Below are 144179 nucleotides of genomic sequence, written 5' to 3' on the forward strand. Positions count from 1 at the left end.
ACCACTCATACCCCTAAAGATGACCACATGAACCCGGGCTCACGTTGTTGTCCTCTGCTGTTCACAGCTGGACTCCCTGCTTTGGAATTTCTGCATATTAAAAACACTAATCAAGCTGCACTCCCAGTCAACATCACTTAAAATGACTTTAATGCTCAGTGACGTGTCTTAACAGTGACCCCATCCACTTTGACATTTGGCGTCGGTCTGAAGCAGGTGCTACGAGGCAGGTGCGTTTAGAGTTTCGTAATGACGAGAAAAAGCTGCCAGAGGGGAGAGATTTAACAAATGCTTGTCAGGTGATCGTCCGACGCATTTTTTTTACTTTCACCCACCTCACTCCCCATCCGAAAAGGTCACTCATAAAAGGCTTACAAGGTACAGACACGTCCAAATACCGCCATCACCACCGTAAGCTCCGGGTGTCAGGCCGTGTTAGCATCATCGACCCCGACCAAACACATCTGTCCCCTTGCATTAAGCTCCAGCTGTAAGCCAGGACTTCCCGGGCCCAGGACATGCCACACCTGGTTTAACCTGTCCACAGATGTCGACTCTGTTTGGGTGAAGGACGACGGAAAAGCTGCTGACATGTGGGATTTGACTGATTCATTGGCTGAGTCCCAGTGTTTGATTTCACAGTCTAGTATCCTTAAGCTCCTCACTGAAGTAATTGCTTTGTTTTAATTACAACTGTTCAGAAGCTGTTCTTTGGTCTAATTAAGCAACAATCTAGGGGGAAGCCCTATAGGGCTCGTAACAACTGTGTTGAGGAACAAGTGTTTCAGGTGATTTGTGGAATGAAAAACCTTTATTTGTACTTAAGAGTGAAAGTAGTGTGTCTCTCGGTCTATAAGTTGTTTAGCCAGTTCATACAGGGAACAGGAAGTGATCAAAAAAGAAGATAGATGAGAGGCAAGAGGAGCCTTATCTACAGTGTGTCAAAACCAGTAAATTTGGAAATCACGTGATTTCTTCTATGTCACTGTGTGAGACACGTCACCCACTCATGTCCATATTTTGACAACCATTGGATATATTGGCAACTGGCATCAGACGAGATGTTTTCCATACATTTTTTTTTAACAATGAGGGAAAAATCCCAAATCCTTTTTTCAACATAGCTTACAATGTTAATAACATTTGATGTTTTCAACATCAACTGTCTTTCTTATATAAACAGTGTAGGCAAACCCCCGAACAAGTGACCACTAAATACTATTACACACTGATCAACCACAACATTAAAACCACAGATGGGTGAAGTGAATAACACTGACCATCTTGTGACAATACAGTGTTCTTCTGGGAAAGTTTTGGACTTTGCATTTGAGTGGTTGTTATTTAGACATCTGTCACCCACCTAGACTGACCCAGACACCCCAACCCTGTAGCAATGACACTCCTTGATGACAGCAGCCATCCCCAGCAGAATGCAGACTGACGCAGGAACACAATAATGGGTTAGGACCAACTCAAACCAACTCAGTATCTGTGGGATGCACTGGAACACGTCTGATCCACAGAGGCCCCTCCCCTCAACTCATAGGACCCAAAGATCCCCCACTAACATCCTGTTTCCAAACAACACAAGACACCCTCAGAAGGCCATTCTCTGATAAGTCACATCTGTTTCGGAGAAACAGTGGAGACCTGCACAATATTAAGATGGTGGTCATAATATTGCGGCTCATCGATGTCCATAACTAAATTATAGCAATAAAAGATCATAATGGAATTTTAAGACCTTGTCCAACAAAATGATGTTCGATGTAAAAGTTGAAGTTCTGGTCAAACAAGCTACTGCACCGTGTCTCTCATTCATGTTAATATGAAAAAAAAAAAGAAAAGAAATGTAAACTCCAGATTCAGAGGACATGTATGCACAGTTGTGCAGCCCTGAGCGAAGTGAGCTCACACCAACTTCCCAGGATATTTGATTTCACCTTCTGGTGTGACATAGCAATGGTTAATTCCCCAAAATACACAAGCTATGTCAAATTTCTGAAGGCACCATCAGCCCGATCCGTTCTTAATCCCACAACACCAGCAGCAAATAAATCTTTGCGTCCATTTTGGTTTTATCATTTCAAACTGATTGCATTTTTGCAACATGAAAAACCGAACTAAGCGCCTACACAGAATGTTTAAACCTGAAAGCAAAAGTAAGCCCACACAGTATCAGTTCCTCATTTGTTTTGTCACCACCCGTCGCTCTTACCATGTCATCATTCCTGTAAGGGCCAGTGGATGACAGTTCAGAGCTCAGGACAGGTCAGATCTTGTACACACAGAAAAGATCTGCTGATCCCCTGGGCTCTGATAGGTTCCAGCTGCCCCTTCTCTCCTCGCTCACAAGTCCAATGCGTCCCAGATGTCTCATGCATGCCTGGCTGGACAGGCTCACAGCTGGCCAAGAGCACAGGATGAGGGAGAGAGCGAAAGGAAAGAAAGAATGGAGGGTACCTGCCAAACCTGGATAGTTCTGCTGGTCTGTCACACTGTAGACTTTATGGTTTATCTGTTTGAGCTCAGTACAACTGAAACACAAAGAGCACATAAGCGGCAGCCCTCGTTACATACATTTCACGCCAAACATGTTTCAGAGGCGAAAGAACAATGACGTGCACATTGTGTTTGCACAACTACGCTGTGTTTTGAGATCGCAATTTGTCCCACCACACGGAGAGGCACACGTGGGTACCCGCTAAGGGCAAAAACACAAACGTGCCTTTCTTCTTCTTCTGCCCGTCGCAAATCTCTAATTAACTGCGCGTCGCTTTTGTTTTTACTACTCACACAGAAACTATTTGTCGTTAAGAGGTTGCTATCATCATTCCGGGGGAAAACATCACGTTAGCCGCCGCGGCGTCTCCGACGAGCACAGCGAGAGATGAACGCAGGAGACAAGAGGCCGCCTGCTTCCACTGGTCCCTTTACGGCAACACCCTCTTACTTAACCCGGATCTGCCTCTCCTCCGTGTCGCATAAAACTCCCGCACAACCAGCACACACACACACACACAGGCGGGTACAGGCTCTCTCCTCTAGTGCTTTTGTCTGGAACAATATATTAAACCGCAGCACACACCTTTAAATTGGTCTCCCGGGATGATACCTAATGCACATTTCATTAAATATTTTGACATTCTTTTATATTATTTATCGTAGCAGTCACAAGAAAGTGTGTGTCTGAGAACTTTTTCCATTAGAGAAGGCAGTCGCGCGCACATGTGAAAAGGGGGTTTTGGGGGGGGGGGGGGGGGGGGGGGGGGGGGGGCGCGCAGTGTCAAAACAAATGAACATGGCCCTAAAACATCTGTTTTTGCCCAGTGCAGTAAACACCCGCACACAGATGCACAGGAAGAATAAAGTGTTGGTCTCCGGGAGGCAACCGTTAAAACAAGATACAGAATGTTCCCTGTTTTTTTTGTTTTTTTTTTCTTGTTTATAATCTAAAAAGCTCGGGGATTTGATGAAATTGAATTTGGATGGGTAGCGGTGAACTTTGGAGACTTGTAAAATGAACACTCGCTCGACGAACTTTAGGGTTCCTCCGTGGTTTCCGGATCACCACCGTTTTACGGCAATGCATACTTCACTCGCTGAATCATGCGTTAGGCCTCGGCCACAGTGGATGGTTGCAGTATCACGTTAGTTTGACCAGGACCCGTCCTCCCTGAGAACTTTTAACAGGAGATATTCGATGTCAGGGGCACCGTCGGAACAGGCGGGCCTTACTTTCACCCCCCAAATCAGCTTCAGAACCAGAGATGGCAGCACGTGGGGAGCTGCCAATGACATAACTGTTGACATTGGAGCGAGGAGGAACGCATCTCTGCTGGAATTACTTTGCATCTACAACAGATCTGTTTGTGGCCACGTTCTAAATTATTTAGGGAGCTGCTTTGTCGCTTTGACACATGAGGAATCTGCGTTGCACAGTTTGGTCATTTTATTTCCACTGTAATAAAAGATGTCATTAAGTTTAACAATAACTTATGAAACAATCACACGAATATATTTGTCATCGAGTGTCAGCAATTACGGCGTCATTCTATCTTGTCCATATCTATAAAACTCTCCCACATTCTCTCATTTAAAGTCATTTTTTTCCAACTCAGTGGCTGTTGATCTCTTTTTGTCTGAGCTAACATGAGCCACCTAAGCATTGAGGAAACGGTGGCACTGAAGGGTTTTGTTTTTATCTTAAACATGAAAGCCACACAACACAGAAATGATCTGCTGCAAGTGTAGTCATAAAGGAGGTTTTCTTACTTTGGGGACCGCATGTGGGAGTTCTAGGTTCACAGTGGTTCCCTAAGGTTGCACTCAAGCCAGACTTGTTATCTGAGATAAAGTCTGCTGGACGCATTTCTTTGTCCTCACCTCAAATCCTGTGTTCTGGAAAAGTGGAAAACACTGCTGGACATGAACTGCACTGACCGTTTTAAATGATCTTCAAGTCAATCCTGTGGGATTATTTTTATTTTTTCGATTACTTTTGCATTACCTTTTTCACGTGTTTCACATTCTTTCTGATACATGTGGACAGTAGGGGTGTCGTCCAGTACACTACTAGTTAACTACTAGGGGTACTACAAAAAGCAAGAGAATATGTGACACGTAACACAAAGCACTTAATGCCCATTGCTCATTTCATGGTGATCCCCCGACAGCATCCAGCTGCAGGTTGAGATCACAGCTGCTGTGCCCAGCTGTGACGGGCGAAGCCGTAGCTGGATGTGATCGTTGTCTCGAATGCGGCTGCTGCTGCTGCTGCTTTGGTTCAGTGTGTGGAGCGGTATGTCCGGCTGTTACTATCCGAACCTGCGCTAACAGATGTGTTAATAACACACCACAGGAGCTCAGGAACACAGCAGCCTGTTTTCTGATCAACTCGCAGCATTAGTTAATGCTGATTAGCAGCATGTGCTGGTGACAGTTGTCGTTACCGCCTACAAAACCGAAGGTCACGTCCATAAAAGAGAAGCATGCGTTTGTGTGCACCTGTTCGAAGTTAATCTTTTTTTTTTTTTTGCCTCCTTTTTTTAATAAGCCTTACAACTGCACTTGTGGAGATTTGGCTGTTTGTAATTAAGGCGATTTGCATTAGTGGTTTAAAATAAAATGAAGGTTTCTCTGCCTCTGCTGTGTTTTGAGTGTTCTTGTGAGTCAAAATGTGCAATGCTAAGAAGTTTTCTTACATTTAAGCCTGATGAAATCTGAATTTATTTATCTCTAGTGTAACGACTGAGGCTGAATTGTAGCTGTAGTTGTTGTTCTTGTTGGATTTATTTCCACTGTGTAGTCAACTGATTTCTTTTGGCAGTATTTTTTTCTATTTAGTAAGATTTTACCCATTTTGAAATTCTCAATTGTCACCATGATCTACGCCGAGACATCACGTCAAGTTGTCTTATCAGTTGAGGCTGGGAGAAAAAACAAAAAGCAAAGGGAGGAAAAAAAAAAGAAGGGAGGTGGGATTCAGAAGAATGTTTTGTGATGCAAAGATTCCTGAGATCACATGTAGCTGTAAGCAGCGGCCGCGTGTGAAAGAAAGAGCTCTTTGTCTGCGGCCCAGGTTCTTGGGTTCAGCTAATCAAATGGATTAGAGACGGCTTTGAAAGTCTCGCCCATTGGAACTGGCGATCCGCACAAAAACAAACACGCTGCAGCGGCGGCGGCCGTCCGCTTTCACTATAAGGTTGCCTGTTTGTGTTTGTGCATGTGTGGGTGCAGATGCGCGCCTGCATACCAGTGCACTGGACTGTATGACTCTTTGTGTTCCCGTTCATGTGTGTGTAGGCTCTAAACGCGGGTCCATTCGTGCACCTGTCAAATCTTGTCAGACGTATCCTTCAAATGTTAATTAGTGTGATTCCTTTTCATGAGAAAGAAGGCCGCGCTCACTGATAATAGCCTTGCGCTGTTCTGCTTCTGACCTGATGTATCAGTTGCTGCCATTTTAAAAATGACATTAATCCCCAATCTCTCAAGTGGATCTGTGTTTTGATGTCAGACCTGATCAGTGGATGAGATGCACAGCTGAATGGATGTTTCTGAGAAAGATTTTGCTTCACTTTGATATGAGGCAGAAAGCAGATCCATGCACATTGGTCATTTAAGGACATTTTTTTATTATTATTATTCAGGTGACAATAGATTTAACAAGATAATTCCAGTTTCCTATATGTGACCTCCACCAATATGGAATCTGTGGACATCCTGCCACCTACTGCAGAATCTTGCTTAGTAGTAGCTGTGCCACTAATGAGAAACACACCTGGTTGTATAGCTGCAGAGGTTGTTGAACTCTAACCATCATCGATCTATTATCTGTCCATCCTTATGGTGATTTCTTTCCCCCGTGGGGAGAAATGATGTTCAGGAATGATTTCTGGAATCATTAGCTTTGTATGTCTGATCCCATTCCCACATCGGGCAGGAGGTCTAAACACTTCTGCTTCCCTTTTGGTTTACTCTAGTGGCTTCGAACTGTTTGCACTACATCATTTTGTTTTCATCCATCATTCTGATTCTTTGATCTGTTTGACAGAGAGCACATTCATCCCAATCCCATGGTTTCTGCCTGACAATGTTAAGCAAGATTTAAATAACTGAAACGAGACCTCCCAATAGATGAGTTCCTCCTGCTCCCAGTGATTAAACACATTTCAACATTGCAGCACATTTCTACGACTTATATATACAGTGGTGGAAAAAAAGTATTCAGACTCCCCGTGCATTTCTGAAATATTGCATTAAGAATCACTCTTCAAGGTCTTCAAGTCCAATTTCTTTTAGTACATTCACAGACAAAATACTAAACAAATCCTTAAACCATTAAAGCCATTAAAAAGTTGATTGGTTCCACAAAAATACATAAGAAATTTTGAGTATTGGGTCATTTTGGTACCAATGATCCACTAAAGAAGGCCGTGCTTTTTATTAAGACACATTTTTCTGTTGTTGTGAAAATTCTTCAGAGACAAAAATGGCTAAAATAAGGAGCCTAACATGGGAAACACGCCTGAAGATACAGATTCTCAGCCAGAGCCAGAGTATAGTTGCTGCCAGATCACCAGGAAGTGCAGTCCTTCAGTATTTGGATCCACTCTGCAGAAATACAGACAAACAAACAGCTTGGAAGACAAACAAAGATCTGGACGTCCAAGGGTTTCTTCAGAAAGAACTGACCACATCCTGATCCGTATGTGCAGGGAAAACCACCGAATGACATCACAGGAGCACCAACAGCAGTGGCCAAACCAAACTGGTGTCTAGTGTACCCAGAGGACCTTTAGATCATAGCTTAAGGTCCTACAAGGCTGTCAATAGGTTAGCCCAGCGTCACTGGGCCCAAGCACACAAGAACTGGACAGTCAGGAATTGAAAGAAGATTCTTTGATCAGATGAGTCCAATTTCCAGCTTCATCTTCCTCCTGCTAATGTGAGGGTACGCAGAAGGCCGGATAAAGCATTATCTCCAGCATGTTCAGTACATACTGTCAAAGGGAGAATCATGATCTGAGGATGAATGAGTGCTGCTGGTGTTGGTCATCTCACTGTCTGTGATGGCACATTGAACTCTGACGAGTATTGTGCCATTCTCAAAACCCACATGCTCCCTTCTGCACATGCACTGTTCCATCAAGGTCCAAACTGGATGTTTCAACAAGATAATGTTCCTTGCCACACATCCAGGGCCAGTATAACTTGCCTGCAGGAGCACAGAAGAATGGGACAAGATTAGCCCTCAACAGTGTGGAAGGCTCATGGGGAACATGCCAGGATCAGAGCTCTACTGCGCACTACTGGCATGAGTACAAAATATTAATTTGACGATGTGATGGTTTATTTATTTTTTGTTCAGTTTTGAACACATTCTCTGTTATTTGTTGACTCATACTGACAATGTTGGGAATTTACATTTTGAAACTGTCAAGAATTTAGTTTTATTAATTTTTCTTGGAAACAATCAGCAAAATAAATATAATTTTGATTTGTTTGTGTCTGTCTAATGGAGCCACACAAAAACTATTTTTCCACAAATTTTTCATGATAATATTTGAGATTGTGTAAAATTGTTTCCCACCACTGTACAGTATTAGTCCTGAGCCATGAATTCTGGACCAGGACCTCAGTCACTTTAAACATCTTTTCTCTTACATAGATACCTGCTTGTATTAGATTGTATTAGCTTCATTCAACATACACTGATCAGCCACAACATTAAAACCACTGACTGGAGAATGAAATAACATCTGACCATCTTGTGATGATACAATGTCCAGCTGGAAAACCTTCGGATCTGGAATTTATGCGGATGTTACCCGGACATGTGCTACCAGGCACCCCCACCCCATAACATTGACACTCTTGATGGCAGCAGCCTGACACAAACACACACACACACACACACAAAAAAAACGGTTTAAGAACAACTCAAAAAAACGTGAAAAAGAGCACAAGGTGTTTACCTGACCTCCAAATTCACTAGATCCCAAACTGATCAAGTATCCGTTGGATGCACTGAAACAAACCTGATCCACAGAGGCCCCTCCCCTCAATCCATAGGACCCAAAGACCCCCACTAACAACATCCTGTTGCCAGACACCACAGGACATCCTCAGAAGGCCCATGTCCATTCTCTGAGGAGTCACAGCTGTTTTGGAGGCAAAAAGGAGACCTACACAATATTAGGAAGGTGGTCATAACGTTATGCCTGATCGATGAAAATTGGTGTGAGTGGTTGGGAGATGAACAGTGATAAGCATAGATAAAAATCAGAAAAGGCTGAGTATGAAAAATGAAGGGATATTGTACAGCGGCACTGAACTGTTGCAGGCTTGTGCCTCATTCCTATTTTATAGCTTTATTCTGTGTTATTTATTTGGAGAGAATCATTATTAATCACTTTTATTTAGCTTTAATTAAATTTAGCATTTTAACCACTCACTTCTATGTGAGAACAGCACCCAGTTTAGAAGAAAGTTATATAAATGAAGTTATTACTAACTGTTGTTTTGGACAAGACATCTGTTTGTTTAAGATTTTATTTTATTAGTTTATTTATTCATTCATCCAGCTGCAGACAAAATCTGGAAGCACTAATGGAAGTTTCTGTAAACCAAAGGTCCAAAGCATGATAGGAGAGGGGCTGCTGCTTATCAGCGAGGATACAGACTTGTTGCGCTGCTCTCGATCCTCTGTCTTGATTACACAGTTCTCACAAACTGAGTAACACTAGTATTTTCCACTCCATCTACTCCACGTGCATGTGCATGTGCGTTTGTGGTTTCCTTCCACTGTGTCGAGGAGTTTCCACCGAGTGTTTGCTTAAGAGGAGAGAAGGTCAAATTGCGCTGCACTCAGTCGCAGATGTCTTTGTGCCTTTGCTGCTCCCATTAAAACTGTTGTGCTTTTACAGGCTGGACACCCACAAGCGTGCGTGTACACGGACATGTGATCGGTTAACTGCCTGGAAGGGATAAAGTTGGGAGTTCCCTTGGGACGCTTGCGAATGAGAAAACATGCTTTTTCATCTAGGAGATGGACTGATACAACACCACATCATCGGGCCTCAGTGAAGATCAGAGAGAAACTAATCACCCCACTGGGAGGTGACATGCTGGGCTCTATCTGCCCACACAGATGGATACATTATGCAATAAAACAAAGATAAATGCATGAAAGTGAGCACGTGTTTAGCTCTGTGGTTTAACGATAATGAGCTAAAAGCGAAATACTCGCTCCTTTTGTCATCGCCACCCCTGCGTTATGTTAACTGACTATTATGTCTGTGTCTAATCAACCACAGCGCTGATGCTCTGGGCTCTTTGCACAATGGGATGAATTATGGCTGATTGCAACTCATTGTTTTTTTGTGCCATGTTTATTTCCAGTATGTGACGCGAGATTGCCGTAATGAAACCCGGCAGGCTCCGCAAGATCCAGATTCCACATGCCTGTTCTCACTTTCACTTTCTCTGCCCCTCTCCCCATTACTGCATTAGGAAATGTAAACGTGTCACTCTGCCCCTCGCCATGATATTTTATTTTCCTGTGTTTACTTGTATCTCTGGTCAACAGATGTGAATATTTCGTTGTGGAAGATTTATCCGTGCGGCTTTCTGATGCCCTGTCAATGTGCCAGCATGCGGAGAGCAGAGCGAACCGGATCCCATCCGAAACGACGTGTATGGTGTCGACTCTGTTGTTTGACCACGCTTCCCTGGAAACCGAGTAATCTCCCTGGAAGAATATTATATAATCCATTGCACGAAGTGTGAAAGCATGCCCAAGTTTGTAATGATCGGTCGCACGGGGTGAAAACAAAAACAGGAGACGTATCTCTTATTAGAGATGCGATAATAGAAAACTTTATTGATCCACGGAGGCAAATTTAGCTGTGAAATATGTGGAAAAACCACACAGCAATAACCAGGAGGACGTGCAGAGCTTAACCACAAACACACACAGAGCTGAGCTGCCAGATAAAGTGCTGTAATTGAGGTAATCTTTAGAGGCTGCAGGTTAGATTACAAAGCGAGAGCAATGAAGTATTACAAACTTCGTCAGTATTCTCAGTGGATTCCTTTGAGCTTCATATCCTTTCCTCATTCATTTCTCTCTGTGCATCGTCTCCTTTGGTTTTTGTTCTATACAAGGCGACAGCGCCAAAGTCTTCAGTTACCACTGGCTTTGTCCTCGGCCCCTGCTATCAAAGATGCCACTAATCTGGTGGATGTACCCTCTCTTGCTACTAATTCTGCCAATTATACCAGGGAATCTGTTTCCCCCCATCAACCTGGCTTGTGTCCCTCTGGTCCAAGTGGCTCCTCAGGTCTTGCCACGTCCAGCTGGCATGGCTGAAGGGAACGGGGACAGCTGCGATCCTTGACCACCCGGATTACAGCAACCCCAGTCATCATCATCATCATCATCATCATCAGCCCATCAAAGCAGGGAGTTTTCCACTTCAAACCCCATGGAAATCTCTCCCATTTCCCAGCCATCACTCCAATTGTTGTTTCATACTTGGACGTGAAACAGAGCTTTCCTCGAATCCTTCACTCGCTGTAAGTACTTCCTCCACTAAGTGAGTGTTTTGGATATATCACTGATTTGACTGCTAAGCCTCATACCTGGCCATTAAGAGTTGAGAGAAGTGTTCGTCTTGATATCCAGTACGACGAGCGTGTTTAGACTGAGCGCATGTCTTGGCAGGCGGACTATGCATCTTCAGTGAAAACGGTTCCCTCATTGTCCAGCGTGATCTCAGTGTGGCTGCGGATCTCAGAGTCAAAAACAGGAAAAGGCTTTCAGCAGCAACACACCAGTCCAAATCTGAGAAGCATGTGGCATTAAAAAAAAAAAAGTGTCGTCTATCGACACTGATAGCTTCCAAACGTTTCATCTGGGTTGAAGTACTCTTCCAGTGAGCCATCTGTGTATGAGCTGTGTTGGTATAAAGAAACGGTCCAATCAGACTGCCGACTTAGAAATCTGCCAAAGTAATGACGATTGAGAGAGTGCTATGGACGAACCGATAAAATCTTACAGTCACACGGCGTCCAAAAATTAGTAGAAAAATAATCACGTGAAGGAAAAACTTCTGTGCGAAGTTCTCTTGCGAGCTGCAACAAGGATGATTTTAAGCAGTAATTTATAGGATGAGACTTAGATCAGTGACAACATAATGGCTGTTTACAAGTTATCCCAAATTTATCAACGAATATTGCAAATTGTAACATAATACATTATTTGAGAGTGTAAAAATGATTCATAAATGAAATTTAATTCATCAATAAACACTTCAAATAAAAAAAGTATCCACATAAATCCCCGTCGTTCTTACGTTTACTGTGTTCAGTTTTCTTTGTCTTTGTTGCTTAGCTTCTGCGGTTCACATTTAGCTTTGTTATGAGAAAACAATGCACAGTATATTATAACGTATTACTATTTCCAGGACACTTTTGGTCCTCTGCACAAATTCAAGCCTGAAGACAAATGATATTAATGTATTCTTTATCTCGCTGAATTCATTGCTCTGTCTCATTGCTTTGCACCTTCACGCATCCACCTCTCCTGCAGCACAAACACCTCTGAGCTGCTGAAAAAGGCCCAGCAGACACTTCTTGAGAAGACTCAGGAGAAACAATGTCACTCACAGACCGTTGGCGTCCTTTCATCGTGCCACCGTCGAAAAGATACTGACACACTGTATTTGTGCATGGTGCAGCAGCTGCACAGTGGCTCAGAGGAAAGAGCTCCAGAGGTTCATCAACACCACCCCAAAAGTTCGTCAGCTGCTCTCTCCCAACACTGGAATAACTACACAGCTCCCGTTGTCTCAACAAAGCACAGGACATCCTAAAGGACACCCACCATCCCTGTCACTACCTGTTCCAACCTGTGCCTTCAGGCAGATGGTTCAGGTCAATAAACGCAAGGACAAACAGACTCATCACAGACAATAAAGATCTATTCTATTCTATTCTATTCTATTCTATTCTATTCTATTCTATTCTATTCTATTCTATTCTATTCTATTCTCACTCAGACCAGTGCTGAGGTCTTGTCTGCAGCTCTCCTGAGTTGATGTGATAATCTAAATTTGAAAACCCACTATTCCGTCCCAAAAAGAAAAACTCAGTCTGTAAGGAGGACAATATGATACTTTTACATGAGTTCATGACGTTCTGTCATTTTTCTCTAAACGAACCTTCCATCAGCCTTTTGATTACGTGATGGCAGTCAGTTCAGACTGGACTTTCCATCACGTGGAAATGTCTGTGAAGGTGGTTTGAATTTCCAGTCAGTTGGGAACACGTTAGCGAATGGTCACAGACAACGAAATGCCGGCATGCAAACATCGTCCGCAGAAACAGTCATTCAGATCCAAACATGCAGAATTCAAAGCGACAGCGTTTCAGTTGTTAGCCTTCATGAACATCTGCTGTTCTCTGCGTTCTTGCGCCGGCTTCGCTTTTTAAACTTCGTCCTCAGTGAACACATGTACTGCATGAAAACTGTAGAATTTCAGTGGTATTGGTACCAACTGCTGGACCTGGTCCGTCCACATGGTCACACGTGGGCAGATGAATTGGCCTCGGGCCCCTGTTTGGCATGACTAGGGGCCTCCCTGCGCAGACTGACAGACTCCTGCCTTTGTTGTGTGATGCCCTGTGAGAGCGCCTAACAGCCACGGTCCAAATGTCGACCCTCCATGCTAATGGTAAACACCAGCCAAATGCCATACAAACAAAAGCAAAACATGCAAAGAGTTTCCATGCTATCTCTGTAATGAGCTTCTTTTACTCCTCCGTCCCTCTCTTTCTCCTCCGTCTCTTCATGTCCTCTGGAAAGCCTCTACAGTTAGTGTGCTAATTTAATGTTGGAACATGAAGTGAGAGGCCAGCACCAGCAGCAGCCCAGGGTTCATTCAGATGTCTAATGGAAATCCAGTGCAGCTTTGTTTACATATTCATTCTGGATCACTTGGCTCAGAAACATGTGATTTCTTGTCGGTTCTGGGTTCCATTCACTCTTTCCCCTCCATTTAGTGCATTGCTGAAAGCTCTTGAACTTGAAACCAAGTCCATTTATAACGTCTCAGGTCACACACTTACATGCAAATGTACAGGAGCATAATTTAACGCGGTCCCAAAGTGATGAATGTGCGGTTCCAGAAGGACCAGCACAGCTGCTGTGTTGGTTAAAAGTCAGTTGCTTTCTATTGTATTCATTCCCTCTCCTACGCAAACACACAAACACAAATTTAATCCGGTGTAACTAAGCCAAATCCTGGTTATGAGGTAATCTATGGCAGGACTCCATTAGTTTTGGCCTTAACGGTGCCACTGTGTTCCAGCCTTGACCAGCAACACTGCTTCACAAACCCCTGGATTTGTAAGCAGACTAATACCTCGTGGATTTGCACCGACTGACTAGTGTAACCACACTCTCTCTACATTCCACAGTTCGCCCGTAACCGACACTAATCCTGTAAGCCCTAATAGATATTATCACTTTACTCTGAAAACCACACACCATTTAATTAAACCCGGCTGCTCTGATCTCGCAGCCAAGCGGTGGTGTGTTTAAGAGCCATGCCAGTGAGTTTGCAGGGGTGAATCTGCAGGTGTTAACCGAGTAATGCTCCCTAACTGACGCTAACCGAATCACACTGCGTGATGTTCCACTCCTCTCTGCTTCTCATTTGCTTGTTGTTGTTCATTCAGAACTTTTTAACTGGCTCACGTCTTTCTCTTTCCCAGTGTTTGCTTTGGGATGACTACGCCTGCTGTTTTAGAGTTCTGCTTTTCATTGGCTTTATGAGACCAACTGTAAATTCCTGAGTGTGTTGTGTCTCACAGTGGAGTCCATCCAGTTTTTTTTCCTTACTCCACCGAACCGCACTCCTCCAACTTAACTGGCTGGCAAGCGACTGCCCAGGCGCATCTTTCGCGCTTTCTCTTTGGCTTGTGAAAACGCGGAGGACTAATGATGAGGTGATAATTATTGCAGTTGCAGATGATGAAGGGCGTGCAGGTTGTAAGGGAATTGAGCAGCATTCCCTTGTTGTTCACTTCCCTTCAGAAGGTGCGCGGCTTAATGAGCTCAGAGAAGGCAAAACGGGCAGATACCCAATAGATGTCTGCGTATACCAATATTTTGTTCTTTGATTTTTGTTGAAATTTGCTTTTCAGCCTATGAAAAAAAGAAAAAAGCTTTTAGAAAAACTGAATTTGGCAGGAAAATGACAAAATAAATGAGTGAGGTCATTCTTGAACTCGGATAAATATTATGCAAAAGTAAAACCCCGCGCACAGAAGTGAGAATGAGTGAATAAAAGTTAGTACGTTTTTCTGCAGGTTTATGTTTTTCCCCTTGGCCCCGGGTGCTTCAGCACGTGAGCAAGAGGGGATAAAAAGAGGAGCGGAGCCAGACATTTTAACTGAGAAAACTGAATAATATAGTTAGGTTGAGCATGTATTTGCGATACGCTGGCCGGAGTGCGCTCTTTAGACATCTGTTAATGATTTTGCAGATGTGTGTTGGGGACAGAGAGGGGCGAGTTTCACTGTAACAACAGAAGCTGCATTGTGCTTTGTCTAATTTAGGTGCATTGCATTTTTTTTCAGTGACGCAGGAGCGCTGGCTCCCAGTGCTCGCTGAATGGCTACCATCATTAAGTGAGATGTCAGTACGCGAATGTGAGCGCGTGCGAAGTGGCGTGCATGTGCACACACGATCGCGCAGGCACCCCTCATACGAAAAGCAATCCTCTGTATATGGCAGCAACGCCACAGGTCTGTCCTGCAACCCTTTGAACTTGCTGGCGCAGCTTCTGTCTGAGACAAAAGAGTCAAAGGTCGGAGCTGAAGTCATTTAACAAGAGGATATGACATTTGAACTTTTGCATTTTGAAAATCTGCAGCAGACATGGGACATATTTGACTTGTCAAGAGGTTTGACCTTTGCTGGAGGATCCTAGTCGCAGCTTAATTACCCAGAGGTGGGTTTTAGTAAGAAAAAGATGCTTTAGGGGGTTAATGTTGCAAATTGCATTCCACTATCAGTGAGCTGAAATGAGCCTCCTCTTTTTATATATGATCCACGAGAAGAGGAGAAGAAAGAGGTATGGAAAGAGCGGGGTGCAAGGTGGAAGAATGTTATAGACAGGCATGGTGGTGGGAGGTAACGAGGGGGGACTGGGTGGTTGACGGGTTGAAGGGTTTGGGGGGGCTGATGGCTCGACGTGCATCACTGATCGCACTCCGCTCTCAGGCCATACACACTCATCCCCTTATTCTCGCTCCATCATTCAGGACCACTTTCCCACTGGGAAGGTCAAAGCCCCCAAAAGGGAGCATTTTGTTGCTATTTTGTGTTCATCGCGGGGAGAGTAAGTGGAAAGGGCAGGCTGGTAATAGAAAGAATTCTTCTTCTGGAGCCCCTCTCTCCGCAAATTCAGACTCCGCTTGTTCCCAAATGGGTCGCCCCCTGCCCCCGCGCACTCACACTCGGCCTTTAATGATCGTCTAGACAGAGACAGCATGTCTGTCTATATGAAACAAACTATTATATTTAACAAGACTTATTGTGTCACAGATATTTGGATGTTAATCCACATTGTTCATGGTGAAAATCAGCAACAAAATAAAATACATGAGCCTCAGTGTGTTTACATCTGTGCATGACTATGCGTGCACATGTGCTGGAATGCGTGTACATATGTGTGTATTTTATGCTTTTATCTTTATTGGCACAGGTGCTTGCTGCAGTAGTCGTTGACTTTGAAGATGCCAGATCAGGAAGTGAGGAGAAATAGGAGGGGTTGAAAGGTGGAGGTGAACCCTTTCCTCACACCAGATGGATTCTGCAAGTGGCTACGGTCGAGCCTTAAATCTTTCTTATTCTTAACAGTACAGATTTAAACGCAAGCACATGGCCGCAGATGTTTCTATTAATGTTTATAGACAATAATTCCTTTACGGCTCTCGGTGCTGCAGGTCTGACTTGTGTCTTGTCTGCCGTCATTAGAGTGTCAAATACTGTTTCTGTTGGGACAGTAGCTCTGACGTTTGACCCTCGCACTGTGAAACCTCCTATTTGCGGTTCAACTGTGAAGGGTAACAGATGCAGCAATTAGATTCCTGGTGGGAAAACCTGGGAATGTTTTTTATTAGTATTTTTATTTATTTTTTTCCGTCCTGAATCTGCTTGACAATCAGCACAAGCACTTATGGTTCAAAATCACATAAGGGACTTTGAGATTTTGTTTTCCTTTCCTTTCTGTATGTCAGCATTTATAATACACAGCCTGTGCTATTCAGAAATAGAGAAATGGTCTCAAAACTTCTAAGACAGATCTCTCGTATCATGTTGACTGGCACCAGAGAGTGACTGGGTGTGACGCAGGAAGCCACTATTTCAGTTTCTGGTTTGCACTGTTTGAATAAAAAGACAGAAATACACTGACCTCTAAGGACTAGAGTCAGGGAACGCTGCACAATGACTCCATCAATTTGCCGTTTTTATATCAACGAGCATCTGATGACTTGCATGTGCACACATGCACCCTCTCTGTGTGGTTTCGTACTTACTGCCTGTAATTACACCGCATCCCTCGGTTAGTTTAAGGGTGCAGATCTCAGGATAACATCTGCAGATTATGCAAGCTAAGGACTTTGATTGCAATTTCTGCTCAGTCTGTAACGCTTGTTAGCCTGTGATGGACATAAACAAGGATGCTGTAACTTCAGCTACATCGTTCACTGGAAAACAATGAGGTCATTTCTGAGAGCCGGTGCTTTGGTTTTTTGAGTCATTTTCTGCCCTCCACCGTTCTCCACCGGAGGCTGTGGCTCGAGTTTTCTTTGTGGTGAAGTTTAACATAGCAATGGCTGCTGGCACCAGCCAGTGCGGCCTCTGCTGGGTTTCCTGGTTTTCTTTTATACCTAATTGCTCACCGCATATGTGACAAATGACGCCAGATGCCACAATGGAGAGAAATCCAGCTCTAGCAGATTTATGAGCTCCAGAGAAACAGTTGGCCTTATTTATAGAAGGCTTTTACTAGACCTGGCCCCGGGGAGCGGAGAGCGACTGGACCAAGTGCCAATATGGACCACGGCACGTGTGATCCATTAAGTGTGCTGGGATAATTCCACCAGGTATGTGGAGTGGCAGGTTGTCCTGTGTGACTGTGGGTGAATGGAAAGGAAAGGCAGCAAATGTGCCGTGATTACTATAAAAATAGAACAGAATATGCAGTTTTATTTCAGTCGGCCGAAGCTTTTCAATTATCATCTAAAACAATATTAGTCCACATCTTTTGAAGAAAGGGTGCCCTTAACTGTACACCGCCTTTAATTATAGCAATTCTCATCAGCTAAACTTGTTTCAACCCGGAACTTTGGAGGTCAAGAGATGAAAAAGACCCTTTTCTTAACAAAGGCTGTGTATGATTTGTACTTCTGCACAAACCATATTTGATGCTTGCATATGCTTATAATGACAGTATAACTGAGGTTTACTGGCATTGCTCAATGGGGCATAATCCAGTCATTGTTACACAGCCATAAAAAAAGGAAAGAAAATCAATGGTTTGGCATGTGGAAAAATGCATGAAATGCTTATAGCATGGCTGTCAAGGCAACAACTGAAACGCTACCAAAAGTTAAAGTTGGAGTTTGAGCTCTAGAGTTTTTGCACCAGGAGTGTTAGTAGACTCGAACAGACATCTGACATTAATTGTTTGGTTCATGTACTAACCAACCCGTATTGGTTTGGTGTGCAACATGGAGCAGTCTGGGTACACCAGGTATTCAAACCTTTTTCGGTGCCCATGCTATGACAGAACCGTTTCCACATTTAGTGATTTGGATGATTTGGACCCTGTTTTTACTGACAGCTCTGCCTTTCCTGATATCATTTATCTACCACATAAAAGTAGCGCTTCTTTCAATAGAGACACACAGCTGAAAAGTATGTTTCTGAGTCATTTAACTCAAAGGTTAAGTAGTTGGGTTGCTACAGTCGAGAGGTGGGCTTTACTGTCTAATATCCTCCCATATGTGCTGTTTGTTATTATTTGGTTTTCTGTAGGTATATCTTTTCAGTGTCTAGAGAAAGAAGGAAACACATAATCTCTGCTAACATACACAACATAAGCTCCAAGGCTGGTGAGGACCCTCAGCTTATCACAGTGTTTGGGCTGAATGTCGGCATATTTGATGCTCCTGCTCTGACTCCTCTGTCCTGTCTTGGCCCCCTCAGGTATGCAGGCCAGGGGTTCTTGGCATCAGCGGCGTTAGGCTGTAGTCCAGATGAGCCTTACGCTACTACATGTCTGCTTTGCTCAGCTCACAGGAAATTAGGGGGAAAAAAAAGTGCAGCTTAAACTCAACAACACAATCTGACCACTTCAGTTTTTTTTTTACTGTATGAGTTCAGTTGACTGTGTTCCTCAGTTTAAGCTGAATAACAGATAAGTGATGAGGTGCTGTGGCTCCCATTTTCCAATTACTTGATGAGGAGTCAACTGAAGCGATGACTTGTGGTGCAGAAAATAAACTCACTCGGCTCCGCATTTTTTCCCCAGAGGACTAAGAAAATCGTTTATGAAACTCATAAATGTCACCGGCAGCGGGCTGAACAATGCTAGAAAGTGTTTGTGTCTGCGTGTGTTCTCGGAGCGCTATGTGGGTGGCAAGGGTCAAAAACAAAAAAAAAGAGAGAAAAAGAGAAAAAGATTACAGGCCGCGCCAATTCCACCGGTGATAAAAGCCTTCATCACGGTCCTAGATCACCGCACGGTCAGTGGTGCCTGTCGGCCTGGAGAAAGCTGTGCATTCTGCCAGATCCTCTTCTTTTCTTTCCTTTCCTCTGTCAGTGGCATTTATAAATCATAAACTCAACACGCAGGCAAAGTGGCTGGGTTGTTGAGCTCCATGGACACATCATCATTTTGCTCCCTGAGCACCTTCCCGTGAAGGTAACAAGTTCGCTCCTCCACAAAGATCCCTAAAGGAGCATAGCGTCCTAAATGGAAGCTTGTCATTTCTAGAGGAATAAGTACAGTATGGGCTGGCTCTTCCTTCAGCCTATTTTCTACTCATACCATCGTACATTCTATCTAAGTTTTACTTGTGGTGATATTTAGTTGCCAAAACCTAAACCAGTGTCAAAGTGTTTGAAACCATTCACACTAGCTGAGTTGCTGTGTGCAGTTCATGAAGTTTGCCTGATAGTCCTCAAATATTATCTTCAAAGTTTCCTCCTTTCTTTCGCTTTAATCAAGGCTATATACTTAGAGAGTGTTTGGTTTGCATAATGTTTCATAATGTCAGTCTTGTGAGGGTTTTCAGACTGCAATTTTGATTAATGGCTGTACTAATAAACCTAGCTTGACATGGCATAAATCATAAGCACTGATGCAAGAGGGATTTTTTGGAATTCCTTTTGAAGCAACTGGTGGTCTGTAGCTTTTAGGTGGTGTTTATTTGTTCAGAAGTGTTATTCTCATTCTCCTTTTTTCTTCAAAAAAGAAAAACTTGCTTTCAGTTGTATGTGTTGGGCAAAAGGTTTTACACATGGCTCCATGGTCTATAAGAAGTTTTTTTTTTCCATTCTGGGAATTTTTGTTGTTGCTATTTTTGCAACACTGTGAGTGACCACTAGGGAGATATAGCTACTGGCAGCAGTGCGTTTTAGCAAATAGTGTGCTAACATGCCCACCTAGGATGGTAAAAAATTATATATACCTGGCGCTCATGCCATTGTCCACCTGTGGACCTGTAACTTTAGCTCAAAGCTGCTCTGGTCCTGGTGCTTACAGAACTGTACACTCACCGGCCACTTTATTAGGTACACCTGTTCAATTGCTTGTTAACACAAAGAGCTAATCAGCCAAGCACATGGCTGCAGTTAAACCTGAAACCGGGACTACAGTTCCCACAGCCTCACCAAAATTGGACAATAAATAATTGGAAAAATGTTGCCTGGTCTGACAAGTCTCAATTTCAGCTCAGACATTCACAGGGTCAGAATTTGGAGTAAACAACCTGAAAGCATGGATCCATCCTGCCTTGTATCAACGGCCCAGGCTGCTGGTGGTGTAAATGTATGAGGGATATTTTCTACACACTTTCAGCCCTTTAGTACAAATTGTGCATGGTTTAAATGCCACAGCCTACCTGAGTATTGCTGCTGACCATGTCCATCCCTTAATGACCACATCTTCTGACAGCTACTTCCAGCAGGATAATGCAACATGTCACAAAGCTCATCTCAAACTGGTTTCTTGAACATGACAATGAGTTCACTGTACTCCCATGGCCTCCACAGTCACCTGATCTCAATCCAATAGAGCACCTTTAGGATGTGGTGGAACGGGAGATTCGCATCACTGACAAATCTGCAGCAACTGTGGGATGCTATCATGTCAATATGGACCAAAATCTCTGTGGAATGTTTCCAACACCTTGTTGAAAGTATGACACAAAGAATTAAGGCAGTTCTGAAAGCAAATGGGGGTCCAACCTTTTAAAGTGTACCTAATAAAGTGGCCAGTGAGTGTGTATAGACAATTGTACTTTGGAAGCAAATGTGGTTTTGACAATTGACTATTTTATTTAAACCAACCTGCTGAGTCACTGGACCTCACTGTCCCAGCAATCCTAAACCCCCAACATGTCAAAGTGTCGTAGACCAAGATTTTAAAAAAGCAGGCAAAAATTCAATAAGGAAGATCTTAGTAGATAATGTGGGCTGTCTATTTTCATTATCTCTTCCATTTTCCCATTTGTTCTTCTTCTCCACCACGCCAGCATCTCAACTCAACTCCCAGCTTGTTAATGAACACTACTGGCTGTAGACTCTTTGACCCTCTGGTTTAATTCATTTTAACTTTATTAGTTTTAGTTTAGCGTACAGGGCATCTCTTGTGCTACAATAATGTGTACGTTTGAATTTTAACCCCACAAGGCTTGTTGTGCTTCTTGTTGCATATTAAAAAAAAATCTAATTTAATCTTTTCTGCATTGAGAGGCAATTTACCAGTAATTCTTTGTTTTGTTGTGGCTAGAAGAAAGTGGCTGGGTGTTGGGGAGTATTTTTTTTTTGCTTTTGACTGGCACTCCAAAGGGCTTTGTCAGTTAAGTCCTTTTTACACCGACGGGCCAGAGAGAAACCAGTTGGCACCAGTCAGTCATACTGTGGAAAAGTGAAAACTTTTTGTGATTCCTGGCGCATGGTCCCATTGTAAAAGGTGGTTTTGGACCGCGTCCGAGTTTTTCAGTGGGTGGTGACACCGGCCCCGATCACAGCTAACAGACTACACAATCAGCTTAGAATGGGAGCCAAGCTGCAGCCGGAGAGCTACAACGGCCAGCCTGGAGAATAAAATTCCTTCATTATTGGGGAGTGATGAAAGAAGAAGGGGTTGGGCGTTAGTGGGCATCGTAAGATAGGAACACGGAGAGAGAATGAGAGTAGAGTTTGTGTAGCCGGCGGTGGCACAGAGGTAAGAACTGAAGAATGAGACCTGACAAGTTTTTCAGACGGATGAGTGATATTCAAGGATATGGGCAAGGAAAGGCAATGATGGCTTTAGTATTGTGAGTTTACGACCCTTTTTTAAGTGTTGACCTCGTGTGAACCATTAACAACCCCCTGGTGTGTGTGTGGGAAAAACACACACACCGGCTCACAAAATGAGGGCACACACCAACACACTTATCTTCACGCACACCACACAACGATGCAGGAGTGACGGACCCATTTGTGTTGTTTTCCAGTCGCAGGAAAGAGAACAAACACAAGAACACAAGGGCTGCTGTGAGCTTCTACCACAGATAAGGAGATGATAACAGGAGCCGTTGTCAGAAGAAAACAACTAGAGCCCATTTATTTGACTGATTTATTCCTGTTTTAGTGATTAAACTATCTAAAGTGACACGGGAGATTTGGACTAACTTCTGAAACTGGCTATAAAAACAGCATAGAATTAGCCACAGCTAAAATCCTAAACCCATTGACCCCATGTGAGCCGAATAATGCTGGACCCCATTTCAAGTCTCTTCAAAATCACAATAATCCTTCTTCAACATGTGTGTCTGTTTTGCTGTAACTCAGAGGAGGCGAAGGGAAAAAAGAATGTAAAGACCACGTCTTATGGAGTTATGCCCGTTCACACACCCTGCGGCATGGTCACAAGGCTCATCGGCCCAGTGTGGTAGTCTCCCTGTGAAAACACACATACCAGTCTGAGCCCTGGATACTGCCTGAGATACAATAATATTTAACCACACAACTATCTGAGACCCACCGACCTTCTTTGGTTAAAAGAGTGAACACTGTTTATGGCGGGGGTCTTCAACATTTTTCAGGCTGATGGAGAGATTAAGTAGGGACCCCCTCCTTACTATACTGTATTTGTTCTAAATTACACTCAGCCTAGTGCTATTTAGGAATATACATTATTATTATCATTTCGCATTTAGTATTAAGCTATTCAAATAATACACAGGTTCAAACATTATGATTATCATTTTTTAATTTCAAACATGTGCGACCATAGGGTGGACACTGAAAGATAATGTCTTCTGCCTCCATTTATCCCTTTACTAAAATATGCTGGATTCATGTTAATGTGTATTTAAAGAAATTTAAATTTGTGGGGGCAAATTTATAAAATATTTATAAAAAATGTCTAATCAACCAAAGATGTTGCGACCCCTGCTGCAGTACCTCTGCGGATCCCCTGTTGAAGACCTGTGGTTTAAGGCAAGGAAGCGTCCTAAGTAATTAGTTTTGGTCATGCAAGAATTATGCAATGAATTTAGCTGGATTCATGCTCAGTCTGATCGAGTACCCATCATCACTCGAGACTCGCATACAAAATTGAAGCACAGTAGCAGTGTTTGTCTCACAAGGCCTACTTGTTTACCTGCACAGTCAGAATAAAAATGTCTCATTCAGAACATGCTGGCCAGATCAGATTGTCTCAATAATGTGTTCAGTAGGAAAAGATTACCACCTGATGACCTCTTTTCAGTCACTAACATCATGGTATGGAGACATTTAACCACCACACTTGCTTGATGACAGTAGCTCGGTTGCGTCCACTGTGGGAGTGGTGCTGAATCATTCTGTTGGAGAATGAGCTCCTCCGTCCCTTTCTAGTCCGGTGGTTTAGTAGACGGATTGTGCATGATGGAGAGTACGTTGTCCGGTGTCTTCCTGTGTCTCCAACTCTCTGCCAATCGCATGTCCAGCCTTTTTAATCAATTTGTCAATCCTATTGATATCCTTTTTGCTGGTACTCCTTCCAGAGCAAAGTACAAAGCACTAGGCAATCAACAGACTTCAAACATTAAAAGACTTCCTCAGGACATAGAGTCTACTTAGGCCAGCCTACTTGTACACACCATCATATTGTCCCTGTTGTTTACATGGACTCCCACCATTTCCAGCTACAGGCCCTGGATAGTGATGGGCTCCACTGGTGTCATCTTCCTCCTGAAGTCAGTGACCAGCTCCTTGGTCTTGTCCACATTCAGGAGTAGGCGGTTTTCCTGGGACCACTCTACAAAGTCTACAAACCAGACAACAACACTGCTGGTTGTTCTGCTGGTTGTTCTTTTTTTTGTTTGTTTGTTTTTTTGATTAGCACCTGATAATCACATCAACGCTGGATCCACTTGTCTCCATCGGACAAATACATTCATTCATTGAATAAGCATCTGGTGAAGTAATGAATTTCTGGAAAGGACAGAAACATGGCGTTAGCAAAACAAGTGTTTGCCAAAGATGAACGAAGCTGTAATCAATGTGGACAGCGCTGCTGGAAACGTGGTCTGTCTCGGTCCGTCTGGGTCATCTTTCACTATTCAGTGAATTCAGCTCCCTTCACATGGAGCAGACTGATTTTGAGTATACTGAGGAGGAAAGGAATACTATGATGTTTCGGGCCATATAAATGCATTTATCTTTTTATTTCATTTAGCATTTTGTAAATAGTTGTAGTCTTCAGTGAGAATGACTTCAGTTGGGTTGAAGTCATGCATATGGAGTCAAATAGCACTAAAACAACGGTTTACTAATGATGTATTTGTTCTTCATTGAAAAGTTTGAACAGGTGGAAGCTGACATCACTAATATAAACTACTCCACCCTGAAATTATAACTTTTTCTGCATAAATAAAAGTTTAACATAAGGAACCGTGTTCATTAAATCTACGCTGAGTCAACACATTAATGACTTCAGTGTAAGGTTTCTGTCACACATCTAGATTTATTGTCATTGTAAGTTTAGTAAAAAATAAATACACCGGCATACAGGGCATCCCTTGTGCTGCGATAATGTGGAGTGTTTTCCTTCTGCCAACTGTGGCTAAGCTTAAGTGACATGTGCGTGCATGTGTGCCTGTTTATGTCTCCGCATGCACGTGTCTGTGTTTGTACTCACCGGCGTGTATGCATGCCCATCACTCAGCTTTCAGCTGGGCAAACCTGGAGGGTTGCGTCACGTCCAGAGAAAAGAGCGGCCCTGGCCAGTAAACCGGTCTTTAATTGCTTTGCAACTGAGAACACATTGCTGGGGAAACAAGGGGCTCATTGTGAGTCTGCGTTCATCTCAACACACCTCATATTTTCTGCAGACCACTGACCCCCACCAGCATTTACAATAAAACACAAAGCCAGCAATTAGAGTACTAAGTGTTTGCATACATGCTCACACGCAGACACTCTTAACATGTGTGTCTGCACTTCTCCACGATGATGTATTCCAACAGTGGGATTAGATACTGTATGTTACAGCGTATAAACAGCCTCCCTGCATTTGGGGTGGAGGGGTGGGGGGGCACATAACTGCGCTTCTGTGTCTCACTCTGCAAGCTGTGCATTATGTGTCATTAAAAAAGAGTGATATTGAAATGTGCGTGTATGTATGTGTGTGTGTGTGTGTCTCATGATGGATCTACGCTGGGTGGTGGTGGTGGTCTGGCAATGATGTAAACCAGATGTGGACTGGATGCAGACTATCGTACCCGCTGGATGAATTAACCTTGTATGTGTGTGTGTGTGCAGGTTGGTGCATTCAGAGCGCCAGCATTGATTACAAATCCGATGTAATTTTGCATCGCACCAACCACACTTGGCAGAGCGCGCATGCTGCGCGAGCCGGAATGAGCTCATGCTTCATAAGAGCGAGCCATAAATCACATGGACTTCATACAGCCACTGCTGTTACAGATCCCCGCTGCCGGAGAGCACTGATACCATTACATTTGAAAGCTCTGTTAGATAAACTGTGGCGGTTAATGTTGATTCGGTTTAACCTGTGGACCTGTGAGGTCTGCGTGTGTTATGGTTCGCTTGATGTCGAGATTAAAATGAAAGAGTAAAAATGAGATTCATTTTAAAGCCATATTTCTCCGTAAGGCCTCGGAAATCCTAAACGTAATTTTGTAGCCAGCCAAACGGCTCAGAGTGAACAGAAAAATCTTTCTTTTTTAAAAAATTGCTAAATCTAATCAACTCATTGCATTCATCTAGTACAGACGCTGGTGTGTGCAGCTCAGCGTTGCACCCTGACAAACTATATTCGCAATCCCTAATCTCTTTAAATGCACGCGCTCCTTTCCTGGTTTTACTTTAACTTTCGGGAAGTCACAGCTGGAGGAGAAAGAACAGACTCATTCAAGGGGTCATATGTTTTCAACTGATGAAACCAGACAAGTACGGAGAAATTTTTGACTTCAGTGAGCAAACTTGTGTTGAACGTATTCCTAATATTTATCATATGTTTGGTGACTGTACGGCTTATGTTTCAACTCCACATTCTGGCATCATTTATCTTCGCAAAAAGACACATTAAGTAAACATTCTCTGTTGGACTGGGCAACCACTGCAGTAAACCGAATGCAGAGAGGATTAATATAAGCAACATGCTTGAACTAGGTAAGACAAAACAACTTTAGTGTAGTTAATTATTAACTGGTGTAGCAGCCACTTCCTTGTAGTCTTTTGCATTATTGATCAACAGAAAACGGAAACTGGCTCTAGGCGGCCAGTGATCAGGTTGTGTTGCAGAAGGAGTACAATCTGCAGAAGCAATTTAAACATGATCCATGGATGACTGTGAAGATTCTCAGTCATCACTGGATCCACGGTATGTCTAAAACAAAACTAAAACAAAGGCAAGGGGAGAGGCCACTTGGATGAGTAGTAAAATCACATCATTGTACCTGGAAGACATTTTATCTCTCATCCAAGTCGCTTATTTTTGTTCTGACTGGTGGATACTGAAACTCACACGACAAAGGCCTGTTAACAATCTTGCCAAATTACGTTCTGGATCAGTGGACATTATTGTCCTCTAATTGCAGGTGAGTATTGGGTAGTTAACAGACCATAGTTGTTGTGAGTTTCAAGTGGGCACCACCCACAGACATTCAAAAATAAAACCCTAAACTAAACTAGCACGGAAGCCAGCGTGAAGTTCCTCCGCCACACAAAACTGGAGCTGGTCTGTTTGTAATTCATTATGCCCGGCAAAGAGCTGCCAGAACAATCAAGTCGTCTGGGCAGGCTTTACACGCTGATGAACAGTAATGAGTAATGGTGCCAAAATTCTGCCGTTGCAACTGTTGTAGGAGATGTTGACAGCAAAATAACTCGAAAAGATGAACAGTTGAGCAGAGGTCTTTTATTGGTTGAAACATGCACCACAATGAAACTCAAATGGTGAATCACAAGATTCAAATCCTGATGAGAACTGAGTCTAAGACTGAAACTCCAGACAAAAAGAACCCCTACGTAATGGGCTGAGTACAACCGCTAACACAGTGAATGTCGATGTGCAGCATTGTCTTCAACTTGAGTCGAAAGTCGCACAGAACCTCCAAGTGACATTATGGTAAACATGCCCATGATCAATTTAGCCCCCCAAGCATAAATATTAACATTTGCACTTGACCATTTCAAATATAAACAGCACAGACGTATTACGGTGGATCGTGAGGCGTCTGTCAAACAACATCCAAGAAAAATGATCTCAGCTACTACCAGGGGCAGACTGGTTATGACTAATGGCGTGGACTTGTGCCTCTGAGCTGCTGCACCTCACTCAGCATAATTTTCTTTCCTGGGAAATCTTTGGGTATTCCACCACCAATTTTGGAATCTGTCCATCGCTGTTTTTCTTCAATGCTATTTTTTTTTCTTTTCTTTTCAGGATTGGCATAATTTGGGCTGGCAGTTTGAAGGCCAGAGTGAAGGAATTTTGACAAGTGGTAGTTTCCACATGTGCTGTGAGAGAGGTGCACTGATGAGTCTTGATACTACATACATACACCGATCAGCCACAACATTAAAACCACTGATAATTCAATGTTCTGTTGGGAAACTTTTGGACCTGGCATTCGCATGGATGTTACTTAGACATGTACCGCCCATCTACACCAGACCAGGCATCCCTACCCTGTAGCAATGACATTCCTAGATGGCAGCAGTCATCCCCAGCAGGATGCAATCTGACACAGATTCACACAACAGTTTAGGAACATCTGAAAAAAAAACATGAAAAACTGCAGAAGGTGTTGACCAGGCCTCCAAATTCCAAACTGATTATCTGTGGGATGATGATCAACAGAGGGCCCTACTGTCAACCCAAAGGCCCCAAAGGCCCCCCACTTATAACATCATGTTGCCAGACTCCACAGGACACCCTCAGAAGGCCCCATGTCCATTCTCTGATGAGTCACAACTGTTTTGTAGACACAAGGAAGACCTACACAATATTAGGAAGGTGGTCATAATCTTATGCCTGACCGATGTATATCCTTTAACAAAATTCTGCAAGAAATTACTGTGCTTAAACGGCAGATGTTCATTTAGTTAAAGATGTGTTTTGGTGGAAAAAAGAAAGGTCGTATCAGTAGATGCAATACTGCACAAATCTAAATGGTCGGTAAAACTGGAATTACTAATTTGCCTGTTTTCCCTCCTACATTCTCCTCCTCCTTGTCTTTTTTGGATTTTTTTTTTCCAGACGCACAAGAATCACTATTTCAAGCGGTTCATCCTTGCCAGCGTGATCATTTATGATTCCAGCTGAGCAGATGGGCGACATTCAGTTACGAAGATTTATACTTGTGTGTTTCTTCTGACTTGTGTGGTAGCCTTTAAGTTACTATTATGGTACATTCCTCATGCATCAAACTGATTGCTGGTGAAAGGGTTATCAAATCGACTTCAAAACATTAGGCTCGCAATAAACTTTGAGACTAAACTAAAAAGACTGCTCATGTCTCTTTAAACCAGCCGCTGCCCTCTGCCCTGCTTCGCCACCTGCTGCCTCACCTGATCGTCCTCACCTGACGCCACTTCACTAATGAACCCCTTCAGTATTTATACCTCCAACTTCTCACCGTTTCTCTTTTGCCGTCTTGTCTGTGTATCCTCTCTGTCTTGTGTCCTGTTTTGTTTCTCTCAGGGTGATGTGTTGTTTTACTTGGACCTGGTCTGAGTTTGAGATTCTAACTCAGCTGAGGTCTCTTGCGTGCGTTTGTTTGCCTGCCTGGTTTTTGTCTTTGCCTGCCTTGTCTTTGTTTTGCGCAAATAGAATGATGACGCAGCGATTAAATAAGTACTGAGTGAAATTTGTTGCCTCATTACTATTTCCGCAGTCAGGATACACAAAGAAGTACCGATAAACTATGGCTGCTGGTCTGGTTTCCTTTTTATATGAATAAGATTCAAGAACAACCTTTGATGCCGTGAACTGTGTAGAACAAACTTTTATTCTCTGTCCAGTGCCCACATTCAAATACCTAATTTTTTGGAATTAAGATTCAGTGGATTAAAATCTTGTAGACTACTCAGTATCGTAGTAGAAAAATTGGTGCCTCCCATTTACCTCGGAGTGCGGATTCGGCACTGGGAATGACGTCACACTGGAGTTATCGGCGTTCCAGTTGTAGAAGTCAGGAAACTAGATGGCCGTGTCCATGAAAGCTCTTGTCCGAATGTAACTTGGTGTGTTCAATAATTACATTTCAGAGTGAAATTAAAGTTTTAAAAAAGATCTTGATATTATTGCCATATAATGTTAAACTAAAATTAGGCTATTTAAGCTACACAAATAAGTTTTTTTTACTAAAATTATTTAGTCATGAAAGTTACAAGACCACACGAGGCAGAAATTTTTAAAAATATTAGAAATTGTTTAACTTAAATGTAGAAAAAAAACGCACTCTTAATGAGAGCTTTCCCTGATTGTGTTTTGCACTGTTTTGGTTTTATTGTTTTTAGCCATTGACATGGGCTTGTAGTTCCCACATAACACATGGAAGGCTTAAATTACATTGTAACCACATTATAACACATGTATGTGGAAAAATACTGTCTCTCCGACCGATTTAATGCAACCAAAGTAATCAGAAGTGATAATAAACAGAATTTTACAGGAGCTTCTAATTACTGTTTTCACACGGGGCAGCCATCTTGGTGAGTCAACTCGGAACTCAGAAATCCCGACTCCTGAGTACAAATGCAACGCACCATAAGTTCAAGCTAAAATTGGTGGTAGACTATGACGCTACATACCACTTCGGCCTCAATATGGTGCCACTCTGTTTCAAATAGATACAATTAGAGACCTGTTGTGACAGTAAACGCTGGTGCATACCTGGCACAGAGCGGTGATGACATTAAGGATGACTGCGGGACCCCGTGGACGCAAAGGAGGAAAAAGTGACTGCTGTGCATTCATGTGTGCACTCCTGAAATGCCACCCCATTCCCACACCTACATCTTTATGAGTTCATATCCTCTTGGTCTCATTGTGGAAAAAGAAGCCATTTCCATCACAGGAAGAAAGTCCTTTGACCTCGGTGAAAACGTTGTGTTTGCAGCCCCCCCTCACCACCTCCTTATTTGAGGGGCTTTTAATGGCTCAGTCCACAACGGCTGCTCTTTGGTGTATTGTACAAACAACACAAACTTAGCAACTCTTGAAAAATGCACTTAAACCTAAAATACACTCGTTTGGACCTGTTGATGTTACAAAGATGAATAAAAAGTTCTCTCTTTTTGAACTCCTTTTTTTTAAAGTAGCTTCAAATACTCACTGACTAAATTAACCTCATCAGGACTTTGTGAATGGTGTTTAATAAGATTTAACTGACATCAAATTCAAATACATCTGTTGTTAAGTCCCCAACTGGTTCCAAAAAAAAAAAAAAAATCGCAACATTATGTTTTTCCAGCTGGGCCTTCTAAATATCAAAATAAACTGTTGAGAAAGTCATGAGTAAGTTTCAGCTGTGCTCCACGTGAAACGTTACCGTACCCAAGCTAATACGCTCTACTTCCTCTCTCTTTGGTTAGAAACCACCAGTGGGTCTTTAATGCCTGGAGAGTGGAGAGAGCTGTAATTTATCACTGTCCATCTTGAACCGTTGTGGATGGAGGTCTGATTTTATTTTATTGCTAGTGTCACATGTACACATGTGTAACGAGCAGATTTTATGGTAGAATGGGGGGCCCACACCACGTGGGAATTAACACACCAAGTGGCTTATTTGCATTTAAATTTCTTGTGGAAGAATATGAGGGCAGTTTAAAATTTAAAAAAAAAAAAAAAAAACACTTTAGTTTTGCCTATACATGCCTTCCAGCTGAACTGCTCGCAGAAACACTTTTATTTGTACATGTAGGCTACTTCAGCTTGGGAACATGGGAATAAATGACAGCCATTCTCCTGGTTTTTATGTCTTTAAGATCGGGTTGCTTCCCCAGGTCACTATTGTAAGAAAGGCTCAAGTGTCCTCATTGCTAAGCAGCTGAAGTCACTAAACTGGAGTCTGTCCATCTTCTCCACTTGTTCCTCACTATGTCATAGCTCCTGTGTCTAAATCTAATAAAAAGCGTATCCTGTAAAAAGAAGACTGATGGCAAAGGACGGAGACGGTTCACGGAGGGGTTAGGGAAATGAAGCTAATTGAGTGGTGTCCTGTTTCACTAAAGTGGATTCATTAACTCTGTCCCTCTTCACTGCGGGGCCGTTCGGCTGCACATGCTGATGTACTCTATAAGAAACTGGGAGCTAAAGTGAAAAACTGGACACAGGCTGTATGTCACTGGGAACAGGATACATGATCCTGAGTCCAAATTGCATAAAAATGAGGAAATTGCATATTGTGCGGTATAACACTGACTGCCACTATTAAGTATGAAATTCACAGTATTTCATTAGTCAGGAGGTTTTCATGAAAAACAAAATCCGCAAAAGCCTTCTTGGATTTTCATTCAGGTTAGAGAATCGGTCAAGTGGAGCAGAAAAGGAAACACAAAAACATAAATCCAAGATTGGCAGAATGAGGGTCTATTAAAATCAAAATGTAAAAACAAGGAGACAAAAGGAATAAATCCAGACTCTGGACAGAGAAACTGTCTCGGTTCAGTAATCATTCTGGCTGAAATTATCTTTGGCTCACGCTGCAATTAAAATATTATGGCATATATGTTTATGTATTTTCAGACTTGACATTTAATATTCAATAGTCGGATTCTCCAATCACTACAAAAATAACCACTCTGATTCTATCTGAGGTTCATAATAATTAGAATGAACTCCTAAACTAAAAAATTCTCACTTTTCCCTCACATCTGGACAAAGTGCCAGGACAGACATCTGTTGAAAACTGTGCCAGTCATTTCTGTGAAAAATGGTGCAGAGCTGTCCGCCAGAACGGACGAAGATTTAAAATAGTTTCCTTTTCACCGTCTTCCCTGCTTTTAGTGAGGTGACAGTTTCTGGAGCGACGGTGGCAAATCTTCAGCAGAAAAAAAAAAACAACCCAAAAACCACTTCCACTTCTCAGATTGTAGATTTTTGGATCTGTGCAGCACAGTCAGGATGAAGAAAATGGCAACAGAGTGAGCACCACTCCACCTTGAAGTACGTGCCGTGGAAAGAGATGAAAGGATATGAAGAACCATAACTCAGATACGCTTTTAAAGGGTTTACACTCACTTATCAGCTAGAGCACACATTGCTTGATCGATCCATGCTCTGCGTGGTGCTCCCTGGAAATTATTTAGGGACTCTCCCGCTTGTGTGCTTTGTCTCTTTGTGTATCGTGAAGCCGTGTGTTTTTCTTTCACACTGACCTGTAAATGAAGAGTAAACGGAGCAGGGTAAACGGAGCTTGGTCCACACACAGGTGAGAAGGACACGGCAAACCAAAGGTCCAAACAAAGAGGCCACTTCAGACACCTGCCTCTTCCTTGGAGCGTCTCTCCAAGTCATGACCTTCTCACTGATAACATGAGAACTAGAGGGAAAAGTTAAAGTGGTGATCCAGCGAGCAGACTTTTTTGTCATTTTCGGTCGTGCCAGAATTTACATCTGCAACATTTCTGTGATTCAGTGGCTCTAAACCTCACTGTGCTCAACACTGCAAGGTCTGAAAGTAGTCACCAGGTTCCTACAACAGCTAATGAGAGTTCTCTGTGTAACTCTCTAGTGCACGTCCCCAACAGTGGGTCAGCAACCCCCTAGAGGGTCCGCAGAGGTACTGCAAGGGGGTTGCAAAATCTTTGGTGGAACATAGCCTCTTGACCAGTAACAGTTCTGGTCATTTTTGCTCTTCTGGAACACCCGATGTGAATGGTTACCAGGAACACAAAACGACCTCTGTGTTTTATGATGCTTGTATTTTGCTTTTTTTTGTTGTTCGCTCTGGGTTTCTTCTAAAAGTGCACTTCAGCCAAGCAGAGAAAGGGAAATCTCTGATTTCAGCCTCCAAATTGAAGAGAGCCATCAGGACAATCTTGGTCTCCCTTGCAGCGAAGGCTTGTAGAAATCTCCCAGGGCTCAAGATTCATTCACACGCAGACGAAACACAGACGCCCTCTTATTATAGCAACTGAACCGATTTTGCGCAATTCCCAGGGAAAAATCCCACCGAAAGACACAGGAGGCAGTTATGCATGAACTGAGTAGCCATATGGAAGTGTAGCAAGATGCAAGCGGGGGGTCGGGGTGTGATTCGCAACTGAAGCTGTTGGTTGGGATATTTAATGAGTGGCCGCAGTGAAGCACGGAGGAGGTCCATTGTGTCCAGATTCTGCGGCGTCTTGGCTGGCTGCAGCCGCGGCCCCGCACATGGCACCGCGCACTGGGGCGATGCTTTGATGTGCAGCCGCTCCCCGAGCAGATGGAGAAAGAAAGGGACAGGGGAAAAGGAATAAAATCTTTGAGGGATTTAAGAGACAAAAACTTGAAATATGTGAGAAGACAGAAAGGCACGGGGGGAAAGGCTTCCAACCAAATTTAACAGCAGAGCTTTTATGTCGTTTTGAAATAGATTTAAAGCTGTGGCTTCATATAGCAAGAGAAAGAGATCACGGGTCACCAAATTATATTGGCAGGCAGCCTCCCCCTCCTCTTGTAGTCTCATAGTAGCCAGGGAGCAGAGTTGGGGTGGGATATGCAAATACAGGCCGTCTGTCTGCCTGCCCCTTCAGAGGCAGCGGAGCAGCACGCTGCTTCTTGCACACACCCTCACTCTCATGCCGAGTGCAGATTTCTTGGAGGGTCGAGCCTCGTCAGCAGGTCTCACACACACGCTCGCATGTGTGTGCGCACACAAACTTTCCTAGAGACACACTCTCTCTTTTTTCCTCTGTCCTGCTCTCTCCTTTCCCCTCCTCCTCCTCCTCCTCCTCCTGCTGCACACCTTTGTGTTGTTTTCTTTGCCCTCTTCCTCTCCCCTCCCTCTTTAGCCTCACTAGTTTTCCCCCTGCCCCTGTCCTATGTGCTCAGATTGTGGTTAGCGTGCAAGCTGAGTGCGTGTATGGGACGAGATGCTGCTGATGCTACAGCTGTTTGGGCTCCATGTCTCCTCCAGGGCCCGCTGAGGAAAACAAGACTTCACGTGTGCCGAGGAACCCCACTGCACCCTGAGGAACTTCTGAGGAAAACTACCACATCTTTTTTAACCTTTTAAGACTCTGGAATTAACTTTTTAGGCCTTGGTGAAAAAGAAAAGAAAGGAAAAAAAAAAACATGTGGACCAAGTTGTGTCAAGTTGTTGCACAGTTCTTTCTCCTGGTACTGTTGCTCTCAGTGGTGGACAGTAAAGGGACTTTCTATGGAGGCCACGTCAATCCTTACTATGGGAACAGATACAACCTCTATAAGGCTGGACTCAACCCTCACCACTCACCCAGCAAGCCCATGACCCGTCACAAGTAAGTGCTCGGTTTTCATGTCGCAGGCGCTAATGCACGTTTTATGCCTCTCTCCAAGGTGCAGGGTATTGGGTTCTAAAAGCATTCCAAGCAGCTAGAGAGTGAGCAGGACCCACCTCATACTGTATTTCCCACGAGAAAACCATGTCACCAGCGAGTTGCAGAAATATGGTTTCAGTTAGGGAAATCAGCTCGGAAACAGATCCCTGAATTGGCGCTCTGTCTTACTCGAAATCAGCCACCACCCCCCTCCACCTTTTTTGTGGTTCACACCTAAAACCATCTGTGGTTGGGGGATAAACAATATAGAACAACAATGACATGCTGCGTTATGAAAACAAAGCCGTCATTATGGTCTTTACGGTGCAGCTTGGGTTTGGTGCTGAGTTGATGACAAGGCTATTGATCCCTCGTGTCTGTGTGTGTGTGAGTGTGTGTGTGTGTGTGTGTGTGTGTGTGTGTGTGTGTGTGTGTGCGCGGTAGGAAGGGGGCTCAATTAGAGGCGCTACTTACAGTACAGCTGGGCACCCGCCGCCAGAAGGGAGTGGCACTTCTAATCTCTCATCTGCCCAAATCAATACTAAAGTAATAACGCTGTGGTCTCCGCCGAATTCATATTGATGTTAAAAACTAATTTTTCAACCTCATCTCGTTTCAACTCAAAGAGGTGAAGGGGCTTTAGTTTTTAATCGGTGATGATATACATGAGGTGTGAACAAATACATTGGACAAACAATTGGATACTGTTGGGGTTAGGGTCAGGAAAACCCTACGCACAAAGAAGGAAATTAAATTACCAAGCGATGCATGATGTAAACATACGCTATTAAGTCGTAAGATGAAACTGAGACTTGTGGATATATTCTACCTGGATGGGGATGATTGGCCCGCAGGGCTCTTTCAGCTTTCTCCTCCTCCTTCTCCTCCTCCTCCTCTTCTCTTTTGCTTGGCTTCCCCTGAGAGCGGTGATGTCTTTGGACAGCTCTCTAGCTACCTGCTGCTTCACTCAAACCGCCACAGAAAGCTGCCCAGCCCTGCTTAGTCTACCATGTGCACTCCCCTGATCGTAACGTTTTAGCATCCATCACCCTGAATCCATCTCCGGTTCTAACTTTTTCTGTCCAACAGCGGCTTAGCTACTGTCTGTTCTTTCTTGCCTAGTTTTCATTACTCTGCCTTAAAACTTTGAAACATCCATGTAGCATACCCTTCCTTATTTAACGCAGAGTTTAATTCAACACATTGCGCGAGCTTCAGACTGAGCTTTAGGTGCATTTACTGACCAGCATCGGCTTCCATCTGCACAGAAAGTCCTGTGAAGCCAAGGAATATACGGGTGATTCCTTAATGCAGCCAGAGACTAAAGTTAGCTACCAACACAGATCATATAAATTTCACCGCTAGATGAATTGTCGACCCCCTCCCTCTAAACTGTCAAACATTTCTGGGAGTGGCACTGTAAGTCGGAGGGCTCTCAGTGCTTTACAGCATCTTATTTTTCATCAGGTCATACATTTAAACACCGCTGTTTATATCTACAGCCCGCTGGTGGCATATGACAGTGGCAGGCTTTACTCTTTGACAGCGGTTGCCCGAAGTGGTTTATTTATATTTGTATGAGCCAATTTATCCCAGATACATCTCCAGGCATGAATCCTGAGATTAATGGATTAACTAGACGTTATAGATCGTTCTATTCAAAACCTACAGCGCAGCAATGACAGACACAAACAAACTGCTTGTTGCTGGTAGCTAGTAATATCCCCCCTCTACATGTGTCTGTGAGTCCAAGTATAGTGTTTATACAAGGGCTGCGACCCCTCTTGGACACAGAGGGCCCTAGGGACGTGTCGGTGTCAGACCACCACTACAGATATATGAGCTCAGTTGTTGTCGGCCCGGCTGGTCAGTGGAAACAGAGCCTTAAAAATAACACTCATGCTATGACACAAGTGTGTAAATGGATGTGAATGGACGTCTGCCTATTCGCGTGTGTTTTGTGAAGGGTTTCGCTCGCGCGCTTGCTAACTCTTACCGACCACACAGTCACATGCACGAAGCACGCTGGTGTTTTTTTCTCTCAGTGAGGTATTTAAAAATTCTCAGCTGTCGGTGCACCACAGACTTTTTGTCTTCATGTTGAGTTATTATCCAAGTTTTGGCAGCGAAGCGAGTGACTTGATTTCACAGTCATTCCTTTCATTCAGTGCAGCCACTTGCTGCTGTGAGAAAATGTATCACCCTCTAGTCAGTTACCGTGACACCTCAGGCAGCTACATTATTGTGCCTGTCACAGCACGGCTGCATTAAAGCTCATATTCTACCATGGGGAAAACTTAAGCTTGGGGAGTTTAAATTTCCTGAAGCGTGTTTTCATTCCAGGCTTTGGCAGAGAGTCAAGAATAATTCAAAGAAACTGTACTTGGTAATTTCATTGTGTTGACACTTTTCGTTTCACGTGTTCTCCGAGAGCAAATTACTTCAGATACTGGAGAAACCATGGCCATTTGTCACTTTGTGCAAAGGAGTCTGTATCATGAACCCCAAAAGGCAAAGACTAACCTCAACGTTTATCTTGCATCTCACAAGCATCTCTCCTGTTGCATACCACACTGAAGCAGGTGAAACTTAATCCGAGAACTATTTAATCTTCGTTCTGGAAATGGGTGTCGTAAAAGTCAATTAGGCAGATGCCACATGTCTTCCCTGATCAGATTAGAGACATATTTGCAGACCTTTCTGTGATGCATGGGACAGAGATCAAGGGGGAAAGGTCAGCGAGTTGGTGAAGGTTAGAGGTTACGGGTTGCTGTTGTAAGTTTGGCTTGGGTGTCCAGTGGAGGACAAGAATGGAGCCAGTCTCCAGCTAAGGGTCACAAAGACTGTGGAGTCAACTCCAAAGCTCCCCCGACAACACTTATTTATCGAACTTATTGTCTTCTGCAAAGATGGCACAAAGTGAGCATGAATTTCAGCCTTCGGAAATTGCATCGGCTCACCGGAGTCATCCACATGTCCAAGTTAATGACTGCAAAAAAATAATGAAAACTGCCAGGATGAGAAAGATCAAGGAAAAAATGTATATTTAACGCACTCAGTTGCTTTCCCTCATCATTAGTTAAGAAAACTAATAGGGTAGCACCCAGCTTATGATTAAAAAAATATGTTCGGACATTTTTTCTTTAATAGATAGTTGCAGCAGATAGGAAAGGGAGCAGGGGAATCCACCAAACATTTGTCTTCCCATTACTGTTAGGGTTAGGGTTATTGTTAGGGTTATAGAAGGTTTATTTAGGCATCAGACCAAATAATATCAAACCTCTCCAGGGATTTTTTTCATATAATGAAATATGCAACAATGAAAAGTAGTTTTATAAAATTAACGCAATTCTAATGTGGTTTTGAACACAAGGTTTGAGTTATACCCTAGAATTCACCGTCCGGGCATACAGTGTACAGTACAGTGAGTCGAACAAATGTAATTATTCTGTTTGATAACGACATACATACAGAGAGTTCATTCAAAGGAGATTATGTGCTTTGGAAAATGCCTGAGGATTAGTGAAGCTGTGTTTATTCACTTCAGCCTCTTCTTGAACAACACAACAAACATGAGGGTCCGATGAAGCAACATCTAAGAGCTTATGATGTCCTAATCCGATATTAACAAGAGTATTCCTTTATTACCATACCAGCAATTAGAGGTCATAATGGTACTTTAAGCACATGCAATTATCGGCCCGCCTGCCCTTCAGCTATAAATGCTAGGGTTGGCTTGGAGCTGACCTTGTCTCTGAATGACAGAGCGATCCCCTTGGTCTTAGAGCTTCAACCCTAACCATTAGTCAAAAGAGCAGCCTTAATCAACCCTGCACCATGAAGCCTGCAAGTTCTGCCAGCTGGCCCGAAATATACATCGTTAAAAGCATGTAAGAAATTAGATGGCCCTATGAGGAGACTTGTTAGCTTAAAGACACTGTTGTAAAAAGGTCCTATTAATTATTGTTTCTTCTTCTTTTCTTTTTTTGGCTGGTCATCTCTACCTATAAATCTGTCAGCAGCAGTGGCCTGGGTTCAAACAGTCAGGAACCCCTGCAGGTGAGACTGGTGAGACTGTGATTAGTAATGCGGAAGGTGAACCCGTTGGTGCCACAGTGTCAAAACAAGCCAGGCTGTGGAGGGAGACATGGCGAGGCACAGAGAGCCGGACGTGTCAGTGGCATGATGAGGCAACACTGAGGGGGTGACATAAAAAAGTCCAAAGAGGAAAGGGAAAATTTTAGATACACAGGCAAAATGAAAGACTGGTATGCTTAGATAAGGAAGGAAAGGTTATGGGGAAAAAGACCAAAAGGTGAGTTCTTTTGGGCCCTGCAGAGGGTGGAGGGGTAGCAGCAATAATATTTGCTGAAAACGTTCCACGTGAGAATCTGAGATGGGAATTCTGCTTTCCCCACGGGAGGCTGTGAAGTGATTTAGGAACTGTAACACTATACTGGAAATATTTACTGTGGGACCAGACTAGCAGTCAAAAATGCCATGCTCCAGTGACAGAAAAAAGACAATATTTTGGAGTGGGGAAGAGAAGGCAAGAGAAATAGGAAGAGTGGCGTTCCTGTCATGTTGTAAAGAGATGAGGTCTGTTTTATTGTCTGAGGAGTCTGGGAGGCGCGCAGTGGAGTTTAATATGCACGACTTTTAACCAGGACCAGTTGGGATTGGGTGGCTCACTGAGGGTGTGGATCCACAAGAGACAATTTAGTATTTTCTTATATAATTTGGGTGTTTTCTTGATATGAGACATAACTTGCAAGACTAAAAAGTGCATGTCAAATTATTGTATCTGTGCAGGAAGTTTAAAGTTTCACTTGTCCAAAACTAATGATGTTTCCATCATTTTCTTACCTTGTGTTTATTCCTAATTAAACTTGCGATTGAACTTGTTTGGACGTGTTAATGTGCAGATGGTAACATTGACATCCTTGTGTGTTTGTCTTGTGGGATGTGTTTTTGTTGCTATGTAATTACTATGCACACTACCTTATGGTGGGGGACAGGGGAACTGATTCAATGTCTTTTAGCTTTCTGGGGTAGTTGAAGGAGCTGATTCAGGAACTGGTTTGAATCTGTTGCTGAGGCTTATCCCCTAAACCAGCCCTCTGAGTGTGCTCACTCCTCTGAACAAATGGATGGGTTATCCAAAAGCGTTAAAAAGAAAACCTGCATACAAATGAATGGGTTAAATGCACACCCCATTACACCATGAGAAATATACTTGTCAACATCACTGGCGTCAAATTAGTGCAATTTCAATTTGATGTGGAAACTCTGAACCATTACATCTGCGCACGGTGGTAATTCTACATCAAGAGCCTGAGCTGAGCAACTGTGTTCACTCAGATAAGTAAATAAAGTGCTTTATTTGTCATTATAGTACGAAATAACATGGTGGGATGGTACTGAGACCAAGCGCACCGCCACTGGGGGCCAACCTGGCCCGGTGCTTAGAGCGGGGGGAAACTGTAAACCCGCACAGACATGCAAAGACAGAAAGGCCCTGAGAATCAAACTCTCCATAATATTGGTGAATAAGAGAAAGGTTTGGTCAAGTTGACACCATAGCTACAGTGACAGCGCAGACCCTATGCAGACTCCAACGTCGTAGCAGACGTGTATCTCCCCAGAAATGTAATTACGTGCAAACCACAAGAGCTGTGATTGGTCCACTTGGTAGTAGCATGTTTCCACTTTAGTATTGCCTCCTGCTTCTCCACATTTTGGCAAAAGTTTCAGTCGCCATTGATGAAAGTGAAGCAGGAAACAAAAATTAACCTGACATGCAACCTGTGTAGGTTACGGCGTCTAGATGAGGCTAAAGTTCTCTGCTTTGCCCTCTAGTGGAAATCTCCAGTAACATGCATAGTCCATAGATGTATAGAAGCATGTGATATTCCTATTACAGACCCCGTTGAAGGGAACCATGATGCATAAGTGCAGCTTCTCTAGGCAGTCGGCATGGTTGTAGAATTTTTAGCCCCACTAGGATTTATTAGGTTTGCAGGCAAACATCCTATTCCTCTGACCTTCTTCGCAAGTCTATTTTGAGGTCACTCAGGTCCTCTGACCAGATGCCTTTGCCTCACCCACAGGCAAAGCTTAAGCTTCCCTCCTCATACCTTTGTTGTTGCTGCAAAGAGCAACGGAAAGCAGAGGAAAGGTTTGCTTGCTTGATCAGTTTGACGTCTTAAACTCTTGTTTGATCATCAAACCAATTGCAGTGTCATGCTTTTTGTGCAGTCATGTGTCATGTTTGTCAGGGCTAGTTGTCTTTGAAAGTGTGAGTCATCACCAGTGTTGACTTTTACTGCCTGGCACTTAGTGGGTTGTCATTTGTGGCCAGGCCTTTCCATCTGCTAAAACCAACACCGGAAAGTATTTATACTTATTAACACCATTCTTCTCATGCCAAATTGATTAAGAGATGGATAGCGGGGAAAAACCGGATTGCAGACACTCATGACTTTTTTTTTATTATTCCTTCTTCTCCACACTCCTCTGATCTCAGATCATACTGGATAACAACTTCTCATTCAATTTCCCCAAAGAGTCCAGATTAATTCTGCATTCTCCCGGCTGAATATCCTCCCACACATAAGCAGCCCAAACAAAATTCTCACCTTCCCTGCAGCAGCTGGACACAACGGAGACAATAACAAATACAAAAGACGGCGCTTTGCTTCTCACATACGACCACGGGTTCATATTTAGGGTGTTAGGTCTGTGCAGCCCTCCTCTTGCAGAGCTGTGATCTCTGTGGACGTGAGATAAAAAGCTTGATTATGGGTCTATAAAATGTGCACGTGTGAGTGTGTGTCATTGCCTGGACGGCTTACACCCACATTATCACCATCTTTCAAGTCGAGGCTCGACATTCGTCTAATAAAAATCTGTTTCTGCACAGCAGAGGAGGTGACCTGCCGCGGCTCTGACCGCCGCTGCGGTGCAGAGGGACGAGATTTATCTCACCGCTCAACTTTTGAGTCTCACAGAGTCATAACCCCACCTCCTTGACTGTGAGACACACAGTATAAAATATCACTCATAGACGCAAATGACATTGACAGATCTGTGAGAAGAGGCAAAGTGCAGACTGAGGACAGAGAGTGAGAGAAAAGGCCCTGTGCTCAAGAGAAATCTACTTTTTTTTTCTTCTTTTTGTAATGTACATCTGGATTCCTGAGCTTTTCTGAGTGAGTCTGAAGCTCAGGGGCTCTCAAACAGATTTGCCCCTGACAAACATATTGGTGAACACTTTTGACTGGTCTGGCCTTTGTGTAAGTGTGTAATAAGACTCACAAACCTTCTCCTCCTACATTCAGCTTTTACAAATCCCTGATTGCCTTCAATAACTCTTCCCCTAATTCATACATACACAAAAATCTGATCCTGACAGTAAATCTGTACAATTAGGGAATCCATCCTCATTCAATCTGATTTTAATTAGACATTTTAATACTTGAACCAGTCGATACGCTCTGCATTACAGTCTTGTTACTTTTGCTTAGCTCTGTTACCATGTTACCAGTTCACCATGTGAATTTGATTTTGTAAAATCTGTTTGTGCCAAAGTCCCTGCAAAAAAAAAAAAAAAAAAGGGGATTTATTTTGCTCTCTGAGTTCTCTGTGAATCCTACTGAAGCGTTGTGATGACAGCACAGGGAGTGACCAGTGTTCAAACTGGGCCCTGTGGGACGATAAAGGCAAAACGGTGCAGGTGGGGCGGAGGAACGAGAAGGCAAATCATTAGCAGCGTCGTACAATCGCATGAGCCCTCTCGCTTGCGAGTGGTTTTCATGAGAGGGGACCTTTTCCAGAAATGATGATGCAGCACCGTGTTTGCTGTCAGCTTCGGCTTGAGCTCATGTTCACCATCTGATACATCCCCTCCAGCCAGATTCCCTTGTTTTTGTTACACTAAGAAAAATCCTTCACTGGAGCCAGTGACTTGCATGTGTGCATTTAAAGTGCTTTAGGAGCACCCATCAAACCACATCAGTCAAGGTCATAACTGCCACTTCCTTAACAACGCATGACCTGGCAGCGGGTCGTCAGGGCTGGTATGAAAGGAGCTCTGTCGTTCCGACTCCTGCCCCTTTTCCTTCCTCCACTATTAACATATGTCAACACAGAGAGAGAGTGGTGACACACGCAAACGCCGTCAACACGGTCGGCAATTTGCGGAAAGCAGGCTGTCTCGTATGTTAACCCTCTGAACCTGTTAACTTGGCACGTAGACCCTCCTCGGTCCCCGTGTCTCTCCCCGCTGCTCCGAACACTTCTATTTGTCCCGAAACAGCTGTGCAGCAATGTTTAGTACTGCATGTGCTGCTAAATGCTCCCCTCTGAATGTAAGAAATGCTTCACATGTGAGCCTAAAGAGCGCAGATCATCATTTCCTGTGTTGCAGGGGAGGCCAGGGGAACATTTAGCAGTTGCTATAGCTGCACTGGCAATGAAGAAAGGGACAGGGAGAGGGCCAGGGATGGTCCGCATCGAGCCCGATGCATCAACTGTTCAAAGCAGTTACAGAGAAGTTATTATGTGTTGGATTCTGTGCACATCTGAGCACTTCCACAACTGAAAGCAGTCTCGGTGGTATTTGTTGCTGCTGGATATTTTACTGAAAGGAAGTAAAAGACAGATAAAGACGCTTTAACACTGTGAGTGAGTATCTATACATCTGTGGTTTATACTAAAGTGGAACTAATTACTCAATATAATTTATCCATGCATGAGTAAAACCGTTCGGAAAAACAGCCAACAGTCAAATCTACTGCAAGTTAGAAATCAGTTGAAAAAAATCATAATATATTATAAAATGTGTGCAACAAGCAAACACAGAATAGGAGAACTATGCAACCGTGCAACAAGGACATATGGAATAAAAAGCAATTGACACATAATTGAACCCAAGGGTCACTTCCTATTTGAGTTACAGCATTTGTCAGGAAGAAATAATTTCATGACACAGCTGTAGGAGTAGCAACAGTGCGTTAGGGGAAATGTTCCTGAATGTATGTGAGGCCGCCCTTTTTGAAATAACATATTCTTCCCTTTACGGTGCAAGACTTCAAGTGACGTGCAATAAAACAGACCTTTAATAAATGTAATTCACTAAACCAGTGCTTTTTACCACATTTGGCCACTTACCATTATCACAATCACGTGTGGCCTTATTGGTGGCTGCAGCTAAATCTACTGCGTCAGGTCTAAATTTAATAAGCTCCGTTTGCTCGAAATGGTGCTCATATAATAGCTCAGACATGTACTTTAGCAGCTTTTAACCCCAATATTCCTCTGTGGTCCCACAGAAACTACTGCGCCTACGTGGTCCAGAAGAACATCACATGCACCATGCAGGATGGAGTGGCAACCTATGTGAAGGCTGAGTACACCACCAAGTGCATCTGGGGTCAGAAATGTCCCGTTGTCATGTAAGTTGAATTGAGCCAAACGGCAAGATGCACACACTGGAGAATGTCATGAATATGATGCTGTGTCCCATGAGCTAAAATGTGAGATTTAAAATATGTTATAACTTTATATCCAACTGACTACTCCTTGTAGGACATGCTGTGTAACAATGCTGCCCTCTAGGGTTCAGCTGATTCGCTGTTTGAACGTTACACTGAGGCCCTCAGATGTTGAAGTCAAATAATCTCAACCAAGAGGTGCCAATGAAAAAAAAAAATCTCTAGAACGCTTCTTTATCCAAGAATTATTGTGGCTTATTTGTGATGCCACTTGTTTCCTATCTTGCTCACAATTATTGAGGAAATTATAAAATGAGCAATTCTACAAATTGTATGAGTGAGGTCTAAAGTGACAGTTTAGCTTGTCTACCACGCTATAGTGAACTGAATATTATCTGCTCTTCAAGTTACCGTACATGTTTTCTGAATCCCCTCAATGAGCTTGTCAAAAGGCCCCACACAGAGGAAATTAAATGGGATTTTATCTTAAAAAAAAAAATATTCAAATTGCAACACAAAGAGAGCGAGAGAGGGAGATGTAGATTGATTCTCATTCAAAAGGAAATTCAACTTAAATAGGATAACAGTGAAGTCGATTGCTGACCCAGGTCCAATCCTCTGATGCCGCATCATTTACACTACACTATAGTTTAATCTCCTAATCTTCCTCTAATCCACGTTTAATCCCATAGAGAACAATTTAATCCCTTTATCTCTGCCCTGCACCCTCTTCCTACTCTGAGCCCTGGCTCTGTGCTCTTAATTAGTTAAAACAAAAGCATTTCTGGCAGAGCCTGATATATGTCACTTGTGCCATATTCTCATGTCACAACTGATAGTTAAGAAAGACATTGATATTTTTTAACATGTTTCTTGCAGGTACCGGACATTCTTCAAGCCAAAGTACAAGGTCGGTTTTAAAACCGTGACCGAGCTTGAGTGGAGATGTTGTCCCGGGTACTCTGGTGATAACTGCCATGATGGACCCACCTCACTGCCTGACGTCATGGTGCCTCCTTTCAAGGGCGCAGGTTTGCCCCATCGTCCTGGTGTTAAAGGCTTCCCTCATGGCCCGAGACCCCCTGTAGACCAGAGGCCTGGAGGAGGCCAACTGGAGCCGGGCAAACCCATCCCCGGTGTGCCCGACCACAGGACAATACCCACAGGACAACTGCCTACTGGGACTGGAAAACCAAACTATGGTGAGAACAGACAAGCAATGCACAAGTGTGTGTATCAGAGAAGATTTTACTTGCATATGGTTTGCGAATGCAGTAATTCTTAAACGTTCCATTATTTTCCTTGAATATACAGGAAACAAATTTGGCATTTCAGGAGTGACTGGTGAACGATTGGACCGCATGGAAGAGGACCTGCGTCGTATCACCCAGAGCATAGACACACTCAACGGGGTGGTGGCTGGCATTGAGGATCGACTGCGCACATCCCTACGGGATGACACTCAGAAAATCCTGGTGTCCCTGCTGCCCAATGCTCCTCGTGTGCCTGACTCCACAGTAGGCTTTGGGGAGATCCCAGATGGAACTCCTGATGGATTAGATGGAGGAGAAACTCTCACTGGATTTGAAGACTTAGCAGGGAGAGTAACAGAAGTGAGGGACGAGCTCCGAGCCAAAACTCACATTATAGAGAAGATTCAGGTACTTTGCTTTTAAGTTTGTACAAAGTTAAGTTTATTGAGTCTAAGCTTTTAGTCCTTCTACTCCTTGCTTTGTTAAAAGCTAGTTTTGTGTCCTTCTCAATTCTGTGTGTCTTTAGGGGATGGTCCTGGGTCATGATGGCCAGTTGAAGAAGCTGTTAGACGGAGCTATTCACAGGCACATCCCTGGCCCTGGCTCTACTTCATACCTGGATGAGATCATAGATGCCAAACTGGCTGGGGTGAGGGCGGAGATCCTGGACGGCTTTGAGCGCCGTCTGAACGGCCTGGAGGACCAGTGTAACCAGAAGATCGGGGATGTGCAGAAGCAGTGCCACAGGGAGCACATGGATGGCCAGGAGCAGATGCAGCAATCTCTGGATGGCAGAGAAACTGGGCTCAGAGAGGAGTTGGGCTCATTGCAAGCTCAGATTCAGGGTCTTACTCTGACTGAGAGCTGCTGTGGACAGGTACGACATGGGTGTGACTACAATGCAATAACCGTGGATAAAATATATATAACAGTGCCACTCGTGGAATAAATATGATGTCAGGAGATAACTAGCTTAGCTTAGCATCTAAACTAGGAGCAGAGGGAACCACATGAATGTCTTTGTCTCCTGTTGTAGCTTCAACTTCAGCGTCATCTTAACCCTCATAGACAAACTATTCCTTTACTTACATGCATTTATGCCAATCAGGCATAACATTCTGACCATGAATAACATTGACCATTTTGTAATAATACAATGTTCTGCTGAGAAACGCTTGGACCTGGTATTTGTACCACCCACTTAGACCAGAGTAGACACCCCATAGCAATGATGCTCCTTTATGGCAGCAGCCATACCCAGTAGGATGCAGCCTGACACAGGCACACACACAAAAACAGAACAAAAAGTGTTGGCCTGGCCTTCAAATTCACTAGATCCCAAACTGATCAAGTATCTGTGAGATGCACTGGAACAAGCCTGATCCACAGAGACCCCTCCCCTCAACCCATAGGCCGCCAATAACAACACTCTGTTGCCAAACAATACAGGACAGCCACAGAAGGCCCATATCCATTTACTGATGAGTCACAGCTGCTTTGGAGGTACAAGAGAGACCTACACAATTTTAAGAAGATGGTCATAAAGTTATGACTCTACATTCATGGCAGTGAATGTCATTGTAATAATGTATGACTGGGGTTATTGGGTTATTGTGGTCTACTAATAACTAATAGTTTGTTGGTTTTTGCAGGTCAACAGCCTGTCTCAGCGAGTGCTGCTGTTGGAGGAATCAGTTAAAGGCTTAACCGAATCCCAGAGACAGCTACAGACAACCCTCTCTGAACAAACCATCCACATAGAGACGCTGATCGAGACCCGCCTGGTGGACATAGAGGGCCGACTCAACACCACCAGTGAAGGAACTGAAGGAGCAGACGGGCTTCCTGGTGATTTGGATGGCTTCAAGACAATGCTGGACAACAAGCTGAAGACCCTGGAGGAGAGGTTGTTTGTGGCCGTGGAGGAGCTTAGTAACGCGACAGCCCCGGCTCTTCTGGAGGGTCAGGTGGTCCCCGCACTGGAGACGGAGATTGAGTCCGTGAGGAGGAGAGTGGAGGGAGATTTGACTGGAATTCAGAACCAGCTGATAGACCTGGAGCGCCTGTGCACCTCCTCTTGTGGTCCCTCCAATCCGCCAGCAGGGGGTGTTAGAGATACTGAAGTAGAGGAGGAATGTGATGAGATAGGGAAAAAGATGACAGACCGTCTGGACTCCCATTCTAACCAGCTTGACCGCCTTAACAATACCCTGCAGAGCCTGCTCTTCCGCATTGCCCAGGAGGACACAGAGGGTTCCGTCAATGGGGAGATCACACTGCTTAAGGTCAACATCAACTCTGTCAACCGCACCCTGAAGGGCCTAAAGGACTCCATTAGGTACATTGCAAGCGAAGTGGGCCACGCTAATGCCTCATGGGAGCAGAGAGAGCACCAGATAGTCAACCAGGTGCAAGGAATCACCAAACTAATGGGCCATCAGACTTCCCTCCTTGGAGCTGGGGAGAGGCGGCTGGCCCAGCTGAAGGGAGAGCTTGTGGCTTTGAAGAGACAGTTGGCCGGGGAGCTGCAGGGCTGCCGCAGCACAGCAATAGAAGTACAGAAGGAAGTGAAGGATGTTGACAGCAGGGTGAGCCAGGTGGAGGGTCAGTGCAGCAACCTGGGCGAACTGGCAGCGCACCTGGAGAGAATCAGGGCAGAGCTTGAGAGACACTCTGACTCCTACCTTTCCCAGGTGAATGGCACCCTGGCCATCCATTCAGAACAGCTCGCCGAGCTGAAAGGAGAGGTCAAAGACTGTGCGACTAAGGAAGCAGTCAACCAAAAAGGAGACCAGTAGCGCTGAGCTACAGAATATTAAAAGAAAAAAACTTGTGTCGTTATCATTAGGCTCCAGTGACTTCTTTTTGTTTGTTTTTCAAATTAACTGAACTGTCATTTCCCATGAGCTTCTCACCCCAGTGCCTCCAGATGTCCTGGGTGTTTAGTTTATGTGAGGAGAGGTAGACACAGAATGCAAAGACACGCCTATGGATGTATAGCTGGGCAATATTTTCCCTTGAGATTTTATTCTATAGGGCATTTGTTCATTTGTTTTGTTTTGTTCAGACATACTTTTTGTTTAACTTATATGAAGTGACTGCATTGTTATGACTGTTCTGTATTATGTAGTAGAGAAATGATATAACAAAAAAGCTGCTACGGGTTTCTGCTGACTAGCACACTCGACATCCTCTGTGTGGACACTCGTCTGGTATTTTTAAAGAATACTGTATGTCAACTTGGTGCTATTTACATTTTTGTAAACCTTTGTTTTACACTTGTTTAAGTATACGGCTTACTGTATATATTTCTGCTTTGACAGCTATGCTCGGTTCGTCGCAGAGAAGTTCCAGAATTCAACATTAGGGGACGGTGAGAACACGTCACATGGAACGATAGATGAAAGAGAAATAAACTCTGAAACACCCAACAGCTGTGTTTAGAATAGAAGTGTGTGTGTTTTTTATTAGCCAGAGTTTTGGTAATCACATTTTGTGGTCCAGTAAATAGTTTCAGCTGCAGCTATGTTACTTTGAAAGAAAAGAAAAAGCAGTGGTAGCAGAAACAAAGGTCTAATCCATTAATATATTATGGGCCTTTTGGACTTTTTTCACATAGTTACTCCTTAATAATAATAATAATAATAATAATAATAATAATAATAATAATAATAATAATAATAATAATAATGCATTTTATTTCAATAGTATTTTCAAGAACTCAAAGACACTTTACATATACAAAATAAAAACAGAGGAATGATGAATAAAACGTTAAATAAAATGAGAGCAGCTATAACGAACAGTGTAAAGCAGTTAAAAGCAACATTAAACGTCAAAAGCAATCTTAAAAAAAGATTTTTTATTTTTTTAAAAAAGGGATTTGAAAGTGTTGTGTCTGAGCATTATCTGAGGGGGGCGGTAGAGAGTTCCACAGCTTTGGAGCAGAGAGGCAGGTTGAAGGGGGTGGAGAAGAGGTGTGGAGGAGCTAATGGATTCAGTGTAGATACATAGTTGAATGTCACCAGCATAACAGTGGAATTTGAGACCTTAGGGATGGATGATATTCCCGAGGGGGAAGATGTACTGTAAATAATAAACAGGTGGGGGCAGAGCACTGAACCTTGGGTGACACCTTGTGCCAGGGGAGCAGTGGATGACGAGCGGATGTTTATGTGTATGAAGTGTTGTTGTTTGTAAAGGTAGATTTGATACAGGTGAGTGCTGTGCCGGTAATTGTGGAGTGACTTTTCTATGCGGGAGAGGAGGATGCAGTGGTGGATGGTGTCGAAGGCAGTGCTGAGAATACTGACGTGGCCAGAATCTGCGGGGACCAGGAGGTCGTGGAATGTTTTGAGGAGGGCTGTTTCAGTGCTGTGTTTTTTGTGGAAGCCAGACTGAAAGACTCTGTAAAGGCTGCTGAAGGTGAGGTGGGTTTGAAGCTGGGGGGCAGTGTTTGGAGTGGGAGTTGGAGTTGGGAGTTGAGAGTTGGGAGTGGTGTTGGGGTCCAGTCCAGGTTTTTTGAGAATGGGGGTGGTGTCTGCTAGTTTGAGGCTGTCAGTTTGAGACTGATCTGGAGCAGAGAGAGGAGTTGGGAGGTGGAGGCGTGGAGGCTCTTGTGGATGTAGACTATTTTGGATTGGAAGAATGAAAGGTATGGTCGGAATGGTCATGAAACTCAAATAATTAATTTCCTCATTTTAGGGTAATAAAAATTAAATTAAATCTTAACAAAACTGTATCGTTCAGGCAGTTTTTATACTTGATTGAGCAGGACGGGATGTGAAATCAGCAAATGTAAGGAAACAAATAATAGAGGAAACGAAACTCTGCAGACCCCCGAGAGCTGATAACCACATAAAGGTCTGATTCTCTAGTGTCTATTGGAGGAGATTCTGACTAATGACTGTAGAGAGGTTGCAATGTGTGCAGGTTTCACAGAATATCAGCACATACTTTAAGACAGCAACATCTCTCGCTGATTAACTGGCTGTCAGCATATAATAGGGAGCTGAAATCTACCATTAATATCTGCTGTCCAGCACACACAGTACGCCAGATGAATCTGAAGCGTGACTGCACAGTGTAAGCTCTATTATCAGAGGATTTTTTTTTTTTTGGATTTTTTTTTTTTTCAAACTCTTGACTTTATCAAATTGATCCATGGGGGAAACTGTGCTCCTTTGATAACATTCTTTACTAAAGTTGCAAAGCATGCGGCCTCACAAGACGGTCACAAGAAGCAGTCAGATGATAGAGTTAAGGGCCATTAGGTGAAAGCGAGGAGCATATTAAAGTGTTTGTGGAGTCAAAGGTTGGACGAGGCCTAATGACAACGAAGGAAGCCGAGTGAAATGAGCTGTAAAAATAAGTTGACCTCGCACCGCCGGAGCGCCGTCAGCAGGTCCTCTGCACAGCATCAGCACATAGTTTTCAAAGACAACATCTCACAGTAACCAGAACAGGATGAAGCAATCACGGCGTAATGAAATCCAGAGGCTAGACGTAAAAATAAAAATGCTGGAGGAGCATTACAGAGCGGATGGAGAGGGTGGAGGTCACAGGCAGTGGCAAATGTGGATGAGAAGGTATTGAGAGGAATGATAGTGAGATGATCATGAGAGCTGCAGTTGAAATGGCACAAGGGGGAAAATGTGAGAAGAGAAGAGTGCAGTTGTGACAGTCTGTTATGGGAGGAGGGGGCGAGCTGAGAGGACGAGCCCGGCTTGAGGAACACAGAAGCTGATAGACAGGGTGGGCAGGAGAGCAGAGGATGGACACGGGGACAGAAAGCACAACAGTGTCAAAGAAGATGAACAGTGTGAGAAGTGGAAGCGGACGTGTTTACCGCCCCCATCGTCCCACGGCTGTACGCCTTCTGACAGGAGAGCCGCAAAAGGAGCTGGTGAAAATAGACTTCCTGCTCAGATACAACATGAACAGCAGGGCTACAAAAGGGCAAACAGCAGCAGTGTAAGTTTAAACCCCCCGGCCTGGCAGCAGCTGGATTCTCTGCCGCCCCTTGGGAAGCAGCACCTCACAAACACTGTGTCCTGTTGGTTGGATCTGGAGACACGGCAGAGAGGGGACGATGGCGAGAGTATTGCAGAGGAGGGTGTGCTGCAATGCCGGGTAACACTCATACCTGAGACCTCGGCAAACAGTTATGTAAAACCAAAGAATGTTACGGATTCATGTGACATCTATCCACCTTATTTCTAGCACTGAAACTTCCTGTGAGACACAAGAAGTAGCGGTGAGCCATTGGTTGCTAGCGGGGTTGTGCTAGTGAGTCCGCAGAGGTACTGCAGGGGTGGGGCGTCGCAAAATCTTTGGTTGATCAGACTTTTTTTTTTTTACTTTCCTTCAATCTCCCCCCAGAAATGTAAGTTTATTTAAAAACACATTAACATGAAACCAACGTAGTTTAGTAAAGGGTTAAATGGAGGCAGAAAATGTATCTGAACCTCTGTTTCATTTGAATAGCTAAATACTGAATGCAAATGGTAATAATGTATATTAATAAATAGCTCTAGGCCGAGGTTGAGTTTGTCTGAACTTAAAATTGACTGCTTTAATTTCTTGTTTTAACCATGACCAGCCGTAGTTAAAATGTCCCTGCACAGCTTCGGAACTTGTTGTGCGGTTTGCGGTGGTACTACAACAGCCGAACAAATTTAAATCTGCACCCCAGACTAAGACAGAGTGTTGCGAGAATTAGTTTAGTTTCCACGAAGGATGTGGCTGAAACACCGCAGCTTAAAAAGACCACCGCAGCGATGTGTGCTCATTTCATTTCCTTGAGAAAAAGCCAGCGGAAGAACATCCGCATCCCACTTTGTGGTTGCAGGCCCCTCACACCGCAGTTCAATAAGCTCACACGTCACACATGACATTTATCACGCTGTAAGGGGGGTTGCACGTTAGTAACACAACCTTGTATATAAAAGAGATTATGTATGAACGAATGAGGCGAAGGCAGATTTATCTGTTGAGACCGATTGAATCAGCGACCTATCAGCTATTAATAAACTTCACTTCATCTTCAAACCAACACGTCCCGCTCAAAAATAAATAAATCTCACTCCAAACTCCAAGCAAGTTCAAAACTTGAGAGCCCTGAGATAAACCACCGGAAACTGATGGAGAAATTAAGTGTAAGTATATAGTAAGTGTAAGTATATAGTATACGTTCAATATTCTCTCTGTCTATCTATCCATCTATCTATCTATATATATATATATATATATATATATAGATATATATATATAGATATATCATATGCTATTCAAATAATGTACATGTTCAAATATTCATTTCCTTATTTCAAACATGTGAAGCAACTGCCATAAACATAAACATACCTGACATGAACATACATACAAATGGGATTGTATGGGAGTTCACCTGGGGACTGAACAGGCTCTCTCCAAACTTGTGGAGGAAAAAAAAAATGATATATATATTATATATATAAATATATATATATATATATATATAAATATATATATATATATATATATATATATATATATATATATATATATACACACACACACACACACACACACACACACACTACCTCTGCGGACCCTCTAAGGGTCACGGACCCCCTGTTGAAGACCTATGATGTAAATAGTAATAGCTTTTAAGATTGCTCACTGCCTCACCGTCTGAAGTATGTGAAGCATGTGAAGCATGTCATCCTTCCACCTCATCTATTGTAACGTTATCACGTTTGAGCTGGAATAGCTGGTGTTCTCTCATGGCTCCCACGTATGAAGTGGATTTGCCCCCAACAGTCACCGTGTGACCAAACACTGGTTCCGGTTCATACAGGAAGTCGCGCCCATAACTCATGCAAGGGCTCATGGGAACTAGGAACAAGGTGAGTGCATGGATGCTGCTGTTTGCTCTCCTCCCCCGCTTCTTGTTTTTCCGCATATACATGATGCGGCGCACACTCACGGCATATAGGCTGCAAACCCGCAAGGCGCCGTTGTTTTGCATTACTCAAACATCTGATTTAAGCCGATATGAAAGCGCGGGCCCTCGAATGCATGCCGCCAACACATACATCGTATAGAAGGTACACAGAAAGATGAAAAATTGCAGAAAGCCAGAGGGCATTTTTCTGTGGTTGAGACTATGTTTAGAAGACGCACACGCACGCATACAGACAGGAGTACAGAGGAAGTGGGAAACCATTCTGCACCACTGAGAGCTACAGATTCATTTATTCAGCCATTTCCTGATGCTGGTTCCAGTTTAAGACACTCTGTGGGGAGAAGGCAGCCGAAACAGGCGCGTAAGCAGCAGACAAAGACAAAGGCGCCACGGATGACATCAAAGCCGCTGAGTGGCACAACACTCAAGAGGTTGAACGTGGATGAATTAATAACGGATGTGTGAGTGCGCTGGCGTGTGTTGTGTACACATGCCCAGGCGACTCTTGAGATCTTAAGAGCTGCCCTCTGTGTGTGTCTGACAGCTAAGTGACACTGGTGTTAGCATACCAAAGCCTTGTGTTTCCCAGACTCTATTAAGATGTGGCTGCTCCAGCCGGCCTCCGGAGCCTCTGCCAAACCTCGCTTTCTCATTCACACACACTGCGGCTACTGTTACACAGCGGGGACAGGAGCGGGGGCATTTCTGTTGGAACATAAATGCAGGTGTTTTCGCACACGTCCATATGCTATACATCACATTAAATACTGGCACCGTCCTACAGCATTTAAACACGTCCCCTATGTTTTTTGGAGTGGACCAGCTTGTGGAATACATTTAAAGTCCCATGCAGAAAGGCCACCCCTGCCACTTAGCATTTCCTTTTCTGAGAGCATAATTAAATTACCAGTTGTCAGTTCTGTTAAATAGTGGAGATGCGCGGCTAATGTGCTAAACGCCGCAGGGCTGGAGCTTCTCGGATCCTATGAATCTTAAGTGACCTCTCGTCAAAGCAACTCATTCTGCGTTTTATTTTCTTTCCTGGGTGACAGGCCCGGGGATCCGAAACAAGCGCCACCTTTGTCTCAGGATCCGAATGCGCACTGTACAGGCAGCGAGCAGAGGAGCAGCCAGAAGTGACGGGAATGGAAAATTCTGTAATCAGAAGAAGTGGACAGAAATAGAGGAGTCTGGTTCCCAAAATACTGCCGTTTTGTTGCCGTGGATCACAAGTGTCACCGGCCCGGTGCCAAAAACACAGACAATAAAGCTCTGTTGGGGGAAGAGTGTTTAAGAGGGAACGCGATGCTGTCGATATCCCCGCTCACAGCGTACAGCCCCTCTGAGCTCATGCAAGCATTTAGCCTTATAACTCAAACTTAATTTTTCCATTATCATTACCCATCCGCGCCGGGTCCTAGCAGTCATTCAACAGTAGAGTATTAAACTCCAGATCAAGAGTTCATCTCTATCTGCAGCTGCTCTTAAATGTGGTCGGTTAGTTAGTGCTCTGCATCTAGTTCAAAGCAAGAGCAACGCCTCTTTGCAGCAAGAGGCTCTGCCGGTTCACACTTTGTGCAGAAGTGGTTAAGTGCAACATGACCATATTTTTGTTCACGTAAACCAAAATAGACGCAGACTACGCAGTGAAGAAAAAATGGGGTTTCCGTGCAGCTCGTCGAAAAAGAAAAAAAAAAAAAAAAACACCGTACAGACACACGCGACCAGAAAGATGTCCATCTTTACAAGTTTCTTTTTATTGGTGTACTCTGACAATAACAATGATGGTATAAAAGAAAATCTCCATCATACAAATTTCAATAATCAAAAGATAATATGCCAATACACAAACAGATCCACATAAGGCTGACATCAAGTTTTGACAAGTGGCTTCAAATGGCTTCAATTCAAGGAGAGTTTGTCTCCTTACAATCAGAGAAGATATTAAATTTAGCGATCTGTATCCTTTTTTTTTTTTTGATAGTTAGCTTTCGTACAAAAAAATAATTTGTGTGGATTTTAGGGTGGATTGTGTCGCTGGTTTGGGTGCCTGTGTTTCATTGCATTGTAAGCGTGAGGTGTTTTCGTCCGACGTGTTTCTGGCCTTGAAGTGCGTTTTTTTTCCCCACCTGTGACCTCCACTTTACTCCAAAGCTGCAGTCGGCAGCGAAGAGACATCGCGGGCAGACACGAGAACAGTGAGCCTCATCAAGAAGACCACCGCCTATGTATCTTCCGCAATATGTCCCACCTGCCGCCGCTGCGTGTGGAGTACAGGGAGGCCGGAGGAATGCACAACACCTCCGAGATCGTGAGAGGAATCTAAAATTCATGGGATAAGATTTTTTTTTTTTTTTTACTAAAAAAAGTCCGTGCTGTGAAGCAGTGATGTAAAAACATTGATGTCACTGTGTGAGCTTCACCAGCACTCGAATGGCACCAGATACACCACCCAGCCAAACCCACCCCTGAAGCCTTGTTCTTTATGCTAGCATCTGTAGTGATTTAAGACCTTATAGAATTTCTAAAACACTACACACAACAATATTTACAATGATCATTATCTTGATATGCACTTTTTTTCCTCAATTTAAATATTTGCTTATAAAAAAAATAAAAACTTGAGTGAAAAACAAAAAAACAAAAAATAAAACACTGCAATAAATTAAGAAGCTTTAAGGCTGCCAGTCTTATCAGATGTCCAAAGAATGGTCCCGTCATTTAAACTGGCACAGAATGGATCAAAACAGGCGAGATTATGATACACTGAAGTCTCTGCTGAGCAGCAGTCTTGGTCTTGATCTTGACTGAGAGGGATGAGACAAGCTAGCATGCTCTTCTCACCAACTGAAATCAATATATGTCCAATTTTAGGTAAAAGCTAGAGAGCGCCGACAGATATGTCCCCGATTCTTAACTCATCTGGAGGACGGACCTGTCCGGTAGCTGCGGAAATCTTCTTTAATATGTTGCCAGCTACTCATTCTACATTGTGGAGGATAGAGCCTAATACTGACTCTAGGATTATCTAGATCATCCAGAGGGCCTCTTTTATATTGAGAGGTCTGAATCGTCACCTGAACACTCACACTAAAACCATTTGGCTTTTGCTAAATGTCTGTCTAGCTTTTAATTTAAAGCAATGAAATGTTGTTGTTTTGTTTTTTTATTAAAAAAAATAATAATAAAGAAAGAGATAATATACAGTGTATCATAGAAAGAGAACCTGCTAGTTGTTCACAGCCAGGTCACTATAGATAATTTTTTTAATCAGTGCCAGAAAACAAAAGGAAAAACAACAACTTCTAAGTCTAGATGGAGGACCGTTCAACCTCTGAAGGGGTGAGCCATTTCACTCAAACGCACAGGGAGGAGAAAGCTTAACACGAACACTGCTACGGTTCACGACTTTCACCGGGCACCTCCTGAGTGATTGGCTAGGAGGTAAACACGTGCTACTGCTTGTGGCGATGAACCAGAAGAATAAATACATGGATTAGATTTACCCGGAAGGATGAAAAGGCAACAGGATTACAAATATATGGATGTAAACACACTGAATATCTACTCCACTTATAAGCAGGCTGGAATCAAATGAAAGCGCTATAAAGGATGTTTTGCCCATCAACACCAGCCTGTGTGATCTTAGAATTGGTTCCAGTAAGCACGTATAGATAGAGTCCCTCAAAGGGAGCTCTGGAAGGTCAGCACCATTGATTATCAATTAATATATCGGAGGTGATCGGTGAAAGACGGCGGCCGCTAGCGTTTTCTGATTCTGCGTCTTGCTCTTCCTGCGGTTGTCACACAAAATGGCGTCCTCCAACGTGTCTGTTCAAAAAGTTAATAACACCAGGCTACAGGTCTCATTCCATTTCATTAGAACAAGCGATTTGTGTCGTTTCTGAAGAGGGAATCTGCCTCTGAATGAAATGGAACAGCCCCACTTACACAGACCTGAACCTCACAATCCCACACAAATACACACAACTATAATTCAGTGCATCTAACACAGCCTGCCATATGTCACCTACTAAATCATCACATCAACCGAGAGAAAAATAAAAACTAAAAACAATTAACGAAAATAATCCATCAAATAAATAAAACGAGGTCCAGCCTCTTCACTTGTTATCTCTTTGTGGGAACACAACGTTTTGTCAACCACCCACGGTTTCCCCAAAAGATACATCTTAAGAAATGCATACAAGGCGATTTGTGTGAAATGATATAGCTGCATGACCAGAGGACAGACAGTGAGGAGAGTATGTCTGTATGATTTTTTTTTTTTTGTTTTTTTGTTTTAAGGATCTACATATACAGTATCGGGTTTTAATCAGAATCAACACTGTCAAACGCACAAATCAGAGGGGAGAATTACGCCGCTGTGTACTGCCAGAGCGCTGTCAGTCTGCGTCAGTGCACAGCGTCAAGCTGCATGCCACAAAAACAAAACCAAAAAAAAAAAAAATAACACTTTGCAAGCAAAAGCCTTGCCACAGATTAGCAAAGCTAATCAGTGGTTAGCAGTTGACACCTAAGATGAGCATTCAAATCTACTTGCTCCTATCCAAACTTAAGAAGTGTCAGTTAAAGTCATCATTTGGTTGTTAAAGAGAGAGAATTTTCACAGAACCCAAGGTGGTGGAGGGCTGGCTAACAGTACTGCAAATGCTAGACAATGTGAAAAAAATAACAAAGCGAAAGCTTCTGTAAACACCAGTGACAGTGACAGCAATCAAGTATTCTCTACCTCCAACTCTCTTCTTTAATAATGATGGCGAGTAAACATTAAGGGATGTGGGGTGTAAAAAATAAAACGGCAACTGTTTATCTCTCCCTGGCCAGGATTTACACTCCGCGAGCAAAGTGAGGTCCGAAGTCAGCCTGCCAGGGTTTCAGAGAAGAAGTCTCCCGGAGGTCACCCCGCTAACCTAGTACTGACAGCAGGACACATGCAGGCCATTTGCATAGCTCTCCCTCACTTACACACAGACATGCACGCAGACACGCAAGTTCTGAAAAGGGTGGTATGTTTGCTTAGGCAAAGTTGAGTTGAATGCGAAGTTTGCATACACAGTCACTTCTTCTCTGTAGTCCAATAAGGGTATGCTAGCACCCATGCTATTGCATCGGTATGGTGAGGAAGTCAGGGCTAAGTTCTGCTGTCAGGTATTACAGCTTATTGCTAACAAGATGAGCGCTGCACTCATAACATACAGTCACTTGTAGGCAGCCAGAACGTTTCAATGCAACTATGCGAACACAAACATCACAGTCTTTTAAATGGTATGTTCAAAGGACAAAATACAGCAAGTAAGAGATGATTAAGGAATTAATATTCTCTGAACTTAGATTAGACTATTTCACATACAACACATATGACTCAAAACACTCACTCTTTATATCTTCTTCTCTTCCTTTCTTCACTTGTAGATTTGGCATACCTTATGCAGAGCCAGCTGCAAGAGTCCACTCGGTGTAAGTTGCTGTGTGGTGGTGTGTGTGTGTGTGTGTGTGCGTGCATGCAAATGTTTTCACAGGTTTACTGCATTTATGAAATAAGAAGTGCAGGAGAAAAGTAAAAATCAAAGCCTCAGGGCCATGTCAGCGCATGTAAGTCAAACTCTTTTGTGCGTGCATGTGTCGCGTGTGCATGCACTTGAATGTGCATGTGTATCATAGCTTACTTTAATAGTCAAGCACAGTAGCGCAGGGGCGGGGCTAATCGTGGACAGCGGAGGAAAATGAATCAATGAATGGATGCTGAAGGCCAAAATGGTGCAAAAGGCATGTGGAGACTGAAGTCTAGATAAGCCCAGATGAGAGGAGTGATGGACTGTGGCACGAACAAGTGCAGCATTTATCCTTATTTTCTTATATGATTCATCAAACATACTTATTTGAGTCTTCGTTTTTTGCAGACAAACCAAAAAAACAAAGCCGAAAGGAAAAAAAAATAATCAACTAAAAAGTCCTAAGCAGTGCTGCAACTGGTGAGATATGGCTGACGTCCCAGAGGACTTTGATTCCCAGGTGTTTTGCAGTCCAGCTTTGCCTACGTCAGTAGTCGGCTATGGGTGCCAGCTGTCTGCTCAAGCTGACTGTGATGTTAGTGTAGAGAGGCCTCCTGGTCACTAGGGGGGAGTAGTTCAGGTTGTTAAGACCATCCACTTTCTGTCTCTCCTTTGAGTGACGTAGTAGACTATACCTGCAAGGACAATCAATCAATCAGAACAAGGGCAGGAAAGGCAAGAAAACACTGAACAAAGAACAAAGTGTAAAGACATTTAATTTTCAAGACAGATAAATGGCACTTTTATGACCTATGTGATACTATGTAGAGGAACGAGTTGGATTGCTTTGCTAGACTGTAAGATCTGGCAAACATTGTGTGTTATCGTCTGTGCTTTAGAAAGGAGGAAGACACACCTGGTTAAAAATGAACCCTGAATGAATAAAATTAAGCTGTTACTGCTGTTAAAATAACTCATGACAAATGCATGTAGTGTTTATGGAAGATGTCACAATAGACTCTTTAAAAGTGTATTTTCTTCCCCTCACGCACCCCCTCCAGGTTTTGTATTAAAAATGAAAGAAACATTTATTCCTTGGGGTGTTTTAAGTAACCTAAGAATGCAGCCCCAAAGCATACAAGCACATCACATGCAAAGTCTTTAAAAGAATTGAAATTCTCTCAAAGTCACTGCTCTGGCTTTTCATGTGACTGGCTTACATCACATGAGCCTAAGCCTCGCTGCAATTATCAGCTCCCTCTTTTAACCAAAAGGTGTGTATTTGTTTTGTGTGTGAATGAGTTGCACCCGCACAGACACTAACCTTCCCAGAAACTGGACTTCTCCGCGATGGTGATGTGGGATCGACATGTAGCGTCCCTGCTCTCCATGAGGTCTGCTCACTGTGTAATTGGCAAACCGCACCCTGCACAAACACATTTAATGCGTTTTAAACCGCGATGTAACACAGTCAGGCATAACGAGAATGTGTTGTGATTGCAGTGATGACCCTCATTGTCACATTTCCATTGAAGGCACAGTAATGATCGCTCTGCAGGACATGTTGTCATTTTACACAATGTCAATAACACGGTAGCTTCACAAATTTAAGAGAAATAGAGTTTACAGAGATTGCAAACTAAAGGGATTTTGATTAACAGGAGCACACAAACACACATGTCAGTCAGTAAGGGTTGGCAGTGTATATAGAGCACAGTGTGTGTCCAGCTGCCTGCGAGCTGTGTAGGTGGAGGAAATGCTGTGGGGCGAAAAAACACAAAAGCCGACTATGTGCCAGCTAGCCTAACTCATCTGTTGAGTACGCCTAAAGTCAACAATACTGTCAGCCTCGTGCTGCAGCTCTGCCAGACAGGCCAATGTCTGTGTGTGTGTGGGAGTGTGTGTCCGTATGTGTTCCCCTTACCTGTTCCAGAGGTCATCGTCTTCTCCTCCCCAGCCCCAGAAAGCGTTAGGAAATCCATTTATCTTTTTGAACTGCTTCACCGTGAGGCCACTGACACCGCCGAAGAACTCATTATAAGGAAGCCTTGGAGGGACAATTACGCAGATTAGATTCATTAAGTTGGAGCGCATTTAGCGTATATACTTGCGTGGGGACAGAGCTGGGACTCACATGTAGGAATATTTGTCGAGTTTAACCGCAAAGTGCCGGGGCATGTCTGTACAGCCGTAGTAGTTCCTGTCGTTCTCCATGAGGTGGTCTACGTCATGGAAGACCAGACAGTCCCAGTCCAGGTCTTTCATAGCCTCCTTGTAGCCCACGTTGAACAACATGGCTCTGTTAAATGGCTCTGTGCCCCCCTAAAGAAAAAAGGAGATCATTTGTCGGCGGCTATCATTTCACGCAATTTTAACACCATGACCTAATGCAAAACAGTGAGTGTTTCCACCTGACACTGCGGATTCATTTCTGGAATTCACACATGGTTTCTCACGATCAACTCTGTGAATACATACAGTGCATACCTGCTCTATGACATAAAAGGCAAACTGGAGTCTCTGTTTCTGCAGCACCGGCACCAGGTGCCTCAGGAGGATGGGCAAGTGTTCATGTCGGTTTCTGAATGGAACTAGGATTGCCACCTAGGGATACAAAATGGAGTTAAGTGCAACAGTCAAGAAATCAAACGCGCATACAAACGTAGAAATGGAACCACACAAAGTCACGAGCAGTTTGAAGCGTGCAGTCAAGTAGATGATTTGTCTGTAATGTTTCTGCGAGTTGTGGTCTCTCAGCAGTAGGTAAATGGGACAGCGTGGGAGATAAAAGAGTGGCAGGTTGGTAAAATCTCATTTCCTCAACGAGATCTGACAGTCATCAATCACAGAGGCACTGGGGCACTGACTGTCTGAGACGTCTTTATTTTCCCCCCGCGGAGCGGCAGGTAGGACAGCGGCCACTTTCAAGTTTCTTTTGAAGCATAAGAAAAATCAGCGACACAGAAAGGAACAAAAAAACAAGAGAAAAGGAAGACGATGAGTGTCTAATGAGAGAGAGAACGGCTGACAGATGGCTGGCAAGATTGCTCTGCTGGACAAATAAACAAAGCGGCACAAAGAAAAAAAAAAGCACGTAGTAGACGAGGCTGGTTCAAAGCGAAGGGTCGAACACATGCTTTGCTTATCTTCTTCTTCGTTTAAATGTCAAACTAAACAAACACATTTTCCTGATTTGCACAGCCAGGAGGGAAGAAGGAAGTGATGGAGGAGGAAAGCGATGTAAAAAAAATTATGTATACATGCATTAGAGATTCCACTGATAATAAAAGGATAACTCATGCAGGGCACCGCACTGTTCGTTGGGTTATCCCACTACTACACGCGTAGGCTACTCACGCGTAACAAGATAAGAAGAAAGTCTTTAAACGATAGAACGTGCCTATCTGCAGGCTCCAGAGTGACCTCACAGTTGAGCCAATGGCCCTTCAACTGGTCACCGTAGAGCTGCTGCATTTGAACACATAACATTTAGCTCGATGTATTTAAGTAACTCAAAACTGAGCAGAAATGTGTGGTTTGGGGCAAAGGCCATTTCAGCAACAAACCACTGACAGCAACGCGCTGAAGTGAGAGACAGCTTATATTTAGAAAATGACGAGAATTTTTACAGATACGGATTAAAGTGGAATGTACAAACGTGTGACAAAGTGAGCATGAGATCTGATGTGAAGTGTGGGACACAACAGTTTCTTTGAACAAGACTCTATGGGAGGAAAGATCCATATCATAACACTACAATAACCTCTTGTGCGCTACGTGATGGATCACGTATTTGTCAATTGTCCGTCTGTATACGTGTGCTTTTCAGTGGCATAAATGTCACTTACCTTCCAGCGAGGTAAACAGTCTTTGGGCTTCCAGTATCCTCCCGGGGCCATCATACTCTCTCCCTCCAGCACAGACCTTTCCACCTCCTCCAGAGAAACCTCGCTCATGTTCACTTCCAACCTGCCCTCTGTGTGTGTGTGTCGGGGGGGGGGGAGAAAAGAAGAGGGAGACCGAACAGTCAGAGGCTGTAGGATTCAGGAAAGGCCATAAAAATGAAGGAGCATGTGAGACAGTAATGACATTAATATGAAGGAGACGGATGGCAAAGAGAGGAATGGCAGAAATAATATGATAGGAATGCAATGAGGAAAATGTTAAAAAGAGAAGGAGCTGCACAATCTGGGGCATAAATTGCTGGGCTGTGCTAAAACAACATAAATGCATGCATCATCAATCAAAGCTGCGAAAAAAAAAAGTGCTCTGAACTGTTTCACTACTCATTACTGGAACAAATGTGTAGAGGAGTGAAATAAAAATCAAAAGCAACAGAGGTTTTGTCATTTGGTGCCTAATATGCTGATTACAGAATCAATAGTCAAGCAACTTTTATCTGGGCAGTGTACTCACTCATGGAGGGCAGTTTCTCAGGGCAAACCTGCGAGGGGAGGTAGGTGAAGTCCTCAGGGAGGAATGTGGTGGGAGGAGCATCGCTCTCACTGAAGTTGAAATCATATGTATAATCTGAAAGTTCACACATACATGTATCAGCAAGGCCACCGACGGGAACTTGATGCTCTCATTAGTTCATCTTTGCTATACTGATATCTTTCCACTGGTGGCTAAACTACATGAGCTGAAAAAAGGCTAAAGACTGAATTCATATACTCTGGCATGTCAGTGTGCATGTGCATGTTTTACCTGTGCCATTGATGCTGTAGGCTCCTCTCACCACCTGCTCTAGGACCTGAGCACCAATGTTCTTCACGTTCTCTCTGATCTGGATCCCTCTCGCTTGGACCATGAACACATACTCATTCACTGTGGATAGAGGAGAGAAGAAAATGTATGCCATGATGAAATATGCCACCAACGGCTATTTCAAAAAAAATAAAAAGTAAATAAAAACGAAACGAGTCTTGAACAACTGTTTAACTCAATGAGAAACAGCATAGAGCAATGTTTAAGAAAGAACACTACACACTTTTCCACCCAGTCTGGAACAAACTGATTATCTGCATTGGTGAGTTAATGAGGGGATTTCCCAGCAACACATCAAGGGCCTTTCAGCCTAAAGACGCCAACTACTGGAATGTTAATCTATGTTGATGGGAGAGGAATAGGGTGAACTCAAACTTGCTTAATAAGAAACAGACTGAGATAATGAAATAATTGATTGGCTACTCTAGTCTGTGCACGATAACTGCAAAATTTTGCCTTCTTATGTTTTATTTTTACTTATGAACTGCTTCATTATTGAAAGCGGACACATCTGTCACTGGAAGCAAAAAATAAAACCTGCGGACGAAACAAATAGGGGCACAGCAGATAGTGAAAGAGGAAGACTCGCATAAAAAGAGAGCAGTGAAAGTTTGTGTGAATGTGTCTGTCTGTTTGTACTGAACATGAACCAACTGTCACACATAAAAATGTCCCCAGCTGTGCAGTACATCTGAAACAGTAACTACAACCTAGTATGTGGGCAAATGAATTCCAACTGATTTGCAGAACTGTTAATATTGGGAACTCCAGCAGAGAAGCTTAGTGCAGGTTCCGCGTCGTGTGGGTTGACCTAAATAACACCACAACAGAGGTTAAGTTGCCAAAGGGGTGAAATACAGTGGAACAAAGGGGAGGATATGTGGTCTAACTATGAGTCACCCAAAAGGCCAAAGCCCAAAGCACACCATACACACCTGCATTACAAAGTGCGTTGCACTAGAATGTGCATGCACAGTAAAACGGTAGGTTTATCATTTACTACAACAGTGAGTCAAGCGAGTTGCTAATGGCAAAAAACAACATGGGCAAAAACAGAACCAAAGGAATCACGTTCAGGTACACTTACTAGACTACTACTCCTATTTCAGTTCCAACACAATGCGGCCGCAGTGATGGATCTCTGCCCCCGTGAATCTGTATCCAACTGCACAATCACCCAGCATTAATCCAATCAGCTTTTATCTTAAAGCAATCCCAATATGATCCACACTCATACTTGTGTAGAGATGTGTGTGAGTAGTGATGGTGTACGCGTAAGTAATACTGCTGAGCTAGAAATCCATGGGATGTGATTTGTCATTAGTAATTGTATTACAGTTTCCATCACATTCATCTTATTTTATACAAACTGCCAGGCTTGCAGGACTAGAGACTAGTGGCTTAGCGGTAACTGAAATCAATGTTCTCATTTTACCTCTGCAACACGCAAATGCATTTCTACAGAGCAGCTGGAACAGAGCTGCAATAGATAATAATGATGAATAGGGAAATAACAGCACAGAACAGACCCTGTTCGCTCACACAATAACACATGCAGTGGAGGATCAACACGAATGTGGACACATGCATGCACGCAGCCTCACACTCTCACTGATGTCCTTCTGAGGCGCCATATGATGGAAAAACGCTCAGAGGCTTCTGGAGTGTGACCTAAAACAGGCACCAACATATTTTGACATGTTTCATTCTCATGCCTGCCAAGCGTATGGACATATATTAGAGATGGAGTTCCCTACTCTGACAAGTCAGAGGTACATACTGTACATTTATGTATAGAACCAATTTAACGGCTGCGCAGCAAAGCAGATCACAATGCAACTTGGGTCTTCTTTGAAATGTATACACTTTCTTTCCCACAAGAAAATTATTTTTAACGGTTAAGTTTGCTGGAAATACTTGATAAAGTCAAAAAAAAAAAAAGCACAGAGATGGAGAATGTCAGCACTTCATCTACTGTATACAAAGCAGCGGGCATACAATTCCTCTCCCATTAAACATGCACTCTGGAGAATGGATGAATGGTTAATGCTGAGGTATTCAAGGCTACAAACTGTGACAAATGCAATGAGACACAAGAGACCAGGAGTTTAGAGGAAACTAGCAGGGTAGGACACAAAACAGAGGCCATTAGCACTGGACATAAAAGGGGAAGCAACGCTGAAGCGTCATTACATGCGTACACCGCTACATGTTGGCATGTAAACTGGAAGGACCCTCCCTCCGCCGAAATAAAGCGCTCCTCGCCCTCATAAACACCCCCCCCCCACCCCTCACGACAGGAAACCTTGAATGACCTTGTTTTCTACCGTTCTCACAGAACATGCTGTCCGCCTGTCGAGCTCAGCCCACCTCTCCTCCTCCTCTCTCTCCCTCCACACTGCTCCCTCACTCCTCTTATCTACCCTTTCTTATATCTACCACGTCATCTCTCTGTTCTGCTGTCTCTGTGTGTTATGTGGTTTGTATCACTTTCTGTCAAGTCCGATTGTTTCTGTCCTTTAAGTAAACAATCTCAGAGATGGATCGCGGCTGTACGGGGAATATTCCAGTGACAGACTCGGCACCGCACTGCGATGCAATAGAGGTTAATCGAAAAATAAAAAGCCAACAAACACGGCAAAAAAAAAGGAAACACACACAATCTCCTCCACCCCCTTTTTCCTCTGAAAGGCAATTAACTCCACATTGATAGCTCAGCAGTGGGAGGTGATCGGTCCCGTTCTGCTAGGTCCCTGATAAGAGCTGAAAGGCAGTTTTTTTTGTCGCCCCCCCCCCCCAGCAGAAATGGTTTCTGTATGCACACACCATATCAACTCATAGCTTTCAGGGTTTAAACTGTCACTCTCCGAGAGGGTCACTTTAATGCAGCTGCATATCAGTGACACCCACAGACTCCTACATTCATAAGGACGGCCAGGAAGTAGGACACCAGGGGCTCAGATCTATCGTATCTCAGCGAATGCTGAATGTATTTTATGTTAATGTAGATGTCAGGTGAATTAATTGCCGTACTCGTAATGTAATGCATTAAACTGCGTACTCATGACTAAACAGGCCCATTTCAATTATTGGAAGGTAAACAGGCCATTACTCTGAGCATTAACACCAAACCTCTTACAATTACCTGGAACAACCACTGTAATTTGAATGCATTCACCTATTGAGAATGTATTAAATTCTCTGACGTTTTTTTTAAACGCATAAAACACAGCATATGTGTTCTTTTTGAAGGGACAAGCATGTTATAAGTACTTTTGTTTTATTCCAACAAAGCAGACAAACGGCACAGCCGATAAGCCACACATATCAGTCGGTCACTGAGCTGAGACACCAACAGAGATGGCAAAACCTGTATCCTGTTTTTTTGGCACAGACAATGACGTACTCAAAACCACTTTCTCTCCTTTACACACACAAGCAGACATCCCATCATGTGGTTGTGACTCATTCTGTTACACGAGAGACACAGTCAGACACAGAAAAAAGTTCATGCGAGTCACAAAGCTTGGAAATGTATTCCGGTAAAATACTGGACAAATACTTTTTTGAGGAAAGCCTTTGTTCCTGATTATTCTCACAAAAGATACAGTTCTGTTTAAATCCTGACTGAATTGACGCTGCAGACATTGCAACTGGTGAACAGTATCAGGAAGTCTACACAGCTCTGGTATTTAAAAAATATTTATCTTGCAGATTAGATACTGTTAATGCTACATGTTTGGTCATGTTGGCATTCATGTAGTCAAGGGTAACTTCAGGTTATGTAAGCATGTATAATACGTATGTATAATACATTCCAAAGAGGCTACTGTGTGCACTTTGAGACACTTTAAAGACTCTCATTGCATGTGAGTATCAATGAGAATAAAATTGTGAGAACAGAGCATGACTCAATGACTGAAATAGTTTCACTCATCTCATTCAGGCTCATGCTGTGTTCACTTTGTCAATGGATGTGGAGTAATAACTAAATAACAAAAAAAAAAAACACAACAGACAAAAAAAATAGAAATCCACCTCACACAAGCTTACATGTACATATGCAACAGAGACAAGCAATCCAAATCACTCTTTTTTAATACCTGAAATTAGCTAATATTTCTTATCTTTTTCTTTTCAGTTATTAAAATTGCTATCCACCGATCTGTAATTACATCAGTGTCGATTAGTAAGAGCAGTAGTACGTTGATTGTGTCTCTTAAGGTTTGTCTTATCTTTCCGTTTACCAATTCCTATCCCCAGTTGGTTGATGGAAATATCATGCTCATGCATTAATGGGTAGGCCTATTATTACACTCGAGAATCGATTTGGCCGTGAAGTCGTGGACATACACCTTAGCTCACCACAGGAAGGCAGGAAAAAGAGGTTAGAAGCCAGAAAGCGGTTTTTATTTTTTTTGCATTAGTGGTGCTAACACTGGTCAACTAGAGTTTGGGACATTTTGTTAGCAATGAGAAAGGCCATTAGTGCAAATTAAAATGAAATTTTACTCTGTGAATCTCTTTCCTGAGAGACACCAACATGAGCACCAGCAGTTTCAGCTGATAGTAAGTAGTCTAGTGCTAGTTAGAGTCACATGACACTTGGTCATAAGTGGATCATGAGACTCACTCCAAACGCACAACTGTACTTCACACATGAGCTCAAACACACACATACACATATATAGTTTCACATCACATCCGAGCGGCTTGAAAATGTGCGCAGGCCTACAATGACAGGAAAACCCCAACGACAACATTGACCAGAACCATCGTCATGTTCCCCAGAGCTCTATTCCTCGAATGGACGGGAAAGCATAAACACGCAGCGTGGCTGACAGACAAGAGCCAGACAAAGCAAGGGTCCGTGACAGTTAAAGAAAAGACAGAGAAGAGAAGATTCTCAGAGCAGATGTCTTTTTGACGAGCTGAATAGTCCTCTTTTACGGTAACAGAAATGACGTCGGCACTTATCACAGTCCCTGGCAGGATGCCCACTTCCTGAGAGCATCCAAACCACTCCCATTCCCTCTTCACTCGCTTCCCACTTCCTATTGGGCAGACGCTTTCATTCATTCAATCATTGTAATCTATCTCCCTAATGCTGCTCTCCTTTTATTTCTCTTCCCCGCTGTGCATGGATGTAAAATGTCTGCCTGTGTAAAATATAAAGACTGGTTTTAAAACACCGTCAATGAAAAAAAGTAGGTTTGCGGTAGTGTTCCCTTTCTTCTGCATTCATCCACTTCATGGCATCTAAGTCACCGCGTGATGACAAAAACCAACAGCTGCACTGATGCCGGGAAATATATTTACCTCTCTAAATATTCCACACTATAAGCTGCTGCACATCTACAACGATTCGTGTGGTTTCCACCCACAGACTATATCAGACTAAGACAAATGTGAACATAACTTCATATGCACAACCGCAAACAGAGAAGGCCAAAACCATTTTGACTGGATGTGTATCCTCCATATGCAAAGGTGAACGTTTAGATACTAAAAATGTTGACTTCATATAAGCTCATATTCAACCATTCCTCCGTCAAAAGCAGCGAGAGCCTGCAGGAGGAACAACGAGGAGAGTTGTGTGGGGCCTGAGTATGAAAATCCCCTCTGCAGTGTTAGTACAGGATGACGGCAACAACAGTGTTTGACAAGCAAAGATTTGAACAATATAAGATATATTCTCTCCGTGCACAGAATAAAAAATCCTTTGCATCGCAAATCTATCTATCTACACACACACACACACACACACACACACACATTGATTGAGGAGGATGTGTCCAGGTAGACATGGAAGGGAAAGCGAAGAGAAAGCAGGAAGCGTAGTAATGAAAGGGAAACCCCGGTATTAAAAAATACTTCCTGCTACAAAGATTAACATTTAACTGATGGGAAGTACTAGGCACCAATTGACTCGGCTAAATTATTTTGGGATACGCACAGCGCAACTTCTGTTTCAAGCGTTTTCACAACCACCTATGATAATATATGGGAACTGAGTCTCTTTTTAACTTCGCTATTTAACCAGTGACAGTAAGTGACTGATTCATTTCCAGACGGGGTAACCGATATTGCTATCTTGACCTAGAGATGTAACTTTGGCCTGGTTACAACAAAACAGGTTGGTGGCTCCCGCTGATAGTCCTGAATAGATAAACATCGAGGAATAGACCTGACGACATACCATAAAGATATACCGTTATCCGTTTTGTAGCGTCATTGGAAAATATGTGTAATGGAAAATGTATAGCAGGAGATAAAAGAGGCCTCTCCCACATAATAGAGCACTCTCAGACACAGTATCGCATGCCAGCAGGGACAACATGAGGTCTACTTTGAGTTCATTATTGGTCTTGCACTAGTCACTCGGCCCTTCCATCTGCTCTGCTGTACCAAATGTGTTCGTGTGTGTGCGCACGCGTGCGTGTCCATATCGGCCCGTCGGTGTGTATGTGTGACCCTCCCCTGAGTCATTATGTCTGCTCAGCCACTACATGGCAAAGAAACACAGGGACCAGACACAGTGACGAGAATTACATAAATGACACAGTGGTGCCAGGACCCCTTGCCAATAGTGGGAAAACAGATCTGAGGGAAGGAAAGTGAGAGATGAAGGGATGAAGGCAGAAAACTTGTGTATATGTATGTGAGTAAGCGCAGGAGAGAGACTTCCTTTTCCTAGTACGCACACTATTTCGTTTTTTTCTTTTTTGTTTTTTTGACTACTGCATGATGTTCTTCCTGGATAGATAAGTGCAATGTAGATGCAGGTTACTTTTTTGTGTTTCTGCATGCAATGTGAAAAGATAACTAACAAAACGTTGTGGGAAAGCAATGTTCTCTTTGCACCAAGTTTAAAAAATTGCTTTTAAAAAAAAAAAAAAAAGCTTTTAGGAATGACACATTGTTTTGAATCAGTCGCTTTCTGGATGTTGCCTCCTCCTTCTGCGAGTGCATCTATGCAAGGCAGATTTTTACTATAACAATGAGACAGTGTGAGTGGGGCTGCCAATAGTGGTGAACCGGTTTCAGCTCATTGTTTATCTGACTGGCTTGCAAATGTAACAGTTTTGTCCAGTGTCACTCCACTCGTGGTGGGTGTTTTGTTGATAAAAGGCAGATATTTCCATTAGGAGACAGTGGAGACCAAAAATAGAGATAAAAGAACAAAGAGCATTGGACCTCTGCCACGTGGACAGAAACATGACTCTAAGTGAATGTTGAGGTTGCTTAGTAATGTCTAGATGCGTGAATAAGCAAAGGAATGTGTCTTAGGAGCAAACAACTACCCAAAAAAACAACTACAGGTCATGGCTTTTAGGTTTGTTTTTGCATACTCCTCAGCTGTGAAAGGAACGCATCAAAAAATAATAATTTTAATGTTCAACACTCAAATGTTACTGAGTAGACAGACATGGGTGCATGGAGGAATGCTGATGGGGATTTAGTATATAAATTATATAACGTGGGGTTTTCCAGTGACTCCTGGATCCTGTAGTGAGCTTGCCTGAAAGTGATGGCGATCGCTCTAACCTTGTGATGTCTTGCCCTCCTTGTCTGCCCACTGCCACTCTTCATATAAATTTGATTGCATACGCTTAAAGTAGTGCACTTTGTAGAGCAGCTCCTGCCAAATACGAGTCATTAAATCAGCTCAGATTCTTGTCTCCCCACATCTTCGTCTCCTTTTCTCTTTCCTAAGACTTTGATCATGTTATCTGTTGCTGACTCGGCTTTCACAACGTCTAACTGCAAGCTGTATGTCTTAACATTTACACACATGCGCTTTTTAAACCACCCTAGCTGTCAAACGTATGCACGGTATTGCACAAGTGATGAAGGTGGGACGGGGGCAGGGAGGGCTGGTGCATTCTTGCAGTAGACTGACGTTCCTTTCTTCCCATTTCCGACCTCTGATTTGGCGGCCGTCCAGAACATTCTTGTGTTATTGCACTGGATCAGTGTGCAAGGTGTATAATAGGGCATATGTATGCAGGTATGCACACATGCATGGAGATCATCCCCCCCCACACACACACACACACACTCACACTCACACACGTGCCTGTAGTCTCTTGCTTGCTCTATTTTCCATCCCCCCTCCACCCCCAGCAGAAAGATGAGGTCTCGTCACAGCTGGAGGTTACTCCTGTTGACTGAACAAATGGGCCAGAGCAGGCAGCTCGTACACCACACTACCACGGTGGCAACATACAGTGGAGCAAGAGACACCACATATGTCCTTCCCTACAGATTTACACATTTGACCTAATGCATTACAAAACCACTGTGCTTCAATGCTGCATGTAGCCCATGGGTTTGAAAAAAAAAACCCTCATTGTTCTGTAATATGGCTGATCACAACATTGCTATTATCTTATTCTAGGAAGTGACTACGCCTCAGAAAACACACAGATATGATAACTAGTCTGGGCAAAACCATGTATGACATATTTGTATGCGTCAATTAGAAAAATTGAAGAATTTACTGGCTGCAGTATTTTGCTGTAATGCACTGAGGGTTATGTAAGCAACATAAAGTGGTAGTAAATTGAATAATGAACTGTCAAATGAATCTACAAACCAATTAATTTCTGTCAACATGAATTCAGGTCACAGATTCTGGTGATACTGCATGGAAAACCTGTTTTCAAGAGAGCTCGGTCTCTGCTGAAAGTGAATTTGCTGCACGTACGAGAACAGAGGTGAAGGCAGGCTTTGATGCAATTAGACATTATTCCAGGGCTGACAGACAGACAGATCAAATGCATATTACTTCATTCCAGCAACACTGAGATCTTTCAATGCATTTGACATGAACTAGCTGCTCTCATCGTGCAGTTAAGGTTCACTGGGAGTAGGAAGAAGGTCTTTGCCAGAGTCAAAACTGCAATGTAGACAAGTCGTTTATGATGGTTTGTTATCCAAGCATTTTCTTTTTTATCTTGCACCAGCCCTACCTGAAGATGGTTACTTTACTGGTCATGCCTGAGAATAAAGGAAAGCCGGTGGCAATTAGCACTTGTTGTATCTGCGGTATTATCATACAGAACAATGGTTGTAAATCTGCTTTGGCCACACCTATGCTTTGTTAATCAACTAAGCCACTCTCCTGAGGTTTTATTAAAGAAACCCTCTTCTAATGAATGCGTAGGTTCTCTGTGTGCTGATTGTTTTGCATTCGCTGCCAGGGCCAACTTAAGACGCTGCTGTGGATACGTGAAAATCTAAGCAGTACTGTGTTTTCCTTATTGCCAATTAGGCTGGGTTCACAAAGACTATGGCAGTGGATCAAATTATCTGGACTGACAATGACGCTGTAGAGATGTCACCACATGAGAGACGGCTAAAAGATCGTGTGCTGTTCCACGGTGCAATGCCATGCTACAAAACATTTTGCTAAAAAGGTGAAAGCCGTACCAGCTGCCAGCTGAAAGGTATTTCTATATTTTGCAACTAGACATTTAGTGTATCCTTTGAAGATTTTTTTTTTCAGTGAAAAATTCCCAACACTCACCACGATGAGGGACTTTCTTTGTATAATGCGTCATTTTTCTGCACTTCCAGTAATTACAGTGCTGCTCTGGGCATATAGGTGATTCATGAAAATGTTTTAAGGCCTTATGTGGGCAGTTTGCAGGTCATTTTGCTACTAAGACACACGTCCATATTTAGGGGATTTTAGAGGGAAAGCAAATGATGGTAGACGTCAGAATGGAAAAAAAAACAGGTACGCTGTGCCTGTTCAGAGGTAGCGTTTAGCCAGAGTATACTTGCCTTCAGTAAACACTTATTGTGGGCAAAGTTTAAAACCAGTGTTCTCACAATAATGATCAACTACCATCAGCAGAACTCCACCCAGCATCAACAATGTGGGTGTTTGGATTGTGCCTCACTAGCAACATTTCTGCTGTACACCAGCTCATCACAAGTTACAGTCCGACTGCTCAACCACATGACCAAAGTTGCCACGGTAACTGTCTCAATAACAAAGGGAGGCTCAGACCAGGTCAACAAAGGCTGGGATTCTCCTCAGGATGATTAGGTTACATAAATGATTAGCGCCTAAACACAAGACCCTCATCCAGCCTCCGAAATGACTCACAGCTCTCCATCTAAGCACTGGTGCATTTCCACCCCCTCACCTCTACAACACTCAGCTCCGCCATCTGTCTGTGGTCAAATATCCAGACGACAAGGTCTGGATAGGGGTCATCTTACAGACAACAGTTTAAGACATGAGAGTAAGGCTGCTTTATGTGTAGGGAACACCTAAGGATCAGTTGTGCTAGCTTTGTCATTTATGCCAAACTTAGCATAATCGTTTAACAGGAACAGAAAGACGGAAGCTGGGTTCGTGCATGGTCCATACATAAATATTTGAGGAAATCCTTTGAAATCTGTGTGAAACTACAAGAGGGTGTTAAGTGGGTGCATGAATCATACCCATGAAAAGCTAAGCAACAGCGAAACAATATATGCTGTACTACCCGACGCAGGTTTTGGAAAATAAAAGCTGACACGCAACAAGAAATACATTTTTGCTAGGACAATTTAATAATTTATAAAACCAAGACTGCTGCATTCAGTGTACATCCATGTCTTAGAGAGTTATCACCTCAGCGGAGTTGAGAATCCATGGAGTAACGTGCCTGAATTGTACCATTTACTGTGGCCTTTACGCACACACACATATATATACAGTATATATAACAGTGGTTTTGTCATTAAATGGATGGACCAAAACAATAAATCACTGGTTTAGATGTTTATCAACAGACAAAGCAGAGTTGTTTGGTAAAGACATAAACCTGATGAGCTTTATTGTGTTACAGCAAAAGACACAAATGTGTCGTATGCTGAAATAACACAAGGAGAAATGCTGTAGATCTTACAGTGTCACTATCAAAACAGTTATGCAATCCATGCTCTTTTTAGCATGACGCTCTATGTTCCTGCATATTCTAGTAAACCATATTTGGAGTGCACTGCAGAGGTATGTTTGTGTATGAGATGGGGCAGAATGGGTAGGGCAGCTTCAATGAAAGGTTTGGAGAGGATTGCTCATGCCTGTGAATGCCTCACAAGGTGCAATGAACTGCCACTCTATCGATGTTTAACTAGATTCCTTTGTGAATAGAGTATTTAGAGTCACATGTCCTTGGCCTGTGCACATGCGTTTAGGACACATGGATATAAAGACTATGTCAACAGAGAGATTTACACAAGTGAAAAGGCGAAGACGGAAGTAGCAATAACAATTTTGACGTGCTGTTTGGACCTAATGGTGGCAGAAAGCAGGGTTAATCTAGGTTCTTCTTAGCTATTTATTATGATTTTTACTGATTTTTACTTAAGCATACATACAACCCAGAGAAAGAGACATGCCTCTGCCCCTTATGACTGTAAAGACTGTATCCCTGGGGAAATGTTGTCACAGAGATCATCATGGGAACAAGGATGGCATGTTTCTTTGGTTGCTGTGACAATAAAAAGGAGTCAGTCCTGGATGGGAACACGTCTTTGGGGAACCATGGCAACTGTGCAGTGAAAATGTCAAATGCCAGTTCTTAAGTGCTCAAGCCAGAGGAATTTCAGCGGCTGCACTATTGGCCATCAGACTTCCTATTTCATTTGTTTTGATTTCACGGAGCCTTTATTTCATTATTAATAAATCACTGAAGTTAAATTTTTAAACGGTTGAAGAACATTACAAAAATTAAAGCTGCATAATTAATCTCTATGTAGCATACTTGTCTATTCACAATGGAATCTATCCGAGGCAGCTTGGCAGAAAGTTAATATTTCACCATGGCTATCTCTAGCCTCTGGAAATTAGCCCAAGGAGGCAGGCTGGATTGAGCTTAATGGATGGATCAATTAAGGAGGAGTAGGCGGGTGGGAGGAGGGGTGAAGGGAACACTACACTGGGCCTTTAGGACCAGAGATAGATGGCTTTAAGAGTGCCGGAGAAGGGCAGGCATTAACACAAGTGAGACATCTGTGAAGAAGGAGTCTGCTCACTAAGCATAAATGTATTACCAGAGGCACCTAAGTTCTACAGATGCATGTCTACTTACTTGTACATAAATACAAACACACTCGCTCACCACTGCAATGCACAAAGACAGGCATCACTATTACCACAACAAATGGGTCTGTGTTGGAGTCCAGCCAACATTGAGCTCTATCGTGACCACCGACAACGCTATAAAAGTGGATGCCTATAAACATGTAAAGAACACTAACTTTACAACACTCCAGTGAGGCAGTTTAACTACAGTTAGAAGCAATTTGGAATTCAAGTCCTACTAGCGGTGTAAAGTGTAGATAAGCTGTACTACAACAATCAAGCAGTGCACATTTGAGTGAGCCGTCTATCGCGTTGACCAAAAGCTAAATGTGAGGTAAGTTAAACAACAACTCTCCGTCCTCGACAAAGTTAACAATTTACCCCCATTAAGCTGGCCAGAGTAACAGGAGATTGTCTAAACACTGTTGTCACAAACACATGCTAATCTGGTTATGGCTGGCTTCAGGTGGAGTGTTTCCCCTCACTATGAAGCTCCAATCAGCACAGCATCGGCCATAATTTCTGTGATCTTTAAAGCCTTCTTCCCTCTATAGTGGCTTACCAATGTTAAACATCATTGCTTATCCAAATTAGGATTCAAATATGCCCGAGGCAAGGCGCTCTCTTGACTTTGCTGTACAAATATACACACAAGTAAAAGTACAAATGAGTGAGTGTTGTACTGTATACTGTATGTGCACACTCTTTACAAGTAATGGGTGCGACAAGAGAACTGTTTCTTGCAGAAATAGTCGGTGGGGGAAAGCAGCACGCTAGCACAGAACTGGCCTCTGAGATCTGTCATTAAAGTTAAGCACAAATCAAAAACATGAGTAACAGAGGTTTCAACATACTAAAACTCTCAAAATAGGACCACGCATTGCAGATGAACTCATCACATCATGATAGTATACTAGTATCCACCCATGATAATGGAAGTAACAGTAATGCACAGGCAGATACCACAATTGATAATATATTAAGTATTTTTCTATTTTTATAGTTTCAAGGACAGACATTGACTGAGTGTACACCAACGACAACATGTTCACAAATGGTGTCATTTAAATGTTGACCTATAAAATATCAAAACGCTGAATTGTCAGAAAGCAGAACTGTTTTAAAAACAGAAATGTGGTCATCAAATGAAATGTGTAGCTTATCCTAATTATCGTAAGAGAATATATTTACTATACTGTTTTTTTACTGTCGTAGCTATAGTCACGATAGCATTGATAATATACCACTGCTAAGCTATAGACTGCAAAAAACTATGTGCGCCAGTTTTTAATACTAAATTATATTATAACTTCTAAGAGCAAGCAAGATGTTTTAAAAAGTTTTAAAAATAATTGTTATACCAGCTAATTTGCATTGGGCATATCTGTCTATATTCACAGAGGAAGTAATATTCTCATGGGTGCGGAAATAAGAGACAAACCGTATATTAGCTGGCGAGAAAGCAACCCTGCCCTAAATTATGACACCTGCAGATCTGCAATAATTTCTTGCCTTGTTATTGAGACATGTACTTACTTTCAGTCTCCTCTGTTACCATAGGTCTTAGCAGTTAAGGTGCCATAAGATACAGTATATTGCCAAAAACATTCGCTCACCCATCCAAATAATGGAATTCAGGTGTTCCAATCACTTCTATGGTCACAGGTGTATAAAATCAAGCACCAAGACATGCAGATTCATTAACAGTGCGTAGAGAGCTTCATGGAATGGGTTTCTATGGCCGAGCAGCTGCATCCAAGCCACACATCACCAAATGCAATGCAAAGCGTTGGATGCGTTGGTGTAAAGCACACCACCACTGGGCTCTGGAGCAGTGGAGACGTCCTCTGGAGCAATGAATCACCATCATGGCAATCTGATGGACCAATCTGAGTCTGGAGGAGAACGGTACTTGTCTAACTGCATTGTGTGAAGTTTGGTGGAGAGGGGATTATGGTGTGGGATTGTTGTTCAGGAGCTGGGCTTGGCCCCTTAGTTGCAGTGAAAGGAACTTCAGTTTCAGCATAACAAGAGATTTTGGACAATTCCATGCTCCCAACTTTGCTGTTCCAACGTGACTGCGCACCAGTGAACAAAACAAGGTCCATAAAGAGTCCTGACCTCAACCCAACAGAACATCTTTGGAATTAATTAGATGAAGACTGTGAGCTAGGCCTTCTTGTCCAACCTCAAAAATAGGTTTCCAGAAGAATGGTCAAAAATTCCTATAAAGACATCATCAATTCCCATAAACCTTGTGGAAAGCCTCCCAGAAGAATTCAAGCTGTTATAGCTGCAAAAGGTGGGCCGACGTTATTAATATTAAACCCTATGGATTAAGAATGGAATGTCACTTAAGTCCATGTACTTGTAAAGGCAGGAGAGCGAATACTTTTGGAAATATAATGTATTGCCAAAGTCAAACAAATGTCATGTCTGTGGCAACTCTGTCTAAGTATTTCCATGCCTCACCTTTGCACTGATAATTAGAGACAGTTATCCAACGCTTCTCTTAAACTCTAATATGTGTGCCATTGCTTCACTTGCTGTGATGCAACAGTCCACGCCTTTATGAATCAGGTACATATCCAAACACACAACGCAGAAAGATACACCCACACACAGTCGTTTCGTCAGGAGAACGAACCTGCTCTCTAGAGACAAAGGGAAGCACCTGGTTCCTTTTCTTCCTTGCTCTCCCTGGATGTGGAGGTGTGTGTGTGTGTGTGTGTGTGTGTGTATCTGCGTTCAAACCTATAAATAGAGGCTGTGTCTTCCCTGGTGCCCGCTCCGGTGGGATCCTCTCATGTTTTAATTAAATAAACTCCTGCAATCGGGCCCAGCTGTGCCCCGCATCCCCAGCCTGCATCAGTCAGCATCCATGCTCAGAGGCAACATGGAGGCTGGGGTGTCAGTGCATATGCGCACATGGACACAGAGAAACTGAGCAAGAGACAGAGGCAGATGGGGGGGAAAAAAAAGAGACAGAGAGAGGGAGAGGGATAGAGATATGGACTAAGTAGTGAAATTGGGGCAATCTGCACTGAACCCACCTGGGTTTCATAGGAAGCCCTGTTCAGGTGTTCTGGGTGGGTTCCCCAATGTGCAAACCAGCAGAAGGAATGGAGCTCAGTTCATCTCTTTCATCCTCTGCATTTCTCCCTCCTCCTCTTGTTCTTTCACATTTATATTTTCCCAAGTCTGAATGTTTCCGTTAATTCTTTGCAGTGTCCTCTTCCGTATTACCAGCACATTTAAAGTGCAGCAATTGAAATATTTAACACATTTATAGTAAAAACTCGTGCACGGTGCTCTAATGGTGCAGGGTTTTATTATTGACTTATCAAACTTACACTGTGTGCTGAGAGTAATAGCAAAACTAGAATGATCTTTCAACACTTTTTCTATACTCTATTTTAGTATTACCGTACTTGACAATAAGTCAAATGATAATGTGCATTGCACAGTGCAGTCAAATGTGAACTGGTGTCTCGGAAGCCCACTCTGACCCCCGTCATCACCTGCTCTTGAAAGGCAATTTGGTCAATGTTTCTTATTGGCAGTGTCTCAGACTACAATTTTGGAAAATGTTCAGGCACCATGCTGCAGCTTGTTAGATAAAGCCTGACTGTAGCAGATAAATGGGAGTCAAACCAACAAGTTCAAATTCTTTAAAGCATACACAACCAAAAACAACAGTGTGTCTGATGTTTCAGTCATCCTGCAAACCTCTGTGTCATACACCGATTTGGAATTTTTACACTCCCGGCGAGATACATCCCTGACCACATGATCTGAAACCCCAGCTAATGTGCATGAATCAATATCATCACCAGTGAGTAAACCATGGTGCCTTATGACAAATATAAATAAATAAATTTGATCCATTTCTTCCAAGGACCCTCCCCAAACACCATTTCCCAGCTCAGGCCTCCTACTTGAGCTCTGCCAGACACTGCAAGTGTAAACGACTAAACTGCAGCTTTTAGTAACAACAGTAAAAGCTGCCTTGTTCCTGGTTACCATCTATAATTAATAGACTGGTGCTACTGGTCCTTGTTCCGTTTCTAAACTAACCCCTCGTTAGCCACGTGGCTATTACATCCCTGCAAAAGTCAACACCCTGGAGGATGCATATGGCCAAATGCAGCTCTCTCAGTCAGTCACCTGACAACATCAATATGTAACATAGAAGAATAGTGAATAACTGAATTAACGATTTGCTTGTTTATTTGTTTCACATTTAGAGAAATCATTGCTCTCAGTTGCTAAGACTTACACAGCCTATTCCTGTCAGTAATGTGTCCTCCATATGAGAATTGATTCAACTATTGATTAAGTTGTCCACAGCTGGTAAAAAGCGTGAATAGATCAATAACCTTTTTGTGATGAGTAAGAAGATCCAGTTTTCTCTCTTGTTTTAGAGAGGCAACACCCATAAGACTTCAACAGAATTTAACTCATACACCTACTTCCCACAACAACAATAGCGGCCTCTGCGAATGCGATTACCAGAAGCCCTGTTTTTCATGCTTTTTTTTTTTTTTTACCATTTGAAAAAAAAAAATCTATTGACGAAAGCCTGTCATTTTATTCTAGCTCTGATCAATGATGTGTGCCCTCTTGGAGTGGACCGTTTCAAATGCATCAGGCACATGTTCCGAGAAGGCAACCTGCATGTTCACCGGACACAACAAGGTATCCAACCAGCAGTGGCTAAAGCAGCAAACAGTAAAGGTTCCCAGAAGTCCACTCGCAACAGCACATTGTGTTTCCTCAAACGCGTTTCCTTGTTAACTTTCCTCTTTAGTTCCCAAAATAGCAGAATTCAGATGACCATCCTGCCAGTGCTTATTTGCACATTCACAGAGTTATTAAATCCAGCGGAAACGCATAACAGACCTGTGTGTTAAGGACAGAGCTAACTACTGTAGGTGAAAGTCCCATTTTTACAAGTGCAATGCATCAAGATAAGCTCTGCTGAATCGGTACAATAAAATGACCGTTGTTTGGGCCCCGCATGGAAGATTATGGCAAGACTAGAACACGGGACTGGCCATATCTATCTAGGCTGATAAACTGAGTGGACCACAGCTTATGCTATAAGGCCACGGGGTAAAAAAAAAAAAAAAAAGGATGGGTGAGGTACTCAGGAATACTGAGGTGACACGCATGTCCATGCACATTAAATGAGACAGAGGTATGGTGACAGAACAATGGGATGGGATGAGATGACGAGAGGCATTAATGAATTAATGACTGGACATGTGATATTACACAAATGCATCTGCCTTACTGGCAGCAAATGATGTAAGGAGTGACTTGGTCGTAAGGAATCTCTAAGCACCGGCTACTACCACGAATGTCATCTAAGTCTGTGAATTCATGATTCATTATGTGACCTACGGCCTGTCAGTAATCCGTCGGTAAAATGCACATGAGTCAACTGTGACTTTTTCCACGGAAGCCAAAAATGTGCCCCAAATCAAGGCCAAAATACCACATCTTGCCTGTGGCCCCATTGCTACAAGGAGCATAATCATATGCGCTAGGCCTAGTCACACCAGGATGATTATAACAGTAGCTCAGTAGAGCTAATTTTATCATGGCCAGGTACATGGACATTAGAGGATTGAGCAGTAGCATCCAGCGGGGTCTCATCATGGACTGCGAGAGAGATGAGAGCCGAGCAGAGGCGCATGGCCCCGTCTCTTCCCAGGCGAGCTGTCACACATGACCCACACAAACAACCACACTTCAACCGAAAATCTGCGAATTCTACCATCTAAACATCGTTTCGGTGAGACTTACCGATTCCGGGGGCGGAGTAGATGAAATACAATGCCGAGGTGGACAGTGAAAAAAGGAATAAAAGCCCAAGGAATGACCTTCTCCGGAACCGCAAATGTGTCGGCATTATACAGGCAGCAAAAGCACACACAGGCACGTTATGTACAACGACGGCAGACCAGTTCCGATGTGTCCAGATGCCGGAATCAGTTAAGTCCGCCGACGGTCTGGGTTAAATGAGCCGAGTGGAGTAGCCGGTCTGCGGCAGCGGTGATCCGGGCGGCGAGGAGGAAGTCGGTCTATTTCCGCGGCAGGTTAGGGCGAGAATAGGATGGGACCTCCAATTTTCAGGCAAGAGATGGCACTTCCATTCCTGAGGGGATGGTTTCTGCTTGAGAAGGGGGCACAAGAGACGTCGAAGAGGCTGAGAATGACGGTGCGGTTTAAGCTGGCCTGTTAATTCTCAGTGCGAGACCATCATATGGGCTCCACACTACGTCTGTGGTGGTGTTTTGCCGCTCCTTCTGCGCTTCGCCTGCCAGCCTGCCCAGCCCTGTGAATGGAGCTGTCCCTCTGCAAAGGAAAAAAAAAAAGGAAAAAAAAAAAAAGAGCAATACCTAAAAGTGGGCGTTAACAGCAGTTCCCAGCCCAGCACTACTCGACGTTAAAGCCCGTTTCCAGGCGACGAGAAATTCAAATAACGTTCCGCTCCGACAACCGTCGCAGTGTCGTCATAACGTTATGGCATATGGTACGATCATAAGCTAGACATTTAGCCTAACATGATACACGCAACTATTACCTACTGACAGCTAGTTCATCAGCAGCGTTACGCTGAAACGAAATCCACGAGAAGACTCCCAAGGCACGAGCAATAATCAAATGAGGACCTATGGCTGGAACTTAAACACAGGCACAAAATGGAGCCACGCGTAGAATCAACATTCCCAGTCTGTTAAATAAATTAACACGTTTCATACTTTATATTACTAATTGTAGGGTAGTTGTATTAGACTGCATTAGAGTCATCTGGGATTACCTAGGACATTGTTTAAAACGAAGTGTGAATAAGGATTGATAGGCTACAATGAGTGGTTTGTTATATTGTAGGCCTGCATAGTAATATGTATGCAATCCATAGTTTTACCTATTGCCACACTTTTTGTTAATCTTGTGATTTTTACAAAGATTTTTTTTTTAAAACAAAAACAATATTTTTTAATTTTATCATACACATATACTTCTCAATTCAAGTATTGAAGACTCATTACAAAATGGAACGTGTTTTTGGTGTCAGACATTATCTGCAGGTACTTTCCAGAGTGCAAGCTTCCTTAAAAACTACAATATCCATGTTGCCAAGCTGAAGGTTGACGCTACACTTTGATTGTTCATGGGAAATTGAGTACACAGGAATTACCGATAAGATCGGCATTTCCGGTATTTGAATGAAAGTGGGATTATCCGTCGCTTTAAAAGAAACCAAATTCATGTTTTTTTGACAAAAACAGCTCCATGGGGGCCGGGTCTGTTTGCATGGTGTAGCTAGCTAGCAATAGTTCGTGGCCTTCTTTGAGGGCGTCTGCAACTAAAGACTACAACTCCCAGTAGAAAAGCTTCACCAGGAAGTGGAATCGTGATGACAACACATACATGGACGTGTCGACATGAAACTGGCAGTATTTTTTATTAGAAAACGCTGCTTTCTGGTTTAACCTCATCGGGTTGATAATGAGAGGCGTTAGCGTTTATATTTTGTTGTTGTCATGTTTGCTATTATTCGTAAAACCGTGCGCGTCAGAGCGAGCTGACAGGGAAAACTCGCTGGACCTGCATGAGAGAGATAACCACGGAGAGGACGTGGAACAGAAGGATAATGTTCCGGCTGAAAACACGCAAACGTTAACAAAACACGTAAAGGAAGACGAACTAGATGCAAACAATCCACAGAAGGATGGACAGTCTGTCAGGTTTGGGCCAACTAACACTTATTTCAGCACCGTCTCTTTGGAGTTAGTTAGCTTAGTGTAGCGAGGATACTGTTTAACTGTACCTACATAATCACATGTTTTCACATTGAATATATCCACGTAAGCGTTGTGCAAGTCTACCATTAATCTTTAGTGTTGACTGCTGATATAGCAGTCCTGTAATAAATCCCATATACTGCTTGATATGATGCTTAGCATATGTTTAAACAACGTAAGCAAGATAATGAGATAATAACTAGATTGTACCACCCTTTTGGATGGGGGTGGGTAGTACAACATAAACTGAATACCATCACCTTCATGAAGCTAAGACTTAGTGCAGGACTGTTAAAATGCGTTTATGTTCATTAGGATACCTAACTGAGTGAAGTGAGTGACTCACAATAATAAACAAATCAAATTAAATAAAATCTACACGCGTATCCGTGTATCACTGTCAAAGCATTAAATAAACCACAACTGCTCCAGAACCTGTAGCTCAGACTTAAAATGGCGCCCCCCATTTAAAGACAAAAGCTGCCAGACATAGCTTACATAGTCATTCTAAATATATTTGACACCGGCATTCCTTTGCTCCTGACTGTCTTTTTGCAGCAAGTCCAACGCCACCACTGACAACTACAGCAATGCAACCCTCCACCCCTCAACAACTGCTGTCAAGCCGTCTACGCCACCACCCCCAACCCCTAAACCCATTCTGCCCGTGCAGACAGGCGTCAAGGCCCAAGAAGAAGAGCAGTCCAGCGGGCTGACCATATTCTTCAGCCTGCTCGTTATTGGTTCGTGTTTATTCATTTCTGAGTATTATTTTTTTTTCTGTTGCAATTCGACTCCTTTTGCACTTAATAATGTTTTCAAACAGAATGTATTCTAGTGCCCTGGCTTAATGTACCAAATAGAAAGGAAGAAGATAACGCATTTACAAAAGGAATTGTTTTTGCTTATTGTGGTTTACACAGTATGCGTAACTCAGATTTCCTACTGATAATAATAAAGGGCAAATGTACAGTTTATTTGTTTCATTAAACCAATTTAATGGACGGTGGTTCAGGAAAGGATGTGGTTTCACATTCTAAGGTCATGAAGTGCTCCTTCAGACACATAAAGTGCCCATTAGTTCACTCTACCACTTTACCAGATTATAGATAAAGGAAATGGCATGAATGATGCATAAGGTTACCAATAAGACTCATTTCCTTTGTCGAAACATACATACGTAGTTTGTCGCAAACCCAAAATGTTACCGTAACACTTGCTTTATATGTCAGTAAATGTGAATTGAGCTTGGAGTAACATCCAGAAACCACACATTAGGCCTGATTAGCACATCTTGGAATCCAGATTGACCTTATCTACCGTTTCCTCCCCAGCTGTGCATGTTTTTAGGCTTAACATCAGCACTGTGACGAAGACACTTATTATGTGATGAGTCAACCACCTCATGACTTCCTTGTTGCATCATTCGATGTTGCGTATGAATCGTTGTTCCCTTTGCTGCAGCTGTGTCATTGTTTCATTTTTATTTGTTATCGAGTTAATTGTTTTTTATTGTAGTCTTAAGAACTATAATTTTACATTGCGCGTTTTTGAACTTTTTGCATTGAATATGTTTGTATCGTGACTAGTTTGAGTTGTGTTTAAATGTGCAATGAGGGAAACATCAATTAAATCAATATGTTATGCCTTTAGTAGGCATCCTTATCTGGTGTACAGTCCTAATGCTATATGATGTGCAGGCCGTTTGCGAACGGATCTGAGTTGACAGATTTTCTGAACGTAACATGTATTTGTCCTGAATATTCATTCAGTTGTTTTTGGCCATCCCCCTCCCCAGGTATCTGCATCATATTGGTGCACCTTCTTATCAAGTTCAAGCTGCATTTTCTTCCAGAGAGCGTGGCTGTCGTGTCCCTTGGTGAGTATCTCGTATGTGACACGTCTGTGCACAGATGCCCCTCGCTTCTGCTGTACTTCTCAATAGCTCTCAATAAAGTTCTTAAAAGATGAGTTTTAGTCCAACAAATGAATGTTTGCAGAGGAGAAATAATAAAGTGAATGCCCTTTCTTGTAATTTACATCTCTTATGCATTTAGTGTCAGAGTAAGATTCAAACATTACTAACCTTCTTAGCATTAGTGAGATTGCAGATTGCGTTAGATATGGTACCTTAAAGTGAGGAAATGTTTTCATTGGAAGGAAGTGTTTCAGTCTATTTCCTGTGATGACATTTTGCCTTTTGTTAAAGGTCACATCAGGATGACTCTAATTCTCTCTGCTGCATCCCTCTAGACATGTTTGCGTAGTTGTGCTCACTCAAGGCTCGTCTCAGTGTTTGAAGCACGGGACTCTGCTGAAGAGAGATAACACACTGCTTACAAATCAGGAAGGGCTGCTTTTCCTTCCTCACAACTTCCTTTCTCCCCATCTACTCCGTGTTTGTTTTTCCTCTCCACTATCTCCCACCATCTGACAGTATATATATTTCTGGGTCTGCTTCACAATGCTTTGAGGCTTGTGTGTATTTTCTTTTTCCGTCTTATCTGCGTCTTTTTCTTTACCCTTTATGCGGCTTTGTGTTTTCCTCAACCTATTTAATTAGCGATCCGCTGGGCTTTCTAGCAAGAGAGCTGCACGCCCAGGGGGACGCTCTCAAAAAACTAAGACAATAGCTCTTTTATTCTCTTCATATCTAATTCATCTCTGAACTGTGGTGGACATTCGCCAGGCCTCCATTTATTTTTACCACTAAAATAGCTCTAGGCCAGCCCGTCGCTCCTTATTTTTTGTTTGTGTTACATTTTGCATGAAGTAGTAAAATATTTATCAGGGGTGTTATTTCCGTGTGTCCTCACTCTTTCTAGGGATTCTAATGGGAGGCTTCATTAAGATCATCGAGTTCCAGGAACTGGCCAACTGGAAGGTATAGTGTGATTCCTTGTTTACGCCCCCGTCCACTGCTCTTTGCTCTGTGTCCGCACAGCACTAGCTGCAAATTTACAATGTGATGTGCTGAGTTTGGTTTGATTTCCTTAGCTTTTTGTTCCACTGAAAATTCCCCAGGAAATCCCCACCCCAACCGGATAACTATCTGTGGCTGTCACTTTACATCTTGTTCTCTGTAATTTATTCATTTATTTATTTTTGGACTTGGTTCATTTCCTGTTTGCCATTTTTGTCACAAATCTCATCGTTCTATCTGCACTTCATCATGTACTCCTAACGACACCGTCACTGCCCGCTGTCTTTCCCTCTCTGTCCCTATGAGCCCTCCTGGTTTTTCCTCCTGGTTCTCATAGCCCTTAATTAACATTCCTTGTTCTTTGCCAGTGAGTGAGGTGGAAATGCAGAGTTTGGGGGAGGGAGGAAAAGAGGACAGGTCGTGTCAATGTTTCTTGCACACAGGGGCACATTGTGTTTTTAGCTTGTGGGGCCCCAGGGTATTGCTGATTCATCTATGCTAGTAACCAGAGCTCCCGGAGCCCCTTTTACCCCCCGTTGCCACATCCTGCAAAATCTATCGATGGTTATCTCCGTGTCCAACCTACAGCAAGCAGGCCGGCTCACCTGTTCACATATAGTAAGCAGTTGCTGCCTGATTGCCTGTTGTCACATGGCTGCAAAAATACAGAGAGTTACTATAATTTGCAGCAGCTTCTTTGCACACGCGTGGATATGCTAAGTGGTTTATAGTCCATTGCAGACTTCAAAAGACCCAGGCTTTGATGCACTTCCATTATGTCTGACCTATTTGTTTTTTATTATTTGAGCATCCGAGAGTAGGATGCACCACTCATCCTGGTCAGTTAATAACACAGCCAGTGGCAAAAACTGGGATTCTGTCAGTGCATTTATTTATTTATTTTCAAATGCTACTCTTTGAAAATGTGCACGCCCGTACCCACAGGTCCACGCTTTACCATCAAAGTAAAAACTAAATGCAGCCTCAAGTTTGTAGCTACGTTTACGACTGGCACCATTTCCTCCCAGTAGAGTGTTTCTAAAGCTGGCTCGCTCGGCTAATCCAGCTGGCCTTCGGGACTGCCCTACAAAATACCAAGGGTGTATAAACCCTTCAGGCAGCAGCATCATGTCATTGATCAATTTGCCCTCTCCTGTTTACTGGCAATCTGCTCTCTTTGCTTTTGGCTACCAAGCTGTCTGTCTCCAAACGTCGCCTTAAAACCCCAGCATATGAGGAGACAGTTTTTTCCTTGTGTGCTTTTCCGGTACTCATCCCTTCTTTTCCCTTTCTCTCATTTGCCCATCTCTCCCCCGTGCTCTGACACAGATTGAAGAAGAAATAGCATGCCGGTATGAAGTAACATGCTCGCAGCGGTTTGTCTTCTAGGCAAAGCACAGAGAGAGATGAACAGGTGAATGCGCTCTAGTGGGACTCCAGATAATAATTTTCTTTTCTCTTGCGTTAAAGAGTTGTAGTCTGGGCTGTGTTGTCTGGGCTCATCAGTTTTCCTCAGTGGCTGCAGTGGTGTGTTTTAAGCCCCAAAGGGCAGCGGGTACTTTTAATAGGTCTCTCCCACGCCACAGAGAGAAAGAGACAGAGTGACACAAGGAGAGAAGTTTTAATTGTGGTTTCAGGGGCCTTTTCCCATGTGATGATGTCACTGGTTGTCAAAGCCGAGGCCCCCGGGGACCCATACTCTGAGCAAAGGGCTCTACAGCGTTGCTCCTCATATTTTGTTTCTGTTGTAGCTCTACCCTGTTTTAACTGTGCTGCCTTCATCTCTGGCATTCATCTTTTCTCATTTAGTTCAAGCTCTGCCTCAGCAGAGTATATCCACCCTCTGCGTGCTACTTTTATCCATTTCGTTTTTCCTCCTTTTACAACATATGTGTCTCTGCTGTCTGTCAAAATCAGAGATTCTACAACTTTGTTACCCATATTCAGCCCACAGCTTTCCACATATACTCAGAGGGTTAGAGGAATACAGTCATGACCTAAAGCCCATAATTAAAAATAAATGAATAAGTAAAAAGATAACTACATATTTATACCATAAATAAGTTAATAAGTAAATTGGTTGATATCTTAATACATATGCCATAACTAAATAAACCTAGATATACTCCATAAATGCTATTTTATTCATTTATTGATGCACGCCCTTTAGCTTACACAACAAAATGTAATGCAGATGAGGGGGCCGTCCACACTGGCTGAACTTTTCGTCTGTTGGGTGATCGCCGTGTGCACGGATTGACGGCGCATGCCCAACTTTTCACAGCCGGCCAGGTAGTTTGAACTGAGAAGGTGCAGCAACGGCAGACAGGAGCTAACGCAGGCAACGTCAAACCAGGAGAGCTGAGGAGCTTAGCTGATGTGGCAGAAAGTAACACTGTCAGTCAGGACTATATGTTTTCCCGTCGCATTTGGCGTCATACACGCGTTGACCCTCAGATATTGGGCAACCGTGTGGCCTATAGTGATTTATTTATTCATTTCTTTAGCATACATCTGTAGTTTTTTTTATTTATTATTTATTTATCCATTTATTTATTTTTAATTATGGCAGAGTTGGTCCTCCATAAAGACTAGGGGGCTGTCAGTCAAAAGGAATTGATTAATCACAAAATACCAAACATGCCTTTTAAATGCAACAGCATGATGACACAGGAAAAACCAAACAACTCTAAAGGTGTATCCATGGACTTGCAAACTATGATATTAAAGAGAATATAATAATATTAATAATAATGATTTCAGTCCATATGTAAAACCATCCTCTTATCAGACAATAATGAATAATATTATTCTCTACATGTGTGTTTATTTAATTCTTTGTTGCTGTATATGAAAATGCCGTGTGAGCTGCGTGGAATCATTAAACTAGACATTGTTATATGTAAGGGATAATGCCCTTTGAGGTGTCCATTATCCGAAGTGAATGGACGATGCAGAGGTGTGAACCGTCCGACACGAAGCGGGTTTAGGTAATTTGACCGGAACGTCTTCATGGGTGTCCATTATCACTTTATAATGTACACCCCGCAGCCAATCAGAATCGAGGATTCACCCAGACCGTGATATAAATAGCAGTAAAACGAGCGCAGTCACAGTTGGCAGCTCGTAACGCATGCATGCCATACCTTCTTCTGTCTTAGGTGATAATTGTCATTCCACACTGCGAGGCCTGAGGTGGTTTTAAATACAAAGCAAAAAACAGAGTAACCTGAAATTTGAATCCATTATAAGATAAACTACGCTACGCCATATTATATTCCTTAATAGCCACAATTAAACAATACCCTGTGGTGTTGTCTCACCTCTCATGCTCTTTTGTGTTAGTAAGTAATTAGATAAGAACATAAATAACAGATGAAGAACTAGACACGTTTTTGCCACGATACTCTCTCAGGGAATTGTCTTTCGAAAACACAATTGACTATGTGTTCAAATTTTGACTGCTAGCACGTCGAACAATAGATGACTGTCGATTAAAATGCCCGCATCTGCGTGGAGAAAGTCCCATTCTTATGCGCATACGAATTCTTGTTTTGCTTTTCAGGGAATTAAAAGTGGAAGTAATTCTGTGCATCGGCGAGTATGGAGGGTGTGGTTGACAGGATCCACTGTACAAGCAGTCAAAACCGACTTCATCACACACAGTGTGATATTGTTGACTGGGTGGAATGAATATGACCCTTCCCTCATCCATCTGTCTCACTGAAACAACTGCACTGTCAACAGAAACCCAGGAATAAAAGTTCTCCGGGAACATTCACTTAAGCATTCCGTGTATTAGCTTTTAGATTATTAACGTGGATTATGCAAAGAATACACACACCCACATTGACTAATGCAGGTGCACAGGGTGCATCATGCACGGACACGTTGGCATGCAGAGCATAATGCATGGGCACATGATGCCTGTGCCTGATCTTGTAGGCTGGCCCGTTTAGCTGAGAAGCAACAATGATTTCATTATATTCCTGACATAATCAGAGCAAGGATCACCCGGATATTGTGTGTGCGCTTGTGTGCATGTGTGCGCGTGCGTGTGTGAATGAATGAGAGACTTATAAAAAGCATATTTAGGTATTTGTTGTAGTAAACGTTGGACGCATGCATGAATGGGTGGATTGGCAGGAAGACATTTCCCCAGAAGAGGGCCTGACATGTGTGGATTTGTCAGCCCAGAGGCAACATTCAAATCTGTATTGATGAAGGTCTAGAACCAGCAGCTCAGCCAAATGCCCTCCATGTCACCCCTTTTCTTCTAGCGTGATTAAGTATTTCTCTTGTATTTTGTGGGAGGTAAAGAGCATTCCAAGGCTTGTCCACGATGACAAACTGTAACAGAGTCCAAGCAATTTATTCACTGAAAATGGTCCCTCTTCAGTGTGTTGGGTGGTCTGAACTCAGCCATTTAAACGTTATGATTGTTACTTATTTAATCGGAAAGTATTTCTGAATGCTTACGCTACTTCAAACCGGTGGTTTGGACTTGGTAGTTTTCCCATACCCCATCAGTTTATTGCCACTGGCCAGTGTTCAACTCCAAATCAAGGTTGGAGGCAGTAATCAGTCTCACGTGTACTGCAGGTCATTTACTATAGAAATGTGGTTCGTATGTAACGTTGACCTCCTTGTCCGTCTCTTAACAGGAGGAGGAGATGTTCCGACCCAACATGTTCTTCCTCTTGCTTCTGCCGCCGATCATCTTTGAATCTGGATACTCCTTACATAAGGTACATCAGACGCCACGTTAGGAATTTCTTACTTTTTTGAATTAATATTTAAAAAAATCAAAAGAAAATTGTGCTTCTCCTCTGTACATATACAGTGCCATATTTACAGTTCAGTACCATACCCACGAATGCTAAAGCTGTGTGTCCATGCATTTTCAGGGCAACTTCTTCCAGAACATTGGCTCCATTACTCTCTTTGCTGTGATTGGCACAGCTATCTCTGCCTTCATAGTTGGAGGAGGCATCTATTTTCTTGGGCAGGTGAGGATTATGTCACTTAACAACCCTGGCATTGCCCGGACTTGCTCAGAGAAGCCTGAACTTGATCAAATATTTTTGGCGTCCTCCCTTGACTTTCCTGAAAGTGTTTAATCAGATGCCATCAAAGAAATATTCCTGAAAGCCTATCGTCATTATCACCGCCTACACCATATCTTCACTGCTGTCTGCGTTGGCGCAATCTGGTGTCATTGTTTCAAATCTTAACTATGTGTGTCTTATATCTTTTTTCTCAGGCTGATGTCATCTATAAGATGACCATGACTGATAGGTGAGTGTTGGTTTTAAACTACATTTGTGTTTATAAGTATATGCAGCATAATAACAGCGTTGCTCTGCACCTTAGTCCGTAGCCTGAAATTCACCACATGCTGCTACATGTTACAGTGACATCAACTACAACAGCCATGTTTGGTCCAAAATGCATTTCCTTGTCTGTGTCCCGCGGTTGTTGAGCAAGCGCAGACAAATTTCTTTCCTTCTTCCTCTTACGCCACAACCTACTAATACTTCATCTTTCATTTCTGCAAAAACTCCCGTACAGTTAACACATGACACCCTAAGTTACAAGTCACCGACTTGTGTTTTGTATACATAATTACAGACCCATAACACCAGCACACAAGCGTTAACGCTTACAATAGCATTAGCATAGGACAGCTACCACAGGCTATGATGTGTGGACTGTGTAGAGCCTGCGTAAAAGTATAAATCTTCCTTCAGACTCTGAGTGGCATTTCTTACGTCCCATAAAAAGCACTTCAAGGTAAATTGAATAGGGGTATTTTATTGTCACACCACTCGGTGACACCTACTATCTCCTGCAGTGTTTGCAAGAACGAATCCTTCTGTAAGACAAGAGTGCCAGACAGTAGCATAATCCGGCTGCCAGAGATAACTGACAAAACACAGTATGTTACTCCCCACCCATGTGTTTTCTTAAGAGGAACTCAGGATTGTTCTGTGTTATCCTTCGTGCACGGTCAGCGTGGGTTTGAGTGCGTGTCCTGTTTCAAGCAGGGCTTTTGCCTATTCATTTCTTATGCCAACAAGAATATGTTTTCAGTCGCAGTCGTCTGGGTGTTTGTTAGCAGCAGTTCCCAGAAACTAGTTTAGAGTTTTATGAGTTTCATGTGTAGGGAAATCAGGACATGGGCTGATAAATAAAGTCGAGGACTGTTTGGAGGACAACATATAATCGATTCTTTTTATTTTTGCTTCTAAATGCATCTCTTCACCCGTTTCTTCCCACATAAATTTCTACTATTTTTAATTGTTGGGAAAAACTTTGAACCACTTGTCCTCCCACATTCGTTCAGTCTAAACTTGATTAAATTTTGTGCTAACGCAGGAACTCTCTGTTAAAGTTCTGCCCGTATATGACTGTAAATTACTTCAAAACGTTCTCTCTTTTAACTCCCTAATGTTTTGTCGTAGCTTTGCCTTTGGCTCGCTGATCTCAGCCGTAGACCCCGTAGCCACAATCGCCATATTTAACGCTCTCAACGTGGACCCGGTGCTAAACATGCTGGTGTTTGGTGAGAGCATACTCAACGACGCCGTCTCCATCGTCCTCACCAAGTAAGTGTTTCTCTCTGCACCTTCGCGACTTGTTTATTCTGCTCAATATTAACACAGTTTTTCTAGCACTGGCGACTTTAAAGACGACAGATCAAATGTACAGAACCAGCGCTGTCAAAATACACGCACAGGGACACCTCTTGAAGACAGACTTTAGGCAGATGCACACTCTGACTGATCAGGTCCGTTTTGATGGGATTAGAAGAGGGATAAAATATTCCCTGTGGGCCTGGAAATCGAACTCATCATTTCATGTTGATATTTTACCACAGGCGTTCTGCAGGACGGCGCTAAAAAATAAAAATAAATGCAAATCCTCTTAGAAATGAGAAAATGTCTTGAGAATTATCATGTTTCTTTTGTATCGGAGTAATCCAATTATAGCTGCACGTGTATCCATGAGTACATGGGTACACGAGTAGTGCAAACAATAACTGATAATAGTTAATTTATAACAGTTTTTATTGAACCATATAGAGGAAATGTAGATTATAATAGTATGCTATTAACAACATTACCTGTAGCTGATGAAACAACAGCCTATTGTTGAGCTTTTTGGGCTGCAGCTCATTTGTTGGCTTTACATGGTAACTTTGTCCATTTGGATAAAAAAAAAAAAAAAAAAAAATTCACACTGAGCTGAAAAGGTGAATCAGAAGGAAAGGGGATTGCCCTGTACGTAACCATGTACAGCCCGAACAGGGGTGTGGTTGGCTTGTTTTGAAATCACTAACGACAGCACACAATATTTAAAATCCCCCACCTCATCTTCAGAATTACAACCTCTTCAAAAGGCACTTAAGAAATCCTTATTGTAAAAGAAGGCTAAAATGCATTGCTATGGTAACCAACACACTCTCTGTACGTGTTTTAAGGTGATTCTGAGTTATGTGGACTAATGCACAGTGGCCAGTACAGTGAAACACAGTGTGTTCAGACAACCATGTTATTGTATTTTATTGTTACTATCTGCCTGAACTTCAAAACCACATTATCATGTAATGTGTGACCGGCTGCCAGTGGAAATAAAGAGCACGATAATAAAGACACTGGATAACCTATTATTATTTCCTTAATGCAGCCCACACGCACATTAATGCACAGTTGTAAATATCAGTTGTACTCAGGCACCCACCTTTGATCCCTACCTGCATGCTGCAGAGTTTATAATAAACACTTACAGAACGGCAGGAGGACAATAAAAACGTGTGACCTATTTATTTCGACAGGTCACAGCACATCCTTATCGATGTTGTGCACGTACTGTTAAAGAAAAAAAGTGTAATCACCGTGTACTCCGGGAATGGTGACCTGATGAATGTGAATAACATCTGGAGTGTCAAACTTAAAACTCCCAATTTCCAGGGAAAAAAACAACGTGGTCGCTGTGACGTATGTTTCTTTTTACACGTTGGTCTCTCTGAACTTACTGTAGTCTATTCAGAGTCTCCCTTTCTCAGAATCAAGCATGGTCTGAGTCAGCAAACAGAGGCGCAAAACTTGACGGACAAGTTTGACGGAAACAGACATTTTGATGGATTCCCTTGTTTGTATTCCTCATACTCATCCTATCTCCTGTCTCTGTGCTCGTTATTGCTGCCTTATCTCTCCTACTCACCACCAGCTAAATGTGCAAAGTGATCTCAAGTGTCTGCATTCCCCTGTAGAGTAAATGAGGGCATGAATATTTGATAGACTGAGCAGCCCTGGCAGTTTGCTCGTTGTTAGCGCCTCACAGAGTGGCCTTCTTAGAAAGCTACTTTACAGTTTAGCTCGGCCGTTTTGTAATAGCAGCAGTTAATGCCTTTTGCTTGGGAGTAATTACCATCAGATTATTAACTGTCTTGTTTGTATGGATGCCTTTCTGATTAAACTACAGGAAGAAATTTAATGTCAGTTCGTTAATCAATATGAAGTGAATGGAAATAATATAATCTTTAACACAAACAAGCTGATGACTCACTTCCGCCCAAGTCAAAATCCAAAGAGTAGTCGGGACGATGTGATGAAATGTACTTTACACTTAAAACCTCAGTCTGTGGTTGAGATCGTATCCGCAGGCATTCTGTGTGGCTCATTTTATATATGTGTTCCTCTTACTTTCCATTAAGTTACCAAATGGGTGACACGATACAATCCATCTCAGTTTAGCCAAATGGACTTTGATGGGGAGATTACAAACTACGCAAACGCTTTAATCCACACACTTTTAGTAGTAGAGTGTTTCTGCCCTCTAGTGTCAGATGCAGGTAATGCAGCACAAAATGTTGGAGCAATAATGTGGCTTCATTTCCCATTCTCTATTTTTTTTTTGTATCTTTCAGTACAGCCGAGGGTTTCTCCCGCTCGGATAACTCCACAGTGACGGGATGGGAGACCTTTGTGCAAGCTCTGGGTTACTTCCTCAAAATGTTCTTTGGCTCCGCTGCCCTGGGAACCCTCACTGGTCTCATCTCAGCTATTGTATCCTTCAGATGTGATCTCTGCGCTGTGCTGTGTGTACAGTTTAGTGCATGTTTTTGTGTGCGACTTCTTTAACTCACCGATCAGTTTCTGAAACACTTTGACCTGAGGAAGACGCCGTCGCTGGAGTTTGGCATGATGATCATATTTGCGTATCTTCCCTACGGCCTAGCCGAGGGGATCAAACTGTCCGGTGGGCCCATAAACACACAGACACCCACTCATATCCGAGAGTTAAGTTTTATTTGTTTGACTCTTCCACTGACCTCTTCCACCTCCCTCCTGATTCTCTCCAGGAATTATGTCCATCCTGTTTGCGGGAATTGTGATGTCTCACTACACCCATCACAATCTGTCTCCTGTCACCCAGATCCTCATGCAGCAAACACTGCGCACAGTGGCCTTCATGTGTGGTCAGTGAATTCCCACGCAGCCTCTTTTGTTTATAAACGTTTTATATTAAAATCCAAATTTCTCAACTTATTTCTCCAGAGACGTGTGTGTTTGCCTTCCTTGGTCTCTCCATCTTCAGCTTCCCTCACAACTTTGAAATATCATTCGTAATCTGGTGCATAGTAAGTTCTGCTTATTAAAAAGTTCCCTCAGTGTTGATATTATCTTAAGCTGATATATTCACCCGCATGTTCATCTTTCTCCGCAGGTCCTGGTTCTTCTCGGCCGAGCAGTGAACATCTTCCCTCTGTCATTCCTCCTGAACTTTTTCAGAGACCACAAGATCACGCCCAAAATGATGTTCATCATGTGGTTTAGTGGTGAGATGACACAGTAAACTCTTTAACCAGTGTACTGCTAGAATTAAAAAAAAAAATCAATAAAATTAAGACAAACAAACAGAAACACTTAGAGGACAGGGACAATTGGAACAGAATATCTACAATCAGAGGAGGTTATGAATTGTGTGATGTTTGTGTGTGTGTGTATCTTAAAATGGAAAAGAGAAATATGAAAACAAAATAATAACAAAAACAGAGAGAATGAGTTTAAGAGAACTCATAATAAGAGCCATTATAATCATCATTATAATTATGGTAATTATCATAATTATAATACATTAACAAAAACACAATGGAAATTCTGTCTACTTCAGTAAACCCATAAACAAACAAAGGCCATAAAAGTTAAGATAAATAAAACTAAAATCTGTGTGTCCAGCTCTTGATCAGTGTCAACCAGTGTGAATTAAAATTCAAATACACCTGAAAATCAAATCAAATCATATGATTAAAAGATGTTGGGATTTTTCTCTGATCTCTGGATCTTTGTAACTTCAGAGATGCATTAGATAAACAATAAAGACAATAATTGTTACAGCCTCAGAAACAACTATGGACAAAGCTCCGAGCTTCCTGAGACAACTGCACGCAAGCCTCCTCTCTGCTCCCCACAGCAACTCAGCATAAATTATTATTTATAACCTTATAAATAATAAGTAATAAAAAATTACACACTTCCTGGGTTCTGGATTTAGAAAGCCCCGACCACTACCAGATGAAAAACACAAAGGCAAATGAAAAATAACTTGGTAACATGAACCTGCAATTTAACAAATGATAGAAACAAATAGTTTCAGTTAAATATGGCATATATATATATATTTAAACTGTCACTTAAAATAATTAACTACTTAAACAAACTATGAATCATTTAAGTTAAAGTGACTAACATTAAAAGTATTTGAATCATATGTTACCCTGTGTCAGTGAAAAAAAAGTGCCTTTTATGGTGTATAAAACAAGATCCCATGATCTCATCTGATATCTAGTGTCTCCCTTCAGAACCAAATAGTTGGATGCAAACCTGAAATGACAAATCCACAACACATCTGTCTTTGTTTAAGACAAATAACCCAGAGCCAATTTGGAAACCTGTCATTTAATCATCATTACTTTCAATCATCATTTTATCATTCAATGGAGAAATAATATTTAAAAACTGCATTTGCTGCTATTTTAAAAACGAGCAAATCATCCAGCGTTTGCATAAGACAAATTGAAGTCTCTGCCATGTCTGTTCATACGTCTAGGATTAAATTTTGCCTTTTTCATTTTTCATTCCTCCGTCGTCTTTGCCAGGTTTGCGAGGTGCTATTCCCTACGCCTTGAGCCTTCATTTGGGCCTGGAGCCCATTGAGAAGCGTCAGCTAATCGGCACCACCACCATCATCATCGTACTCTTTACCATCCTCCTCCTCGGGGGCGGGACGATGCCTCTCATCCGCGTCATGGACATTGAGGAAAGTCAGTCGCGGCGTAAAAACAAGAAAGACGTCAATCTCAGCAAGACACAGAAAATGGTACGCACACACACACACACACACACAGACAGTTTGTTGTGTGCATTGTTACTAGCTGTGCCATCCCCTCTGCCGTCAGACATCTCTTCAGGGGGAAAAACATGATTGAAAGGGTTGATTGTGGTTTGTCTGAAGGAAACTGAATCAGCTGCGAATCTGAATCTCATCACGCAGATGCAAATTTGAAAAACACCAAAACTCAGATGCAGTCCCACAGACACTGCAATCTACACTGTTATGATCAAGATTTCAGTTGCTCATTGTGGCTTTTGTCTAAGGTACATCAGACCATTGGTCATTATTAGCATATAAGGTTGCGTTTGCATGACTCGTATTTGCTAGTATAAGGTCTTCAAAAGCTAAGTGTCTGCCCCTGAGGCACCAGCAGCTAGATCCATCAAACTCCCATTTCTCCTCAAAGCTCTCATTGGCCATTTGATGTAATTCCCCGTCTTTGAGTGCTTTGCTCTTTCCCCCTCATCCGTGTTCCTCTTGACACCCCCCCCCCCTTCATCACTGTCTTTTCCATTTCAACCTTTCCCTACATTCACCTGCTTCTCCTCCATTTTACACCCCTAGCTCGTCTGTTGACTCCTCTCTGTTTTCTCTCCAGGGTAATACCATCGAGTCAGAGCACCTGTCAGAACTGACAGAGGAGGAGTACGAGGCTCAGATCTACCAGAGACAAGATCTGAAGGGCTTCATGTGGCTTGATGCTAAGTACCTTAACCCCTTCTTCACCCGGAGGCTCACACAAGAGGTGAGAAACGGGGAAAGAGAAGCCACTGTATCGCACAGAAGGCTTCACGGTGTTGCCCACAATCTTATCTTATCTTATCTGTCATCGTTGTGGTTCAGGTTGGTCCAGTTTACTGATTGTAGCCACCCTATTGTACCCTCAAGACAAAAGAGGCAAAGAGTCTCTACAAGAATATCACCGAGCCAACAGTAACAACTGGGCACAGGGTGCAGGGTTTCAGACTCGTATACAAAAACCCACAGAGCGGTATCACACAATCTCTAGCTGAAACTCTTCACAGCTCATCAGTATCAGTTCCTATACGCGTAGCATATCATGCAGCGTGAATCTGCCAGGGCCTCTGTAGCCGTATGTGCATGCCAGTTCCAGGGGGGTACTTTCCCAAATACTTGCTTCTTCTTTTTGGCAACACATAGCAGGAAGAGCAGATAACACCTGTAGGTTTCCCTCACATGAAGATCTCCAGCTCAGATCCTTTTAATTGTTCTTAATGCAAACCCAAAAAAATGCTGTGGGACTGTCCAGTCAGTGGACTTGTCAGACCAGTGTTGTTGAGCCTGTGTGAGCTGTAGTCTCAGTTTCCTGTTCTCAGCTGTCAGGAGTGGCACCCGCCCTGTGTGGTTTCCTGCTGCTGTAGCTCATCTTCTTCAAGGTTGGACGTGTTGTGTGTTCAGAGATGGTATTCTGCATTCCTTGGTTGTAACAAATGGTTATTTGAGTTACTGTTGCCTTTCTATCATCTCCAACCAGTCTGCCCATTCTACTCTGACCTCTCACATCAACAAGGCATTTTCGTCCACACAACTGCTGCTCACTGGATATTTTCTCTTTTTTGGACCGTTCTCTGTAAACCCTAAAGGTGGTTGTGTGTGAAAATTCCAGTAGATCAGCAGTTTCTGAAACACTCAGACCAGCCCGTCTGGCACCAACAACCACACCACGTTCAAAGTCACGTAAATCTCCTTTCTTCCTCATTCTGATGCCCAGTGTGAACTTCAGCAACTTGTCTTGATCACCTCTTCATGCCTAAATGCATTGAATTGCAGCCATGTGATTGGCTGATCAGCTATTTGTGTTAACAAGCTATTGAACAGGTGTACCTAATAAAGTGGCAAGTGTTTGTATATTGATTTTATCAGTTTTCTTTTGCTGCCTTTAAAAATTCTCAAATTTGATTTTGAAAACCTTTGCTGAATGGAACATTGTACTTAACATGCTGCCTTGAAGCAGTTCGTTTAATATACACGGGTACGAACATTTGTAATTCTGATTTCTGCTGCGCAAACCATAAATGTTGCAAAGTGATTTTATTTATCAAGAGGAAAAGTTGCAAGTTTGTCCAGAGTGAACTGAACATCAAAACAGTGTTACCAAAACAAACATGAGGAGCTTGACCAGGTTGGGTCTCTGCAGAGCATCCGAAGGCGCTGCTCCTGTGTCATATACGCATGATCGTTTCTGCATGTTAATTTTTGTTCGTACACACAGCATGTTTCGTGCACATTTTAAATTTCGTGTCTTATGTGTGTTCGACAGGACCTCTTACACGGCCGCATCCAGATGAAGACACTCACCAACAAGTGGTACGAAGAAGTCCGCCAGGGACCGTCGGGCTCAGAGGACGACGAGGACGAACTTCTGTGAACACTTTGAGTTCATACGAAAGAAAAAAAAAACAACAACCTGTGGACATCAGTGTGTGTCTGTGAGCACACGCACTAAATAATTTGTTCACTTGCCACCAAGTTTATGCTAGTGGGGTATCAGAGCCCAGAGAATTGTAACACTGGATGAAGAAAAGAATCTGTGAGGGAATAAAAAAAGTTTATTTTTTTTCTCAGCATTTTGTTACTAGCTGAAGAAACTCACAGGGAATGTGAACGTGTGCTCCACTGATTTGCTGCACAGCGCACGGGGAACTCTCCGAGTACGTTTCTTCGTGAAGGTTTATGCCTGAAGGGAAAGCAGCAGGGAAGCTGTGACGCTACTTTTCTATGTAAAGCAATACTATAGCACCTTTTCTCTTCACATTTGTATTGCTGTTTGGCACTAGCTTATTCAATGTCTGCTGGAAATTTAAATTCACGTTGGGTGGTTGTTTAACACAATGCTGCTGCAGGCAACATTTTTTTGAATAAGCCACAGGTTTGCGCAGTTTCCTGTTGAACTAAACTCAATTATCTGCCTCTCTACATTTGTATGCATTAATGATACTGGGTAAATTCACTAAAACCTATTCATGCAGAGTCTATATGAATATACTGAAGTTTAAATAAAACCCCCGCCAGCAAGTAAGAGATAATAATGTTGAAAATGTTAAAAAGCTATATATTGGGGGTGAGGAGTAAATTCAAGTACGGTTCGAGTTTGATTCCATAAAATGACCTTCTTCTGTTTATTTTCATCCTCTGTTGAAGAACCTGCCATTACACTGTGTATGAAGCTGAAATTTAAATATTCCTTATGTGATTTTCTCTATGGATTTCTGTTAAACAGATGGACACCAATGAATGTGGGAAAAACTGTTAATGTTTAGTTTATTTTTTCTATTTATTCTTAACATATTTATGTGATGTGTGTGTGGGATAGTTGGCTCTGTAAGTGCCATGGGATTAAATAAAAATCATCCTGTTTTCACTAAATGCCTCTCTGGTGTGGACATATCCAAATAGCTTCAGTATATTTTATATTAGCATTGAGCAGAGTTTAGGAACATCTTACTATATATGTTTTATCAATAATTCAAGACACTCAAATGTGTGCGGGGTGGTAGACGTAAGTCTGGGTGTTATGTTATGTGAGAGAATTGCCAGTTTGAGATTATACATCGTCACATTTCCCCGCGTTTTTCATGAATAATAATTCCACGGTCGCTCTTGTACTTGGTTTCTATTTCCATTTAATAAGCTGCATGAACTAATTAGCTCATAGTCTGTGAGTGACAGGTTATAATGCATCCGACTAAGACTAGTGAGCCAGACCAGTCCCTGGAGTAATTAGAATAAATGAAAAGGTTAATTCACGGTCCTGCTGGGGAATATATCCTGTAACCTACAGTCAAGCAAAGCTCTCTTGTCCAGCCCAGAGATACACCACACTGTCATATCCTTGAACTGTCTCCTGGGATCTCATTAGGCATATTGATGAGGAGACACAGGGAAGAAATCATATCACAATCTCCGTGTCAGCAGTGTCGTGAATGTGGGCAGTCGATCCACACGGGCAGGGCGTCCCTGTGTAAAGTGGGAGGACAGCGAGGGAATGATTTAAAAATTTTATGTAGTGCATTTGCTATTTATAAACTTGGCTAGCTTCCACATGACAAAATGTCACATTGCAGCCCGTAACCAGCCTGTACTAAATGTACACCCAGCTGATTATCTATAACTAAATATTTGTTAAAATCACACTTGCAGAGTTTTAGGTTTAAATAGATTATTTAATATAATAAGTTTAAACACTGCACCTATTTGCTAATTACGGTTTTGTAATTATTGTTTACAACCAGTAGGGGGCATCCCCTGCATTAGTTTATGAAAAATTAATAATGGCAGTGGATGGTGGTGCTACATTATTTGTTTTTCATCCAGTTATGTCTTAAATAATATACTAAGGTGAAATGAGTAAATTAATATACAACTCAGGTGTGTCCAACTGATTTTAGTTCAGGGGTTACATACGCCAATCAGGCATAACATTATGACCACTGACACGAGAACTGAATAACATTGACCATCCGGTGGCAATTCAGTGTTCTGCTGGGAAACTTTTGGACCTGGCACTCATTCATGTGAATGTTACTTAGACATGTAGCACCCACCTAGACCACACAAAGCCCCCCCACCCCAAAGCAATGCCACTCCCTGACTCCAGCAGCCGTCCCCAGCAGGATGCAGCCTGACACAAAAACAGTCTAGGAACTAAAATATATATATATATATATATGAAAAACTGCACATGGTGTTGACCTGGCCTCCAAATTCACTGGATCCCAAACTGATCAAGCATCTGTGGGGCCCACTGGAACAAGCCTGATCCACGGAGGCCCGTCTCTTCAACCCAGTGACAGCCGGGAATGGCTCCAGTCACACCACAACCCTCTCCAGGACAAACAGTGACTGAAAATCAGTGAATGGATGAATGACTGTAATTTTTCACACATTACAAATTCATCACAAGGACCGCATTGGACCCTCTGGTGGAAAGATGATCATTTGCCATTTGCCAGTAGCACAATCATTGCCATATTCTTATGTCCTAAACTGAGATCCACCCTTTAGCCCTTCACTTGAGCCAGATGTTCATTTCTGATAGAACACATGTTATAACACATGTTATAACTAGGGTTAGGTTAACCTGTTGAGTTTAAACAAGTTGCAGTTTTCTGCAAGTGATCAGACAAAAGATGAAACAAACTTAGCAGTGTGTGAATCAAACAGATTCCTTGCCAAATGTAATTATGGTCTCAGTTTGCACAGGTGACGAATTGATATCTCACACTGGCACGCTGTCAATGTCTAATTATGCACATTAACATGTGTTCGTGTGAACGTGCATGTGTGACGGATTTCTTATTTAACACTAAGCCCGAGGACCACAGCAGGGGGGATTTCACTGATTAGAATGTCCTTATTCCCAAGAAGCTCCTCTCTGAAATCAGAAAGCTAGATCAAAATGAATACCTACAGATTCGCTCTTTGTGGCACGACGATCTCCAGCGGCCTGAGCAGCCCTGAAGGTGAGAATTAATTCAGCCCAGAGTTTGTCGCCGCGCAGCACATGTACCGAGGAACAGAGGCTAACTGGAGTGGTTGAGGATCACACAGCCTCTGATCAAATAGCAGCAGAGCAAGGAAAGAACAAACAGAGAGCTGATCGGGTCAACACGGCACTATTACACTTCAAAACAGCTGAGGACACACGGCGTGATGCAACGCCCTGTGAAACATTCAGTGAGAGAAGCAGCAGAAATACGGTGTTCTTTTTGACTTGGTCACTTGCCTGCTAATGCAGTTTTTTCACTCAACCATGTGTTCTCATTTAACTCGCTGCTCCCCAAAGCCTCTGCTGCCAGGTATTGACTTCTGAAGTACTCAGCTCACGTAGTGCGAGGAACGTCAGGAGATTGGAAAAAAAGGTGATAAACTGAATATGAGTTAAAATCTTTCAATCAGGGGACACTGAAGGTTTTATTTAATGAAATGCACAAATACCCCTGGGGATAGGCACCACTGATGAATAAAAATGAGACGAGGAGTCCTTTGAGCCCTGGATGTGAAGACCATAGGTGAACTGGGTGGAGGGAGGGTCACAGCAGCTTTGAAATGAAATTACATCTGACAGGCAAGGAGAAACATATTCAAATGTGACTGCAAGACATTGCTGGCTGACTGAGATTTTGGCAAAATTCATATGGTTAACCTGGAAACTCCCATAGTCAGCTGCTTAGAGAAGTCGGGAGAGAGAGGCAGAGTGGTGCATGAGTGAGAATAAAGAAAGTCTGCTTGGTTGAACTTCACATGAACTTCATTTAGAGGACATTTGATAAAAATTCCCTACAGCTTTTTCTTTTTCTTTTTTACAAATCAGTACTGTCGCTTTCAAAAGCTTTAAAATATAATTTGACATTTTGGGAACTTTTGACTTTTTACTTGTCTGTGAACACAGGAGAAAGCCTCAAGCCCGACTCTGTCCACAGCGAAATCCACCTACCAGCACCACCTCTATAGCTCGGCGATTTAAACACACCTCGTGTGCACTAAAAAGTGAATCATCCGCCGTTGTACGAGGTTTGTGTCCGAGCACTTATGAAGTTAACTTCAGAAGGCTCCCAGCTGTCTGCTTGATAAGCTGGGGCAAGCGGTTACCGCAGCGCTAGAGCGGTGGACAAAGCACGGCATTGTTCAGTTCAACGTGTCACACCAGCTCTGTGTGATGAGGTTTGATTTTACTGGAAAAATGTGATTTTTTCCGTGGTTAGAAGAACAGAGCAGACATAGAGATGTTTCAACTGTCACTCTTCCCTTTCACTCTTTTTGGCGAGTATCCACGTTTAGTTCTTTGAATAGACAAGTCTCTGCAAAGACATCTACATAAAAACTAGCTTTGGCCAAATGGCTTTAAAGCTACTCCAATTCTTACCTACTGACTTTATCTGTGTCTGTTACACACAATAACCTGTGAGACTCTGAGACTGTAATGTTCCTCGGGGCGAATGTGGCTCTGTTTTATCAACCGGGTCCATTTCAGTCCATCTTGTACGTCCTGAATTCGTTTAGTCTATAGCGTGTGAGCTTGTTTGCGCATGTGCATGTGCTCACTTGAACACTGATGTACTTTGCAGAGAGAGAGAGAGAACACAGAGTGGTCGCGGGGCTGAATTGGCCGCTCAGCAGAAAGAGACACAAAGTCAATAGCGGCAATGAGAGCGGTCGATGAAGCACAGTGCAGACTGATGGTCAACGTTTTGGTGGTAATTAGATGGAAGGATTAAAGCTTATGGATACCTGCATTGACATTTCATTGGATAACCATCTAGGTGGAACATCAATAGCTGCATGCTCTGTATTGTTCACAGTATAGAAACACCTAAATCTCAGCTTCCTGACGTTGATTTACCACCACTATCCATAACATCAGTTTTTTCTAGGATGAATGATCATTTTACTGGCGAAGTCACTGAAGACCGTTTTCTGTATCTGGTGCACAGAGAAAACTTAACCATGGTTAATATTATATGAATTACACAAACGATCCTTCTTTGTAATAAGTAATCTCTAGGTGGAAACCAACAATTACGTATTTTTTCACAGTGATGTTCTGAGTTGTGCAGTAGTACGGTGGTTAGCATTGACGCCTCACAGCAAGAAGGTTCTGGGTTTGGATCCATCATTTGCGTGTCTACGTGGGTTCTTCCACCGTCCAAAGACATGCTCGTTAGGATAACTGGTGACTCTAAATTGGCCGTAGGTGTGGGCGTGAGTGGTTTTCTGTCGCTCCGTGTTAGCCCCGCAATAGACTAGCGACTCGTCCAGACAGCTGAGATAGACTCCAGCCCCCCCGCACGACCCTCCAGAGGACGAGCGGTTACAGAAAATGAACAAACTGAGTTAATTTGAGCATGCATGCAAAATACTTAGCAACTGCTTCATTCTCAGTGATCTACACGCGTGATCTAGAGGTGCTGTTCTTTCCTTTGGCTACCCAAAGAGGAGTACGTGATACCTTAATTAGAATTCCGTCTATAATCCAATCTCATGTGACTTGAGATCACATGAGATATGACATCCCTCATGCTGATGCTGTGTTTCTGTATGATTGAATGACTGGGCTCAGATTTCTTTTATTCTATGACTATGCAGGTCAAAATTGGTTGAACGGGCAGATGACGTTAATACAGATCCAGTTACTGTTCTGAAAGCCAGGCACTGACAAGCAGGCACTCAAAACAGTAAACAAAAAAGACATTTATGTTGCTCTGGGTGATTTAATAGACTTAATGGTGAACCCAGAACAGTCAAGATGCGAAATACCAAATGCACAGAGGTACTTAGGTCAGTTGCGGTGTTTTATTTAGAAAAAAATTTGGAAGGGCTAAACACACTCCTTTTGCTCCAAAAAACAAAATACTGTGCACGGAATGCCATATGCACAAACACAGGAACATAATCAGTGCAACTGGAGCCAGTTGAGCTCGCAGTTCTGCAAGCCAATGTGCAGATTATAGCTAATAAGGCAGGCACACTAACAGATGGAGCATGTTCACGGTATAGAGGCGTGCTTCTGTATATAGACCGCTCATTTAATTAGATGTGTATGACATTCTCTGGAGATTCTATCACAGCTTCCTACCGGTGGTGAATATGTGATGAGGGAGACCGCTGGTGTTTCCGTTCGACCGGGTGTCAGCGTGACATCCAACACACTTCATGAGACAATGTCACCTGCTAGTTTGCTACAGCAGATCGTAGCGACCTAATCCCGGTTATCCCGGCAGCAAACGTTATTACGCCGCTTCTGAGTACAGAACAGTACGGAGAAGACGAACGATAGACTGAGATAAATCTGCCAAAAGTGGTTCCAGTTAGAGACACTGGATAGCCTTTCAATTCTTCAGGGCCTCAGGAGACATGTCAACAACGAAATATATCACGTAATCAACCGTACCGTACCGTGTAATCCATCAGAAGTTGGAGACAAGCAGACTGAGACAACAAACAACATTTCTTCCTCCAGACCTAAAACAGTTTGACAAGAGTCAACAAGCAACTGAAGCGAAGTGCTGCAAAGAACAGATGAACAAAACACTGTCAAATCAACTGTCTTATGATGCTGTGGATTTGCTGCGTTGCAGCAAGAAATTATGATGTTCCTGGCATATATATATATAGGAACATGTGACCCCAGATGTTTCTTTAGTGGCCTGATTTGCTGTCGTTTCCAATCGATTCCACTGACAGTTGACTGTGTAATATTTAGTAGTGAGGACATTTCACGACCGGACTTGTTGCACAGGTGGCATCCTGTCACAGTACCATGCTGGGATTTACTTACCTAATGAGAGCAACCCATTCTCTCACAAATGTTTGTAGAAGCAGTCTGCCCAGGTGCTTGCTTTTATACACATGTGGCCATGGAAGTGATTGGAACTCCTGGATTCAGTTATTTAGATGGGTGAGTGAATACTATTGGAAATACAGTGTAGGTTGCAAGAACGTTATCTCTGGTTCTACTGCACTGGGGCTTAAGTTGAATTGAGACTGCCGGACTAAAACAATGTGACAAGTAAACTAAAAAAAAGGAAAACGGCAAGAATGCCCTAGTAATATATTCTCTGGAGATCTTAGATCTTAGAAATTTTTCAAAGCCCATAGCAGGTGGTCCCCTAGCTTTGAGGTTGTTGGGGTTGTTTCCTGTAGCAACAAGGATTTTGCTGACGGTTCAATTGGCGGGCAGCACTGTCTAATATAAATTTCATACATTTTCATGTGTGGTACCTTACTCATGGACTCGAACCTGGACATTCTCGCTGGGAGGCTAACCAGTGCTAACCACAGAGTCACCGTGCAGCCAGTACACAATATCACTCTATGGAAAATAAATCAAATTATCTCTCGTAAAAGTTTGCATTAGGCTGTGAAATTGCTCTTTTGGGGGAAGTGCCACCTGCATAGTTGATCTTTAAATCACATTATCTCTCAGAATCAAAGTTTGCCGGTTTCAGAGCTGGTTGCTGCGCATTCATTCCCCATCATCTACAGAGCAGCAGACAGCAGCAGGTAATTTACTCTGGATGTTAGAATGATGTTGGAACAGGTTACACTGTGCTTTCCTGGGATGAGTGTTGCATAATTAATGAAGTGTCAGAAGTGCCTGTGGAAGAAAAAAAAAAAAAAGAGGAAAGGATCCGGACCCGACTGGGTTAACTCTCTGAATCCAGAGGCTTAACAGCCACTCAAACAGCTTTCCCTTTGATGTCAGTCTCAGTTTTAACCCACTCAATAAGCCAAACAGTCAATAGTGCTTTTAAAGCACTGAAAAGATCACCTGTTTACATCAAGGTCTGCTCTGGGTTGGAAATAAACTTGGTTTGAACAGTAGCTGTCTGTATAATGAGATGCAACTCGTTGACAAACTGTGAACCTTTACAGAATCTGTAAAGCATTTATTGCATTATATTGAAAAGTGTGACATTTACATACATATGTAGAAGTCTTTCAACTAGAAGAAGAGTATTTTAGATTTCAGATCATTTATGATGATTATGGTTTATGACCAGCAAAGATTGGGCTGCAGGAGCTCCAGGGGGGATTCATACGAATAGTTACTCTAAAAAAAAAGGAAACTGACAGTGAGGACAAACTCTGCATAACACTACAGTCTGTGGAAAGTCCCACGCTTGTGATCAAAAACAGTTAAAAAAAAAAAAAAAAAAAAAAGAAGTCAGCTGTTGCCCAATCAAATTAGACATGTAAGCTTGTTTACGTCTCATGAGTTGCAAAAAATTATTTCTTGCGTCACACCAGCAAGAGTCAAGTAATGCATGATGCACAGACACTATACCCATGTTGACAGTGTTTGTGTAATTACGCTTATTGACAGTAGGGGGAGACAAAAAGTTCTGCACAGAAACATGGACTGTCAGATCAAACTGTTTTCAGACTTTTTGAGACAGGCAGAAGAAAAGTGTGGGGTCCAGTGCAAGAAATATCTCTGCTCACAGCATGATGTTGATGAAGAGGTATCAGGCTTACAATGGTGTGGAACATGGAGTGTCCTTGATTAAATCTCCAGAGACATGATGAGGCAGAGGTCTGCACAAGCACATGGTCAGAACAAAGAGGAATGACGGAATCGCACTGAGATTTCAAGACCTGCGTCACCTGGCTGATAGAAGGTGCACCAGTGCTAGAGAACTTTAGTCACACAGTATACTATAATCAGAGTAAGTATAGTATATTAATGACGTTCTGACATCCAGGGTAAATTGGAAAATGAAGAAAGTAATAGAGGAAAAAAGTGGAACACAGAAGCAGTGTGATTTTAAGCTCACACAGTAGAGCCCAACTCCACCTTCTCATCAATATTTGTGATGGTAATCTCCCACCTTGTGCATGTAGGGGGTTACAACAGGGGTTACAGACCTCAGGAACACCTATGCATGCCAATTACAGATAGATCTGATCGGATCAATAGCTTGTTATAAAGTATTTGCACAAAAAGGACTTTGAGTTGCGGAAAGGATTTGAAGATTGTGGAGTGAATGACTATGCATATTTTACCACAGCGTGACACACAATTTCATCAGTGCAGACAGTGTTCATCAGATTCACGTAGTGAATAACACCACCATTTATCTCACAGTGAAATAACCCACAACCTGCCAAACACCTGTCACTGCAACTCTGCAGCACCACATTCATGCACAGTCTAAGAGTGTGAATAGAGACAACTCTCAAGCTCTGTTTGCAGTCTTAGGGGCCTTCTGCAATGTTGTTCGTTGCTTGTGAAAGCTAACTGAAGTTTGAAAATGAAAAATACCTGCTTGTCTGTAAAGTTTTTGTAAAATGCATGTAAATATGTAATGTGCCAAGTTGCATTATGGGCAGTAAACACTGCATTGCTAAAAGTATTGGCTCACCTGTCTTTACATATATAGGAACTTAAGTGACGTCCCATTCTTAATCCATAGGGTTTAATATGACGCCAGTACACCCTTTGCAGCTATAACAGCTTCAACTCTTCTGGGAAGGCTTTCCACAAGGTTTAGGAGTGTGTTTACCGGGATTTTTGACCATTCTTCCAGAAGCACATTTGTGAGGTCAGACGCTGATGTTGAATGACAGGGTCTGGCTCACAGTCTTCATCTAATTCATCCCAAAGGTGTTTTATCGGGTTGAGGTCAGAACTCTGCACAGGCCAGTCAAGTTCTTACACGCCAAACTTACTCATCCATGTCTTTGTGAACCTTGCTTTGTTCACCGCTGAGCAGTCACGTTGGAACAGGAAGGAGCCATCCTCAAACTGTTCCCACAAAAAGGTGGGAGCATGGGCTTGTCCAGAATCTCTTGTTATGCTGAAGAATTCAGAGTTCCTTTCACGCTGGAATTCACTGAGCTCCTGAGAGCGACCCAATCTTTCACAAATGTTTGTAAAAAGCAGTCTCCACGCCCAGGAGCTTGATTTTATACACCTGTGGCCATGGCAGTGATGGGAACACTGGAATCCAGCTATTTAGATGGGAACAATTGTAAATATAGTGTATATAGCAAAAACATTATCTCTTCTTCTACTGTATTAGCGCCTAAGTGGAACTGAGGTGGGCAGTACTGACTCAGTCGCTTAACTTTTAAGTTTCAAGTGGCTGTTTGGCTCAAACGTGTGAGGGCAGTGCCTGCTCAGAACCTTTAGAGCCGACCTATCAGAGCAGACCAGGCTTTTTTGAATTCAGTTTTACATGAAATCAGTGGGACAATATTGCACTGATTATTTAGTAACAATGTGACAGGTCTGTGACTCCAAATCTACTGGTGTGAGCATTTCCAAAAGACCAGGAGGTGACAGGTATCAATCAGTGGGGTTATCACCAGGGTCCAAGAAGGCATGAAGAAGGCATGAAGTGTAGACAAGGAAGGCTTTTAAAATCCCAGCGTCAGATACCACCAAGAACCTACACAGGGTTAAAAACAACAGCATGTTAGCAAGTTAGGGTGGTCAGAATGTTTTGCTTCCACACCTATACATGATTAATTCTGTACATGTCTTTTTAAAATCCCTGTTGCTGCATATCTGACAGTCCCCTTCACAGGTCCCAGACCCTTAATGTTGAGAATCTGTAGCTTACAAATTTTTGACATTTGATGTAAGAAATACTAACCTGGTGTGAGATGTGTCACATCCAATGTGCTTCTTCTGTTTTGAATGGTTTGACTCTGACCTGGAACATGTTCAAAAAGAACATTTTATAACCACTGCGGGACAGCGTGTCTACATCCACTGTAGTAACAGATGCGAAAGTTGTTATTTAGGTGCCTGCATGCATCAACAACGCGACAATTGAGCTCTTCACTGATCTTAGTCTCCACAGTATTTGGCTTCTTCTTCTGTGAGCACATAGCATGACATGTAAAACATTGATTAGGTTGCAGTTGTATCCATAAGTGGCATGCACGGATGTTCCTAAGGTCAATGGCTCCTAACTGCGGCAGTGAGCTGCAAAGCTGACACGGTTGCATGTAAATAAATCAGTACAGTTTGTGTGGTCGAGCGCCCACATTTCACAATGAATGTTAATCTTTCATTACCTTTATAATATGGTTTCACAGTGGTGGGGATCACATGTCGACCTTTACCTCCAAAGCATAAATCAGTGCCTGTGTGTACATCACTGGAATATAAATAAATTAAGGGCTACGGGAATCCTTAGCTCTTTTTTTTTTCCCATAAAAGCATTCCATCTGAATCTTTTACGCGTCCTTCGACAAGCACACAGAGAGGTAGAGTAACCTTGGAATTTGCATCATCAACGAGTTGCCCTCACCTAACACGATGACAAAGTGCTATGCCGTTGCATCATAACAGAGCTACTGTACTGTATGCCAGTCAGTGGGAGGCAGAGGTGGCAAGGAGAGGAAAATGAAGGGTGACAGAATGAGGAACAAAGAAACACACAACGAGAATGAGAGGGAGGAACAGCGTGTGAGGGAGATTTGTTCTCCCTGCGAAGGGCACGGTGTCACATACCCTCATGGTCATAGTCACGGGCTGACGTCGCTCAGACAAACCTGCTCCTTTTCAGAACAATAAATCAACGCTGTGCAGATGGTGTGTTCTTTTACTGTCAGGTGCCACACACTGAAGCGTAAATCAACAATGAAGAACAATCCCATCATCCTGCTGCTTCAAAAGCGACATCGCAAACAGACTTTCTTTAGCATCTCTGTTATGGCCACTGGGCGTCCTGATTTGCGAGCTCCCAGGTGCAGCAGATGTTCTCCCGGAGACTGATTGCCACGTCGGTCGATGGCTTACTCTGGGGAAACTGGAAACTCCCATGAAGTTGTGTTTAGCTATTAAGCACTAGTTTTGTCTGCCTAAGAGGGTTTGGGGTTTGGGTGTTGTTTATTGGTGTGTTTTGCTTTGATTAAGGAGAAAGGATTTTCTCTCATCCAGCCTCAGAGCAGTGCTTTCTGTTATCTACATCATATCACAATAAATCTTAACTGAAACCTATTTCGCCTGGTTTTAATGTTGCTTCCCTCAACTTTTCCAGAGCTGGGCTGTAACAATCTCCAAAGCTAACCTCAGCATTTAAATTACTTTTCATTTTTATTTCGAGAGTTGTTAATGAATGAAAATTTACATTTTGTTTGTGGAGTTTCAGCACTACAAAATCATAAATAGGAGGTGGTTAAATTATGAACTTTGTGAAATGCCACATTTCATATTATTTAGATTTTAGGCTTAAGGTGATTGGTTTGTTTGATGCCCGGCATCAACCTTCTGCTCCCACTAGTGCTTCATGAACTGCCACACTGCAGATTATAATACTAATATAGGAATATACGTTATTTTCTGGTTTAGAAATGTATGCAGGATTGCAGTGGAGAGGCTTGAAGGAAGAAAACTTGAAGAGATGTGGTTTTGGACTAGTGTATAAATATGCTTCCTGATAGTAACATAGAAAGAACATGATCAAGACAATGGTCACCTCATCGTCCTCTGGCCCACACTGCTTCTACTCTCTGCCAAGGAGCCAGTCTGGACCCGGTCCAAATGGCTGATATGACACTGAATCCAAGGCCATCTTAACACCACCTTTTAAATCCCTTACTGTCCCACAGCAGGACACTGAGTGTATGAGATCATTTATCATTTATTCAGTTTTTTCACTGTACATGGTTCGTCCCTTCTAGTGAACGCGTTGGCTGCTCTTCGGGTTTTCTTTTGCCTTCTGTTGTTGCTCTATCAGTCACATTGGCCTCTGAGGACATAGCCCATACGGCACAAGCTTGAAGGAACAATTGTTAAAGGAAATGGGCTGCAAATCTAGCAAACGCAACATGTAGCAATGTACAGAAATACACGTACAGATATAGAAAATCGCCGCAAATGAGGAAGACCGTAATTGTCAACAGACTTCAGAGTGTACGAGATTTTGTAGATTTCCTTTCAGAAGGACATCCACTGCTTATCTGGCCCCTCCGCTGAATGCAATGAGATAAAAATACACAAAAAAGCACGGGTGAGAAAACATCGGCCACAGCGGTCGTGTCACCTTAATCGACCCGCTCTGTCCTTGCTTCTCTCAAAGGTAAGAAAGGACGGACTTTACTGATATATGGTTGTACTGCACATAATATCACATATGCATGTAAGGGTGATAAAACATGTGACTTATCAGTTCAGCTGATTTCAGGCTTACTTCCTCGCAGTTTCTAGGTTAACTCGGTGTCACTATATATAAACTACAACATCGAAATGTGCAGATTACAGCAACAGTGACCATGTGAACACACGCGACATAAGTGCCCTTCGGGGTGGTTTGTACAGTATAAAACGGACTCAGTCCACTGACTTTAATTATAGAAATTCACTATGACTTTGTTTGATGTTTCCAGAGTTTTTTCCCGACATACTGCGTGAATACTTTTCCTCTTTCTCTTCCTTCTGAGGACCTTTATTGAAAAAGCTCTACCTATTATTTAACACTCGAGGAGTAGCAACAGGAATACTGCAATATCAATAAAAAACAGTCGGACAGTCATGTTTATTGTAGCAAGGTCAGAATTTACTGCATCCGTAGATCATTTTTACCTGTTTCCCCGGGCTACGAGGAGACGGTTCAGTTAAGACTGTTAAATTTGAGTTGTGCCTTAAGGAGCTGAAGTGGACGTTCTAGCATTTTATGTTAAGCCTTTATGCGTTTGTGCTGAGAGGACGATAAAGGGAATGCAGCTGGTGTGGAAAAAGGAGAAATTGTAATTTCTACAACTGCACCATCTTCTCAGTACCTCAAGTATCACAGACCTAGAATGGAAAAATCTGAAACACTGGTTAAAGGTCAGTCACCTTTTTTTCTTTCCGGAGTACAACAGAGTCATTCTCCCCGCAGTCACGGCGTGGAATGAAGAGAATGTTTATTAAATGAAAGTGAGGATCCACGACATCTTCTGTACATCATTAAGGTCGCTACATTGCTAATCTAAGCATGACCACGTAGATGGAAATGAGCAGTATAAGTGTACACTGTAATACATTTTGACATACAGTAAAAATTATAAATGAGAGTTAAAGAAAATGATGTGACAAATGATGATGTAGTGAGTCAAAGTGAGTTAAAGCAACATAACAGGTTACCAAAGAAAACTTATTTTACCTTCGAATCAACTCACATTTCCAATTTCCAACTATAGTCGTACCAATTGCCATTTTAAATTGAGAGCGCTGATGTTTTAAAGTCTACCTAAAGTTCAGACAGATTTAACTCACATCTCGTCAAAAATTTTACATGTTTTTATTTGGGCTATTTAAAGAGGAAGGCATTAAAATCTGGTCCACCAAAAACAGTCACTTTGGAGTTCATTCCTGGAAGGGAAACAGCGTCTAAAATCCATCTATCCATTACGCTTAGTGGCCTGTTGTAAATGAAGACCGAAATGAATGACTTGGTAAAAGTTTTAAAATTAGCTTTTGAAATTGGAATCTTTCCCTCAAAGCCAAAGAGTAATAGAGTGTTTATAGAGTGAATCAAGATGCCTCAAATTAATGTATTGAAATTTAGCAAGAAAGTTTTCTTTGCTGTAGGATGAAAGAACACATCACAGGTAACGGCACAGGATTAAATCTATTCTGTATAACAAGCCCTCTGTTTCACTATCAAGGTTTCTCTGATATGTACATAACATTTTTCAGAGCTGTGATCTGATGTTGTCTCAGTGGACGTAAAGAAGCTAAAACTCCACCTTCTGTCATTGCAACTGTTTTTTATTAAACTCTACACCCTAAAAAACCAAGGCTACATTCATCACTAATGGTGCGTGAAGGAAACTCGAATGCATTTGTGCACATCAACCAGTGCTTAAATACCAGCATATGTTTCATATTAAGGCAGATTTATGAGCGTAGCAGCAATATTTACCACAGCGCACCTGAGACGCTTCATGCCTGTTATCGTCACTTTCAACACTACATGTTCATTTTAGTTTCAACAGTTTGAGGTAGTAAATTCCATAACAAGGCAATGAGATAAAACAGATTGCCTTCATGCCAACGTCAGATTATCCTCCACATGATTCATTCTATTTGAAAGTTGCCACTTTGTCGGATAAATCAGTACGGTTGTTTACTAGCTTCACTGTGGATGAAGGATAAAGGGAATGGGTCGGGTAGCAGGGCGGTGAATGGCGGAGGGGTGATTGGTGTCATTTACTCTTCAGCGGCTTGCCCTTGAAGATAAACACCCCTTGCATTCCTACAAAACAGCCACCCATAAAGCAGCAGAGGACTTGTAATTGACCATGAGTGCAGGGGGCTGGATGGCTAAAGCACAGCGAGGAGTGATGTGACTTACAATGAGCTTCAAATCGGCTTTACAGAAAGTCAGGAGGTTGCGTCGCATCTCCGTGCCGCCAGATCTTCTGCAGACGTGAAGAGGCGTCTTGTGAATGGCACACTTGTTCCCCCGTGAATTGAAATACATCGCTGAGGGAAAATTGGTGTGAAATGAGCCATTGCTCACACGTTTGTCACAAGGTTTGGTTGTGTGCTAGCCCCCCACTGTAATGAAAATGTAGGAATTGGACACACGGCGTACAGTGCACCATTGTCTCACCAACACTGTATTAAGGAGTTGGCAGCTGATATTTATGGCTGCGATGTATTTGGTTTACTAATTTAGGTAAGTAAGTGTGCATAAGCCTCAGCAGAGATGGCTGGCACAGTACCTGATGGATTTCAGGAGATTTAATATTCTTATGCACGTGATGGATTAGACGCGCAGTATAGTATGGTCCCAGTGGGTACAGAAGGCTTCTATCCTCATATGCTCATGAACTATGTGGTATAAGGTGCACACATGAGAGAAACTAATTTTCCGTTGAAAATGATCCACCAACTTTCCCTATGGATGGGCCCCTAGTGGCCTGGAGAGATGGGTGGGAAGGACACACAGCAGTACTGGAGAGACCGAACAGACATAAAGATAGAAACGTGCGGCTGCTATGAATGAAAAACACTTACGGAGAGAGGCTGACAAAGGAAGCGGGAGCCGCCAGGAGAAAGCATGAGAGACAGACATGAGTTCCAAGAAAGCATTATTGCAGCAGCAGGATCCACCCTGACATTTACTGGTGTCTCTATTAATGTCAGTTTTAATACTGCGTCTTATTTCAGTACCATTAAGTCGCAAAGTGAGTAAAGGCTTCATTGTTCACGTGGTTGTTCACGAGAACGTGCTGAAAATGTTCTGAGACGCAGATTCCAGGAACTGAGAGGAGACATGTGTAACTATGGAAAGCGTGAATTTCCCAGTACAGTAAATAATGATTATTCCTTCACTGATCACATCCGTTCATTCACACAGTAGTATGTAGAGCCGGAGCAGTGGACTGCAGCCTCTGGTAGGCCACGTCCGGGGACCTTTGATTTTCATCCTACAAATGGAAATACAATTATCCATGGCACAGAAGACAGAATTGTCCTACTTTCATACTTAGGGCTTTGGTGTACGTTATACATTTGTAATGATGGTCACAGAAAAAAAAAAAAGAAAGATGCCTGATTGAAAGTGTGCCATTAAAAGCTGAAACTGAACAGTTGAAGACCGGTTACTGTACTTAATTCACCTCAGCTGGTGGTTTTAAGCTCGTCCTGCACACCGTTATGCCTCTGCGTGTCAGGGCGAAAGAAGGACGTTGTGGACCAATACATGTATAAAAGGAAAGAAGGTTGATTGGGAAAAAATTTAATCTGATTGACCCGAGCAGAAAGGTGCGGAGCGAGACACGTGAGCTAACTATTCTTAACAAGGTAAAGTGGAGTACCGTTATGTGTCGATACTTCTCTCCGAATTAATTAGCATCAGTGATGAGCAGGTTTCTCTTCTCCGGTCCCCTGCAGAATCCAGGCTGTTTAGTCCTGACCTTTAGCCAGACACTCTGTGCTAAAGCACTGTGAGATGTGAAGAGGGTGCATGGCCTTCTGCTACCTCTGGGACACCATGTCACATCTGCTTCCTGCAGCTGTTGTACTGGCGCGCACACACACACACACACACACACACACACACACACACACACACACAATAGCAAATCTGGCAGTGTTGGAGGTTGCAGCTGAGTGCATGCATCTATGAGCATGTCTAAAAGCAGGTGCAAACTAAATTTACTTTATTTTAAACATATTTATTCGTTTTCTGTTTCTTTTACATGTTTTACTTTGCGAGGAAATGCTTGCAGTGAGTGCTCTGTCTAAAAGAAAACAGTTTCACCCCCCCATCCAGTTGCTCTCTGCTCAGAGTCAAAAAGTCAGAAACCATTTTTCTGTCTGGGCCATTCACAGAACAAAAGTGCCCATGGCTCACATTTGTAACACCTATATCCCATTCGTCATTTTGTGTTGTTTGGTTAACATCTTTCCCAGAAGCTGGGGTAGTCATCACCTGGTGCAGTATGAGTAATGCTATGTAAATGAATGTAATCAATTAATTAGGAGAAATGAACTGGAGCCTCTACTTTACTTTAGGTTTAATTATATTTCTGGGACAAATATTGCACTCCGTAATCCACTGCAATCAGAGCTACTGTTACTGCCCAGCTCTGCCTGTTAATGAAGTCAATAAAGAGGCTTACACGCGCAGACGTTTAGTCTGTAGAGAAGGTTACTCAGTATTGATGACAGTACTAACTATGGTTTGTGCAGACTAGTCTGCAATTTTCAGCTTCACTGCTGATTTCAGCCATCATGTCACTGCAGCAAACTAGCGTTTCAAGGGTTTCATGTGTGTGGAAATACTTGAACTGAAGATGACGCCTGTTCTACCGTGAGATGTAAAATAAGTCAGTCTTGAAATACAACTAAAGCACTACTACAATGCACACTCATGTGAAAAGTCATCTGCTAACGCTAGCAGAGGAACAATTCAAATCCTGTCAACGGCAGCAGACAATTAACGACTTCATCAAACGCCCTGTGGTAACAGAAGGAAGGAGGCTGCACATTAACAATTTGCTGGTGAATTTCAACTGAATAACCATCTTAATGCTCAGGGAACCTTAGGGACGTTTTTGTTCATTTGGACAAAATTTTCCTCTTCATTTGGTGGCCATTTGGCTGTGATAATATTATTTTTTTATTTTTTTACCACCCTCTGGTAACAAAAATGTCCAAGACCAAAAAACTGCTACAAAAGCTTAACGTATATTTTTTTCAGATTTTTTCTGCGTAAATCGCATAAACCACTTGAAGACAAAACTTCCAAAAATTCAATAATTTTGAGGAATTTTTGCTATTTAAATTCTAGTTTGATTACTTGAAGTCACTGTTGTTTTCACAGAAAAAAAACAAAAACAAAATAAACATGAAAAATTAGATATTTTCCATAAAACCAATGTTGGGTGACTGGGGCATTTTTTTTTTTTTTTTTTTTTGTCATACTCTTGGGTATGATAAAGATTATCTAAAATATTGTCTGGATTGCATTATTATTTTTTGTGTTGCATCACCATTGACTTCCATTATAACTTTTTTGATCTCTCAGCCATGACATAATAAAATCATTCATTCCGGAATATTAGGGTTTCATTTATGAGAAAATTTGTCATTTTTTGGTGTTCAACACTAAAATCAGCCATTTCTCCATTATAAGGCCTATGCATAAAATGTTTGTTATTTCATTCAGTTCTGTGCTTATGTTATTGAGCTTAGCAGGCTATTATGAGATGTGTGTGTGTCTGTGTGGGTCTGTGTGTGTGTGTATTCAAAGCCATATATGCCCTCTTTTTCCCCCTTCTCTTACTGCACTTCACTGTGAAGTAAACCCAGCAGTTAGTGAGTTTATGCACCGGGTCGGACTCCTGTCACAAACTGTTTGGGGCTTGGTTGTCTGGTCATTTCATTACTGTGACAAGCAAGGACTCAGATGAAGATGTTTTGCTCTGTGGAAAATGATCAGAATGAAAACCTGTGGCCTGTAACTCCCAGAAAGAAGCAGGAGAGTGAAGCATCCACCGAAGGACAGTCTGATGTGGACTTTGTGGTGGAGTCGGATCATTTTGCTTCCTCTTCTTGCCTTCCTGACCTTTCCACCTTTCCAAGAGATTTATGGAAAAAAAAAATGTTAAGTTTTTATAGCAGTTTTTGGACATGGATGTTTTTGTCCGCCAAGTTATAAGAGGGTAGTAAATTAAACAGATGCCTGAGGGTCAACATCTATTGGATGATTAGCAAAATGAATTTGTACTAATAGTTGTTTTACCTAGGGCATGATGCTGAGGATTTCAGTTTTCCAATAGCACCACTTTAGGTTATTTTTATAAGTATGTGTCTCAACAACTACTGGATAGATGGACATATTTAAGTCATATAATGGCAAATTATTATATTATAATATGTATTATTATTTGTTATTATGATAAAATAACAAAACTCAAGACTCCACAGTCCTTCACTCTGTCATGACAAAGAATTCATTTGGTTTCATTGCTCATCGTGAGCCTTCTGAATTACACATTGCATATACCAAATCTCATCTTCACCTCTCACATGCTCTCATACAGCAGCCAGCCTGAAACTTCACTCCCTCTTATCTCCAGCTTCAGCCTCATATCGTCCCTGTAGTGCCGTGCTCTCTAAGTGTCATACGCAGCGCATGGCGACCACATGTCCCCATACACTAGATGTTACTGAAGGGTTTTCAACATGATGTGCTGGACAAAAATAGCCCCCCTCCGTTTAAATGAACCATGAACAGAGCCCTAGCTCACTGGAGGTCTGAAAATAGAGAGGCCTCCTAATGATGCAGTGCGCATATTTATGCCTGCGCAAATTGCATCGGTCTCACATTTCAGTCATTATCTTTCCTTCTTTAATGTCCACTGGAATTGACGAGGAACCACAAGCTCGTGTGAAAGATCGTTACAGTATGGATCGGCACTTAAAGGGTAAGGCGTCAGATGAATCTCCCAGAACAGTTTTTGTCATCGCGCACCTACCCACAGCACATGTTCCTTAAGCTGGGACCGGACTGGGGATCATGCATTGTGTGTGTGTGTGTGCGTGTGTGTGTGTGCGCAGCAAACGCTGATGAGAGTTGCTTAGACGTGTCCTCTGGATGTCACAATACCCTGAGGAAGAAGGTGTCACAGAGGAGGATATCAGGCAGAATAAGAACTGCTTTGCTCTGTGATTCCTGTATTCTCTCGTGGCTTCCCCTTCCCCCTCCTTCGTATTCTTATGCCCCAGCACTGGCACACACTCATTCCACTCATTTATACAGCACCATTCACTCTTTCCCATTCATATTTCCATATCCCATCAATATGTACAGTGGAATTCTGTGTGAAATATTTATATATACATATTTACACACACACACACATATGCATATACCAGAATGCATTTCACAGTTATCATTAAACACACTGTTGTGCCAATTACAGATCGACCGTAATGTGTCCTCCCGTCCTTCAGAGTATTCTACTACAGAGGTGAACTCGATTCCAAACTCAAGCACCCCAGCTGCTCAGAAAATAGGGTCATGGAAAGTGTGGTCCTCTTTTGAATGTGTGTTTCCATTTCCAATTATACATGATATGGGTTTGCTAGCTGGTGTTTCAACCTGGACCATTAAAACAGTCCAGGAAATCCCTGCGATACATCTCGATCTCCAGTGTTACTTGTAACACATTCTCAGGATGTTACAAGTAACAAGTAACAACGACGGGATCTTCTACTCCTACTTCACAGGGGGTATCAGGCTGGGTTTGCAAAGCGTCTTCAGACCATTTTTATTGTTGTTGATGCTATATCGATAGAACTGAATTGAACTGAAGCGAATGAGTATCAGGAGCAAAGTTTACCAAGGTCCTGAAGAGAAACAACTTGTGTACTAGTCATTGCAGACGTACTGCCCTTGAGAACCAATGTACATATGTATACGATAAAACTCGCACCACCAGACTACTGAACAGTTTCTTCTCCAAAGCCTTAAATAATCACAGTAATGATAAAATCCCCCTGAATATTTTGAAATCCTTGAGCAACACACGCTGATCAGGCAACACATTATGACCATGTATCCTAATATTGTGCAGGTCTCATAATAGTTGCGGCTCATCAGAGAACGGGCACGGACCTTGTGAGGGTGTCCTGTGGTTGTTCCACAGATAATTGATTAGTTTGGGATGTAGGGACTTTGCAGGTCATGTGTTTGCCATGAGAGTCATTGCAATGGGGTGGGGGTGTCTGGTCTGGTCTAGGTGGGTGACACATGTCTAAGTAACATCCAGGCAAACACCAGATCCAAAAGTTTCCCAGAAGAACATTAAACTGTCACAAGATGGACAATGTTATTTACTTCTCCTGTCAGTGGTTTTAATGTTATGGCTGATTACCGTATTTAATATTTATTATGGTCTTAATCTGCCTGAGAAAGGGATTATTTGTGAACACATGTCTGTTTGTGTTGGACCATACAGGCTTTTTACTTTTCAACTCATGCATGTAGCTAATTACAGGTTAAATTTCATATGTGATCATGTGTGAAATCACTCAGTGCAGAGGTGCATGAAAGAATAAACTGCTGTAGGGTAATGTGTGCCCTGGTGGACATTACATAATTTGTCCACAGGAGCAGTGGCGACTTCATTTCTCAGCTGTAAACCATGCATAGCTGGGCCACAGTTCTTTAATAACCAGGCCTACACGTCCTACACGCTGGTTTCTTGCCTCCAACTAATCTCAATTTCCCACATCAGGCTGCTGATTTATCTTTCCCTCTCTCTTGACTTCAATCCACAGTGGGATGTGGTTGACTGTGAAGATTATGGGGTGGTGGGGGGGCTATTTTAAGTAACTCACAGCCTTGTTAGGGGCGAGCCAGGAGGAGAGTAAGCCTCATCTGATAACGACGTCTGTAAGGTTCTCTCCTCCTTTGCTCTCTCTACGTTCTTGGTGTTTGTGATTACACAACTCTGTACACAGCGACACAGACGCGGGTGCATCTTAAACCGGCGCGCCGCGCTTACTTGGCAGTGTCAGAATGCGACGCTTTTGAATCATTTCGTTCAAATTCAAGATTTTCCGCCGCTTTCTCTTAAGCCACTGACTGGTAATGTGAATTAAAACAAGAGTGGCGGAAGTAATTTTTCATTTACATACTGTCATTTTTGATTTCAGACACATTCCAAGGATGGCACAGAAGACTATGGATAAAAATAGATTGGCATTTCAATGTTTTTGTGTTTTATTTTAGCCCCTTACCTAGAGCTAGGGGACGAGTGTCAAATATACGGCTTGCGGGACAAAAGCGGCTCAGCAGAGGGTCTAATGTGGCCCACAGCATGAATTTGCAAAGTGTGAAAATCACATACAAGACTGCAAGTTTTTCAATGAAAATAACTGCTGGTCATAGTTTATCCACTATTTTAATAAGAGAAGTGAACAGAACTCAACACTGATGCCCAGGACTAAACAGCAGACAGCAATGACCCCAAATCGCACTTATTTTTCTTAAGAATCCTAATTTTTTTGAAAGATAGTTAATTGAATGTAACTATTTTCATAATTTACTTGTCCTTATTTGTACTAAAAACATTGGAGATTAGCTGCATTAGTTTGAATCATAGGCTTTAATGGCATCTAAATTGTAAAATTAATTAAAAAATGGGGAGGAGCTGTTGTGCGATTAGCTGAACCAACAGATTTGAAAAGCAGTCATAGATATAGATCCAGTTTGCTCCTCACCTGTCTCTTTACAAACTCTCTGGTATGTTCCAAGAGATAAAAGACTTTTTGATGAGTGGAGAACAAGAGTGGACATGCTCTGGTTCCGTTAAGGAACCGTACAACCAAACACGGTCGTACTGGTTCCTCACAGGTGTCTTCATGCTTTGGAGCATCTTCTGAAATTCTCTAAAGTTCATATTTGAGTCTTTTTGCGTAACCAGACATCTAAACACATCAACACAACAACATCTAAATTTTTAATGGTTTCACAAGAGCCACCTGGAGCTCTGATATCTTCGTGAAAGTTTCCAGTTAACAGATAATATATTCTGTTGGTGTTTGATGTGACTGATGAAGCTGTAGACCAACCTATTTTCAGACAAAATGTCTGAGCCAACATTCGCACAGACAAACAAAACCATTTCCCTGTCAGTCACAAATTCGTAAAAGAGAATCCTAAGACATCCTTGACTGATAAATGACTTAAATGCCGTTTCTACCTCTCCTGACGCTAATTGTGAAATTGCACGGGTGCGTCTGCAGAAAGAAATGATCATATTATCTCGTATTTGCTGCTGTCATCAAGAAAAATAGATAAACAATATCTTAATTCTATCTCTGTGTGGCGTCAACAATCTCTGCTATCAGTTCACACCATATGCCGTCAGAGAATCAAGCCTGCCGCCTCTACCCAGCCACTGTTGTTTTTTTTTTCCCCCTTCCAGAGCTTTCAGTATATCAAAAGAAATTATAAATGCCACTGCTGTAACATTCTCTCCAATTTGCTTTTAGGCTTGCAATAAATGATGCATCAATGGCTGCTCCTGATGACGCTGATCAGAAGAGCCCTTTGTAAAGTCTCTGTTTTAATCTTTTTCATCTCTTCTGCCTGAAAGACTCATAATGGCTCTTCTTGTGATCTTTCCCATTAATAGTGGTCCAAGCTTAGACATCCTGCGGGGTAAGTGCAGCCTTCCTGCTGAGGACATGAACATTCCCTCACAGTTACACATGCATTTCAATGTGCGGTAAGCAGACACACTAAATACACTTGTACATTTAAATGCACAGGACTGCCGATCTCCTGCGTTTCCACATGCCAAAGATTAGGCAAAGTCTTCCACCGATGGGTGGAAGAGCAGCAGTTTTTGCACAGTTTAATGTCTGACTATGCAGAAGCCTGCTCAGCTCCAGTCCAGTAGGTGGTCGTTACGGTGCAGAAACAATGATGATGCCATATTAAGCGATGAAAAGGCATCAGAGCGACAAGGCAGAAAGCGTGAAGGAGACTGAAGCCATCGATTTAAATTTTTACAAGCGCTTGAGAAAAGAAGCGAGCAGGAGCAGCAAAGCAGATTCAAAACGTCTGAAACTGATTTTGAGTGTCGCACCATGCCCCTGAGAAGAGACTTTCTTGGTAGCTGGAGCAAGTTCCAAGATTGGAAATATGGGCATATTGTTAGTATGTATACGATGCATGTGTGGAAAGGTAAGGACGAGTACATGTTTATTTCGCCTGTTTGTTCAAAAACTGTTTGACCCCCATCCCGGTAGCTTCTTCAGTCTTGATCTGAACTGTTAGACCTGGCTGACTGAGAACCTTCACAGGGTTGTATAGTATGTGTCTACTTTGCGTGCTCTCGCTTTGTGTCAAGACATGTCAAAGGTCTGATTATCTAAGCACTGAAAACATATAATACAGCTCAAAGGTTGACATGCTAATTTCTGCTTGGACAGGTTATTGAGCGGCCATCCTGTGTCCCTTGTCCTAGGTCAATAGATCATATATTGTAATCACCTGCTGAGCTTCTAATCCTAGACAACTGTCAGAGACTGTAATCAGATGTGAAACACATTGTTACAAGCGTGCGCTTAATTTAGCAACGTGCTGCTCGAGCTCCGGGGGGAATATGTGTGCCATGCATCGCTACTGTGATGCCCAGTGGTGCGCTCATGTATAAAAGCATATCCCTATGAATTATCTGCTGAGCATCATCACAAATCATCGATCAATACAAAAGTTTGTTTTTAGACAGCTTTGCTCCACCGAAAGCCATGAAACACCCCCCTGTGGCTGATCTGTTATGGATAAATCTTGCATCCCATAACACAGCACACGTCTGACGTCTGAGAGACAGATGGGTCAGCAAGTATTTCAGAGGTGGCAGTTTGTCAATATGGATGTTTTGCTAAGTTGGTTTATTGATCAGAGTTGCAGGTCGGGGGCGGAGCCACATACTCTGCCTCTACACACTATCTCTACACCACCTGTAGGACAGGTTTAGCAACACGGGGAGATGGCACAGCAGTCAGACATTTCACCGACTAATCTGCTTCCCTACCGAGGTAAACACAAACCGGTGCTTGTGAATTAATGAGCTTTGCAGAATCTGAAAGTTTTCAGAGGGCCTCATAACACCACAGAGAAAAGCAAAAGGGAACTGAAAAGGTTTTCTCGCTCTAGCCAAGCACACAAGCTACCACGCAGCATAATGCAGTATTATTTAAGTCGTAATGATGAAAGCACATTCTATCAGAAGGATCAAACACAAGACTAAATGAATGAGCCCATATGCACATCGCTGTTATCTATGAACAGACTGTTTATCATTTGCTTCCTCCCGTCGAGAGAGATGAGGCCTTAACATGATAATGTGCCATCTGTTATGCCTCTGCTGCATATTTCTGCTTCATTTCTCATGTTATTAGTCCACTGCTGAATTTGTAGACATACATCTAAATTGGTTGCATCTATTCAGATCAACTCAACTTAAGTAACTTGACAAGTCACTTCACACAATGGTGCGTGTTTCAGCCAATGCAAAAGAAAAACTCAAACACAATTGGATATTGATACAACCGATCGGAGACAGACTTGTGTCCATCCCACCCAAATAATTTGAGCTTAACCCAAGCACAATCAGGTTCAACACCAAGTTTCTGCCAGTCACGGGGTTCCTAAACACAGAAAATCTGTTTAAAAGAGGATCTAAAAAATTACAATCAGACAACTTTACACGTACATTTTGAATGATGAAATTCATGACTGATAGTTCAGTTCATGATAAGGATTAGTATAGTAGCATAGTAGTTTACATTCACCCTAACTCAAGTGCATTGTCTCTTCTGTACTGTCTTTATTGTACTGCTGTCTTTGCACAGTCTGCACCGTTTTACACTGCTCCTACAGTTTGCACCTTTTTGCACTGTCTGCATAAGCTCGCCCATGTACACCTTACCTACCCATGGTCCTGGAGGAATGTCCACTCACCTCACCAGGTGCTGCACCTGCTGTACATGGTTGAAATAAACAACAAATAACGTCTTTGACCTTCGACCTTAGTAGCAGCCAACGCAGCTCGAACCCAAGCCCTCAGGAAACCTTCCGCGATGTGTTTGTTTTTCCCTGCGCACACAAAAATGAGCAGATGTGATCAACGAAAACATTTTTCTGAGCATTAGAAAAATTCTTCAACAGAGGCAAATTTGAACCACTGGGTAATGTCTGGAATGTCTTTTTATTTATACTTGTGCGTGCAGGGAGGTGCTGGAGGATGCTGGACTGCAGGCACCTTAATTGCACATATTTTATATTGCCTCAATGGAGCAGAATGCTAATGTTCATGCTCAACAGACCTAGATTTGCATCTTGTACTCCAATATCCAGTTCTGCTAAATATATCAATGTAGATTGTTTTTTTTATTTGCCTCTTGATGACGCAGAGGTGTTGGTTTTCCTTACTTGAGATGCAGATCACTAGTTTTTAGTGACTAAAAGCTGAAAAACGCCATCAAAGAACTGGTAGCAACCGAGGCCAACTATGACATCATCTTATGCTGCCTCTTTCGACACCAAAGGCTTCCACACAGAACAGTGATGACAGCCAACTGTCAGCTTGCACATGCACATCTACACATATAGAGGAAACTACTACTAATGACAGTCTGCATTTGTCTTCGAGAGGGCAAACCAGAAGAGATACTATTATATAAGCCTGGAGGCTAGGAAGCTCAGAAGAGCCATAAACCGCCGTACAGAGCAGCAGTCTCCTGACTCATGCTGATCAGCTGGTCTTTACACTTCAAGAAAGCAAGATAAACATGTTATTGTGAAAATATTAGAATATTAAATGTCCTGATTAGATGGAAACGAAAACCAAGAAGTTTTTACTGACAATAATAAACTACATTTTTGCTTCTTAACCTAAACAAATAGAGCTATAATTAAAATTAAACCATGTGCCATAACGTTATGTCTAACTTGTAAGTCGACCACGTCTGCATGTGCATTTGCCCAGAAGATTTCAATCTCCTGTGTAAATGGACTCCATTTAGTCCCGTGTGTGTACAGGATTGTCAACCTGCCAACATGAATTCGATACCCTTGGCTATTTATGTCACTGGTGTGAGCAATTTTGATTAACTGCTAAATGAAATGTCTGTTTGAACGACGGCAACCGAAGCACCTCTCTATCTTACGCATTTTCCCACTATTAGTGTGAAGAGGTTTGCGTGACGAGCAGAACCAATTTAGAAGCCGGCAAATGCTTCTTGAATGCTTCACTCACCGAGTGCAGCCATCGGCCCCATTCACATCATATACATCACAGTAACATTTGGGATTCTCGACCTCGTCGTCAAGTGGTGTGATACGACGGAAAGCAAAGTAAAGCAGAGAATAAGTTGAAGAACAGCTATGAACACACACACACAAGGAGGCACCAGCACTTGACATTCACGCCTTAAGCTATTTGACTATTTAACAGAACGCCGGCTTGATGTAGCAGCAGGTAAGCGATTAAGGCTGTTAAAATAGGGCTTATTCTACTTTATTCTCCAGAGTAGTATGTTAAACCATGTCTGCTGTATTGTCATTGAAGGTAATCGGGTTCTCGGAGTGACCTGTTTAGTGAATCCTTCCAGTTTCTGTCACTTTAGACTGCCATAAAAAGGTTAAATGCCTAATACATATATGATATATAGATATATAATACATTAATGCATTTGCAGGTATCCTCTCATTGTGTACAATTTATGAACACTTGATTTTCTACTAATGCTCAATCTTCATTGCTCAAAATTTGAGGGAATGTTTGTTGTGGGTATAGCATCCTACTAGAACAGTGTTCTACAAGATAGCCCACGCACTTAAAGAAATAAACTTTATTTTGCTTAATCACATTGCATCACATAGTCTCTCACACTGCTCCGATGTGATGTTGGTCCACTCTTCTTCCAGTCTCTTCCACAGTTCAGTGACTGTAGTGGGTTTCTTAGCCATAACTTTGTCACCAAGCATTTTCCAGACGTTTTCTATTGGGTTTAGATCAGGACTCTGGGCTGGCCATTTCGTTATTTCAGTGTATTCAGCTTCAAGGAACTGCTTTACCCCTTTTGCTGTGTGACGGGGGGCATTGTCCTGCATGAAAATTGCTGGCTGATTGGGTGATGAGTTCTAGCCTTTTGATTCTTTCCGCTAATGAGAGGTTTCGTCATTGCAGAGTGGGCTTTCAGTCCAAATTATGTTAAACGTCGAGACACTTTATGACGAGACAGATCCTCACGCTGTGAACTGGTGAGCAATTCCAGCTGCACTGTTGAACCGAATGCCCATTGTGATTCTCCGCATTATCCTGTCCTCTCTTGCATTTGTCTTTCGTGGACAACCACCCTCCTTGGGGACTTGAAAGACATGCAATATTCCAGAAATCTCAGATTTGGAATGACCAACTTCTCTTGCTATGGCTGAAAGGGTCATCCCTTTGACCATTCATCTGGACACCCCTTTGCCGGAGGGTTTCAGTCACTTGGGAACGGCTCACCATCTCGCAAAATCAGGGCAAACTGGAAAGTTAGGCTGCCAGTTAAATAGGGTTTGGGGGATATAACTGGGGGGTATCTGAAAGTGTTGTCTAATTTTGATCAGTGTTCTTTTTCAAATTTCTCATTAAAATGGTTACACTGTGCTTTAGAATATATGTAACATATGAAATATGCGTAAAAACCTTTGAAATTTCAAATAGGACTAAGCAGTGACCTTGACATTTAGGAAATTGTAGGTTATTCTCTTATTTTGATCACCAGTGTACCAGGTAATGGGGTTGTAATGGGAAATTAAATTTCCATGCAGTGGAGAGATAAAGTACGCTGTGGGAAGGTGTTGGTGCTAATAAGCATGCTTCTCTTCTAGCATCCAGTGCCTTACAGCTATTATCAACCAAGCAGCATCTGCTTGACAGAGCCTGTAGATGCATGTGATAAACATGCACACCCTCTTTGTTTGCATGTCGTGATTGTTAAGGAGAGATGGCGATGGAGACAGAGAAAGCCAATAAAAAGCCCACAGAGCTGACACCTATTCGGAAGCGTGACTGATTCAGTTCCTCAGACTGGCCAAAAACTACATCACGCCTTTTGGTCCAATTCCAGCACTTTGGCAGCACACAGTTGTTTTACCTTCACCTCTGAAATTAAATCTTCAGCTCATTACACTAACAGAATACAGCGTGGAAGTGAATGACTTCAGGTTAGGTTTGGAGTTAAGGTTAAAAGAAATTTTCTTTGATCCAATTATCATATTCCATTAATGTGACCAGAGTCAAACCTTTAGGCTAAATCGCACACGCACTTTTAATTCCTGCCGCACTCTTTCTTTATGTTGAACACCTACCTCAATTGACATTCAGTTTGACCCCATCCACTTCTCCAACTCCCTTTTAATTCTGCAGCCAGGCAGAATAAAGAAGTGTCAAGAGTGTCACAGAGTAGGAAATGGTTCTTGTTTTTGATTGAGGGAATAGCCCACCTGGGGGTAGGGACAGATGGAGACAAATACATTGCGACATTGATTGAACAAACTGGTGAAGTTCTCCTTTAAGATATAGTAACACTTTATAACGTTTATACAACGTAATACAGATGAAAAAAATGGAAGCCACTGAACTAGTCTGGAAGGCAGCCCGTACTCCCCCAACCCTGGATAGTTTTAATGGGGGAAAGTTGGTCTGGAGTCGCTGTGTTGAGAGTTGATTACGTCCCAGCAATGGTCAGCAGAACCAATGAAATCATTTGGATGCAATCATACACATCCTCTGAGCACCGCTGAATTCAAATTGGCAACAAGGAGTTTGGCAAGTACAACCACGTAGTACAGACTTGACAAAATGAGCGGGTCAGGAACACATCAGGGCATTTTGACTGTACTTGGTCAGATACTTTGAACCGGAAATACCAGACAGAGATGACATCACAAGGACACACGACGGATGTTGAGAAGCAACGTTTGCTTATTAAAAAAAAAAAAAAAAAATCTGATGGGTTTTATCCTAATCCACTTTAAATACTCTATACTCGAGTCTGGTGATTTCAGTCTGAAATTAAAGCTCTACTTGCACAGGATTAGTGTTACCTGGGTCATGCAGCTCATTCACACATGATATAATGATAATCAGTATTTTACTCTATTCTGCTGACGTTATCCTCATACAGTATGTAATATCATGGTTCTGAGTAATGTCCTCTTTCACTGATTCCATGAACATGTTTTTGCATTTAAATCCAGTCCAATCACAAGCACAAAAATGTTCTTTACTGCATCCTGCCGTGAATGTCAACCATCTCATCAGCCTTTGATGTTTCACCCATCTGCTAACACAGGCTTCTTTGTCCTCGGGTAATACTAGTCCTGTGGCAATAGACCTTAAGTTTTTGCTTCTGTTCTGTAACTTTAAGCCAGAGGATTAAAACCCATTTACTTTTATATTAAGGTATGTAAAAATCAGCCACAATAACAGGAATCATTTTATACCACTCACCACTCATTCACAGCAAACACAGTTATTCTCCATCCACTTGTGAGAACGGCAGAAACCACTGAGACTGATCCACTAATCATGTCACGAAGCATCCATGGGGTTTAATAATGACGGTAATGACTGTACCATCAGCACATACATCACCAAGTAATGAATAACATAAACAAAGGGATAACAGGTATTTAGAAATTTATAATGACTACTGATTTCAAGTGGCAATGTATCACAAAGAGAACACAGCCATAGCTTAGGTATGCAGCCGATGGATGATTATGTTTTTTGAATGATATTGTACGATTCTGACGGATAAAACATTAGCAAACAACTGTAATCCATTATACAGAGATGGATTTTTGAATAAATACAACCCCAATAATTAATTGCCTTTCACTTTGTTTGGTCCTGCAAATTAGTTAAACTTTCCCCACCAGTTTTATTTACTTAAAAATATGTTTTTTTAAAAAGCAGAGTTTGTCTGAGGAAATGTCTGATGATTGTTGAATGAACTGCTGCCTGGAGAAGATAAATAGACTGGGGGAAAAAATACAACAACAACAAAAAAAAAACAATTGCGTGCATTGTGTGGTTGTGATTTGCACTGGGGGCATTAACGGCCTTTTATGTAACAGATATTTATCCATGACACATATCACTAAACATCTAAAGACTTGCATGTTCCACAGTCGAGCTTAAACATTTTCATTATAGAAAGCTTTCCTTTTTATTTATGATCAAAGCTGCAGGCACACGAAAACAGCTTCATTCTCATGATGTTTGGTCTTTAGCCTTCATCTTGGTCATCAACAGGCCTTTGATCAAGCGTGCATGCCCAACCTCTTGACGTCTCGACCATCCTGCCTGCCACAATCGGAGCTTAAAAATCTAGCACTGCCTGGAAGATATACACCAATCAAGCATAACATTATGACCAGTGACAGAAGAAATAAATTACATTGACCATCTTGTGACAATTCAACGTTTTGCTGGGAAACGTTTGCACTGGGAATTCATGTGGATGTTACTTAGAAATGTAACACCCACCTAGACCTAGACCAGACCAGGCGCCCCCACCCTATAGCAATGACACTCCTTTGTGGCAGCAGCCATCCCCAGTAGGGTGCAGCCTGACACGGTTTAGGAGCAACTAAAAGACATGCACAAGGTGTTGCTTGGCCTCCAAATTCACTAAACTGATCAACTTTCTGTGGGATGCGCTGGAACACATCTGATCCATGGAGGCCCCATAGGACCAAAAGGACCCCACAGAAGACCCATGCCGATTCTCTGACGAGTCAGAACTATTTTGGAGGCATAAGGGAAACCTACACATAACAGGGGAAGGTGGTAATAATGTTATGCGTGACTGGTGTATGATGACAAATTCAGAAATATTCCCTTCTGTCTTAGTGGGTCTTCAATAAAGCCCCCTTAATGTGTAGGTTTACTGTGGTGAAAAATATTTGTCTGTGTGATCTTTCAAATTCATGTTTAAGTGTCTTTATTTGAATCACATCGCTGCTGGAAGGGGCACTACCAGATTTGGACAGGCAATACCTGTCATGTCACCCTAACTCTTCTTGATGGAGCTGTTCAATACATGCTCCTATGTAGGCCACAAGTTAACCTGCTCCCAAGATTTCCATCGTAATCTTGAAATCAACCCAACTATCATGCAGTCAAATAACTATCCTTCGTACATAGCTTGGTGATAAAGGCCAAGCTTGGCTTCTCTTTTTCCTTCTATCGGCCAAAGCATGTGCAACACAATATATTCTGGCGATGCAAAGGAATTCCAATCAATGAGTTATTCTTGAAAGCAGCCTCCAGTTGTAACAATCAGTGACTCCCCAGAGGAGGTCAGGCTGGTCCTGTGACCTTTCCATCGAGTGAGTCGGCCGGAAAGTCAGAGTTATCACATCACCATTATGTCATTATGTGGTTCAGTCCATGTATGAGTTCTTCATAATTTTACTTTTCTGTCTCACACACTCACTCCGAGAAACTGGGTCACGATCCCTCAGTGACCCCCTCAAAGGCAACGACTCCGGAGAGTGGAAGAAAAAGACGCATAAATAACCATATCAAGAGAGGACGTTACTTGCATTTTTGTTGAAGGTGTAAATTGCTATGCTCTGGTTGTCTGTTTGTCCCTCTGGGGAGCTTAACTTTCAGCTTCATGCAAAGGTCACTGATGTATGAACGTCCTTTCCGATCTGTCTTTCTAAATCTGTCTGTGTGCAGACAACAGGAGAGCATCAAAAACACAACCTCCTCTGTAATGCCAGTGGCATCACGGGGTTGGCACATTGGATTCCCGATGTGATGTATTCGGTCAGAAAACGCAAAGGTGACCGACATTGTTTTGCTTCAAAAAAACAGTTTTGAACAACAATTGTAAAAATTTTCATATCCTGCTGTCTTCCCCACATTTACGGTGAGAAATTATTGTTGTCCTGACAACTCTTCAGAGTCGGATCAATGTGAAGCGTTTTGATGGGTATTTAAAAAATATTTCTGGGCAGATACTATCATCAGTGAAGCTGGAGCCACACACAGTAGGAAAAAGAAAGTTTGTTCAGTCGTGTAAGCTACACCCGTAACAGATGCTGCATGCGCCTGATAGTTTTCACAATTTCCTGAACCTAACCAAGTACTTTGATTGTATACACTTGACCAAACTGCAACTGAATCCTAAAAATGGCGAGTCAACAATGAGCTCCAGACACAGTATCTAGTTTCCTGGATGATAATCCTGTGTTTGATCCACTCATTCTTTGCTGCTTTTCATACTAGCTCAACTAACTTTATGAAACTTTTCTAATGGATAGGATGGGACCTGAGGTTTGGCCGCTCTCTGTGTACCCATTAAGCTGCTGCGTTTTCAGCCGCATTCAAACAACATGGAGCCAAGCCCAGTATGCAAACAATTCAAACAACTCCACGTCAGCATTAGTCTGAAACAGTTCAATGAAGAATCGGTCTCCGATGCTTCTGCAGTAGCAGGTAAACTGACTCCGACAGCAGCTCTGGAGGTCTGGGATTGTGTGACCCATTTATCACAGGTTGATTGTTTGATCTCCCTTGTTTGATCCAGTCAGCAAAAGAGACATGTTATTACGTACTTGGTCCATTAAAGGTAATTGCACATGCAGTGAAATTCACCAGAGCAAAGAAGTTAAAGTACGGGGGCCTTCACATCTAATGCATTTCATCTAGTACGACATGTGGGCAGGGGTGAATATCTTCAGTAAATCCCCTGTGAAGCCGAAAAGTAAAAATACACTGAGATGGCAAAGGGGGAATAGTCTATCGGTGCTTTCACTGGACCAACCACAGAATACTTTTCATTGGATTTTGCTGCTATTAAATCCATCAGCTGCTGGGGAACTGTCCAGGAAACAGTTATATAATGAGTGCCCTGTGTGATGCATGAATATTTTACCATTACTAAAATGTACTATTAAAATATTTGATAATTTCAGTCAGTAAAAGCTTTAAACCTACAGGCGGTATAGTGTTTCTATCGCACACTATCCACCTTTGACAAGTCACGGTGATACTACACTCATCTCCCTGTGTCTTTCCTGCGTGAGATGTCTCTTTTCAACATATCATTGCCAAGTTTTCAAGTGGTGTCAATGACTGCCTTTTTTTTGTAATTAGTTCATTTAGAGCTCACATACCTACATACATACATGAGGTATGTGTCCTTGACCTTCACCACCACTGCAACTCTAGCAAAGCAGTCACTTGGTGTCAATGACAAACAAACCAACAGAATGTCACTGCTATTTTGCAGTGGTAACCCTTCAGTTTATACATTCACAATCAAGTAAAGATGTAGGCTTAAGCTTGTCGAGTCTGACAGGCTAAACTAAAAATACTAGTAGACCACTAGATATAGTACTCTACACTTAGATGTAGAGAAAAGCTAAAAATCCAAGTGACAGGGATACAGAGAGGAGAGCAGGAAGGCTCAAGGGAGGACGAATATAAAACTCAAGAAAAGAGAATAAACAGCAAGAGGGGAAAGGGGGTTTATGTCCATAAAGAGACAAGATGACGAGCTGCGGGTGTAGGATCAACAACAAGTTCACTTCTGGTGCAGTTCTGATTTCCCAGCACAGCAAATGTTGCTTTTTTTTCTCTTCTCCTCTTCTGTATTACATAATAAATTTCACGCTTGCCTGTTTTCCGCATCCCAATCGGCAGGAAGGCGGAAGCAGGCTTTTTGTTTTTCATTCGCCAGCACAGTGCGCTTAAAGAATTTTATCATCAACTTTTTATCCGATTTTGTAATCCCAGATAATTTCACCTTTGCACATTAAGCCGCGGGATCCAATTTCTGCCGTATGTGGAACTCAAAGGGCTTAGGCAGCATTTGTATGGTAGGGGAGGGACATGCACTATATGAAAGTCTCAGAAACAGAGTAGCTGTTACTCAGTCATCTGTCAATTTTTTTTGTTTTTATGATATTGTGGTGGCCTGTTCTCTGTTTGTGTGCATGCTGTCACTCAATCAGTAAGTCATATGCATCAGTGCAGTGCATAAAATGCTGCAGAAAATGGTCAAGAGCTTAAGTTAGTGTCCACATCAGGCATCGCAATTGGGAGAAAATGGGATTGCTGGTGTCTGACAGGCTGGATTGAGTATTTTCACCTCACTAGTTTGTTTAGGATGATATACAAAACAACAGTGAGCAGCTGATCTGCTGATCTAAGGAGAATGCCCGGGCTGGTTGGGAATGTCCATAAGTCAGATAACTGTTCTTTACAATTGTGGTGAGCAGAGTAGTGTACCAGAATAAACAACTTTAAGGTGGATGAGTGGCAAAAGCAAAAAAACAAATAAAAAATGGTGCTGGGTTCTACATGTAGAAGATAAACATAAAAGACTGGATAAACATACAGTAATCTGGCCTGATAAATGTGTATGTTTTAATGGCCTAGGGTAGATAGCTTGCTGCTGGCCATGCAACATTTATCAGCCACAACACTATGACTACTGACAGGAGAAGTAAATAACATTGACCATCTTGAGATAATTCAATGTTCTCCTGGGAAACCTTTGCACCTGGGATTCATGTGGAAGTTACTTAGACATGTACCACCCGCAAGGGCCAGACACTCCCACCCCATAGCAATGACACTCTTTGTTGGCAGCAGTCATCCCGGACACACACACACACACACACACACACACACACACACACACACTAAAATGGTTTAGGAGCAACTCAGAAAACATGAAAAACTGCACAAGGTGTTGACCTGGCCTCTAAATTCCCTAGTTTCTAAACTAATCAAGTATCTGTGGGGCGCACTGGAACCAGCCTGACCCACAGAGGACACCCTCAAAAGGTCCATGTCATGTCCATACTCTGTAAGATGGTCATAATGTTATGCCTGATTGGTGTGTGATGGCCTGTAAATACAAAAACATAAAATTTCCATTTCTCTCCAACATTTTCACTTCTTTCTCTTACAGAAAACCTTACATTAAAGGACAATGATGTTTTTTTGCTTGTGAAGTAATGAATGCATGAACAAACAAATATTTGAGGTGCAATGGATTTCTAGCACACTGTATAATCACATGGCTTGTCTATAAATATGGTCTTTATTTTAGAGTCCGACCATGTCTTCCTGGGATAAAGCATGTTCTCAAAAAAAGTTTAATGGATTATTGCCGCTCTTCTTCTTTCTGTGCTTCACTTAGTCTTACTTTTAATTTGACCAGCATTATTTAGCCCTCATTTTCTGCAGGGCAAAACAATATTTATCTCCATCCTTTTCTCATTTTCCCTTAATATTCCAGTCCATACTGATAATCAGAGGGGCGGCGGAGCTTGTGGGAAAATTCACACTGCACTACCAACGTGACTCAATGAACGGGTAACACAAAGAACTTAAGAGGGCAAAAAGCAAGACAGAAAGACGATCAGCTAATCATAAGTGATGACCCAAACCCTCCCATCACTGCTGTTATGGATGAGGAGTAAGTGGCAGGCTGTCAGTAATGTGAAGTTATTAATCATCCAGAGTAGGTCCACAGTAAATCCCTAGCTACCAAATATGGTCAGATACAGTTGACGACTGGAGTACGGGGGCGTACAAAAAATATTTTGTCTTCAGATTGGTAATGGTAAGGCTGATGGTTTAAGCGGTGACCTCAACTGATGAAAATGCTGCACAGTTCAAATAGTGTACTGTGCAAAGTTCCCACGAACATAAGCTCTATAAACAGATGTCAGTGCTTCACACTGCAAACCTTTAACCAATAAAACAGGATTTGAGAAAGGATCAGTGTGAAATACGGCAGGGAGCAAAGAAAGAAAGCAGACGGAGCAAGGCACAGTGAACATTTACATAAGTTACTGACTGCACACACCTCATGCTTTGCAGTGACACAACCGACATAAGCGAGTTTGCCCTGCTGTTCACAGACTCCTACTGTGTGCATGAAATCAGATCATGGTTGCACACAGAATTATAGAAAAGGACAACTTCTGTTGCCTCTAGTATTAAAACACATATGCTGGACTGAGCAGAACTGAAAGGTTTAAGACTGACACTTTGGGTCAGGCTACCGAAAGAGAAGCTGAAGAAACTATTGTGAAGAAAGAACTTTAAACAATATAAATGTATATTGGTAAGCTGGTTTATTTAAGGTGAATGCAACATGACTACTAAGCTAAACAGATGTTTGTTGAATTGTACATAAAGGATTTATATATTACAACATTTTTGCTCATAATAAATAACATTTCTCAGTTAAAAGCTCAACTTTTGAAACATAATTAGTTTATTGTACAGTTCTAACAAATATACTGGCTGAGTTACTATTTAACATGAATCCTGCATAAAAGACGCAAGGATTTATTTAAAAAGTCTAGTGGGGTATAATTTGGGTTTTCAATTTCAACACCCTTTTGAGAATTTAAATTAACTGTATGAATTGTAGGCTTCCAAAGAAACTAATTAACTTCAGTTATTCAAATTCATTATAAGTGATTCTTTTTTAATTTCTTTAATGACAGTGTTGCAGTAATGCCTTTCTACCTACAGCAGGTCGGTATCCTTACAAAGAATGAAGCAGATGAAGAAAGTTGATTCCTCGAGCAAAACAATGAATATAACAGTTTTTTTTTTTTTCAAACTTAAAGTGTTGGGCTTTTGGTGATATCACCTTGTGCTATTTGATAATGCAATGGCCAGTTCTCCATTCGTATTCTTGCAGTCACTCAACCAGCTACTCATGTGCAGAAGTGCATTGTATAAAACCCTACAGATGCTGGCCATGGTTCAAGGTTTCTTTATTCATTTCCCGTTGGAGAAGGTTGTCTTGTCTTAGCAGTGCAATATGAAAAAACAAAAAACAACACAATAAAAACATGTAAATATAAACACCCATGATATACTTAAAAACAATGTTACAAAAGTCCAAAAATAATATTCAAAAAATACATATTCATCATTCATTCATGGTCAAGAGCTTAAGTTAGTATTCACATCAGGCATCAAAATGGGATTGTTGGTGTCTGATAGGCTGGTTTCACCGCACTGGTTTATTAAGGATGCTATGAAAACCAAAAGTGAGCAGCAGTTTTGGAAATGGCAACACCTTGTTAATGAGAGAGATCTCAGAAGAATGCCAAGGCTGGTTGGAGATTCTCCACTGTATCTACAGCAGTTACCGCAGATGAGTGTGGGTGTTTCTGTATGATGTGGAGAGAATGTGAGACTAGTCCAATTTCAATAACTTTTGATTGAGAGATAAAAAAGGAGAACACAAGTTTGACAGAGGAGTGGTGAGAGATGATGAATTGGCCCGTGGTAAGGCTAATTCATATCAGGGACACTACAGGCAGGGGGAGTAATAGAAATGATAAGAGAGCAAAGAGATTGCGGATGTTATTAGTATAAAAAGTAGTAAAGCAAAAAACATTTAAGTTTAGATGTTATCTCCACTATGTGGTATTCACTCAAGTGCTTGGATTTGGTCATCATATTGAAACTGAAAAATCAAAGTTCCCACATTATAGTTTCCGGTCATATTAATTGAAGGATTGACTGGTTTTGGACTTATCAATGATCCTAATCTGATAAGCAGTCAAGTAATAAAAAAAAGCTTTACTGCAATAAGCCATGATGAATTTAGCTTTAATTAACATTTCACGTTTTGCGACCAAGGAAATCATCTCTAATAACTGAGGTCCAGAAGGAAACATCAACATATAACTATACAGAAATAAAGATGGAGCAGGTCAAAGAGCAAGAATAGCATCGACTGGCAGATGATAGTTTTCACCACATGGTGAGCCGTAACATAGTTATATCCCTTGGGTGGGACGATGGTGATGGCTTGAATATTTCTGCAGACTTGAGGACTTGTGAATGAGACAAAGAACGTGGCTTTGCAATGGCTGCTGTCCACTGCTGTTTTATGGCCTTGTGAGACAGTAAGTCTGTTCACAAGTACAGACAGCAATCTAACTGTCTAGTCATGCGTAGAGACTATGGAAAGCCCAGCTGGCTAACAAAAATGGAAGATTGCATTTGGAGTCTGGAGACCAGAGGAGAAAAACGCAATCCAAGATTTACTTCATATGTTGAGTCACGGACGTTATCGAAGACCAGAGGGACAGGAAAAAATATATTGAGACACACAATGCTCTCTGTTTCTTTAATAGGAGACTACATGACAAGAGGTAAACTAGCGGACAAAGGTACTGGAGATGAGTTACAGAGGCCGGGGGATGGAGAAAGTGTCAGTAGTCATTAGAACAAGTTTCCACCAGAAAGACAAGCTTTGGGAATGCCGGCTGACTGAGAGGTAGCACAGCGAGAACACTAAAACAGAGACACCAATTGGCTGGACGCAGCAACAGAGGGGTTGAGAGTCTAGATAAGGAGAGAAAGTGTGCCAGACCAACTGGGAAACAGGAAAGTTTCTGGATTGCTGACTTTATAGACCTTGGGCCTGGGTGATTGAATATCTGACAAAGTCGATGAATTGTGATGCACTGAATAGAGAACGTTCTTAAAAGAGGACACAGTGACTAACTTACCTCCTCTGTAAAGCTTTTATGTTCCCCTCAGAATTGTCTGTTTAGCAATGACTCAAAACATCAGCAGATTAGTCCATCTCATCTTCAATTAATGCTTATACTCACCAGGGTTGCGGGGATTGCTGGAGCCCATTCCAGCTGTGATTGGGTGAGAGGCGGGATATTACCTGGACAGGTTGTCTGTCTATCACAGGGCTAACACAGAAAAAAACAATCATTCACACTCACACCTAGGATCAGTTTAGGGTCACCAATTAGCTCAATGAGCGTGTCTTTGGAGGAGGGAGTACTGTAGTACCCAGAGAAAACCCGCGCAGACACAGGGAGAACATGCAAACTCCTCCCAGAAAGGCCCGAGCTGGACTCAATCCCTGACGTTCCCGCTATCAGTGCTAACCACCGCTTCACAAAAGAAACCCCCAGAGCAAGCCTGAAGCAAAAAAAAAAAAAAAAACTACCTTCTAACAGGAAGAACTTCTGTCAAAAAAGAAAGTCTTAAGCCTGACCTTAAAAGTAGAGACAGTGTCTGCCTCCTGAACCCAAACTGGGACCTGCACATTGAGATCGTAGTGATATGTTGGGACAGTAAGGTGCTCTGAGGTCTTGCAGATATGTCGGAGCTAGGCCTTTCAAGGTCTTGTATGTAAGGAGGAGGATTTTAAATTCAATTCTAGATTTCAAAGGGAGCCACTGAAGAGAAGCTAAAACTGGAGTAATATGATCTCTCTTGCTAATTCCTGTCAGTGCTCTTGCTGCAGCGTTTTGAATCGGAGGCTTTTTAAAGAGCTACTTAGACAGCCAGACAGTAATGAGTTACAATAATCCAGCCTGGAAGACACATATGCATGAACTAGTTTTTCAGCATCACATTGGGAAAGGATGTTCCTGATTTTGATGATTTTACAAAGGTGAAAGAAAGCAGTCCTGGTTACCTGCTTTATGTGAGAATTAAAGGATATATCCTGGTCAAATATAACACAAAGGTTTTTCACAGTAGTACTGGAGGCCAAGGTAATGCCATCCTAAGAAACCAGGTGATTAAATAATGAACCTTTGCAATGTTTTGGGCCAAATACAATGACAACTGTTTTGTCTGAGTTTAGAAATTTACAGAAAATTAGAAAATTACAGATCATCTAAGCCTTTATGTCCTTAAGGCATGCTTGGAGTTTAACCAGCTGATTAGTTTAGTTCCCGGAAGTCAAGTCCAACAAAAACAGAACCCAGTCAAACAAACAAAGTAAAAATATAATATTCATATAGTTTTGTTTGTCCAGGAAAATGAGCCAATATTACATATCTGTAAGATGCAAAAGTATGTGCTGATCTAGGATTACAAGGTAATTTCAAGCCCATATTGAAGTCCATCTGTTCTGAAGTGTTTCCAGTCAATGTGACAAGACTCATGCGTCATTCAGTGGCTCAGGGATTTGTCACAGTTTGATCTTCAACACACATATTTATGGGAGTGTGTGATGGTACAGACAAATGAGCTTTCTGGGGAACTCAGTATTCGGACTCCATACATCAACGAGCGATCGACCAGCAGGGACGCATTCTAGTCTGAGAGGTCACAGAGGAACCTGGGTTAATTTCTAAGCAAAGGTTTGCTTGGCATGCTCTCCATCAGTCTTTCACATTGCTGTGAATGCTGCAAATATACAAATAGCTCAGCTTTGTTTGATGGCTTGTGACCATTTATAATGCTCTTAATCACATCCCAGAGGTTTTCAAAGGGGTTTAGGTCTGGGTTGGGCATGACAGGGTCTTGATCTGGTCCTTCATCCACTCCCTGATACACCCAGCTGTGCGGCATGGAGCTTGAGAGTTGGGGAACAGCGTCAGAGCTGAAGGAAGCACGTTTTATTCCAGGATAACCTTGTACATGGCTTCAGTCATGCGTCCTTCGCTAAGACATATCTGGCCAATTCCAGCCTCACTGAAGCACACCCAGATCATCACTGATCCTCCACCAAATTCACAGTGTGTACAAGACATTGTGGCTCGTAGGTCTCTCCAAGTGTCAGAGAAGATTACTTTAGACCAGTCCTCTATGGTTAAATTTCAGCCTGAGTCTTCTTCACTTGTCATTGATGAAGGGCTTTTCACTGGCTTCACACGACTTTAGCCCTAGGAACCAGCAGAATGTAGACACAACATCATTTTTTTTTTTTCTCTAAAACTTGCTGACACCCCCTAATGGCATACCCAAGAAGGGCTGTAGCAGAGGACAAAAGTCCCACAGGACTCATTTTATTACCATCTAGCTGTCCATTATTTTGTGTTTTTAACTAAGTCTATATGTAAATATATTGACCTCCATCATAACACGCCACTCTAGCCAGCCAGAACATCTGATGAGTGCATATGTATGTTGTTTATAAAGTGGAAGCGGTTCAGATGTAGGGCCTCCATCAAGCATGATTGGTACCGCAAGGACATTCAAGCTCAAACTGTCAGAGTGCGTCAGTGCTCCTGTTATTAATTCTGAACAAACATAATGGCATGACTCTTTTGCAGGACGCCGCACTTAATTCACCTGCCAAACATTTTTGGATGGCTTCCATAAGTCAGTCCAGTAAAGTTAGTCATTTTCATTCATGTCATTCATTCACCTTCATTTGTGCATCAACTCTCTCTCTCTCTCTCTTTCTGCATCCCTTTCTCTCTCTCTCTGCCTCTCATTCTACAAAGTCAACTATACACAGATTTTTCATTGTAAATTTACAGTACATTACAGGCTAATAATTGCATCTCTTTCACAGTAATTTTGCAGTAAACTACTTTAAATATATCCCAGTAATTTACTGTGCCAACACCTATTTTACAGTAATACACTAAACTATAGTATTATATATTGAATATTACAGTAAAATCTAAGTTGTCAAATCCTGGTAATAGGTTACAGAGTATCTAAAATATATTTGGACAAGACTCAAAGAGACTGCATTCTGTTAACCCTTTACAGGAATAGGAACCACATATGGTAATGTCAGCACACATTTTAAATCGCGTCCCAGTGTCTCTCAATGGCGCTGAGAAGCGCTGAGAAGTGCCATTGATTGTGATTTTCATTCAGCCAATTATAGACGATCTAGGGAACATTCTCAGGACAAATCAGGATCAAATGTGGTCTCCAAGATCCACCTCTGCATAAACTGAAAATAACTGCTTTATGTTGTCTAATGTTATAATATGTATGTTGACAAGTGTCTGAATCAGCTTTTATGTTATAATGGTCTAAATAGGCTACATGTTTACCACTTAAGGGCAAGGGACCATATATGGTAAATTCTTCTTATGCCCTACAATAACATACAATAACAGAATTTCCCCACTGTGGCATGAATAAAGGCACATCTTAACATCTAAGGTTGAAATATATATGTATGTCTGTCACTTCTGATACATAGTTTTTTCCTGATTCACTCAGCTTGTTTGTGCTTGGATGTAACATGTTGTTTTGGCTGCAAACCTTGTTGTTCAGGATTTTAAAATAAAAAATAACATAAAAAAGTACCGTCATTAATTCAATCAATTTTAAATGCAGAATTCCCTTAATTCTGGAATTAGTTTTTTGGCACTTGGCCCAGCTGCAATGAAAGAAACTGGAGGACGATCAGACACAGGCTTCGTAATCACTTTCGCCTTAATGACCGAGTGAAGAGAAGATGCAGGCTGCATCAGCAAGTGAGACCAGATGCCGCCATAGCAGGAAGACGAAGAAGGTGAAGTAATAAGGAGAGCAGGCAATGAGTGGTGGATGTAATGCAGTATTCTGTCTTTCTTTGCCCGAGGGGGCGCGACTAGTAAGACAACACTAGTCAATACGACATGGGAGAGGTTCATGAAATGAAATTAAGACAATAAGAGAAGATTGGAGGCAGTCACCTGGAAAACTGCCCACAAACACAGTTCAGGATAGAAGCAATGTCACACACTATATTCTTTAAAAAAGAATATAGTTGTGGTCTAAATTGACATTGATGTGTTCTGCTTGTCTCAGAAACATAGTATGTAATGTAGTAAATCTCGATCACTGCATGTGTCACAAGTCAGCATAAAGCAGGAGTAGTT

At 42.4% G+C, this 144179-nt stretch overlaps 3 protein-coding genes across 3 annotated transcripts; 2 read left to right on the plus strand and 1 right to left on the minus strand.

The window, feature by feature from the left end:
* The first annotated feature begins 34120 nt into the window (after positions 1 to 34120).
* Positions 34121 to 49015, plus strand: LOC124996874 (EMILIN-3). The gene is made up of 6 exons (XM_047570252.1): positions 34121 to 34783; positions 44155 to 44277; positions 45196 to 45518; positions 45631 to 45977; positions 46096 to 46446; positions 47222 to 49015. Exons 1-6 carry the CDS (start codon positions 34599 to 34601, stop codon positions 48365 to 48367), a joined length of 2475 nt encoding a protein of 824 aa, XP_047426208.1. The 5' UTR covers positions 34121 to 34598; the 3' UTR covers positions 48368 to 49015.
* Positions 49016 to 55252: 6237 nt separating this feature from the next.
* On the minus strand, positions 55253 to 82253 carry b4galt5 (UDP-Gal:betaGlcNAc beta 1,4- galactosyltransferase, polypeptide 5). The gene is made up of 9 exons (XM_047611530.1): positions 81700 to 82253; positions 63741 to 63860; positions 63450 to 63563; positions 62882 to 63009; positions 61521 to 61637; positions 61168 to 61355; positions 60958 to 61080; positions 60358 to 60459; positions 55253 to 59728 (listed from the first exon to the last, which is right to left on the minus strand). The coding sequence occupies exons 1-9, from the start codon at positions 81803 to 81805 to the stop codon at positions 59581 to 59583; spliced, it is 1146 nt and encodes a 381-aa protein (XP_047467486.1). The 5' UTR covers positions 81806 to 82253; the 3' UTR covers positions 55253 to 59580.
* A 993-nt stretch (positions 82254 to 83246) lies between these two features.
* slc9a8 (solute carrier family 9 member 8) lies at positions 83247 to 101415 on the plus strand. The gene is made up of 16 exons (XM_047611516.1): positions 83247 to 83648; positions 84264 to 84448; positions 85504 to 85584; positions 86531 to 86589; positions 91293 to 91376; positions 91536 to 91637; positions 91892 to 91926; positions 93093 to 93236; positions 95561 to 95699; positions 95787 to 95892; positions 95996 to 96112; positions 96192 to 96274; positions 96361 to 96472; positions 97793 to 98013; positions 98627 to 98773; positions 100310 to 101415. Exons 1-16 carry the CDS (start codon positions 83410 to 83412, stop codon positions 100415 to 100417), a joined length of 1962 nt encoding a protein of 653 aa, XP_047467472.1. The 5' UTR covers positions 83247 to 83409; the 3' UTR covers positions 100418 to 101415.
* The last annotated feature ends 42764 nt before the right edge of the window (positions 101416 to 144179 follow it).

This window comes from Mugil cephalus, chromosome 1 (genome assembly GCF_022458985.1).
Source record: "Mugil cephalus isolate CIBA_MC_2020 chromosome 1, CIBA_Mcephalus_1.1, whole genome shotgun sequence".
In the NCBI taxonomy this organism is placed as follows: domain Eukaryota; kingdom Metazoa; phylum Chordata; class Actinopteri; order Mugiliformes; family Mugilidae; genus Mugil; species Mugil cephalus.

Excerpts from the sequence above, each read along its gene's own strand:
- LOC124996874 (XM_047570252.1), top strand. The coding sequence starts at position 34,599 with ATGTGGACCAAGTTGTGTCAAGTTGTTGCACAGTTCTTTCTCCTGGTA. Across the intron at positions 34,784-44,154 it reads AAGCCCATGACCCGTCACAA|AAACTACTGCGCCTACGTGG; the intron begins GTAAGTGCTCGG and ends GTGGTCCCACAG. Across the intron at positions 46,447-47,221 it reads CTGAGAGCTGCTGTGGACAG|GTCAACAGCCTGTCTCAGCG; the intron begins GTACGACATGGG and ends TGGTTTTTGCAG.
- b4galt5 (XM_047611530.1), bottom strand. The coding sequence starts at position 81,805 with ATGCCGACACATTTGCGGTTCCGGAGAAGGTCATTCCTTGGGCTTTTA. Across the intron at positions 63,861-81,699 it reads CTACTCCGCCCCCGGAATCG|TGAATGAGTATGTGTTCATG; the intron begins GTAAGTCTCACC and ends CTCTATCCACAG. Across the intron at positions 60,460-60,957 it reads GACGATGACCTCTGGAACAG|GGTGCGGTTTGCCAATTACA; the intron begins GTAAGGGGAACA and ends GTGTTTGTGCAG.
- slc9a8 (XM_047611516.1), top strand. The coding sequence starts at position 83,410 with ATGAGAGGCGTTAGCGTTTATATTTTGTTGTTGTCATGTTTGCTATTA. Across the intron at positions 84,449-85,503 it reads CTTCAGCCTGCTCGTTATTG|GTATCTGCATCATATTGGTG; the intron begins GTTCGTGTTTAT and ends CCCCCTCCCCAG. Across the intron at positions 96,275-96,360 it reads CATTCGTAATCTGGTGCATA|GTCCTGGTTCTTCTCGGCCG; the intron begins GTAAGTTCTGCT and ends CTTTCTCCGCAG.